This window comes from Cryptomeria japonica, chromosome 7 (genome assembly GCF_030272615.1).
Source record: "Cryptomeria japonica chromosome 7, Sugi_1.0, whole genome shotgun sequence".
NCBI classification, from domain to species: domain Eukaryota; kingdom Viridiplantae; phylum Streptophyta; class Pinopsida; order Cupressales; family Cupressaceae; genus Cryptomeria; species Cryptomeria japonica.
This window is the reverse complement of record NC_081411.1, coordinates 842,486,599-842,630,777: the sequence shown is the minus strand read 5'-3', so window position 1 is coordinate 842,630,777 and position 144,179 is coordinate 842,486,599. Positions and strand designations below refer to the sequence as shown.

The 144,179-nt window shown below is 38.0% G+C and overlaps 1 protein-coding gene across 1 annotated transcript; it reads right to left on the bottom strand.

Annotated features, from left to right (window-relative positions):
- Positions 1 to 131,627: 131,627 nt before the first annotated feature.
- On the bottom strand, positions 131,628 to 133,508 carry LOC131857030 (uncharacterized). Its single transcript, XM_059209018.1, has 3 exons — positions 133,074 to 133,508; positions 132,303 to 133,028; positions 131,628 to 132,074 (listed from the first exon to the last, which is right to left on the bottom strand). Exons 1-3 carry the CDS (start codon positions 133,506 to 133,508, stop codon positions 131,628 to 131,630), a joined length of 1,608 nt encoding a protein of 535 aa, XP_059065001.1.
- Between the last annotated feature and the right edge of the window lie 10,671 nt (positions 133,509 to 144,179).

Sequence of the window (144,179 nt, the reverse complement as noted above, 5' to 3'; positions counted from 1 at the left end):
AAATAGACTAGCGTGTAGGACAAGCAGCCTAGCACGTGGGTCTGTTTTAGCGCATTTTAGGTCTGTTTTAGCGCATCCATAAAAATTTTGTGTTTTGGGCAGATTTTGAAAAGTTGTGTTTTTGCGTGCCTGTCGTGTTTTTGATGTATGTATCCAAGATGAGTATTTGTATAACTTGTTTTGATGTGCAATTTTCCAAGTTATGTATAGATATCAAGCTGTTTGTGGTTATCAGAACATGATTTATTTGTGTTATCTGTGTTTAAGTTCAAATGTGTATGAAAGCCTGAGTTGTTTTACAAGCCGATATGGGTTGGAAACTTGAGTTGTTTTACAAGTTTTGATATGGGTGGGAAACTTGAGTTGTTTTACAAGTTTATGTGATTGTGGTACTTGAGTTGTTTTACAAGTTTTGATATGGTTTTTGAGAACTTGAGTTGTTTTACAAGTTGATATGAAATGATAGGATGTTGAACTTGATGTAGAGGAGAAAATTTTTGTCATGTTTTTGATGTAAGTTTTATTTTGATATCTTTGTATTGATGTGGAAACTGATATTGGATATGTTTTGTTGGTTGATAGGAGCGATTGGGTATCATGCAGTCGAGGGAGAGATTCCCGAGACCATGGACGCTAATACCACGTTTGTCACAGGCAGACTTGGACATTATTGAGCGATGCAAATTGACCTCACTTCTGGATATGCCGCGGTTCACTGTGAACCAGGGACTATTGACAGCTTTGGTGGAGAGGTGGCACAGCGATACGAACACCTTCCATTTTGCTACGGGAGAGATGACCATGACACCAGAGGACTGCTATCGCATTCTGCGCATTCCTGTGGTAGGAGCCATATTGCCCTATGAGCAGACGGAGGAGGGCAGCACAGAGGCACTGCGCTGGATATTCCATGATGAGAGTGTCTGCGGCTATGAGATACCGTGGCAGGAGTTCCTAGATCTGGATTATGCACTGCTGCCGTCTGTATTGGCAGGATTCATTGGAGGATTCCTTTGTCTTGATCGCAGGTCAAAGAGATTTTCAGTGGGATGGGGGCTGGTTCTGGAGCAGATGGTCACATAGGGCCGAAGATTTGCATGGGGGTCAGCGATGTTGGCCCACCTTTACAAGAGCCTGCACGAGGTAGTATACCCTGGATATGGGAGTTTATCAGCAGGGGTGACCCTATTACAGGTATGGTGGTGGGAGCACATTCCAGCAGCGAGGCCACTAGCAGACAGGGACAGGCCCGTAGGGGTGGCTTATGCTTATGGTTATAGAGGCCTTGTTGTCCAGCGTAAGCTGGGCAAACTAGAGCACTGGAGGAGGGTGTTTGACGATATAGGTACGGTCACCTGAAGACCGTATACAAACTGTGAGGTGTGGGCAGAGGATGGGATGGAGATGCCTTTCATTTTTATGACGAGGTATCTGATCGGGAGGACTCCATTCGTTATTGAGCGGTTTCTGGTTACCCGAGTTTTGCGGCAGTTCGGGAGGCAGCAGGGGATTCCACAGGGAGCGTGCTTGTACGCACGGCGGCAGCAGGATGTGGCCGATTGGGGGCCGACCATTAATAGTGCCATTGCTATTGAGGAGTTTACAGGGTTGGCCGGACAGATTTGGGACTATGCCCTAGAGATACAGGATGCTGGCATGACTGACGAGTTCACTCATTTATTTGCTGCTCGGGCTGTGGCTAGGATCTCAGATCCAAAGGAGATGAGGCCAGCTTTTGATTCAGATGGAGAGGAGGGAGACGAGGGAGATGAGGGGGATGATGGGGATGATGGTGGAGATAGAGGGAGGAGGAGAGGCAGAGGTGTGCAGAGGGTGGTACGGTAGGGCCAGATTGAGAGGGGGCGAGGAGGATTGGCCATTGGAGCTGGGAGAGAGGGGAGAGTTACAGAGGTACTAGCGGCAGTGGGAGGAGAGGAGGAGGTGGGGAGGCCAGTACAGAGGAGGAGGATAGATATACTCCCACCTCCCGTACCCAGGACAGGCCGAGTGGGGGGAGTGGCACCAGCATAGGTACCACTGCGGGTTCGTGTGCCGGGTCACGTAGAGGATGCATAGATCCGGACGCTACAGATCACTATGCAGCAGCTGCAGGCACAGATTTTGACGTATCAGCAGCAGATATCTTAGTTGACCACTGAGAGAGATACCGAGATGGAGTGACGGGGTCGAGCAGAGGAGGCCCTAGCAACCGTACAGAGAGCAGCGGCGGGTGGTCCCTTGAGAGACACCCTAAGAGAGCTGACCTGGAGGGTACAGGAGGTCGAGTATTATCGGCGGCATTATGAGGATGCAGTACCCAGAGAGCGACATGTAGCGAGTTTTGCACAGTCGAGATCGAGTCGATCTCAAACTGCCGGGACACGATCGGAGAGCCGAGGAGTGACAGGGCCAGCGAGACAGGACCCTCTTGCAGATCCGGGGGCGAGTGTATCTGGAGCCAGGCAGGATCCTCCTGAGGATCCAGGAGCAGGTGCCTCCAGAGCGAGACCATCTCCATCAGGGGATAGTCACACTTGAGAGACATGGTCTCCATTGTATTTTTGGATTTTTGCATTCTTTGTACTGGACATATGGCTGAGACACATTTTGTAGAGTTTGATCATTTTTTGAGAGATATATATATACGGAGCACCATTTTTGATCGATGTGATGTGTTTATGGATGCATTTTATGTGTGCTACTTCCTTTCATATGATGATGTAATGCTTGTGTTTATGCTATGAGATGTATCTTGAAAATGAGATGTATGATTTAATATGCTGTTACATGTAATATGAAATGTTGTAATAATGATGTAATAATGATATGAGATAATAGTGTAAAATGATGTGCGACTAATTTGTAAAATGCAACTAATTGTAAAATGAAATGCAACTAATTGTAAAATGAAGTGCAACTAATTGTTTTTGGAGCATCTCTCATTCTGTATTTGCCATCCGATATAACCATTTATTTGCTTTCTTTGTAAATATCATCATTGAGCATTGATTTGTTTAGGATATGTTGAAAATTTATACAAGCATAATGGTATAATTGAACCATAATGACTGGAGTAAAATTTACATGATTTTTAATTTTGCAAGATAGCACAAGCGTCAAGGTATAATTGAACCAGGATGACCTGAGTGCGTATTGCATAAACATACAAGATTAGATCATTTATATGCATGAAATGGATTCAGGCCTTCAGTGATATGGATCATGTCTCGAGGCAAATATTCACACAATACAAGTGATCGTCTCCCAGACAGAAGACTAAGAAAATGTTGGAAGTTCTTCATGATCTCTGGATGTTAAGCTTTTGATGAGATAAGGAAAAGATTCCAATTTTTAAAAAAAATCCAAAATGCAAAATAATCAAGACTTTAATGTGATAATGCAACATTTAGTACTTCAGAAAATCATCCATCCTTAAGTTTCTTGCATATTGTTCGTGTTTTGGTTGTTGTGATGTAGTGTAGTTGTGTTTATCGGATGTCATATGTCTGAGTTTTGCAATAGTTGGCATGTCTTGAATGTTTGCAAGTTTTTGAACAGTCTAATGTCCCTAGATGAGTGTTCTTCTAGATATGAGTATGTACAGTGATTTCCAAGCCATGGTAAAATGCGGTAGATGAATAACCCAGGATAGTGACTATGCTAAGTATGTCCTAGATAGATATATGCTAAGTGTCGGGCGATGGCCGAGAGTGTTGTGACGGATAAAATGGCATGGATATAGATAAAGGAGCCGGTCTTTCACAAGGGCGCCTGTTTACCAGGTTTTCACCATTTGTTTTTATTGTACTTTGTATTTTTGCTTTTTTTTTTTGGATTTTTTGATTTGTTTGTTTGTTTTTGGCTTTTTCCGTGCACTAGGCTACCTTAAGTATAGTACTTCTTCAGATGAATGCTGTTAGTTGGATCATCAAGCACATCTCCTTCAGAATTTGTTAGCTGATAGGCACCTGATCCATAAACGGAAATGATGACATAGGGACCCAACCAGTTAGGTTCAAATTTCCCTTTCTTTTCTCTATCTTGCTGGTTTCTTGGATTTTCTTTGAGGACTAGATCACCAATCTTGAAGTTGCGAGGAATGACCTTATGATTGTAGCTCCTACACATGCGTTGCTGATATGCTTTGAGATGGGTATAAGCATGGTGGCGTCTTTCATCTAATAGTTCTAGTTCTTGCAATCGGTTGACTCGATACTCTTCATCTGGAATCAAACCTTTCAAAGAGACTCTAAGAGATGGAATTTCTACCTCCAAGGGTAAAATAGCCTCTGATCCATATACCAATGAATATGGTGTTGCCCCTATAGGTGTGTGAATGCTGGTCCTGTAGGCCCAAAGTGCTGGATTGAGTTGTACGTGCCAATCTTTGCCTGCATCATTTTCTGTTTTCTTGAGGATTTTTAGGATCATTTTGTTAGATGCTTCTGCCTGACCATTTCCCTGGGGATAGTATGGTGTAGAAAACTGATGTTGGATTTTGAATTTTTCACATAATTCCTACACATCTTGGTTTTTAAATGGTCGTCCATTATCTGTGACGATTGAACTTGGAATACCATATCTATAGATCAGATAATTCAGGATAAAAGAGGCAATTTGTTTCCCAGTCACTGTGGTCATGGGAACTACTTCAATCCATTTGGTAAAGTATTCTGTGGCAGTTATGATGAACTTGTGTCCATTTGAAGATGAAGGATGTATTTTGCCTACCAGGTCCAATCCCCACTGACAAAATGGCCAGGATGTGGTAAATGGTTGCAGTTCCTATGCTGGTGCATGTATCAGATTGCCATGGATTTGGCATTTAGGACATTTCTTGGCGAAATGATATGAGTCTTTCTCCATTGTAGGCCAGTAGTATCCCATTCGTAGAAGCTTTTTGGCAAGAGTAGTGCCACTCGAATGTGTGCCACAAATACCTTCGTGAAGCTCGTGTAAAGCTGAATCAGAATCATTACGATCAAGACAACGAAGAAGAGTACCATCTAAACCTTGACGATATAAGGTATCAGCGGTAAGGGTGTAACGGGCAGCTTGTCGGATAAAGTTACATTTTTGGTTACGGGATTGGTCAATGGGTAAGATATTATGCTTGAGGTAGTCGTATATTGGTCCATATAGCGGAGAATCTGAACTGGTTAAGGCATATATAACATGGGATTCAGAGTGGTCATAGGCGGGGGAGAACAGTTGCTCTACCAAGAACTCATAACGACTCTGTTGCTCAGGAATTTGTAGTAGTGAAGCGATTGTAGCCATTGCATCAGCTGCTTTGTTGTTTAACCTTGGTATTTGCTCAAAGGTGATGTGCACAAAATACTGTTTGAAGTCATCCACCATGCATTTGTAAGGAAGTAGCTTGTCGTCCTTTGTCTGATAGTTGTTGTTGATTTGATTGATGACCAATTGTGAGTCTCCATAGACTTTTAATTCTGTGATTTTCCATTCGACGGCCATTTTGATGCCGATGACCAGTGCTTCATATTCAGCCACATTATTTGTGCATGGAAACATAAGTCTGTATGATTTTGGCATAGTGTGTCCTTCAGGAGTGATGAACAGAATGTCGGCACCTGAACCATGTTGAGTATAGGATCCGTCAAAGTATAGGGTCCATTGTTTGGAGGAAAGAGCAAAAACATCCTTGTCTGGAAATTCAATGTCCATGGTTTGTTTTCCTGGTAGTGGTGCTTTAGCCAGCTGATCTGCAATTGCTTGCCCTTTGATGGCTCGTCTTTCTGTGTAGTGGATGTCGAATTCACTGAGAATCATAACCCATTTAGCTAATCGGCCTGTGAGAGCTGCCTTGCTAAGTAGATACTTGAGAGGATCAATTTTGGCTACTAGCTTGATAGTGTGTGCAAGCATATAATGTCAGAACTTTTGAGATGCAAAAACAACTATTAGGCAAGCCTTTTCAATGAATGTATAATTGAGCTCATAGCCATTCAATGTTCTACTGATGTAATATATGGTGCGTTCCTTTCCTTGTTGATCTTCTTGTGCCAATAATGCCCCCAGTGAAACATCTGTCGTTGATATATACAATATAAGAGGCTTTCCTGCAATTGGTGGTACTAGGACTGGTGGATTCATCAGGTACTGTTTAATTTGGTAAAAAGATTCTGCACATGTAGTCTCCCATTTGAATGGCACATTTTTGTGTAGCAAGTGGTTAAATGGCAGACTTTTATCTGCTAGTTGAGCGATGAATCGCCTGATTGATTGAAGTCATCCTTGGAGAGATCGAAGTTGACTGATATTCTTTGGTGGTGGCATATCCATGATGGCTTGTACCTTTGCTGGATCAACTTCAATACCTTTAGCTGAGATAATGTAACCTAGTAACTTGCCTGATGTAACCCCGAAGACACACTTCTTAGGGTTGAGTCAGACCTTGAATTTCTGCAACCGATCAAAGATTTTTGTTAGGATGCCAAGATGTTCAACTCTGGTAAAAGATTTTGCTAGTAAATCATCCACAGTCTTCCATAAATGTGTGCATCATATCATGAAATATTGTTGTCATTGCCCTTTGATAAGTGGCTCCTGCATTCTTTAAGCCAAAAGGCATGACATTCCAACAGTACGTCCCCCAAGGATAGATGAATGTTGTTTTATCTTGATCTTCTGGAGCTATCTTAATTTGGTTATAACCTGAGAAACCATCCATTAGTGAGAGCATTGCATGGCCTGCTGTGAGATCTACAATTATATCAATACTTGGCAGAGGAAAGTCATCCTTTGGGCAAGCTTTATTAACATCTCTGAAGTCAATACATATTCTTATACTACCATCTGGTTTTGAGACTGGAACAATGTTGGAAATCCATTCTGCATAGTCAATAGGTCGAATGAATCTGACATCTAATAATTTCTTTAATTCTGTTTTGACCATGAGTGCTATCTGTGGATTCATCTTTCGTAGTTTTTGCTTGACGGGCTTGACTCTTGCAAAGATGGACAAGTGATGCATGATTAAGTGTGGATCTACTCCAGGCATATCAGCATATGACCAAGCAAAGTTGATTTGCTATTTTTTAAAGAAGATGATGAATGCCAATCTTTCTTCTTCTGTTAGAGATTCTGCAAGATGTATATTTCTGGCTGCTTCTGTAGTACCAATGTTGATTGATTGAGTGGGCTCAATCAATATGGGTGATCGCTCATGAAAGTGCTCAGGAAGAGTGTCAAGTCGTCCATCGTTAGGTGCCTTAAAAAGGTTTTCACCCTCCGATACGTCCTTTATTTTTACTTTTTTATGATCTAGAGCTGCCATTGACTGGTTTTCAGCATTAGATCCATCATTTGATGTTTTTTTGCGACTGAGAGACTTGGCACTCCCTGATTGACAGATATCATTATTTCGTTCACTGGTAGAGCCTATTTCCGGATTTACGGTACATAGGAAATGGACAATAGATGCATCATCTGGAAAAATAGGTATATCAATTGTTTCAGGTTCGTTCCAGTTGATTAGGTCAGGAAAGACAAGTGGTAAGGAATCATGAGGTGGGTCAAGTTCGGCTACTATGAGTGTTAGGATAGAGTTATCATCGTGATGGGTCTTGTTTTTAAGAAGTCTAAGGTTTTCTCAAGGTCTTCAATGGTATCATCTTCTACATAGACTTGTTCGTAATATTTCTGTTCGCTTTCTTGAACGTCATAGATATGTTGTGGTCCAAATTCAAGAGTTCTATCTTCTGCGTTATGTTCTTCTTGAGAAACAGATATGAAATCAGCATCATCTGGGATATTTGTAGTAGTATCTGAACAAGCACCCCATTCATATTCATTTGAATCTGTCTCATAGGCATCATCCCATATTCTATCTGTGCTGTAAACAAGGGTGTTGTATGGTGAAAACAAATTTTGTAGTAGTATCTGAGCAAGCACCCCATTCATATTCATTTGAATCTGTCTCATAGGCATCATCCCAGATTCTATCTGTGCTGTAAACAGGGGTGTTGTATGGTGAAAACAAATCTTTGATGATGGATACTATTTTGATATTCTATGTTGATTCGGTATCCGATCCATCTTCTATAGTCTGGATTTGCTCATAAATTGTGCTTCCTCAGGGAGGAATGATGGTTTCTTGTGATGATATGATTTGTTCTGGAGCCATTGGTGTGTGAATATGAGCCACTACTGCAGATATGGCCTTTTTATGATTCAAAAGCTTTCCCTAATGTATCTTCTAATCTTGACGTTCTCTTGCCTTGCGGATTGTTTCTGTTGATTCAAAGAGAGCTTCCTGCCAGGATTCTTCCTTGTATTTCTTCTTTTCCTTCCATTGAGGTTTTGCATTTGTGTGTGGTGGCCTTTTTAATAGAAAAGTGAATTTAGAACCTAATCTTGCTTTATTTCTACTAGGTTGTGAAGGAAGATCTATAGGTTCCGTAACTCCTTCTTGGCATTTTCCAATAGGTCCTTTGCCGCCATATCCCATTTGTTTCATGATCAAGTAGCCTTTTCCATATAGGTGTGTCGGTAGAACAATGTCTAGAGCGGCCGCTCTATTAGCTTCTTCTTCATCTTTGTATAGCTAGTTAAGAACATCCTTATCTTCTGATTCATGTGCTAGAGTCCCTAATTGGATGAAGGTACCATCAAATTTAGTTATGGGCTGAGTTGCCAGATGTGTTGATATAGTAGGTAAACCATGGGATCTAGGTGATGTTGGCAATCTGGTCAAACATAAAGGCTCCATAGAGTATTCGCCCATGCCTTGATCTTTGATTTGCATTTTCTGTTTGAAATCTCCCCATAAGGAGTTGGATTTTACTGTTGGTGGATCAGATGTTGAAGACCGTTGCTTTTCTCTGTTATAAGGAACCAAACTGTCTTGGGCTGCCCCCATTGCATTGCAATGTTGAAATGGATTGTGATCAGCTGATACGGAGATTTCCTGTCCATCATAAGGAAACTTGACACACTGGTGGTATGTAGAAGGTATTGCTTGCATTTCATGTATCCAGGGTCGGCCTAATAAGATATTGTAGGTGAGATCAATATCTAAAACTTGACATACAGTATCCTTTTGTACTGGTCCTACCTGAATGGGCAATATCACTGTTCCTTTAGAGGACCTTTCCTCATCATCATATGCTTTTATGGTAATCTTTTTACAAGGATCAATAGATTCTTCTGAGAAGCCTAGTGCACGGATAAGTTTTAAAGTACATATATTAAGTCCGGCTCCTCCATCTATTAAGACTCTTTTGACACGGTGTTTGCAAACAATGACTTCAATATGTAGAGGAGTATTATGTGGATGACTCAATGAAGTATTATCATGCTTTGAGAAGGTGAGGTTATGAGATTCTATCATGTGGGCAACCATAGCTTGGAATCTGTCTGTATCCAGATTTTGAGGTACATTTGTTTCTAATAGCGCTTGCTCCAAGATTTCTTTGTGTTTTGGAGATAGTTTCAACAATTCCAGGATAGATATCTGAGTCAGAGTTTTGCGTAGTTGATTAACTAAGTCGTATTGGATTTTTGGTGTAGTAGTTGGAGGTGCAGTATGTCCCTTCAAGACATATTTCTGAGTCCGGGTTGTTACATTGACAGATTCATGATCACGTTTATCTCGAATGGTTATAACATTGACTTGATGGTCTTCGGCTGATATGTGATTGATTGTGTTGTTGTAGATGTGATTAATACGAGCTCCGCGGGTATCATTTGAAGTTGATGCACCATCTTTGTTATAATTTGGAAGAGGATCTTTGAAGGCTTCGTGATCATTCTTTGTTTTGAGACCATCCACTGTTAAGTCACCTCGATCAATCATGTCTTGGATTATGTGTTTCAATCTCATGCATTCGTTTGTTCTATGACCTTTGTTGCGATGAAAATCACAATAGTGTGAATCATTCCACCAAGGTGGTTTGATTGGGGGTTCATAATTGTTGATTGGAGGTAAAGAAAGAACCTTGTTTGCCAACAGCTCTCTGAATGTGGACTCTAATGATTGGCCCAGTGGTGTGAATATATGCTTATGGAAATTGTTGGTGTTGTTGCGTGAATTGTTGTTGGGCCCTGGATTCAGGTTTTTGTTTTGATTATCATTGGAGTTGTTGGTATTGAGTTGTCCTTGAGCATTGTTTGGTGCATATGTGTTGGTACTGGGAGTAACATTTTTAGGATGTTTCATATTTTGAGTATTTCCTGATAAGGCAAGCACTGGCTGTTTAGATTTAGGATCATATGATTCATTGTTGCCTTCGTTTTTGTTTCGAGTCCAAAATCGAGTTTTGTCTAGATTGGTATTGTTTTGGTTATTGTAGTTTGATGAGTTTGTTCCTTCTTTGTAGAACTTGAGTGTTCCCTTTTTGACACAAGCTTCCTCTACTTGGATGCTATTTTCGATCAATTTGTCAAAAGATGATATGCATTGAAGTTTGAGTCTGTAACTCATCTCACCATTCAAGTTATCAATGAAGATTTCCATTTTCTCTTTTTCAGAAATATCTCGAGGGTATCTTGATACCATGCGTCGCCAACGTTGAAGGAATATCATGAATGTTTCATTGTTCTTTTGTTTGGTGTTACAAATATCTAGCATGGTTATGGCATGTTGGATGTTGTAGGAATAATGGGTGATGAACTTGTTAACCAATTCGTCAAATGATCTAACAGGTGGTGTAATCTTGGATAACCATTCCATTGTTTGTCCTCCCAGGCTTCTTGGGAATAACCTCATCAGATAAGTGTCATTATGAGCAAATTCAAGACTTATAGTACAAAATTCTCGAACATGATCTCGAGGATCACCTTTTCCATCATATTTATCAAATTTGGGAATGTCTGAGTTTGGAGGAAAAGGTATTATGTTTAAGCTTCTGTCAAATGGATAAGGACAGATTTCGTTTATAGAATACCGCACTGTTGTCCCTTGTTGCATATCGTGTATTTGTCTTTGCAACATTTGCATTTGTTGAGTAAGAGCAACCAAGGGTGCATTATCTTGCCAAGGGAAGAGTTCTTCCCTCGTATTTGTTCTCAATTGAAAAGGTGTAGTAAATGGTATGTGTTGTTCGGGGGTTTCAAACACAGGTACTCGCATTTCTGGTATATGTTGTTCTGGAATATGTTGTTCAGGTATGCGAGTCTCTTCTTCCCTTTGTTGTTCTTGATATGTATATTGTTGAGATCCTGTTTGAAAGGCGTTTGCGTCAAAATCTTCAGGAAGTTTGACACCTTTGCTTGTAAGCATGAGTAAATATTTTTCCTTGTCATTTTCCATGAGTTTTTCGATGAGTTTTTGAAATGAAGGATTTTCTTGGCATTCCTGAAGAATTGCGTCAGTAATTTCATGATCTTCTGATGGCGGAACTTCAAAAGGATTTGATAATCGACGATTCATACTTGATTCCGCGGGTGTCTCGCTTTGTTTGTTTCGTTGAGAGTGAGTGATAGGCATTTTAATAGAAACTTTTAGTGATGAAGGGAATAAAGTCTTCGTTGATATTTTGTTCTGGCATTGGTGGTTCTGGTCTAGATGTGTTATATGTGATGCACTCGTCGGGTAGGAATGCTGGATTGATCTTTCCTCCGTGGTTTATCTTTTGATTAAAAGCAGACTTTTGACAGTTTGCTCTTGTTTTCAGGGGTTCTTTGTCAAATTCACTGGATTTGTTTTGGATATAACATTTGACGTGATGAAGAAATACCCGATGGGATTTGAAGAGTTGACGACTGATGTATAAAAATTTATTTCTCTTGATGAATTTGGAAAAGCTAGGTTGTTGTTTCTTCAACGTGATGTTGCGATAGAGGTTCTTTCTTCTCAGAATGAGGGGATTAGTCATGCATGAGTGATCAATAATTTCCTTTGAGTTGTTTGGATTTAGTTGATTCTTGTTTTGAAAATTTCAAATTTTACTTTATCAGAGTGAAGGTTTAGTTGTCCCTTCACGATAAAGTGTGTCAAATGATATGGATAAGAGTTTCCCGATCTGGAAACTGGATTTGACAATTTGGAAATTTTTAGACAAGTGTTTTTGGAGATAAAATCCGTAAGATGTTTTAAGGATTGGATTGATACTGATGATGAAAAGTTTCTGGATTATGATAGGAAAGACGTCCTCTATTGCTTGATTCGTTTAGGATTTAGACAACTTTGTTTGACACAAATTTGGCTCGAGAAATAGTTTTAATGATTTGTTTTTGTCACTCTGGTTTGATAAAAGATGTGTTTTGATGAAAAATTGTTTTAAAATATTTTTGAGATTTTCAAAATTTTTGGTTTTTCAACTCTCTGTTTTTCTCCTTTTTCTCACGCGCTAAAACAGACGTTCAATGCGCTACTGAATTTTATCTATGCGCTAAAATTATGTCTCCACGTGCTACTCTGCCCCGGGTTATGTGCTAAAAGATTGATGCTGGAAAATTTTTTGTTTTTGACTGTGAAATATGCACCCTCTAGACTGGGTTTTACACGCGCTAACTGATTTGGCTAATGCACTAAAACATGATTTCGACGCGCTAAGCTGTTTGTTTTAAGCGCTAAAACAGGCTCTTTTGAAATTTGCTGTAAAGTTTTCTGAGAGAAGTACGCACCACACTGTGACTTCTACGCGCTATCTTTTTCTGTTAATGCGCTAACTTTTGATATCTACGCGCTAATGTTTTGCTTCCACGCGCTAGAATATGTGTTGTACGCGCTAAAAGATGCCTCTCTATTTTGCTTTACAGTTGAAACGCTACTGTTTTTGTTTTACGCGCTATTTAGTTCTGTAGATGCGCTAAAATAACTGTTTTACGCGCTAAGATGTTGCTCTTACGCACTAAACTGCCCTGATTTTTCCTTTTGTTGTTTTTGCAATGTTTTTGACTTTTGTTGAGTGAATTTTTTAAGTAGGATGTATGATTTTCGAAAATACCAAATGAAAGCACGGCACACAAAGTACAATCATTTCACTTAATCTAACAGAAAGTGTATGTTCTGTCGAGGATGTGTTCAAATCCCCAATGTTTTAACAGGTTGGATACAAGATAAACACTTCAGAAAGACTCTTTATTCAAGGGTCATAAGCAACATCATAGCCCACTAGTCTCGATACTCCGTCAGCTCAAATAGCCGTGTCACCCTCTAGAGGGCGCCCGTTTTTTTGCCTTTTGCCAGAAGTTAACCCAAAGTGAATTGCTTCACAGTTGAGTAGTTATCTTAGGAGATATATGGTGAGCAATCTTGGGGGCGGATTCTTCCCCACCCTTGCACTATGATGTTACAAATGTTTGGATACTGACTCAGCTCAAAGTTTCTAATGCTAAGGTTTTTAATCAGGCTTCCCGTTCGGCCGTCAGTGATAAACTCCCTCAGGAGGCTTCCCAACCTTTAGAACAAAGGCTTTACGTATCTCAAGGATACTGGGGGAAGGCTAATCGCTGCGCGCAACCATTGAAAAGGACTTTCGTCACTTTCCACATTTGATTATAGTGGGTTAGAATTCTTGGCGTCAAAGTCGTTCCCCACTTAGGTCGTTCCCTTCACACCGGCCATAAATGGCTTTATGAGTTGATTGCAACTCCTCGGGAAGGCAGGCCTGCTAAATGATTTATTGCTTGAAATACTGAAAGCATAAGAGTGGTTTGGCTTTTTGGTCACCCAGTTAAGGGGAGAGCATATACCTTCCACTTTCAAGACAAGGCAAAAAAGTTTGTTCTTTTTAACCTCCAAGACAATAATTTGCTAACTTCTAATTGGAGATGTTGCTCCAACAAGCATGGTGTTCTTTTTAATCCTTCATAGCAATAATTATCTAATCTATTGAAAATAGATCGTCAACAAAGCAAATTTTGACTTTCGGAGGTCAACAAAAGAAATACGTTTTGCTTTAAAAGCAAACTTCTTCGCTTTACCTACAAGAAACTTGTTAAAAATCCTGCAAAATAACAAGAAGGCTGTTAGTGTGTTTTCGGGGGACTTCCACAAGTCTAAATTTTTGGAATTCGGTTACAAAATCTTTTTGTTTGTTCTATCTGTGATGCGCTACAGAAATAACTGCACGCGCTACAATATTCGGTGGATGCGCTACTTTTTCTTTTCTGTGCGCTATTCTGTTTTCCGAATGCGCTACTCTGTTGTTCAAATGCGCTAATCTATGGTTTAGTTTTCCCACGGTCTGTTGTTCAGGGGAATTTTGAATTTGATGCGCTAACTGTCTATTGAAACGCGCTGGAATATGCAGTTTAAGCGCTAAAAGGTTTATTGGATGCGCTAATCTGTCCGATACATGCGCTAATCTGTGTTTCGCCGATGTCGACACCTACAGGAAAATGTGTCAAATACTATTATGCGCTAGGGAACAGCTTCGACGCGCTAAGATAGTAAGCACATGCGCTAAACAGTAGGCTAGAAGCGCTAAACTGTTTGGCGGATGTGCTAAAATATATCTTAGACGCGCTAATCCTGGTTTCCCGCGTACCTGCAAAAGTCTTCAAATTCAAAAAATGATAGTTTATTGGGGTGCGTGCCCCACAGTGGGCGCCAAAAATGTATGTGGTAAAAATGAATTAATAAAACTAAATATGTGAAAAATTATGAGAAATACCAATCCACACACACACACAGGACTTCTTGGTGCAAGCTATGGAGTAATGTGGTGTTACTCAGCTTCCCAAGGAGGGTCCCATGGTTCTCTATCTCACAATGTCCCTCAAACCAATGTTTTGCTCTCAGATTACTGAGCAAAATGGCTTAGGTATGGCAAATATGAGAACGAGAGAGATTTTAACTGATCTTAGTATGAGATGTGTTATAAGCTAGATGAGATGCTAGAAATGCAACAAATTAAATGATAAGATGACGAGGTTAGTATGAAGATTATCCTAGCATACTATATTTTCTCTACGATGGAACTAAAATGATAAGGAACTTATTCTAAACATGCATATTCGTGATTAATTCTGATCTAAAAGAGGCTAAATGAGGAGCATATATAAAATGAAAGCTTGAAACAATTTGAGCATAAGTGTGATGCTTCAAATTTGAAAGATGATTGTTAAAAATGGAGGAATGAGAGCTCTATTTATAGCACAAACAGGGCAATGGATGGTCAGGATTGAAAGGTTTAATCAAGGGTCAAGTTTGAAAGTTGAGGATCCGTGTGCACAATTGGCACCAATGATATGGTGACAAATGTCCACACAGGATTGGGTTGAAAGAAGAGGTTGGAGGTATTAAAGGCCTGAGAAGACCTCATGGTTATCTAAAGGCTAAGGGTCAAGTCTAAGTTAGGTTTACCCAATGAATTAGGATCTAATCCAAAAATAAACCTTTGTGCAAATGATTAAGAGATAATCATGGTCAAAGTATTAATGACCTGATGAGACCCTTGGGTTGGGTAGAGGTTGAGTCAAAACAAATGTTTTAACCATTAATGGTTATTGGAGACTTTGGGGATTAAGTGGTTGAAGGTTGGAAGCCTTCAATGGTTTTCAAAGACTTTGGGGGTTTTGGTGGTTGAAGGTTGAAAACCTTCAATGTTTATCCAAGACTTTGGGCCATTTGAGAAGTGACCTCCCTTTGCTTAGGGATGTGACAAAATTTAGAGGAGGGTTAGGTTAATTAGAATCGATTAGAAGATTCTAGAAGGGATTAGGAAGGGGTTTGGGATTTTGCAAGTGGATGGAGGGATAATAGGATTTAATTGAATTATTTGATTTTCATTCAATTTGGTTGTAATTAAATAAATTTGATTTATTCAATTTAGGATAACTATTTAATTAAATTTGAATTTAATTAAAAGTGGCTAGGGGGATTTAATTGAATAAAATGATTTATTCATTAAATGGGTATAGTGAATTTAATTTAAATAAATTGAGTAACTTATTTAATTAAATAGAAGAATGTGGATAATTTAATTAAATTGGATTTAATTAAATAGACAAATGAACATAAAATATTCATTTAGGAATGTGGTCATTTTTATACGTCTACATTTTGCCCCTCTTTGAAGTGACGTGTGTGCACATGTTAATTCAAAGAAAATGATGTGTTTTTGTATTTTTATGATCAAATACAATTTTTGTTGTGTCACTTTTTTGATTTGCCAATCGTGCCCCAGATTTGATGTGATGCCCCAGATTCAAGATTTGATGGTGATGCCCCCTCGGGAGATGAATCAATATTTTTTGTTTGAAAAATTTCTGATTTAAATTGATGACGTTCGTATGATGTATAGGATTTCATGCGTGTAGTAAGTGTGTAAATTGATTCATCTCCCGATAAATTACAAATGTTTTGGCATAGGGGAGACCGCGACCATATTACAGGCCCAGTTAGCTAACCCTAATTTCATTTTTCTCCTATAAAAGGGGAAAAGGGCTTGATTTAAAGTCATTTGTGCTTTGTTGACTTTGAAGAAAAGAGAATTTGCTCTGGAGAGAAAATGCCTATTCCCTATCACAGACACCGTTTCGAGCGCGTTCGAAGATACCGGAGACCAGTAGCGCGTGGACCACCAGTAAGTCAACTCTTTTGACCTCTTTTTGATTTTTGGTTTGGTCGTTTTTAGCTGTTTTTTGAATTTCCAAGTTTGGACAAATCATTTTAGCACGTCTAGGACGTAGATTAGCGCGTACGAAGTATACATTAGCGCATAGAAATCAATTTAGGGGTTGCGTCTGAAAGTATTTTGTTAGCGCATAGGAAACCTAGGTTAGCGCATCCACGTAGAATAGCGTAGGTATCTCGTCTAGTAGCGTGTGGGAGGAACAGGGTAGTGCGTAGGCATAACCTAGCGCATAGGAGTCACAAAAGGTCGCATGAAACAGGGAGTTTAGCGCGTAGGTATAACTGAGCGCATAGGGCAGAAAGGGTAGCGCCTAGGCAAAGGGGTTTAGCGCGTAGGATGAACCTAGCGCATAGGATGAAAAGAAGAGCGCTTAGGGAGGATAGACTAGTGCGTAGACAGAGTCTAGCGCATAGGGCAGTTTGGGTAGCGCAAGGGAGGAAAAAATTAGCGCGTAGACAGAGTCTAGCGCATAGGCCATTTTAGATAGCGCATAGGTAGAAAAGGGTAGCGCATAGATCAAATCTAGCGCAAAAGGCAAATAGACTAGCGCGTAGGACAAGCAGCCTAGCACGTGGGTCTGTTTTAGCGCATTTTAGGTCTGTTTTAGCGGGGTAAACAATTCTCTGATTCTATATACTTCGTCTCTCATATCCTCTGGGACTTCTACTTCTTGTGGTATTATAGCTGATATAACTAGAACTTGAATACCATTTGTTTCCTCTTTCTGGGTGGGCAATTCTTTTTGTTCATCGTCACACTTTTCCTAAGTTTGTTGAGTATTAATTTCTTGTGTTGTTAAAGGTAGTACCTTTTTCTTCCACTTAAATTGATGGTGGGATGTGTGCTTCTAATCTGATGACTTTCTTGGATCATATCCCAGTCCAACTTTATCATTGGCAAACTTAGTTTGTAAATGAATAGGTTCAACAATACCCTTTTGACGCTTGCCTAGAGGACCGGTACCTGAATATCCCATGCATTGAAGCATCTTATAGCCTAGACTTTATTGTGTTGAGGAAATCTCACAATGTCGTATTTCTTTGTTTGCACTATCTTCTTTAAAAAGCAATTTGAGAACATCATCCTCTTCTATTTCGCCTGCAAGAGAAGTAGAGGACTGTATGAAGAGACCATCATAAATGACTTTTGGAGTTGAAGTTTGTGGTTTCATAACCTCTAACAGTTTTCCAGGCTGTCTTGGTGATGGAGGAAGAGACATTAGTGAAAGTATATGCTCTATTTTGTAGCCATCTATGCCAGTGTTTGTGATTTTCAATTTCTTTTCTAAATCTTTCAACAAAGATTTTGAACTTTCAGTTGTAGAGGCTACTCTATTATGAGGAACAAAAGCATCAACACTATGTGTTAATGCATTGTAGGTATAGCTTGTATCGACAGGAATACTAACTTTGACTCCATTATAAAGAAACTTCAGACATTGATGATACGTAGATGGTACTGCTTTCATTTCATGAATCCATGGCCTGCCCAGTAAGATGTTGTATGAAAGATGAATATCCAAGACTTGAAAAATGACATCTCTTTCTACAGGTCCTACCCTGATCGGTAATCACACTAGACCCTTAGAGTTTATTTCTTCTTCATCATAAGCCTTGATTGTTATTTTATTTGTTGAATCAATAATGTTTGTAGAAAATCCCAGTTGTGTCAGTAGATTGTACATACAAATATTTAACCAAGCACTTCCATCTATCAAAACATGTTTAACTCGGTGTTTATGGATCATGGCTTCAATTTGTAATGGCAGGTTATGTGGGTGACTCAGTGAGTTATCATCTTCTTCAGAGAAAGGGAGGTAATGAGGTGAGGTCAGGTGACCCACCATAGATTGAAACCAATCTACATCTAAATCTTTAGGGACAGTGGTGGTAAGTAGAGCCTTGTCCAGGACCTCTCTATGAGTAGAAGAGATCTTAAGTAGTTCCAAAATGGATATTTGAGCATTGGTTCTCTTCAATTGTTTGACAATACTATAACCATGAGAAGATGATAAAGCTAGGTGTTTTGATTTGGCTGTGATTGTGTCTGTTTGTCTATTTCATAGATTTGATGTTGTTCGATCAAAAGTTGAGGAACTAGCTCCTGGGAGAGTAATATTCCTTTGAGCGCGAGTCACGACATTAGCAGTTTGTGCTTGAATTTGGTGATCCTAGACTTTGATCACATTGCAATATTTAGGTTGAGAAGATTCAATCATGTTGATCATATTATTGTTTTTAGTGTAGGTATAATTGACTCTAGCTCCTCCCTTGGATTTTGAGGAATCGCCTTGTTCATAAGTCAGTAAGGGATCTTTAAAGGCCTTATGATCAACATTAGTCTCATGATTTACAAAAATGATCTTGCCTGTGTCAATGAGATCTTGGACTTCATGTCAAAGTTTCATGCAGTTGTTTATGTTATGTCCCTTGTTCCGATGGTAGTCATAGTATTCATTTTCTCTCCACCATTTGGGTCTAATTTCTGGGTCATATGGTCTAGAATTGTCTGGCAATGTTTGTTACTACTTATCAAGTTGCCATTAGTTTTATATTCAAAGTCATACTATATATTCTAGTTGGTTAGTACTACCGAATCATGCAGTCAGCATACACATAGAGAAGTCGATATGCACAGTCTAGTCGGTTACAGAAGAAAGCAGGTATAGAACACAGTATACACCGAGCTGTCCATCGAGTATTTTTTTTGAGACTACCGAGCAGTAAAGATGACACACCAAGTTGATATTCACCGAGTGAAACGTGTTACCAGATACATTGAACCTGGACATGCATATGAAAATGTGTTACAAGATTGAGGCACATCTAACCATTATTACATTAGAAATTGCACCAAAAGATTATGTATGATTACAAGGACAATCTAACCAATGAAATATTTTGTATAGTTATTCATTCGATAAATCTTGTTTGTAAGATCAAACCAATGAATTGGATCACCGTTTTAAGAGATCTATTTATACAGCATGAGTTAAGAGCAAGGTGTGTGCATGTATGAATGTAGCAAGACTGTTACAGAGACACAAAGGTCACTGAGAAGGTTTTCAGAGAACAGTCAAAGAACAGAGTAAATAGAAGGGTTTACCGAGTTACTATATGGGTTACCAAGGTATGCTATAAGCAAGGTAATCTTATTCTAAGCACATAGAATCTGCTATAACATTTCGGATGTAAAGTTACAGATATTTGTAATGATTTTATTGTAATATTGTGAAGTTGAAAGAGAAACATTTAACAAGGTAAAAGACTCTAACCAAGTCTATAAATTGTAAAGCCTCTAACCAGGTGCAGAATTTAGAATAAATATTGTAAAATCCTTTAGCAAGGTAGATCTAATAGATCTTGATACTCCTAACAAGGCAAGCTATCAGAAATAGCTAAATGTAGCTCTAACCGAGCATTCTTTATTATTGCAGTAGTGAAGTTGTGGGTGCCATCCCCACTGCAGTTTTTCTCTCTAACCAAGAGTTTCTGCATAACCGAAATATATGTGTTATGGAGTGAATCATGTATGATTGTTACCTATTTGTTTTAACTTTATTTTATGTTACTGCACTATTCATTTTATGCATAATAGTAAAGTTATTATTCAAGAAAAGTTTTGAAGTACTGATTCACCCCTCCCCTCTCAGTACATTAGCTTTCCATATTTGGCCTAACAATTGGTATTAGAGCTTGAAACTTGGAAAAGGGTTTAACTACCTAAAGAGAAAGATCTTATCAATGGAAGGCTATAAACAATCTCAGAGGATTGTATATCTGCAAGAAGAGCTAGATCATGCAAATCAAGTGATTGCAGACATGCAAAGGCAAATGCAAAAATCTCTGAAAGTAAGAAGAAGATTATTTGATGGCTTGCGGGATTCTCAAGAGTTAGTGGAACAAATTGAGACATCATCTAAGAATAGTATATCTGAAGAAACTAAAGAAATGATTGGAGTATTGAAAGAAAAGAACAAAGCATTGGCTGATCAACTAAAAGCAATGAAAAGAGAACATGAACATTTCAGCACACAGATGACTGAAAATCTAGATGCATCAAGGACAGTTGAGGATAAATCAAGAGATCTACAGAGAGAGAAAGAACAACTTGAAGTCTTAGTATCTGATAAGAATGATGAAATCATAAGGTTGACCAGGATTCAACAAAATATGACAGATCAACTAGGCTATGCACATCATGAAGCAATTCTAAAGAATGATGAGAATCAAGCATTGAAACTTGAAGTATCAAGGTTGACTGATGAACTTGAAAGAGTGAAGAAATCTAAAGAAACATTGAAGAAGAGTTATGAAACATCAAAGATGTTGGATGAGCAACTAAATACAAGAAGACCCAACAAAGATGTAGGACTCGGTTATAAAAGAAAAGACTCTACCGAGAAAGGAATTCATACTACTGAGAAAGGAGAATCATTAAAGCAAGCTGGAAACAGGAATAAAATCAAAAGGAAGAAGCCTATTTTCTACTACTATGGAAATCAAGGTCATACTACCAACATATGCCAGATCAGAAAAGGTAAGCAACCAAATATCACTAAGTCAAATGAGTATTGTTACAATTGCAATAAATATGGTCACACATCTAATCAATGTAGGACAAAGTCTGTTAACAACAATCAGAAGGCAAAATTCAAAGGGTTTTGTAAAAAATGCAATAGATATGGACATAGTACCGAGAAGTGCTGGTTTAAGAAAAAGAACCACATGTGGTCTACACACCGAGCAAACACTAGCGGTTACCGAACTCACACAGATCCTTACCGACAATATGCAGTAGTACCATGGGATTACAATACAAGGATATGGTGCGAATGTTTTGGAAGGTATGGAAACATTAGTGCTAACTTTTTTATAAGGTTTGGAATGAACAACCAAAGATCATGGAGAAATCCTGGTATGGCATGTTTTCATTGTCACAAAGTTGGACATTTAGCTGGAGATTGCAGAGATCAACCTAGAGGAGACACTATAGAGATAAAAGAAAAATTCAAGATGATTTGGAAAAAGAAGGAAATCATGTCAGATGAAGAAATCACCTTACCTACTGAGTTAGGTGCACCTATTCCAAATTAATTAGAAAAGGTATGAAGGGACTCCATTCTCTGAAGGTTAAAATCATAACAATTCCTATTCTATTATGTACTAAATTCAAAATCTACATAATTAAGATGCATTAGTAAGTTTGAAATTCTATCAAAAGTACTTTACAAAAAACCTGTCAAGTCAGTAAACAAGGAAATTTGGTTACTCAATTAAAACGAAAGAAAAGAGAGTAAATCAGTTAAAGGTAAACCAAGTGCATTTAATGTTTTGACCTAACCCGCACGGAGCCTGATAAGGTATTATGTGTACTTAAAGGTATTTTTGCGGTCATTTTCATTCACCAAGTTTTCAAGAGAGCAGAGTAGAGTGAATCAAGGTGATCAAACTTCATTCAAAGTGAATCCAAGGTATTTACATCAAATCTCATCGCATTGTCAAGATGGTTTTCCGATCTTGTCAAATTGCTATTATCTACCGAGTGTGAATCGACTGTTGTTTGTAAACTATCAAACCCTAAGGATAGTTTGCTAAGTTTTATCTGAAATTTAAAAATGGCACCCAAGATCCAGGATCCCATAGTTGTCAAGATTGTGGAGAAGCCCTCACTGAAATACACTTTGACTCCTAAAGTCGCCTCTGAACCGGATGACAAAACTGCCTTTTCACTCATCCCAGATCGAGTCTTGTTAGTCGAAGATGTTAGATTCTTCACCAAATGCCATGTTGAAGAACTCGGTCATGTTGAGATTAGTGACACATATGATGAGCTATGTACCGATGGAAAAATGGATAGCAAGTTCGAGCATATCAAAATCAAGGGATTAACTAAAGCCCTAGCCTATCCCCGTGTGTTCAAACCCTAGTGGGTTAAGTTTGTTTTAAGCAGAATTCATGATGATTTTATGTGGCTAGAGGAGCAACCATTCAAAATCACTAAGGAAATAATTCATGTGATTACTGGATATCCTATCTATGATCATGCACGAGCATAGAAAATGATATCACAAAAGGAGTTAATCAGTTTAATTGGAGTAGAATCTGATTACCGAGGACTGAAAATGAATGTCACTGATGCAGAACTTAAATTTGCAATTAGAGTAATTGGTTACTGTTTCTTCCAATCAGCAAGGGAAAATAGTGTACCCTGTGCAGCAGTTGACTTAGCCTATAAAATAGTGAAAAAGGGAATGAAAGTATATTTATGTGAAGTGTTATTGAAAAACTTGTTTGAGAACCTGAACACAATAAGGAAGCCGAAAAAGAATAACTTGGCAAATACACTGATGTTTGGTTCACTTCTTGTATGCATGTTTTTCTACTTTGAGAAGTTCTTTCCCTCAGTCAGTAAAGTAGTTTGGGAGCTACACTGACCTATCACCCATCAAATTAATGACTTTATCAAGAAATTGGGAGATAATTTTAATGATATCATGGATGACTACTTCAGAAAATTTCAAGAAAAGATGCACAACAGGTACCGGATTCCACCACAGCTGGTAGAGAAATATAAGGATGATATATGTTTTAAGGTAGACACTGATTACTGCTATGTGAATGTTGTAGAACCTAGGACTCAATCCTTGCCACCAATGGGTTATGAGATTGACTATGATATCACACAACAACAAATTGATGTATATCTTACACTACCAAGGCATGCTACTGAACTAAGATATGGAACTTATGAAGAAGTTAAGGAAAAGGTGAAAATGAGCATTGTAGTACCTAAGGCTACAAGAAAGGCTACAAAGATGATAAAGGTTTTATCTGAGAAATTCAGAGAAGAATCCTCCTCTACACCTGTCAAAGGCACTCTTGCCATTATCAAAAAGGAATTTGAAGCTCAAGAGGTAGCAATAACATTGAGTACCGAGTTGCCTAAGGGAAAGGTTTTGAAAAGAAAAAAACTGGACACTACAAAGGCCCTACGGACTCCACCAACAAAGAGACCCAACACTAGAGCATCAGCTGCATCACCGAGTAAGAAACAAAAGAGTGTTACTATTCCCAAGGTAACCAAAACCTACAAGAAATCTACTTTGAGACTCATTTTGGCAAAAGAGTCTAGTGATATAGAATCAAAAGATGCCAACAAATTTCAGATTATAAAAAGCAAGAAGGTAAATATTCATAGTGTTGAAACATTTTGTGCCAATCTTAAAGAATATGGTGGATTTGCAGGCTTTAGATATGTCAAGTATGAGACTAGGAATAATGATGAGAAGTGACAAATTGAAGAAGTTGTCATTTGCACACCTCTAAAGTTTCGGCTAGCTCCATTAGAACTAGTAAAGTCACTTCCGAGTGAATTGTACTTACATATTGATAACAGGTGGAAATATGCAATGGACTCAGAGAAATAAATTAGAGAAAGAAGTCTAGTCCATCTATTTCCTGATATGTCTATAGCAGAAATAAAGGAGCATTTGACAACCTACAATTCTAAATTTCTTGTCAAACAGAGAGCCTTAAAATTGATGAATGGGCTATATACTGATGTAGAAAATGAGACAAAAGCCAAATGGCAGGAAATCTTCAAACTAAAATATGTCGGTGAACAATCTCAAGTTGAAATTGTTGATGTCACCGAGCAAGATCCTGATATCACTGAGCAAGGTCCTGATGCTACCAAGCAAGACTCAGTTGACACTATTCAAATTGATGAAGATGTCATAGATGCAAAAGCACCGGAGCAGGAAATGATAGAAGGCACTACCTATGCAAAACTTGTATCTAGTGAATCTATGATAGTACAAGTTTAGCCTTATCTACCGGTCAAGCCACCTGTCTCTACCAAAGCTCCTAAAGATACAGCACAAGGCACCGAAGGTCACAAGTCTAAAGTAGTAGAAGTTACAACTAAAGATCAGACCTCTCAAGCTCCGTCAAGCACTGAAAATGTTACAGCTGAGACTCCTAGTACCGAGACATCCAAGGACACCACAACGGCTACAGGAACTAACCAAAGTGTTGCCTCTATCGAGCAACCTACCGAGGGTTAGCAAGCCTCACAAGCAATTTTCTTCATACAACCAACCAAAGTTAAAGAGAAGAAAGTGAAAAAGCATAGTTTTAAAGTTGATTTAACTAAACCGATAGTGTTGCCCAATGTGGATATGTCAAAATTAAAGGGGCAAGAACTTATTGATTTTGGTGAACTATGCAAAGCAAAGGCCAAACAAGAAAAACAAATGGCCATTCAAAAGAAGAATAAAGTACTACAGAAGGTGAAAACACTGCTAACAGAAATGCTACCATCAGCTACAGTGTCAACCGATGCAGCCATCCACATTCAACTGGATGAACTCCTTAATCAAATAGAAACATCTGGAGTTGATGTATCTGAGTACTTGAGCAAGCTAAAAGATAAAGAGCTTACTACAAAAATGATAGAAGAGGTATAAAAAAGCTCTAGCTGTAAGGAAAGTCAAGCTTGTCAAATTCATTGCTGAGTTGTCCCCTCAACTCAAGCATATTCTTTATTTATTTCAGAAACTTTGTACATTTTCCTTATTCATTAAAGATATCAAGAATAAAATTGATGCAATTGAGAAAGAGATCACCCATCTCTCAACTAAGTTGACCACAAAGCCAAATTCAGTTCAGAATTTTTATACCAAGCTTCAACAACTCATGGCTCAATAGTTAGAACTCAGAAATGAAGAGCATACGATTAGGATGGATATAATGACCGTCCAAACATTATTCCTTCCTCATCTTTCATCAGTTCAAGAACAGATTCATCAAGCTACATGCCTATCTACTACACAAGAGGGAAGCACTCTTGATGGCTTAATATCACTATTGGTTGATATTCAAGTACCAAATTCTTTAATGGAAAGTGTAAAGGATGCATTCTCAGTCGCACTCACCGATGCCCGAAAAAAGTATAAATCTATTTTTGATCAGTTACCACCCCCGGATGGAAATTAATTTTTTAATGTTTGTCAAAAAAAGGGGAGTAATACTATATAAGGGGAGTAATATACTATATTTAGGAAGTGATACAGTTTTGTTAATACAATTTTGAGTATTGTGTACAAGGGGAATATACCGAACAGAGTATATAGAGTATGCAAAGCAAGCAGAGCACACAAGCACAGAACTAAGCATGCAAAATCGGAGTTATGTACAGGATAATGATAAGGGGAGTATATTTGATTATACTATTTCATTGACTATTGTATATATTGTCATTTATAGTCATTTTGCAAAGTATATAGATTTTTGAGTTATGACTTTGAAAGTAGTTTTTGTCAAACATCTCAACTAATGTCAAAAGGGGAGATTTTTACTACTTATCAAGTTGCCATTAGTTTTATATTCAAAGTCATACTATACATTCTAGTCGGTTAGTACTACTGAATCATGCAGTTGGTATACACACAAAGAAGTTGGTATGCACAGTCTAGTCGGTTATAGAAGAAAGTAGTTACAGAACACAGTATACACCAAGTATCTTTTTGAGACTACCGAGTAGTAAAGATGACACACCGAGTTGATATTCACCGAGTGAAACGTGTTACCAGATACATTGAACCTAGACATGCGTATGAAAACATATTACAAGATCGAGGCACATCTAACTGTTATTACATTGGAAATTGCACCAAAAGATTGTGCATGATTACAAGGACAATCTAACCAATGAAATATTTTGTATAGTTATTCATTCGATAAATCTTGTTTGTAAGATCGAACCAATGAATTGGATTACCATTTTAAGAGATCTATTTATACAACATGAGTTAAGAGCAAGGTGTGTGCATGTATGAATGTAGGAAGACTGTTACAAAGACACAAAGGTCACTGAGAAGGTTTTCAGAGAATAGTCGAAGAATAGAGTAAACAAAAGGGTTTACCGAGTTACTATATGGGATATCGAGGTATGCTATAAACAAGGAAATCTTATTTTGAGCACATAGAATCTGCTATAACATTTCAGATGTAAAGTTGCAGATATTTGTAATGATTTTATTGTAATATTGTGAAGTTGAAAGAGAAACCTTTAATAGGGTAAAAGACTCTAACCAAGTCTAAAAATTGTAAAGCATCTAACCAGGTGTGACATTCAGAATAAATGTTGTAACATCCTTTAGCAAGGTAGATCTAACAGATCTTGATACTCCTAACAGGATAAGCTATCAGAAATAGCTAAATGTAGCTCTAACCGAGCATTCTTTATTATTGCAGTAGTGAAGTTGTGGGTGCCATCCCCACTACAGTTTTTCTCTCTAACCAAGAGTTTCCAGGTAACCAAAATATATGTGTTATGGAGTGAATCATGTATGATTGTTACCTATTTGTTTTAACTTTATTTTATGTTACTGCACTATTCATTTTATGCATAATAGTAAAGCTATTATTCAAGAAAAGTTTTGAAGTACTGATTCACCCCTCCCCTCTCAATACATTAGCTTTCCATATTGGGCCTAACAATGTTATCAATTTATTTGCCAATAAGGTTTTAAAAGTGGATTCATATGATTCATCTAGAGGAGTAAAATCATGCTTAGGTTTTGTGAGACAAGGTTTTTCTTTAAACCATTCTCTTATTTTCTTTGGAGGATTTTCTGCCGCAGTTTCAGCTATCTTGAGTGTTTGTGTGCCACTGGCCAAGTTAAATATTGTGGATTTTTTTTTTGTTTGGACAGTATCTACCACTCCTTCACTAACAATGTTTCTATTATTATCTTTTCCATATTTCCAGTACTTGCTCTTTTCTTTAGAAGTAGAACCTTGCGATGTTTCTTTCCAAAGTGATATATCTCCCTTTTTTATAAGCAAATGTTCCATTCTGAGGGTGTTATCTACCATTTTGTTGAATGAAGGGTGTACTTGCATTTGGACACTATACTTCAATTCAGGGATTAAGTTGTTGACAAAGATATCCATTTTCTCAAGGTCTGGGATAGTCCGTGAATACCTAGAGAACATCTTTCTCTGGGTCTGGTGTTGCTGTTATCACTGTTTAAAATTGGGTTCTTCTTTTCCCATAATTGGCTACTGTTCATTGATTTTTCTTCGAATAAGGTGTAATCTCAAGTGCTTCAGCTTTGTTCTAAACCTTAGGGGTTTAAGGGTTTTGATTTTTTAGATTTTATCCTTTTGTTAAACCCTCCGGTTTCTAATCTTCTGTTACTTTATTCACTTAAGTTATGGGTCGTGGGGTCGTAGGAGGTGTTCCCCCTTATTGTTTGCCTAGGCTATTACGTTGATTATTTGAAAAATTTATGCCTTGTATGCTTTTCTTCTAAAGTTGTCAGGCCCGATAATTAGTGATCAGTTTGAGAGATGATCCAACGGTTCACGCTATTTTGCAAGGGTAAAATGCTCACCCTTTAGGCCCGCGAAATAGCGAGAATTAATGAGGACCGTCCATGTGTCATGATGGAGGAAGTAAAAGGTATAGCTGTCAAAGGTGGTTGAAGCCCCGTGGCTTTCTTCTGGCGTATTAAAAGGTAACACATGGCACAAGGCACCACAGTCGGCAGGTTAGGATTAAAAATTTGAAGTGGGCCCCAGAGATGACCTGCCAGGAACAGTTGTTAGTGACGTGTCCGCGGGCCCACCGTTCCTGAGAACCTTTTCAGAGGATTAAATGCCAATTAACTGCAGGGATGATCCGATGGTCCGCGCTATTTCGCAAGGGTAAAATGCTCACCCTTTAGGCCCGCAAAATAGCGAGAATTAACGAGGACCGTCCACGTGTCATGATGATGATGTGAGAGATAGATCTATTGAGACGAAAGTGGGGCCCCTCATGGTTTCTTTTGGGCGAATGAGAAAATGACAAGTCAGCTCCGAAAGTGATGAGGTACCAGGTGTTAGTGACGTGTCCGCGGGCCCACCATTTCTGAGAACCTTTTCAGAGGATTAAATGCCGATTAACTACAGGGATGATCCGACGGTCTGCGCTATTTCGCAAAGGTAAAATGCTCACCCTTTAGGCCCGTGAAATAGCGAGAATTAATGAGGACCGTGCACGTGTCATGATGATGACATGAGAGATAGACCTGTTGAGATGAAAGTGGGGCCCCTCATGGTTTCTTTTGGGTGAATGAGAAAATGACAAGTCAGCTCTGAAAGTGACGAGGCACCAGGTGTTAGTGACGTGTCCGCGGGCCCATTGTTCCTGAGAACCTTTTCAGAGGATTAAATGCCGATTAACTGCAGGGATGATCCGACGGTCCGCACTATTTCGCAAGGGTAAAATTCTCACCCTTTAGGCCCGCGAAATAGCGAGAATTAACGAGGACCATCCACGTGTCATGATGATGACATGGTCAAAAAGTGAGCCCATCACAGTATAAAGAAAGACACGCGGTCAGTATCAAGTGGAATGCGAAGGGATTTTTAAGGCCAATGGTTGGATGTCGTGTGGTATTATGTAGCCAATAGAAAAGCGGGACCCAGACTAAAGACAAAGCCATCAGTAACCAAAGATAACAGTGAAACATTTGCAGGAATGTTATGACCCGTTGGAGCAAAAAATACGAATTCTCGTATGAATTCGATTTTGAAGGGACGGCCAAAGCATGCGGAATCAATGTTATAGTTAAGGCCCTGAGTACAAGTATCTGATTTCCTAACAACCTAGTAAAGATATCTTTTAAAAGATTTTGCAGAAGAGCAGACGCAGACTTATCTTTTTCAGATACAAAGCAAGCGGTTCAGTTGCAGAGCAAATTTCAAGCAAGCATTAGGTTCTCTCATATTTTGTAGTAATTCTTGTGTGGTGTTTTAAGTAGAATCATTCTCGTGTTGCAGGATTGTTCAAGAGTGATATTCATTTTCTTTCATTTTCAAATGGCTCCTAAAAGGGAATTTTTCGGCAAGGTTAATTATTTAGAAAGAATTGTATGTGATGATTTTTTAGAACAGTTGACGTTGTCAACTAACCAGGCATCAAAGGCCAAAGAGTTAGTGACCAGGACTCCCCGTCTGAAGATAGGAGAAGGGTTGTCTGACAAAGGTAATTGGTTGAGAGACCCACGGGTTGGACTATCCGGGTTGGGGCTGTTTAGAGTCGGGTTTGGAATGAAAAATTCTCCCGCTCCTCAAAACAGTATTTGGGAACTAGATGTTGGGAAATTAGTAGTCCCAGGGGTATTCATGGATATAGACCTGCTAACCCAAATGGCATTGAATTATGATCCAGTCACAAGATGCATCCGGGATGTAAATGGAAAAACCCTTGTGGAAATTAATGTGGAAGAATTAAGGACAGCATTTGGGCTCAATGAGTTCACAAACTTCCTGGAAACCATAAATTTCACATCACTAGCCCAAGTGTACAGTGCACAGAGGAGTCATCTCAGGAATGGGCCTCTTAAAGAACTTTTTCTGAAAGTAGGAGGGTTAGCAGTTGTAGGGCCCAACACACAAGAGCCATTTTCATTGAGTATGTTTACCTTGAGGGCTAAAAGAATGTATTGGGCACTTTGCCAGGTTCTAGGAGAGGATGCTGAAACAAATATGCCAAATCATTACCTGCTAATGATTGTTCATATTTTGAATCCTTCTCTTGCTATCACATTCGACTATTCTTCTTTTAATGCTAATGCTATCCATGGAGGGTTGATAGGAATAAAAAATGGAAAGGTGGATAGACCTTTCGGATGGTATTCACTCTTAACGCACCTTTTTCTCTTCAAAGGTGGTGATTATTTCGCCAGTGGATTAGACCTGGTTAAAGAGAAGGAAGGAGAGAAAATGTCAGTGCAATTATGGAGCACTGTGTTGTCATGGGACAGAGAGGATACTAGTTTCCTAAAGTTTGATAAATATTTTGCATCCAAAATAAGGACTCTCCTTTGCTCTGATAACCCAAGAGTCCCCAAGGTTCTTCTGGAGTTCATAAGGCCAAAAGAATTCGCAGAGAACATCAAAATTGTTCATAACTGGGGTGATATGTATTTATATCCAGTCTCCACGATTTTTAGAGTTTTTGGTTTCAGGGGTACTCCATTTTTGTTACCTTACCAGGTCCCTCTCAAAGTGGGAATAGCTGAGATTCTTAGACAGATTGGTGGCCTACAAGAGGCAGAGTTAACAAGAAGAGGTAAAGGGACTATTTTCCCTGTAGCTACCATAGCCCACCAATTCGTAATTACAAAAGGAGGCTGGAATTGCTTTGAGGATTTCCTCAAACCTTACCATTTATCCACTGCAGGGTCAAGGTGTGCTGATCGAGAGGACTTCTTCAATGGTATGTTCAGGAAGAAGGTAGCATGCAGAGGTAGGCCTCATCAATTCCAATTTCCTAAAGATCTCATCAGAAATGAATTTGATTTAGATGAGCAGGAATTAAGGAAAGAAAAGTGGGTGGCTTATAGGAAAGCCTTGGATTTTGTGCATCAGTTTGATGCTAGCTATGACCCATTGTCTAGCTTCTTCCCATTGGAAGAAAAAATAAAATTTTTGATTGTTTGTTTTGAAGATATGATGCAAACACTAAAGGAGAAGAAGGAAGTTGTGATTAAAAGTGACCCTGAAAAAGCTAGAGTGGTCCTAAGTAGGTCATCTTCCACCAAAGAAATTTCTCCTGGTGATTACACACTTTGAAAGAAATCGGGTTATAGTGTGCTGGTGCCTACTACAGGGGAGCCCTCTTCATCCAAAGGAAAGAGGAAAGTACAAGATGTCATTGACATCCAAGACAGTCTGAAGAAGCAAAGGGTGGGGAAGGAAGTGCAATCAGATACACCCTTGTATTCCCCATCCCAATCCCCTATCCACATAGGAGATGAACAAGCAGCAATTGCACATCTCTTGCAGTTGGCTAGCTTAGGTGAAATTGCATACACCTATGATGAAGTGGAAGAAGGGATGCGAGAAGAGCCCATTGATGCTGAAATGGACATCACCTCTACTGAACTTAAAGGCCAGGATTGGGATCCTGAGATAAAAAAGGCAAGTAGTGCCTTTTTAGCTGATGACAACATTGTCACATCAGAAGCATTCATGCAGTTCATTTGTAAACAGCATATAAATAGATATAATGCTAGATGTGAGACAAGGAAGGCTTAGCACCCTGATAAAGACCCAGCCTTAGTGGAGGAAGAAATAAAATAGGAGATGATGGAAGAATTCAAAACCATCACTCCTGAACAGGGAAGAGATCTAGTAGCACAAGCTGGAGTGCTCATCTTACCAGAGTGGGATATCGCTGATGCTCTGGTGCTAGATGTAGTAAGAAAAGAAACTAAACCCATGGAAGGGGTTACATTTAGTAAGGATAATGCTGCACTAGTTATGTGGTCCCTCAAGAGAAATGAGGGCATGAAAGGCAAAGACACCCCAAGGTCAAGCCACCTTGGTGAATTAATGGTAAAAAGAGTGCAGAGTACAGGGGTAGTAGAGGCTGCTAGCACTGTGCTAGAAACTGCAAAATTCAGTGTTGCAGTGGCTGAGAAGGAAGCCAAAGAAAAGGAGGCCCTCCAAGTTAAGTTGGAAACAGTTTTGAAGGCCTATAATAATGCCAATGAAGAGGTGAGAGGTAAAGATAGCATCATTGCTAGATTACAAAACCAGTTGATGGGACAACACCAACAAGGTGAGCCTTCAACATTGATGATTTCCTCCTCTCCTGCAAGACCTCCACCTACAAGCCCTATCATCGAATTTCTACCATCTCCAGCACCTTCCAGCTCCCAAATGATTGAGATTACTCCTCAAGAACTAGAAAACCTGAAACAAGCTTAGGCTTTGTATGCAGGAAAATATGAGGAAAAGGTAAAGGCCACAATCTCCAGTTTTGCAGATACGATAAATGCCTCATTGCTTCACAACAATGTGGGAAAAGTTATGGAGGTATGGAATGAATTGAGGAGAGATAAAGCCATTTTGGCACCCATTTTTTACAAATGGAGGCCTAGGGAGCAAGATCTAGAGTTCATGTGTGTATCCTGTGATGAGGCGAGAGCCAATCCCATTATCAAAACCACTTCTGATGTCGCTAAAGTTTTAATGCAATTGGCAGCAGATGTAGATAATGTGGATAGAAAGGTCAATTTATGTAAGAAGGAATACACTGATCAAGTTTTTGAGTTGCTCCTAGGAATTTTTGCCAATCCGGATTTGTTGAAGGACAAGCAAATATGGCTCAAAGAGATAGAAGGCAAATTGTCAGCAAGGGTTAAGGGAATCATTGATCTTGATGATACCTCTTTCTTTGTTATAACAATACAGGAAATAGAAAAAATTAAATCACATTATGGTTTTCTTAATTCAGAAGTCAACAAACTGAGAAATTCTTGGAAAAGGTTGACTAAAATTAAAGATGATGTGATTAATTTTTCATGGCCGACAGAGGAGACATATAGTGAGTGGGAAGTTAAATATTCCACCCATGATCCGGAGCATTTGGAGAGCACCCCTGAAAAGATAGAAGAGGTTGCAACTGAACAACCTGTAAATTCTTTGGAAGGAACTTTGAATTTTGAGGACCATAGCTTAGTCTAGAATGATTGAATTCTTGTATGTGTCAGGCATGTATAAGGATAAGTGGAAACCAAGCCGATGGGAAGCATAAAGATATATTATTTCAGGAGTTTTATTTGATTTTAGGTGACTCTGTAACCCTGGATAAGGCACTGGTATTAATCAAGGTTGTTTATTGCATACTTTGTTGATCAAAAATGCTGAAGTTAAGTATAGTTTCCATTCTTTATTTTCAGTTGATTTCAAGGTGAACAAATCCACTGGTTTTCTGGACTGGTTTGCTGTGGGTTTATTGTTTGAAAGTGTGAAGTTAATTCACAAAGGTATACCCACCTGGGCTCTAAGGAAGCTTGAAGTGTAGAAGGTCTAATCAAACCTTGTCATATGTTGTCTCTGGAATTTCCTTGCCTTTGATGTCTTCTCGGCACCCAGTTTAAATCATATTATTCTAAGGACATTGAAGGGAATCAAATTTTGAGGACAACAAAAGTGGCGACTCTGCTGGGGAGAGTTATAACAAAGATATAAACACAGATCTATGCCAAGACTTGTGGAGAATATTGTTGTGTGTTTGTGGGTAAGACTGCTTGTTTTCATTTTTCCCATAGCTTTGTGGGTGGCGACTTTGTTACTATTGAACCAGTCCTTGTGAGATATAAATTTTCTGAAGAAAGATTACCGAGGTGCAAGGAAATAAGAACACAAGATCATTCATGAAGAAACATCCTCATGAAACCTTGCAAGAAGGTCTGCCAGAACAGTCACGAAGAGGCCAAAAGAGATCTGTGATGCAGGAGCCATCAAGTGCAGCATGGGTGCAAAAAAATAATAATACTGGTAAGATGCCTGATCGACCTGTCTATGCAAAGTCAAATTCATCTTCTAGAGATTCAGAGCATGATATTTTAGGTTTCCATTTAGGATTGTTTGGAAATATTGATGATGCAACTATTTTAAATCGAGATCTATCTCATGTTAGTGTTTCTGCAAAAGATAGAACTAGTTCAAATGCAATTAGGCCCTCTATTCCTACGACAATAGATGGGAACATTAGCCTAATTGACATAGATCAAATTAATGCATCAGACTCTGAAGAAAACTACCCTGATGAGGATAAGATGTCTCAAGAGATTGAAGATTTAAACAAAAGAGTCCATCATTTAATCTCCCTAAGAGCCCAAAAGGAGGCAAATAAGGAAAAGCAAGTTAAAGCCAAATTGATGGAGAGAGATAGGCTCCTTGGATAGATAGCTGATCTTGAAGTGCTTGCTAAGGAAAAAGAAAAAAGTGATGAGGAAGGCCCAGTGATTAGGGAGATCCTAATCCCTAAGATTAGACCAGTTTCTAAGTCTGAAGCCCAGCCAATTAAGGAGGTATCTAATAACTCCCAGCTTCTTAAAGTCAATTTAGACAAGGGAAAACAGATATGGGTAGGTGATGAAGTAGAATCTAAAACTGCAAAAGGGATTTCTCACAGGATCCTAGCACATGAGAGAGAAATGGAAAGGATGAGGAAGGAAAAGGAAGACCTCCAAATGGAATTGGAAAAGGCTGAGTTAGAAGCAGCGAATCAGGAAGTTAAAAGAAAGATTAACTACTTAAAAGCTCCCCCTATTACATTCCCATCGGAAGATCTTAGCAAGCCTAATCCCCAACACATCTCTTTTCCTCAGGTCAATACTCAACCTGTAGTACATGCTAATATTGCCTTAGTAAGCCAAATACCCTCAAATAAACAGTACACCCAAACACCTCAATCTCCAATCCCAAAAGCTAAAATGATCATGGGAAATAATAGTGTCATTTCCCCTTTTCAAAGAAGGCCAATCAATTTAGAACAATATAGGCAATTGTTTTTTGATGGGATCCCAGGATATCCAAATCATGTTCCTACTAAGCTAAGAGACAGACTCCATAAGTTTGCTGAGAACAATGCAGTTAGTGTTGAGGAACATCTGAAATCTTTTGGGGATTTGATAAATGATTATGAGATAGCAGATGAAGATGTTATTATGAAACTGTTTGTTCAATCCATGGTTGATGATGCAAGAGATTGGTACAGAGGTCTTCCAGTAGCTGGCATAGGTTCATGGGAAGATTTTAAAAATTGCTTTCAAGAACAGTATGGTGATAAAACTAATGTGAGTTTCATGCTGAATGAGTTCAATAATATTAGAAAATCTGAAAATGAAATAGTCACTGATTTCAATGCAAGATTCCAGAAAGCTATGCACAGATTGTATCAGGTAATGAGGCTAGATGATAATATGTGTCTTAATACATATTATAATGCATTTGATTCCAAAATGGCTTATATCTTGAGAGATAAAAATCCTCATAACCTGAGGGATGCTTTTATAATTGCCATAAATGTAGAAAGTAATAGAAAAGCATCTGGAAAATTAGGAAGAAGGATAGATGGTAGACTGTGGCATGAAACCAAACAGCAACCTAAAAAAGTTGCTAAAGAGGATGATAAAATAGAAAAACTGGTTACTGCTATGAAAGATTTGACTGCTAAGGTCAACAAGAATGATAAGCCTCATTACAACTGGCAAGATAGACCTCCTAGATTACATGATATGCCATACAATACGAATTGGAAGGATGGTAAACCCCAAGTTGAGAAGCCTAAAATTGCCCAGAGCCAAGACACACCAGATCCTTTGAAAGGGAAAACTGTTAATAATATAGAAAATACTCTTTGGTGTATTGCTTGTGATGGACCACATTCTCCTCATCAGTGTGCAGTAGCTCAAGCTCTGGAAGAATCTATGAGGCCAGAAATAGAGCCTGACATTAATATGTTTGAAACCATCATAGAAAGTGATGAGGAATCTATGCAAAGTGAATACAATGATGTGCTGGATAATGAAAGGTTAGTGCAAGGACAGTTAGCCTTAAGTTGGCATCCTACATTGGATGTGGTAACAATTGAAGATGAAGAAGTTCATCTTAGGAGGCCTAGTGAGGAAGAAGTTAAAAATCTCACTAAGGCTGCAATCGCCAAAGCAAAACATAACTACAATTTGAGAAGCACCAAGAGAGACACTGATCAAGGTGAGTCGGGTTCTATGTTTGTAAAAGAAGTCACAAAGAAAGGGGCATCAAGCAGTGTTACTGTTATTCTTAAAGCTAGTCAAGAAAAAGAGGAACAAGTTAAAGGTTTACCTAAAGGCATAGATGACAAAAATGCTAGTGATGTACAAAGGGCAGAGACGGTGAAAAAGGCCAATCAATTCAAAATAGAAAAGGTTAAGGTTAATACTGAAAAATGTAACAATTCTGCATTCGATATGGCCCAAGCTTTAACTCAAATGAAAGTCACTATTTCATTAATAGAATTGCTAAAGATTAAAGAACATAAGGATGCAGCTTTGTCTTTATTCTCTAGTATATCTGATAGTGACCTAGTATTACCCACTGGTTCGGATAAAGTTGGAAAGGATCAAGAGTTCCAAACCCTAGAGGTATATGTTGGAACTACTATCACTTAGGAGCCTTCTCAAGTAGATCCCTTCTATGTTACTTTGCTAGTAAATAACCGGTTGATTAAAAACTGCATGATAGATTCAGGAGCAGCTGCTAATGTAATGCCCTATGGTGTTATGAAAGAATTAGGGTTATCAGTAACCACTGTGTATGGGAAATGTTATGCCATGGATAACAAAGAAGTGCCTGTGATAGGTACGATGAAAGATGTAGAAGTAAAAATAGCTGCATTTCCTGAGGCCACTTATAAAATGGATGTTATTGTTACTGATACCAAACCCCACTATGAAATGTTACTTTCTAGGCAGTGGGCAGCAACAGTAGGGGGAAATGTTCAATTGGACTTGTCTTATGCTACTATTCCTATTGGTGGCAATCAGGTCAAACTATACAGGGAGCCACGGGCTCCTAAGGTAATTGAAAATGTAGACCCTAGTATGCTTAATTGTATGATTGATGTAGATTTAGATAATTTCAGACTTCAACCAATATCACCTCAATTGAAAAATACTGACCCAATGGTAGTCGAGCTACAAGCACAGCAGTATGGGTTATGGCAAATGTATTTCGATTGGGCTTGCTCCAAAGAAGGATCTGGAGCAGGGGTTCTTTTTGTATCCCCATCAGGTATAACTTTCAAATACTCATTCTTATTGGCATTCCAGTGCACCAATAATACTGTAGAGTATGAAGCCCTATTATTAATACTTGAGGTTGCAAAAAGGCATGTAATCCAACTGTTGAAAGTAATGGGGGATTCAGAATTGGTTGTCTCTCAGGTGAGATCTAGATATGCATCCAAGAATGATAGATTGAAGCAATATAAGCATGCTGTTTGGGATGTTATTGAGCATTTTGATGCATTTTCTATCAATTGGATAGAGCGAACAAAAATTATTATGGCAGATTTCTTAGCTAATATTGCTTTGAAAAATGATGATGCAATGCTAACCGGTATTTCCACTGTGGAAATAAAATCTAGGCCGGCCATCCCTGATAATGTGTATAATTGGCAAGTTTTTGCTGATGATGAAGATATTCTTAGGTTTATCCAATGTGTTGATGATTATGACAGACAAAAGATTGATTGCAATGCATTGGTGGAAGTGGTGGATAACAGAGAGACAGTGTTTGGAAATGATATTGTCCAGTTGGAAACCAATGAGATACCTAAAGGATTGGTGGAGCTAGAGAGTATGTTTAGTTATAATGATAGTCATTTACACCAGCAATCTACCACCAAGTTAGAAGAATTGGAGGAGGTGAATTTGGGGACAGAATCATTCCCCAAGCTAGTATATATTGGAAAGAAATTACCCCCCCATGTTAGGACTAACCTTATCAATTTATTGAAAAGGTATAAGCATGTTTTTGCTTGGTCTTATGAAGACCTAAAGGCGTATAGACAAGATCTTTTTCAACATGAAGTTCCCTTACTTCTAGATGCTAAGCCTTTCAGACAGAAACAGAGACCTATCAATCCCTTATTGGAAACTAAAATGCAACAAGAGTTGACTAAATTGAGAGAAGGGGGGATTATCAAACCAATAAGACATTCTTCATGGGTCTCTAATCTGGTCCTAGTAAGAAAGAAGAATGGAGACATCAGATTATGTGTTGATTTTAGGAATCTTAATGTTGCCTCCTTAAAAGATAATTACTCATCCCCAAATATGGAAGCAATGCTACAAAGAGTGACAGGATGTGATCTTTTATCCATGATGGATGGTTTCTCAGGATACAATCAAGTGCTTGTAAAGGAGTCTGAACAGTTTAAAACAGCTTTCACTACTCCATGGGGAACCTATGTATATGTGAGAATGCCATTTGGATTAAAAAATGCAGGGGCTACATTTTAGAGAGCTATGGATGTGGCTTTTAAGGAATTCATAAATATCATTATGGTGGTTTACCAAGATGATCTAACCTATTTCTTAAAGAGAGCTGATGATCATTGTGGACATCTAGAGAAGGTGTTCGATAAAGCCTTGGAATTTGGTGTATCACTGAACCCCAAGAAATGTCATTTTGGGGTCACTGAAGGAAAGTTATTGGGACATATAGTTTCCAAGGAAGGGGTAAGAATAGACCCTGAAAGAATTGAAGCAATTAACAGAGTATCTAAACCTAAAAATGTGAAAGGTATCCAATCCTTTTTAGGCAAAGTGAATTTTGTCAGGAGATTCATTGTAAACTTCGCTGAGATAGTGAAGCCTATTGTCAAGTTGCTCAAGAAGGACACAAAGTTTCATTGGGATCAAGAAGCTTCAAAAGCTTTTGATGAGATTAAAAAGGCAATCCAGGAAGCACCAGTGTTGAAATCCCCAGATTATGGTAAGCCTTTTTCTCTGTTTTATTTTGCTTCATATTACACGGTGGCTGCAGTATTATTAGAAAAGGACAATGAAGGATATGAACATCCCATAGCCTTCTATAGTAAATCTTTGTAGGCAGCAGAACTAAAATATGAAACCATGGAGAAACAAGCTTATGCCTTAGTTAAAGCTGTTAAAGCTTTTAGGCCATATCTGGTAAATGCAAACATCATTGCTTATGTTCCACATGCTGCAGTTAAAGATATTTTGTCTCAGTCTGAAGTTACTGGGAAGAGGTGTAGATGGATCAATAGAATTCAGGAGTTCAATTTGGAGATAAAGATCACTAAATTGGTGAGAGGGTTAGGTTTGGCTAAGCTCATGACTGAGTCAAATCTCATGATTGTAGAAATACATAATGTTGAGGTTAGAGATGTTTTGGTTACTAGTATTGAGAGACAACCTTGGTACACAGAGATAATCCAAGTATTGAAAGGTAACATACTCCCAGAAGAAATGACGCAAAATCAGAAGAGAACTTTGAAGCTTAAATCCCAAAAGTATGTGCTCGTTCAGGGTGATCTTTTTTTTGAGAAAAAGAGATGGAGAGTTACTAATGTGTTTGGATGAATTTCAAGCTAAACAGGTGTTAATTGAAATGCATGATGGAGTATGTGGAGGTCACTATTCTGCTAAGACTGCTGCTGGTAAGATAATACGGGCTGGGTATTATTAGCCTACTTTATTTAAAGATACCCATGCATATGTTCGAAGATGTGATCCATGTCAAATATTTTCTTCTAAGCTCAAGTATGAAGGAGCCTTACCCCTAAATCCAATCTCTGTAGAAGCCCTTTTTGTCCAATGGGGCATTGATTTTATTGGAGAAATTGTTGAGAAGTCAGGAAGAGGTCATGGATGGATTATAGTGGCCACTGATTATTTTACCAAATGGATAGAAGCCATCCCTATAAAAAGAGCTACTAGTAAAATTGTCATTGATTTCCTGATGGATAGTATTGTGACTAGATTTGGAACACCTGCAAAATTGGTAATGGATAATGCTATGTGTTTCAGATTAGAAGAATTTGCAGGTTTTTGCAATAGCCATGGTATACTCATGTCATACTCATCACCTTATCACCCTCAGGGGAATGGACAGGCAGAATCCAGCAATAAAAGCCTGTTGAATATCATCAAGAAAATTTTAGAAAAAAATAAAAGATCTTGGGATCAAAAGTTGAAGTTAGCTCTGTGGGCAGATAGGATAACAGTTAAAAAATCCATTGGAATGTCACCTTTTGAGTTGGTTTATGGTACACAAGCCAGATTACTGGTAAATAACCTTCTTCCAGTGTATAAGTTTTTGCAGGATGAGGACATGGAGATATCTGAACCAATGGAAAACAGAATGATCCAAATTGTAGAAATGGAGGAGCTTAAGACTTCTGCTCATAAGAAAAATTAGAAGATCCAGTTGCAGTCAAAGTATCTTTTTGATAAAAGGACGTCATTAAGGAAGTTTCAAATTGATGACATGGTTCTTCAGTGGAATGCAAAAGGACAAGATAAAGGAAAGCATAAAAAATTTGAATCACTATGGATTGGCCCTTTTGTGGTTTGTGACTTGAAAGGTAAGGATTCATATTTTTTGAAGAATATGAATGATGAAATGCAGGAATTTCTAGTGCATGGATAATTCCTGAAGCATTACTTCTCTTAATGTCCATGCACGGTAGGTCCTTTGTTTGTATATATTTTGTTTTCTTTCCTGTTTCCCTGGTCTTGGTCTGTGTTTTGGTCTGTTTCTCCAGAGTTTCTGAGTTTTCTTGTATTGATCTCGCAATCAACCATCCCCAGTCAGAGCTGCTGTTATCACTGTTTAAAATTGGGTTCTTCTTTTCCCATAATTGGCTATGGTTCATTGATTTTTCTTCGAATAGGGTGTAATCTCAAGTGCTTCAGCTTTGTTCTAAACCTTAGGGGTTTAAGGGTTTTGATTTTTTAGATTTTATCCTTTTGTTAAACCCTCCGATTTCTAATCTTCTGTTACTTTATTCACTTAAGTTATGGGTCATAGGGTCGTAGGAGGTGTTCCCCCTTATTGTTTGCCTAGGCGGTTATGTTGATTATTTGAAAAATTTATGCCTTGTATGCATTTCTCCTAAAGTTGTCGGGCCCGGTAATTAGTGATCAGTTTGAGAGATGATCCAACGGTCCGCGCTATTTGGTAAGGGTAAAATGCTCACCCTTTAGGCCCGCGAAATAGCAAGAATTAACGAGGACCGTCCATGTGTCATGACAGAGGAAGTAAAGGGTATAGCTGTCAAAGGTGGTTGAAGCCTCGTGGCTTTCTTCTGGCATATTAAAAGGTAACACATGGCACAAGGCACCACAGTCAGCGGGTTAAGATTAAAAATTCGAAGTGGGCCCGAGAGATGACCTGACAAGAACAGCTGTTAACAATCTATTGAGACCCTGTGGATTCCTTCTGGCAAGTGACAGAGTGACAAGTCAGCTCCGAAAGTGACGAGGCGCCAGGTGTTAGTGATCTATCCGCGGGCCCACCATTCCTGAGAACCTTTTCAGAGGATTAAATGTCGATTAATTGCAGGGATGAACTGATGGTCCGCGCTATTTCGCAAGGGTAAAATGTTCACCCTTTAGGCCCGTGAAATAGTGAGAATTAACGAGGACCGTCCACGTGTCATGATGATGACGTGAGAGATAGACCTGTTGAGACGAAAGTGGGGCCCCTCGTGGTTTCTTTTGGGCGAATGAAAAAATGACAAGTCAGCTCCGAAAGTGATGAGGCGCCATGTGTTAGTGACGTGTCCGCGGGCCCACCATTCCTGAGAACCTTTTCAGAGGATTAAATGCCGATTAACTACAGGGATGATCTGACAGTCCACGCTATTTCGCAAGGGTAAAATGCTCACCCTTTAGGCCCGCAAAATAGTGAGAATTAACAAGGACCGTCCACATGTCATGATGATGACGTGAGAGATAGACCTGTTGAGATGAAAGTGGGGCCCCTCGTGGTTTCTTTTGGGTGAATGAGAAAATGACAAGTCAGCTCCGAAAGTGATGAGGCGCTAGGTGTTAGTGATGTGTCCGTGGGCCCACCGTTCCTGAGAACCTTTTCAGAGGATTAAATGCTGAGTAACTGCAGGGATGATCCGATGGTCCACGCTATTTCGCAAGGGTAAAATGCTCACCCTTTAGGCCTGCAAAATAGCGAGAATTAACGAGGACCGTCCACGTGTCATGATGATGACGTGAGAGATAGACCTGTTGAGACAAAAGTGGGGCCCCTCGTGGTTTCTTTTGGGTGAATGAGAAAATGACAAGTCAGCTCCGAAAGTGACGAGGCGCCAGGTCTTAGTGATGTGTCCGCGGGCCCACCGTTCCTGAGAACCTTTTCAGAGGATTAAATGCCGATTAACTGCAGGGATGATCCGACGGTCCACGCTATTTCGCAAGGGTAAAATGCTCACCCTTTAGGCCCGTGAAATAGCAAGAATTAACGAGGACCGTCCACGTGTCATGATGATGACATGGTCAAAAAGTGAGCCCATCACAGTATAAAGAAAGACACACGGTCAGTATCAAGTGGAATGCGAAGGGATTTTTAAGGCCAATGGTTGGATGCCATGTGGTATTATGTAGCCAATATAAAAGCGGGACCCAGACTAAAGACAAAGCCGTCAGTAACCAAAGGTAACAGTGAAACACTTGCAAGAATGTTATGACCCGTTGGAGCGAAAAATATGAATTCTCATATGAATTTGATTTTGAAGGGATGGTCAAAGCATGCGGAATCAATGTTATAGTTAAGGCCCTGAGTACAAGTATCTGATTTCCTAACAACCTAGTAAAGATATCTTTTAAAAGATTTTGCAGAAGAGCAGACGTAGAGTTATCTTTTTCAGATACAAAGCAAGCGGTTCAGTTGCAGAGCAAATTTCAAGCAAGCATCAGGTTCTCTCATATTTTGTAGCAATTCTTGTGTGGTGTTTTAAGTAGAATCATTCTCGTGTTGCAGGATTGTTCAAGAGTGATATTCATTTTCTTGCATTTTCAAATGGATCCTAAAAGGGAATTTTTCGGCAAGGTTAATTATTTAGAAAGAAGTGTATGTGATGGTTTTTTAGAATAGTTCACATTGTCAACTAACCAGGCATCAAAGGCCAAAGTGTTAGTGCCCAGGGCTCCCCGTCTGAAGATAGGAGAAGGGTTGTATGACAAAGGTAATTGGCTGAGAGACCCACGAGTTGGACTGTCCGGGTTGGGGCTGTTTAGAGTCGGGTTTGGAATGAGAAATTCTCCCGCTCCTCAAAACAGTATTTGGGAACTAGATGTTGGGAAATTAGTAGTCCCAGGGGTATTCATGGATACAGACCTGCTAACCCAAATGGCATTGAATTATGATCCAGTCACAAGATGCATCCGGGATGTAAATGGAAAAACCCTTGTGGAAATTAATGCGGAAGAATTAAGGACAACATTTGGGCTCAATGAGTTCACAAACTTCCTGGAACCCATAAATTTCACATCACTAGCCCAAGTGTATAGTGCACAGAGGAGTCATCTCACGAATGGGCCTCTTAAAGAACTTTTTCTGAAAGTAGGAGGGTTAGTAGTTGTAGGGCCCAACACACAAGAGCCATTTTCATTGAGTATGTTTACCTTGAGGGCTAAAGGAATGTATTGGGCACTTTGCTAGGTTCTAGGAGAGGATGCTGAAGCAAATATGCCAAATCATTACTTACTAATGATTGTTCAGATTTTGAATCCTTCTCTTGCTATCACATTCGACTATGCTTCTTTTATTGCCGATGCTATCCATGGAGGGTTGATAGGAATAAAAAATGGAAAGGTGGATAGACCTTTCGGATGGTATTCACTCTTAACGCACCTTTTTCTCTTCAAAGGTGGTGATTATTTCGCCAGTGGATTAGACCTGGTTAAAGAGAAGGAAGGAGAGAAAATGCCAATGCAATTATGGAGCACTGTGTTGTCATGGGACAGAGAGGATACTAGTTTCCTAAAGTTTGATAAATATTTTGCATCCAAAATAAGGACTCTCCTTTGCTCTGATAACCCAAGAGTCCCCAAGGTTCTTCTGGAGTTCATAAGGCCAAAAGAATTTGCAGAGAACATCAAAATTGTTCATAACTGGGGCGATATGTATTTATATCCAGTCTCCACGGTTTTCAAAGTTTTTGGTTTCAAGGGTACTCCATTTTTGTTACCTTACCAGGTCCCTCTCAAAGTGGGAATAACTGAGATTCTTAGATAGATTGGTGGCCTACAAGAGGCAGAGTTAACAGGCAGAGGTAAAGGGACTATTTTCCCTGCAGCTACCATAGCCCACCAATTCATAATTACAAAAGGAGGCTGGAATTGCTTTGAGGATTTCCTCAAACCTTACCATTTATCCACTGTAGGGTCCAGGTGTGCTGATCTAGAGGACTTCTTCAATGGTATGTTCAGGAAGAAGGTAGCATGGAGAGGTAGGCCTCATCAATTTCAATTTCTTGAAGATCTCATCAGAAATGAATTTGATTTAGATGAGCAGGAATTAAGGAAAGAAAAGTGGGTGGCTTATAGGAAAGCCTTGGATTTTGTGCATCAGTTTGATGCTAGCTATGACCCATTGTCTAGCTTCTTCCCATTGGAAGAAAAAATAAAATTTTTGATTGTTTGTTTTGAAGATGTGATGCAAACACTGAAGGAGAAGAGGGAAGCTGTGATTAAAAGTGACCCTGAAAAAGCTAGAATGATCCTAAGCAGGTTAGCTTCCACCAAAGCAATTCCTCTTGCTGATTACACATTGTGAAAGAAATCGGGTTATAGTGTGCTGGTGCCTACTACAAGGGAGCCCTCTTCATCCAAAGGAAAGAGGAAAGTACAAGATGTCATTGACATCCAAGACAGCTCAAAGAAGCAAAGGGTGGGGAAGGAAGTGCAATCAGATACACCCTTGTATTCCCCATCCCAATCCCCTTTCCACATAGGAGATGAACAAGAAGTAGTTGCACATCTCTTGCAGTTGGGTAGCTTAGTTGTAATTGCATACACCTATGATGAAGTGGAAGAAGGGATGCCAGAAGAGCCCATTAATGCTGAAATGGACATCAACTCTACTAAACTTAAAGGCCAGGAGTGGGATCCTGAGATAAAAAAGGCAAGTAGTGCCTTTTTAGGTGATGAAAACATTGTCACATCAGAAGCATTCATGCAGTTCATTTGAAAATAGCATATAAATAGATATAATGCTAGATGTGAGACAAGGAAGGCCGAGCACCCTGATAAAGACCCAGCCTCGGTGGAGGAAGAAATAAAATAGGAGATGATGGAAGAATTCAAAACCATCACTCCTGAACAGGGAAGAGATCTAGTAGCACAAGCTGGAGTGCTCATCTTACCAGAGTGGGATATCACTGATGCTCTGGTGCTAGATGCAGTAAGAAAAGAAACTAAACCCATGGAAGGGGTTACATTCAGTAAGGATAATGCTGCACTAGTTATGTGGTCCCTCAAGAGAAATGAGGGCAAGAAAGGCAAAGACACCCCAGGGTCAAGCCACCTTGGTGGATTAATGGTAAAAAGAGTGCAGAGTACAGGGGTAGTAGAGGCTGCTAGCACTGTGCTAGAAACTACAAAATTCAATGTTGCAGTGGCTGAGAAGGAAGCCAAAGAAAAGGAGGCCCTCCAAGTTAAGTTGGAAACAGTTTTGAAGGCCTATAATAATGCCAAGGAGGAGGTGAGAGGTAAAGATAGCATCATTGCTAGATTACAAAACCAGTTGATGGGACAGCAACAATAAGGTGAGCCTTCAACATTGATGATTTCCTCCTCTCCTGCAAGACCTCCACCTACAAGCCCTATCATCGAATTTCCACCACCTCCAGCACCTTCCAGCTCCCAAATGATTGAGATTACTCCTCAAGAACTAGAAAACCTGAAACAAGCTCAGGCTTTGTATGCAGGAAAATATGAGGAAAAGGTAAAGGCCACAATCTCCAGTTTTACAAATATGATAAATGCCTCATTGCTTCACAACAATGTGGGAAAAGTTATGGAGATATGGAATGAATTGAGGAGAGATAAAGCCATTTTGACACCCATTTTTAACAAATGGAGGCCTAGGGAGCAAGATCTAGAGTTCATGTGTGTATCCTGTGATGGGGCGAGAGCCAATCCCATTATCAAAACCACTTCTGATGTCGCTAAAGTTTTAATGCAATTGGCAGCAGATGTAGATAATGTGGATAGAAAGGTCAATTTATGTAAGAAGGAATACACTGATCAAGTTTTTGAGTTGCTCCCAGGAATTTTTGCCAATCCCGATCAGTTGAAGGACAAGCAAATATGGCTCAAAGAGATAGAAGGCAAATTGTCAGCAAGGGTTAAGGGAATCATTGATCTTGATGATACCTCTTTCTTTGTTATAACAATATAGGAAATAGAAAAAATTAAATCACATTATGGTTTTCTTAATTCAGAAGTCAACAAACTGAGAAATTCTTGGAAAAGGTTGACTAAAATTAAAGATGATGTGATTAATTTTTCATGGCCGACAGAGGAGACATATAGTGAGTGGGAAGTTAAATATTTCACCCATGATCCGAAGCATTTGGAGAGCGCCCCTGAAAAGATAGAAGAGGTTGCAACCGAACAACCTGTTGAACAAACTGCAGAGGCTGAAAAGAGCGCATAACTGCCTTCACGCAAAAACTGCAATCTCTTCAATTTTTGAAATTTTTGTAACAAACTCTCCTCGAGAAGTCCGAAGCTTTGTGCATCCATGTTGTTATAAATGGATACTAGGACTAGAGGGAGAGGGATCACAAATTTTTGTAAGAAAATGCTGCAGAAATTTATCTGAATCTTTCCAAAGTTCAATGGAGAATCAGAATTTCTTGTAATATTTCTTGAAATGAATATCAATATACAAGCCATCGGTTTTGAGTAAAGCTTTGTGTTGTCTTCAAGTTTGTTCACAAATTTATTTAATGTCTTTATTCTGAATAATCCAGGGTTGTTTAGTTTAAATGGAATTGCAAAGCAATCTCATTTTAAGTGTTTGTTAGCTTTTCTCTTCAGGAGGAAAATTAAATGCGCGGGATCACTCATACCAGTAAATTCTTTGGAAGGAACTTTGAATTTTGAGGACCATAGCTTAGTCTAGAATGATTGAATTCTTGTATGTGTCAGGCATGTATAAGGATAAGTGGAAACCAAGCCAACGGGAAGCATAAAGATATATTATTTCAGGAGTTTTATTTGATTTTAGGTGACTCTGTAACCCTGGATAAGGCACTGGTATTAATCAAGGTTGTTTATTGCATACTTTGTTGATCAAAAATGCTGAAGTTAAGTATAGTTTCCATTCTTTGTTTTCAGTTGATTTCAAGGTGAACAAATCCACTGGTTTTCTGGACTGGTTTGCTGTGGGTTTATTGTTTGAAAGTGTGAAGTTAATTCACAAAGGTATACCCACCTGGGCTCTAAGGAAGCCCGAAGTGTAGAAGGTCTAATCAAACCTTGTCATATGTTGTCTCTGGAATTTCCTTGCCTTTGATGTCTTCTCGGCACCCAGTTTAAATCATATTATTCTAAGGACATTGAAGGGAATCAAATTTTGAGGACAACAGATATCCATTTTCTCAAGGTCTGGGATAGTCCGTGAATACCTAGAGAACATCTTTCTCCATCATTGGAGAAAAGTGAGAAAGGGTTCTCCTGTCTTTTGTCTAGTATTGCAAAGTTCTATCATGGTGACCAGGTGATGGATGTTGTAGGAGTATTGTTGTAGGAATAGTTGGATTAATTCTTCAAAAGTTTTTATTCCCATGGGTAGACTTGAGAACCATTCCATAGCTTGCCCTCCTAAACTTCTCGGGAAAAGGCGCATGAGATACGTCTGGTTATGCATGAACTCCATACATAAAGCACAAAATTCTCTAATATGATCTTGGAGGTCCATATTCCCATCATATTTGTCAAACTTAGGCATTTCTACTCTTGAGGGAAATGGAGGCATGTAAAGGTTTTTGTCAAATGGGAATAGGCATATTGTGTCCAGAGAATATTGTTTTGGTGTTTTATCTTTGTTTTTTAGTTTTGTGACCTCGGTTTCTAATGTTTGCACTTGTTTTCTTATCTTTCCCCATGGTGTCTCTTCCTCTTTAGTGACAAGGGTCTCCACATTATAACCAGTAGGGAGTTTGGGGCCTTGCTTTGCTAATTCTAGGAAATAGTCTTCTTTTTCCCTAGTCATGATGACCTTCATCATTTTTCGAAACTCTTTATCATTTAGACATCTATGTACTTTGGCCTCGAGAGGTTCAGGAAGCTCAGATTCAGTCAATGAGGAATCACTATTAGTAGTATGATTGCTAAAGTCATCATGAGTGTCTCATTTACTAGCTTTTCTTTCTTGTCTTTCCCCAGACATGGTGGGAGATAGGGGCTGACCAAAGATTGGTAGATCATAAACTGGTATTTGTGATGAGGACAATTTATTATGAAAGGGGTTTTCTACAAAGAATGGATTGTCTTTTGATGAAAAGGGTGTTTCTTTTCCTTTGTTTGTTTTGCTGCGAGAATTTCTGGTTTGAACAAGCACTTGTAATCGATAGGATCGAGAGCTAGATGTGTTGCAAAAGTCAAGATCAAATTGTAGCTAGTGGTTCGTTTAACGTAGTGATTGAGAGAAGTTACTAAGATCTGGTCTGGTTTCAGGAATGATCTATCATGTGTAAGATGTTATCTATGTTAACTTAGGTTTCATAAGATGTTGTTTGAACTAGCTGAGAGATGATCGACAAAATTGTGTAACACAATGGCAGAGGTACACTATCAAGGTTGTTTATGCTCCGGAGGATGATAAACAGTTTTAGGCTTGCTGTAGACTATTTTAGAAAGGTTTGACTGTTCTGGACTGGCAAAATTAGAGACTCGTATGACAGGATTTTTGAAATCATACGATAATATAACAACTTCAGGATGGCAACAATTTAGTTTCATACGAGTTGCTGCCTAGTAACATACAACAAATGGGTAGGTCTCGAATGACAAAGGATTCAGTGTAGTTATGTCTCGTACGACATAGGATTTAGCTTAAATGATAGACTATTGGGTCTCATATGATAGAGGATTGAGCTCGGACGACAATTTAGAAAACTTGTACGACATAGGATATGGTGCAGGATGACAAATAATTAAGTTCGTATGATTGTTAACCAGACAGAGACAAAAATTATGAGTTTTTCAATAGCTGAGTATGATAACTGAGTATGACCAATTCTGAGGTGGACTAATTTTTGACCAAGATAGACTAGTTTTGACATGGATAGAGTTTTATCACTGAGTTTTTTATTTATTTTTTCCAGTTTCAGTATTTCAGTTTCAGTTTCAGGGATGAAAACACAGAAAACACGTAGTGTAAATAGTAACTCCAATCACAACATGCAAACCCTATGAAATTTGGCTTAGAGAAGAACACCTTTTCTTGTTGACTTAGGTAACACCCAATAGCTAATTAGAATATGACCCCTGAGTCTCACGCAATGGATTCTCAATGCCATATTAGCCGACTCCAAATGCTAATGGGGGCATGATATGGCAAGTGTCTTGGGAGAGTTACTATCTCTCTTGCATAAAGATTATCAACCTTTCGGAGGTGAATTGGGTAGCTTCTAATTTTAATTGGATCTAGTAAGGGTTTCATTTGATGCGTCAAGGTATAAACTCAATTGAGAGGTCTCCCAGCCTTGAAAACCAAGGTTCAATATACTCGAAGGTACTGAGGAGAGCTATTCCCGAGCACTGCCATTGACTTGATTTTCATCAAATCACGTTTATTTTATAGTGGGTTGGAGTACTTTGCATTTAGTTGTTCCCACTTAGGTTGTTCCCCTCACACCAGCCGTAACAACTTTAAGAGTTTTTCAACCCATTGGGAGGGTAGGCCTGCTAAAGATGTACAAATCTCAAACAAAGAAAATGCCTGAAGGGTCTAGATTTTTTATTGTCTAAAAAAAGACAAGAGCATACTCTCCTACCTTTCAAAATTATCTAAAAACATAAAAGACAGATTTGTTCATTAACCAAATAGCAAGTTAGGTGCCTAAAAAATTAAAGAATACACAAAGTTTGATTGATTCTCTTTAGGCAACCTGCAAAAACAACGTATCAGTAGTCATGTTGTTTTTATTCTTTGACAGGCATTTGTTTGATTGATAAATTCTTTGACAAGCGTCCTGCAAGAAACTAGTTAGGCTGTGAAAATACCAGGCAGACATAAGACAATTCAGGGTTAGCGTTAGCATAATCAAAATTTAATTAAAGAAAAACCCTAAAAAGTGAAACTTGCTTTAATCCAACAGAATATAGAATCGTACGACAATTCTCATAGAATGAAACAACAAAAGGATTTCTCGTACGAGTTAGAAATAAGCATAGGACGATAGAAGACAAAATCAAATATTCAGAATAGAATGTCATACGACACCATTTTCTGATTCGTACAACAAATAAAAGGCTTCAATAGAATGTCGTACAACAAATAACAAGCTTCAGTATAATATCGTATGATGCAATGAAACTACTCGTACAATATTTCATAGTGTAGACGTATAAAAATGACCACATTCCTAAATGAATATTTTATGTTCATTTCTCTATTTAATTAAATCCAATTTAATTAAATTATCCACATTCTTCTATTTTATTGAATAATTTATTCAATTTATTTAAATAAAATTCACTATATCCATTTAATGAATAAATCATTTTATTCAATTAAATCCCCCCTATCCACTTTTAATTAAATTCAAATTTAATTAAATAAGTTATCCCAAATTGAATAAATCTAATTTATTTAATTTCTCCAAATTGCAACCAAATTGAATAAAATCATTTAATTCAATTAAATCCTATTATCCCCCCATCCACTTGCAAAATCTCAAACCCCTTCTTAAATCCCTTCTAGAATCTTCTAAACACTTCTAATTAACCTAACTCTCCTCTAAATTTTGTCACATCCCTAAGCAAAGGGAAGTCACTTCTCAAAAACCTTAAAGTCTTTGATAACCATTGAAGGTTTTCAACCTTCAACCACCAAAACCCTTAAAGTCTTTGAAAACCATTGAAGGCTTCCAACCTTCAACCACTTAATCCATAAAGTCTCCAATAACCATTAATGGTTAATTCAAACCCTCCCACATGGTTAAAACATTTGTTTTGACTCAACCTCTATCCAACCCAAGGGTCTCATCAGGCCATTAATGCTTTGACCATGATTATCTCTTAATCATTTGCACAAAGGTTTATCCTTGGATTAACTCTTAATCCAGTGGGTAAGCCTAACTTAGACTTGACCCTTAGCCTTTAGATAACCATGAGGTCTTCTCAGGCCTTTAATGCCTCCAACCTCTTCTCTCAACCCAATCCTATGTTGACACTTATCACCATTTCATTGGTACAAATTGTGCACATGGATCCCCAACTTTCAATCCTGGCCCTTGATTAAACCTTTCAATCCTGACCATCCATTGTCCTATTTGTGCTATAAATAGAGCCCTCATTCCTCCATTCTTAACAATCATCTTTCAAATTTGAAGCATCACACTTATGCTCAAATTATTTCAAGCTCTCATTTCATATATGCTCATCATTTAGCCTCTTTTAGATCATAAATTAGACTAATATGCATGCTTAGATTACTTTCTTTATCATTTTAGTTCAATCATAGACTAAATATAGTATGCTAGGATAGTATTCATACTAATCTTGACATCTTATCATTTAGTTTATTGCATTTTAGCATCATACATAGCTTACAACACATCTCATACTAAAATCAATCAAAAGCATCTCTCGTTCTCATATTTGCCATCCCTAAACCATTTTGCTCAGTGATCTGAGAGCAAAAACGTTGGTTTGAGGGACATTGTGAGATAGAGAATCATGGGACCCTCCTTGGGAAGCTGAGTAACACTACGTTACTCCATAGCTTGCATCAAGAAGTCCTGTGTGTGTGTGGACTAGTATTTTGAAATATTTTCACATATTAAGTTTTATTCACCCACTTTTCCCGCATACATTTCTGGCGCCAGAAATGTATGCGGGAAAAGTGGGCTGAATGATGAGCATATATGAAATGAGAGCTTGAAATAATTTGAGAATAAGTGTGATGCTTCAAATTTAAAAGATGATTGTTAAGAATGGAGGAATGAGGGCTCTATTTATAGCACAAATAGGGCAATGGATGGTCAGGATTGAAAGGTTTAATCAAGGGCCAAGTTTGAAAGTTGGGGATCCATGTGCACAATTTGTACCAATGAAATGGTGACAAGTGTCAACATAGGATTGGGTTGAGAGAAGAGGTTGGAGGCATTAAAGGCCTGAGAAGACCTCATGGTTATCTAAAGGCTAAGGGTCAAGTCTAAGTTAGGCTTACCCACTGGATTAAGAGTTAATCCAAGGATAAACCTTTGTGCAAATGATTAAGAGATAATCATGGTCAAAGCATTAATGGCCTGATGAGACCCTTAGGTTGGATAGAGGTTGAGTCAAAACAAATGCAAGTCCGCGGGAAACAGGAATCAGCGCGTCGAAAACATACATTAGTGCATCCGTCTAACAGTCTAGCGCTTCTGGCCTACTGTTTAGCGCGTAGGCTCTCTTTTTTAGCGCGTGAAGTCTTTTTCTTAGCGCATGAGTTTGTTTAACAAATTTTTCCTGTAGGTCTCGACGCGGGCAAAACATAGAGTAGCGCATCAACTTGACAGATTAGCGCATACAATATCTATTTTAGCGCTTGTAATACATAATCTAGCGCTTTGAACCCAAACACTAGCGCATCAGATTTAAAATTTCCTTACAGAACTGTTCGCAGAAAAAAAGACAAACACAGAGTAGTGCTTCCAACACCCAGAGCAGTGCATCCAGGGAACAGAGTAGTGTGTCTATCATAAAGTTTAGCGCATCGAACATATATTGTAGCGCGTACAGTTTGTTCTGTAGCGCATCAAAAAAAAAAAAAAAAATTATTGTAACCAAATTAAAATTTTAGACTTGTAGAAGTCCTCCAGAATCACCTGACATTTTATCTCTTTGTTTGTTTGCAGGATTCTAACGGTTTCTTGCAGGTAGAGCGAGGAATTTTATTTTTTTCAAACGACAAAAAAAAAAAAAAAAAAAAAATGATTTCTTTTGTTGACCTCCAAAACGAAAAATTTGCTTTGTTGACCATTTCCATTTTTCTAGATCAGAAAATCTTTCTTTAAGATTAAAAAGAACATCATGTTTTTGTGGAGCAACATCTCTACATAGGTTAGCAAATCACTGAATTGGAGGTTTAAAAAGAACAATTGATTGCTCTGTCTCGAAAGTGGTAGGAATATGCTCTCCCCTTAACTAGGTGATCAAAAATCCAGACCACTCTTACTGCTTTCAGTTATTTCAAAGTATATACATCCTTTAGCAGGCCTGCCTTCCCGAGGAGTTGCAATCAACTCTTAAAGCCGTTTATAGCCGGTGTGAAGGGAACGACCTAAGTGGGGAACGACTTTGACGCCAAGAATTCCAACCCACTATAATCAAATGTGGAAAATGATGAAAGTCCTTTTCAACGGTTGCGCGCAGTGATTAGCCTTCCCCTAGTATCCTCGAGATACGTAAAGCCTTTGTTCTAAAGGTTGGGAAGCCTCCTGAGGGAGTTTATCACTGACGGCCGAACGGGAAGCCTGATTACGAACCATAAAATTAGAAACTTTGAGCTAAGTCAGTAACCAAACATTTGTAACATCATAGTGCAAGGGTGGGGAAGAATTCGCCCCCAAGATTACTCACCATATATCTCCCAAGATAACTACTCAATTGTGAAGCAATTCACTTTGGGTTAACTTTTGGCAAAAGGCAAAAAAACGGGCGCCCTCTAGGGGGTGACACGGCTAGTTGAGCTGACGGAGTATCGAGACTAGTGGGCTATGATGTTATTTATGACCCTTGAATAAAGAGTCTTTATGAAGTGTCTTACTTGTATCCAAACCTGTTAAAACATTGGGGATTTGAACACATCCTCGCAAGAATATACACTTTCTATTAGATTCAGTAAAATGATTGTACTTTGTGTGCCGTGCTTACATTTGTTATTTCAGAAAATCATCCATCACACTTGAAAATTTCTCAACAAAATTCAAAATCCACAAAACAATTTCCTAAACGGAAAAATCAGGGCAGTCTAGCGCATAAGAGCAACATCTTAGCACGTGGAACACTTCTATTAGCGCATCCAAACATCAAATTAGCGCGTGCAGTTAAAACAGTAGCATTTCAATCCTGAGGTAAACCAGTATACAATCCTTTAGCGCATGCACAACACAGTCTAGCGCGTCTCAGCGACCTCTTAGCGCGTAGGAATCAAAGATTAGCGCATAAAACAAAATAGTTAGCGTGTAGAAAACCCAGTGTAGCACGTAATTTTTCAAAAAATTTCAACAGCAATTTTCAACAGTCCTATTTTAGCGCATGGCAGCCACATCATAGCGCTTAGCATACATACATTAGTGCATCTACTGAAACAACTAGCACGTATCAGGCCCAGTGTAGTGCGTAACTTTTTTTAAAAAAATTCAACAGCAACTTTCAATAGACCTAACTTTAGCGCGTGAAAGAAATAGCTTAGCGCGTAGAAATCATAATCCAGCGCATCTTCTCCAACAGTTAGCGGATTTGAAGCCCAGTCTAGCGCGTAGATTTTTCACCAGTCAACAAAAAAATTTTAAAATCCAAATTTTAGCGCGTATCTTGGGGCAGATTAGCGCGTATGCTCATTCCTTTAGCGCATCAAAGCAATTAAGTAGCACATCTAATCTCTGTTCTAGCGCGTGATCAAAAGCCGAAAACAGAGAGTTAAAACTGGAAAATTTTTGAAAATTTCAAAAACATTTTAAAAGACTTTTTCATCAAAAATTCATCTTTTATCAAACCAGAGTGACAAAAACAAACCATTGAAAACTTTTCTCAAGCTAAATTTGTGTCAAACAAAGTTGTCAGAATCTGAAATGAATCGCACAATAGAGGACATCTCTCCTATCATAATCCAAAAAAATTTCATCATCAGTCTCAATCAAATCCTTTAACATCTTACGGATTTTTATCTCACAAACACTTGTCTAAAAATTCTCAAATCGTCAAATCTAGTTTCCAGATCGGGAAGCTTTTATCCATATCATTTGACACACTTTATCGTGAAGGGGCAGCCTTCACTCTGATAAAGTAAGATTTAAAATTTTCAAAAATAAGAATCAACTGAATCCAAACTAATCAAAGGAAATCATTGATCACTCTTGCATGACTAATCCCCTTATTCTGAGAAGAAAGAACCTCTATCGTAACATCACGTTGAAGAAACAAAAACCTAGTTTTTCCAAATTCATCAAGCGAAATAAGTTTTTATACATCAATCGTCAACTCTTCAAATCTCATCGGGTATTCCTTCATCACGTCAAACGTTATATCCAAAACAAATCTAGCGAATTTGACAAGGAACCCTTGAAGACAAGAGCATACTATCAAAAGTCTGCTTTTAATCAAACTATAAACCGTGGCGGAAAAATTAATCCAGCATTCTTGCCCGACGAGTGCATCACATATAACCCATCTCGACCAAAACCACCAATGCCCGAACGACACATCGAGGAGGCTTTTGTACCTTTCATCACTGAAAGCTTCTATTAAAATGCTTGTAACTCGCTCTCAATGAGATAAACAAAGCGAGGCACTCGCAGAATCAAGTATGAATCGCAGATTATCAAATCCTTTTGAAGTTCCACCCGTAGAAGAACATGAAATTACTGACGCACTTCTTCGGAAATGTCAAGAAAATCCTTCCTTCCAAAAGCTTGTCGAAAAGCTCATGGAAAATGACAAGGAAAAATATCTGTTGATGCTCACAAGTAAAGGCGTTAAACTTCTAGAAGATTTTGACACAAACGTCTTTCAAACCGGGTCTCAACAATATACATATCAAGAGCAACAAAGAGAAGAGACTCGCATACCTGAGCAACATATTCCAGAGCAACGTATACCAGAAATGCGAATACCTGAACTTGAAACTCTAGAACAACACATACCATTTACTACACCTTTTCAGTTAAGAACAACTACAAGGGAAGAACTCTTCCCTCGGCAAGATAATGCACCCTTGATTGCTCTTACTCAACAAATGCAAATGTTGCAAAGGCAAATACAAGATATGCAACAAGGGACAACAGTGCGGTATTCTATGAACGAAATCTATCCTTATCCATTTGACAAAAGATTAAACATGGTACCTTTTCCTCCAAACTCAGACGTTCCCAAATTTGATAAATATGATGGGAAAAGTGATCCTCGGGATCATGTTCGAGAATTTTGCACCATGAGTCTTGAATTTGCTCATGATGACACTTATCTAATGAGGTTGTTCCCAAGAAGCCTGGGAGGACAAACAATGGAATGGTTATCCAAGATTACACCACCTATCAGATCATTTGATGAATTGGTTAACAAATTCATCACCCACTATTCTTACAACATCCAACATGCCATGACCATGCTAGATGTTTGCAACACCAAACAAAAGAACAATGAAACATTCATGTTGTTCCTTCAGCGTTGGTGATGCATGGTCTCCAGATATCCTCGAGATATTCCTGAAAAGGAGAAAATGGAAATCTTCATTGATAACTTGAATGGCGAAATGAGTTACAGACTAAAACTTCAATGCATACCATCTTTCGCTAAATTGATTGAAAATGGCATTCAAGTGGAGGAAGCATGTGTCAAAAAGGGAACACTCAAATTCTACAAGGAAGGAACAAATTCATCACACTACAATAACCAAAACAACACCAACTTTGACAAATCTCGATTTTGGACTCAAAACAAAAATGAAGGCAACAACGAACCACATGATCCTAAATCGAAACAACCAGTGCTTGCATTATCTGGAAATCCTCAGAACATGAAAAATGCTAAAAATGCTACTCCCAGTGCTAACAAATATGCGCAAAACACTGATCAAGGACAAATCAACACAAACAACACAAACGATAATCAAGGCAAAAACATGAATCCTGGACCTAACAACAATACACGCAACAACATGAACAATTTCCAAAAGCGTATCTTCACACCACTGGGACAATCACTAGAATCCACATTCAGAGAACTTTTGGCAAACAAGGTTCTTTCTTTACCACCACTCAACAATTATGAACCCCCAATCAAACCACCTTGGTGGAAGGATTCACACTATTGTGATTTCCATCGCAACAAGGGTCATAGAACAAATGAATGCATGAGATTGAAACATATAATACAAGACATGATTGATCGAGGTGACTTAACGGTCGATGGTCTCAAAACAAATAATGATCATGAAGCCTTCAAAAATCCTCTCCCAAATTATAACAAAGATGGAGCATCAACTTCAAATGATACATGCGGAGCTCGTATTAATCACATCTACAATAACACTATAAATCATATATCAGCTGAAGATCATCAAGTAAATGTCATCACCATCTGAGATCAGCGTGATCATGAATCTGTCAATGTAACAACCCGCACTCAGAAATATGTCTTGAAGGGACATACTGCACCTGCAACTACCACACCTAAAATCCAATATGACTTGGTTAACCAACTACGCAAGACTCCAGCTTAGATATCTATCCTGGAATTATTAAAACTATCAAGCAAGCACAAAGACATATTGGAGCAAGCATTATTGGAAACAAATGTACCTCAAAATCTGGATACAGATAGATTTCAAGCCATGGTTGCCCATATGACAGGATCTCATAACCTCACCTTCACAGAGCATGACAATACCTCATTGAGTCATCCGCATAATACCCCTCTCCATATTGAAGTCATTGTTTGCAAACACCGAGTCAAGAGAGTCCTAATAGATGGAGGAGCTGGCCTTAATATCTGTACTTTAAAGCTTATCCGTGCATTAGGCTTATCAGAAGAATCTATTGATCCTTGCAAAAAGATTACCATAAAAGCATATGATGATGAGGAAAGGTCCTCTAAAGGTATAGTCATATTACCTATTCAAGTAGGCCCAGTACAAAAGGATACTATTTGTCAAGTCTTAGATATTGATCTAACCTACAATATTTTGTTAGGACGACCCTGGATACATGAAATGCAAGCAATCCCTTCTACATATCACCAGTGTGTCAAGTTTCCTTATGATGGACAAGAAATCTCCATATCTGCTGATCATAATCCATTTCACCATTGCAATGCAATGCGGGCAGCCTAGGATAGTTTGGTTCCTCATAATAGAGAAAAGCAACAATCTTCAACATCAGATCCATATACAGCAAAATCCAACTCCTTATGGGGAGACTTCAAGCAGAAAATGCAAATCAAAGACCAAGGCATGGGAGAATACTATTTGGAGCCTTTATGTTTGGCAAAATTGCCAACCTCACCTAGATCGCCTGGTTTGCCTACTACATCAACACAACTGGCTACTCAGCCCATCACTAAATTTGATGGTACTTTCATCCAATTGGGTACTCTAACACATGAATCAGAAGACAAAGATATTCTTAGCTGGTTATACAAAGATGAAGAAGAAAATCATAGAGCAGCTGCTCTGGACATTGTTCTACCAACCCACATGTATGGAAAAGGCTACTTAATCATGAAGCAAATGGGATATGACGGTAAAGGACCCATTGGCAAACGCAAAGAAGGAGTCACTGAACCTATAAATCTTCCTTCACAACCTAGCAGAAACAAAGCAGGATTGGGTTCTAAACTCACGTTCCTATTGAAGCGACCGCCTCACCTACCTATCAAACCTCAATGGAAAGTAAAGACACCATACAAAGAAGAATCCTGGCAGGAAGCACTTTTTGAATCAGCAGAAACAATCCGCAAGGCACGGGAACGTCAAGATCAGAAGTTACATCAAGAAAAACTTCTAAATCATAAGAAGGCCCTATCTGCAGCAGTAGCTCATATTCAAACACCAATATCTCAAGAACCAATCAGGACATCTTCAAATACCGTTATTCCTCCCCAAAGAAGCACAGTCTATGAACAAATCCAGCAAGTAGAAGACGGATCTGATACAGAATCTACAAAAACCATAAAAATGGTATCTATCAGCAAAGATTTGTTTTCACCGTACAACACACCTGTTTACAGTACAGATAGAATCTGGGATGATGCCTATGAAACAGATTCCAATGAATATGAATGGGGTACCTACTCCAATGCTACTACTGATATCCTAGATGATACTGATTCTATATCCCTTTCTTAGGAAGAACATAACGCAGAGGATAGACCTCTTGAATTTGGACCACAACATATCTATGACGCTCCGGAAAGTGAACAAAAACATTATGAACAAGTCTATGTGGAAGATGATACCATCAAGGACCTCGATGAAATCCTAAATTTCTTTAAACCAAAAACCCAACACGATGAAAACTCTATCCTAACACTTACAGTAGCCGAACTTGATCCACCCAACGATTCCTTACCACTTGTCTTTCCTGACCTCATCGACTGGGATGAACCTGAAACAAATGATATACCAATTTTCCCATATGATGCATCTATTGTCCATTACCTATGTACCGTAAATCCGGAAACAGACTCTACCAGTGACCGAAATAATGATATATGTCAATCAGGGAGTGCCAAGTCTCTCAGTCACAAAAATGCATCAAATAACGAATCTAATGCTGAAAACCAGTCAATGGCAGCTCTAGATCACAAAAAAGTAAAAATAAAGGATGCATCAGAGGGTGAAAACCTTTTTAAGGCACCTAATGATGGGAGACTTGACACTCTTCCTGAGCACTTTCATGAGAGATTGCCCATATTGATTGAGCCTACTCAATCAATCAACATTGGTACCACAGAAGTAGCTAGAAATATACATCTTGCAGAATCTCTGATAGAGGAGGAAAGATCGGCATTCATCATCTTCTTTAAAGAACAGCAAATCAACTTTGCTTGGTCATATGCTGATATGCCCAGAGTAGATCCACACTTAATCATGCATCACTTGTCCATCTCTACAGGAGTTAAGCCAGTCAAGCAAAAGCTACGCAAGATGAATCCACAGGTGGCACTCATGGTCAAAACTGAACTAAAAAAATTATTAGACGTCGGATTCATTTGACCCATTGACTATGCAAAGTGGATATCCAATATCGTTCCAGTATCAAAACTGGATGGTAGTATCAGAATATGCACTGACTTCAGAGACGTCAACAAAGCTTGTCCCAAAGATGACTTTCCTCTGCCAAGTATCAACATAATTGTAGATCTCACAGCAGGCCATGAAATGCTCTCACTAATGGATGGTTTCTCAAATCAAGATAGCTCCTGAAGATCAAGATAAAACAGCATTCACCTATCCTTGGGGGATTTACTGTTGGAATGTTATTCCCTTCGGCTTAAAAAATGCAGGGGCCACTTACCAAAGAGAAATGACCACAATATTCCATGACATGATGCACACATTTATGGAAGACTATGTGGATGACTTACTAGCTAAGTCCTTCACCAGAGCAGAACATCTTGGCATCCTAACAAAAATCTTTGATCTATTGGAGAAATTCCAAGTCAGGCTTGACCCTAAGAAGTGTGTCTTTGGGGTTACCTCAGGCAAGTTACTAGGCTACATAGTCTCAGCTAAGGGTATTGAAGTTGATCCAGCAAAGGTACAAGCCATTATGGAAATGCCACCACCACGGAATATCAGTCAACTCAGATCTCTACAGGGACGACTTCAATCAATCCGGCGATTCATCGCCCAGCTAGCAGATAAAAGTCTACCATTTAACCATTTGCTACACAAAAATGTACCATTCAAATGGGAGGCTAAGTGTGCAGAATCTTTTTATCAAATCAAACAGTACCTGATGAATCCACCAGTTCTAGTACCACCAGTCGTCGGAAAGCCACTTATTCTATATATCTCAACAACAGATATTTCACTGGGGGCATTATTGGCACAAGAAGATCAATAAGGAAAGGAACGTGCCATATACTGCATCAATAGAACATTGAATGGCTATGAGCTCAACTATACATTTATTGAAAAGGCTTGCCTAATAGTAGTCTTTGCATCTCAGAAGTTCCGACATTACATGCTATCACACACCAACAAGCTAGTTGCAAAAATTGATCCTCTCAAATATTTACTCAGCAAAGCCGCTCTTACAGGCCGATTGCCTAAATGGGTCATGATTCTCAGTGAATTCGACATCCAATACACAGAAAGATGAGCCATCAAAGGACAAGCAATTGCAGATCAGTTGGTTGAAGCACCGCTACCAGGCAAACAAACCATGGAGGTTGAATTTCCAGACAGGGATGTACTCACTCTTTCTACTAAACAATGGACCCTATACTTTGACGGATCCTATACTCAACATGGTTCAGGTGCCGGCATTCTATTCATCACTCCTAAAGGACACACTATGCCAAAATCATACAGACTTATGTTTCCATGCACAAATAATGTGGCTGAATATGAAGCACTGGTCATAGGCATCAAAATGGCCGTAGAATGGAAAATCACAGAGTTAAAAATCTATGGAGACTCACAACTGGTCATTAATCAAATCAATAACAACTATCAGACAAAGGACGACAAGCTACTACCTTATAAACGAATGGTGGATGACTTCAAATAGTATTTTGTGCACATCACCTTCGAGCAAATACCAAGGTTGAACAACAAAGCAGTCGATGCAATGGCTACAATCGCTTCGCTACTACAAATTCCTGAACAACAGAGTCGTTATGAGTTCCTGGTAGAGCAATTGTTCTCCCCCGCCTATGACCACTCCGAATCCCATGTTATCTATGCCTTGACTGGTTCCGATTCTCCCCTATATGGACCGATATACGACTACCTCAAGCATAATATCTTACCCATTGACCAATCCCGTAACCAAAAACGTAACTTTATCCGATAAGTTGCCCGTTACACCCTTACCACTGATACTTTGTATCGTCGAGGTCTCGATGGTACTCTTCTTCGTTGTCTTGATCGTAATGATTCCGATTCGGCTTTACACGAGCTTCATGAAGGTATTTGTGGCACACATTCAAGTGGCACTACTCTTGCTAAAAAGCTTCTACGAATGGGATACTACTGGCCTACAATGGAGAAAGATTCATATCACTTTGCCAAGAAATGTCCTAAATACCAAATCTATGGTAATCTAATACATGCACCAGCATAGGAACTGCAGCCATTTACAACATCCTAGCCCTTTTGTCAGTGGGGACTAGATCTAGTTGGCAAAATTCATCCTTCATCTTCAAATGGACACAAGTTTATTATAACAGCAACAGAGTACTTTACCAAATGGATAGAAGCAGTTCCCATGACCACGGTGACCGGGAAACAAATTGCCTCTTTTATTCTAAATTACCTGATCTGCAGATATGGCATTCCAAGTTCAATCATCACAGATAATGGACGACCTTTCAAAAACCAAGATGTACAGGAACTATGTGAAAAATTCAAAATCCAACATCGGTTTTCTACACCATACTACCCACAGGGAAATGGTCAAGCAGAAGCATCTAACAAGACAATCCTAAAAATCCTTAAGAAAATAGTGAATGATGCAGGCAAAGATTGACATGTACAACTCAATCCAGCACTTTGGGTATACAGGACCAGCATCCGCACACCTACAGGAGCAACACCACATTCATTGGTATATGGATCAGAGGCCATTTTACCCTTGGAGGTAGAAATTCCATCTCTTAGAGTCTCTTTGAAAGGTTTGATCCCTGATGAAGAGTATCGAGTTAACCGACTGCAAGAACTGGAACTATTAGATGAAAGACACCAACATGCTTATACTCATCTCAAAGCATATCAGCAATGCATGTGCAAGAGCTACAATCACAAGGTCATTCCTCACAACTTCAAGGTTGGTGATCTAGTCCTCAAAGAAAATCCAAGAAATCAACAAGATAGAGAAAAGAAAGGGAAATTTGAACCTAACTGGTTGGGTCCCTATGTCATCATATCAATCTATGGATCAGGTGCCTATTAGCTAACAAATTCTGAAGGAGATGTGCTCGATGATCCAATTAACAACATTCATCTGAAGAAGTACTATACTTAAGGTAGCCTAGTGCACGGAAAAAGCCAAAAACAAACAAAAAAATCAAAAAATCCAGAAAAAGCAAAAATACAAAGTACAATAAAAACAAAGGGTGAAAACCTGGTAAACAGGCGCCCTTGTGAAAGAATGGCTCCTTTATCTATATCCATGCCATTTTATCCATCAAAACACTATCGGCCATCGCCCGACACTTAGCATATCTCCATTCAGGACATACTTAGCGTAGTCACTATCCTGGGTTATCCATCTGTATCTATTCTCTTATCGCATACCACCATGACTTGGAATCACTATATGTATTCACAATCAAGAGGCACACTCAGCTAGGGGCATGTAAATCGTATCAATCTTGCAAACATTCAAGACATCAAGACTAGATGCAAAACTCGACAACATGACATCCAACAAGCACAACTACACTTCATCACAACAACCAAAACACAAACAATACACAAGAATCTCAAGGATGGATGATTTTCTGAAGAACTAAATGTTGCATTATAGCATCAATGTCTTGATTATTTTGCATTTTGAACTTTTTAAATTATTGGAATCTTCTCCTTATCTCATAAAAAGCTTCAAAGCTAGAGATCATGAGGAACTTCCAATATTTTCTTAGTCTTCTGTCTGGGAGGCGATCACTTGTACTGTGTGAATACATGCCTCGCGATGTGATCCATCGAATATCACTGAAGGCTTGATTCTACTTCACGCATACAAATGATCAAATCTTGTCTGTTTACGCAATACGCACTCAGGTCGTCCTGGTTCAATTATACCTTGACGCTTGTGCTATCTTGCAAAATCAAATATCATGTAAATTTTTCTCAGGTCATTATGGTTCAATTATACCATTATGCTTGTATAAATTTTCAACATATCCAAAAATCAATAAATGCTCCATGATGATATTTACAAAGAAAGCAAATAAATGGTTATATTGGATAACAAATACAGAACGAGGGATGCTCCAAAAACAATTAGTTGCATATCATTTTACAATTAGTTGCATTTCATTTTACAATTAGTTGCACATCATTTTATAATTAGTTACATATCATTCTTATATCATTCATTACATCATTTTTTACATCATATCATATTACAATTAGTCGCATATTAAATCATACATCTCATTTTCAAGATACATCTCACAGCATATAAAAGCATACATCCTGCATCATACATTACATCATCATATGAAAAGGAACTAGCACACATAAACATGCATCCATCTACACATCACATGATCAAAAATGGTGCCATCCATATATCTCAAAAATGATCCAAAATGTACAAAATATGTCAAAACTGTGTCCAGTACAAAGAGTACAATGCTCAAAAATACAACAGAGACCATGTCTCTCAAGTATGACTATCTCCTGACGAAGATGGTCTAGCTCTAGATGCACCCACCCCTAGATCTCTAGAAGGGTCTTGTCTCGCTCCCGATACACTCGCCCCTGGATCTCCAGGAGGGTCTTGTCTCGCCGGCCCCGTCACTCCTCGGCTCTCAGATCGTGTACCAGCAGTTCGAGATTGACTCGATCTTGACTGTGCAAAGCTCTCCACTCGTCGATCTCGAGGTACTGCCGCCTCATAATGCCGCCTGTAATACTCAACCTCCTGTACTCTCCGTGTCAGCTCTCTCAGGGTGTCTCTCAATGGACCACCCACCGCTGCTCTCTGTACACTCGCCAAGGCCTCCTCTACTCGTCCTCGCCACTCTATCTCAGTATCTCTCTTAGTGGTCAACTGAGAAATCTGCTGCTGATAGGTCAAAATCTGCGCCTGCAGCTACTGAACGGTAATCTGCAGGGTCCGGATCTGTGCATCCTCCACATGACCTGGCACTCGAACCCGCAGTGGTCCCTGTGCTGGAGGAACCCCTCCCACTCGCCCTGTCCTTGGTACTGGAGGTGGGAGTATATCTACCCTCCTCCTCTGAGCTGGTCTCACCATCTCCTCCTCACCCCCCACCACCGCCAAAACCTCCGTCACTCTCCCCTCTCTCCCGGCTCCGATAGCCAATCCTCCTCTCCTCCTCTCAATCCTCCCCTACCGTACCGCTCTCTCCACACCTCTACCTCCCCGCCTCCCTCTAGCTCCTCTACCTCCTCCATCCTTTCCATCATCTCCATCATCCCCCCCATCTCCCTCCTCCCCATCCAAATCAAACGCTGGCCTCATCTCCTCTGGATCTGAGATCCTCGCCACTACCCGCGCAGCAAACAAACGGGTGAACTCTTCTGTCATCCCGGCATCCTGTATCTCTGGGGCATAGTCCCAGACTTGCCCAGCTAACCCTGTAAACTCCTCTATCACCACTGCACTATCAATAGTCGGCCCCCAGTCATCCACATCCTGCTGCCTCCGTGCATAAAGGCACGCTCCCTGAAGAATCCCGTGCTGGCACCTGAACTGCCGCAAAACTCGGGTCACCAAAAACTGCTCAATGATGAACAGGGTCCTCCTAATCAGATACCTCGTCATGAATACAAAAGGCATCTCTATCCCATCCTCTGCCCATACCTCGCAATCTGTATACGGTCTCTAGGTGACCGTATCAATATCATCAAAAACCCTCCTCCAATGCTCTAGTTTGCCCAGCTTACGCTGGACAACTAGACCTCTATATCTGTAGGCATATGCTGCACCTACAGGCCTGTCTCTATCTGCCAATGGCCTCGCTGCTGGAATGTGCTCCCAGCACCATACCTGTAATAGGGTCACGCCAGCTGATAAACTGCTGTAACCAAGGTACACTACCTCATGAAGGCTCTTGTAAAGATGGGTCAGCATCGCTGACCCCCATGAAAATCTCTGGCCCTATGTGACCATCTGCTCCAGAACCAGCCCCCATCCCACTGAAAATCCCTTTGACCTGCGATCAGGACAAAGGAATCCCCCAATGAATCCTGCCAATATAGATGGCAGCGGTGCATAATCCAAATCCAGAAACTCCTACCAAGGAATCTCATATCCACATACAGTCTCATCATGAAATATGCGGCGCAGTGCCTCTGTGCCATCCTCCTCTGACTGCTCGTAGGGCAGCAATGCCCCTACCACAGGAATGCGCAAATTCTGGTAGCAATCCTTCGGTGTCACTATCATCTCTCCAGTGGCAAAATGAAAGGTGTTCGTGTTGCTATGCCACCTCTCTGCCAACGCTGTCAAAAGTCCCCGGTTCACAGTGAAGCGAGGCATATCTAGAAGAGAGGACAATCCACATCTCTCTATAGTGTCCATGGTCTCGGGAATCTCTCCCTCGACTGCACAATACCCAATCGCTCCTGTCGACAAACAAAAATATATCCAATATCAGTTTCCACATCAACACAAAGATATCAAAATCAAACTTACATCAACAACATGAAACAATTTGCTCATCTACAATCAAAGTTCAAAATCATATCATTTCATATCAACTTATAACACAACTCAAGTTCTTCAAAAACCATATCAAAACTTGTAAAACAACTCAAGTACCAAAATCACATAAACTTGTAAAACAACTCAAGTTTCCCACCCATATCAAAACTTGTAAAACAACTCAAGTTTCCAACCCATATCGGCTTGTAAAACAACTCAGGCTTTCACATACATTGAACTTAAAACAGACCACGCAAAAACATCATATTCTGATCACAACAACAGATTGATATCTATACATAACTTGGAAAATTGCACATCAAAACAAGTTATACAAATACTCATCTTGGGTAAATTCATCAAAAACACGATAGGCACACAAAACACATTTTCAACTTGGCCAAAACTGCAAAATTTTTCTGATGCGCTAAAATAGATCTTCAATGCACTAAAACACCCCCACGTGCTAGGCTGTTTCTTCTACGCGCTAATCTATCTATCCTATGCGCTAGACTTTGTCTACGCACTACTCTTTTCCTCCACTGCGCTACCTAACCTGTCCTATGCACTAGACTCTATCTATGCGCTAATATATCTCTCCTAGGCGCTACCCCTTGTAGCCCTATGCGCTAGATTATCCCTACGCGCTAAATCCCCTTCCCTAAGCGCTACCATTTTAGCCCTATGCGCTAGGTTATTCCTACGCGCTAAATCCCCTTCCCTATGCGAACCCTGACGACTCCTATGCGCTAGGTTAGTCCTACGCGCTAACCTGTGGATGCAACGCGCTACCCACCACTTTACATGCGCTGTTCTACGTGCACGCGCTAACCTAAAAATCCTATGCGCTAACCAACATTTTTGGACGCGACCCCTAAATTTTAAGTTGATGCACTACTCTACACTGCGTATGCGCTATAACAGACCCTAAATGCGCTAAAACAAAATATCCGAACTTTGAAAATTAAAAAATGCCTAAAAACGACAAAACAAAAAGTCAAAAAGAGGTCAAAAACGTTGACTTACTGGTGGTCCACGCGCTACAGGCCTCCGGTACCTCCGAACGCGCTCAAAACGGTGTCTGTGATAGGGAATCGGCATTTTCTCTCCAGAGCAAATTCTCTTTCTTCACAATCAACAAAGCACAAATGAACCTAATTTGACCCCTTTTCCCCTTTTATAAGAGGAAAATGAAATTAGGGTTAGCCAACTGGCCCTGTAATATGGTCGCGGTCTCCCCTATACCAAAACAGCTATAACTTATCGGAAGATGAATCAATCTACACACTTTTTTATACACGACATCCTACACATCATATGAACTTTATCACATTAAATCAAAAAATTTCAAAATTGATTCATCTCCCGAGGGGGCATCACACATCAAATCTGGGGCACAACTTGCAAATAAAAGAGCGACACAAATTGCATTTGATCATAAATCATCACAAAAACACATCATTTTCTTTGAAATAACATGTGCACACACGTCACTTCAAAGAGGGGCAAACTGTAGATGTATAAAAATGACCACATTCCTAAATGAATATTTTATGTTCATTTCTCTATTTAATTAAATCCAATTTAATTAAATTATCCACATTCTTCTATTTTATTGAATAAATTATTCAATTTATTTAAATAAAATTCACTATATCCATTTAATGAATAAATCATTTTATTCAATTAAATCCCCCCTATCCACTTTTAATTAAATTCAAATTTAATTAAATAAGTTATCCCAAATTGAATAAATCTAATTTATTTAATTTCTCCAAATTGCAACCAAATTGAATAAAATCATTTAATTCAATTAAATCCTATTATCCCCCCATCCACTTGCAAAATCCCAAACCCCTTCCTAAATCCCTTCTAGAATCTTCTAAACACTTCTAATTAACCTAACCCTCCTCTAAATTTTGTCACATCCCTAAGCAAAGGGAAGTCACTTCTCAAAAACCTTAAAGTCTTTGATAACCATTGAAGGTTTTCAACCTTCAACCACCAAAACCTTTAAAGTCTTTGAAAACCATTGAAGGCTTCCAACCTTCAACCACTTAATCCCTACAGTCTCCAATAACCATTAATGGTTAATTCAAACCCTCCCACATGGTTAAAACATTTGTTTTGACTCAACCTCTATCCAACCCAAGGGTCTCATCAGGCCATTAATGCTTTGACCATGATTATCTCTTAATCATTTGCACAAAGGTTTATCCTTGGATTAACTCTTAATCCAGTGGGTAAGCCTAACTTAGACTTGACCCTTAGCCTTTAGATAACCATGAGGTCTTCTTAGGCCTTTAATGCCTCCAACCTCTTCTCTCAACCCAATCCTATGTTGACACTTGTCACCATTTCATTGGTACAAATTGTGCACATGGATCCCCAACTTTCAAACCTAGCCCTTGATTAAACCTTTCAATCCTAACCATCCATTGCCCTATTTGTGCTATAAATAGAGCCCTCATTCCTCCATTCTTAACAATCATCTTTCAAATTTGAAGCATCACACTTATGCTCAAATTATTTCAAGCTCTCATTTCATATATGCTCATCATTTAGCCTCTTTTAGATCATAAATTAGACTAATATGCATGCTTAGATTACTTTCTTTATCATTTTAGTTCAATCATAGACTAAATATAGTATGCTAGGATAGTATTCATACTAATCTTGACATCTTATCATTTAGTTTATTGCATTTAAGCATCATACATAGCTTACAACACATCTCATACTAAAATCAATCAAAAGCATCTCTCGTTCTCATATTTGCCATCCCTAAACCATTTTGCTCAGTGATCTAAGAGAAAAAACGTTGGTTTGAGGGACATTGTGAGATAGAGAACCATGGGACCCTCCTTGGGAAGCTGAGTAACACTACGTTACTCCATAGCTTGCATCAAGAAGTCCTATGTGTGTGTGTGGACTAGTATTTTGAAATATTTTCACATATTAAGTTTTATTCACTCACTTTTCCCGCATACACATAGAGATTGTACAGATGAAACCTGTAGGACAAAAAAAATGATTTTGAGGCCAAAAAAGTAGTCTTCTACCCCACAGTGGGCGCCAAAATGTCTGTGTGAAAAGTGGACCTGTATCTGTATCTGGAATACACAACACTTCAATTAATTCATTAGATGTATGGTTAGACAGATATAAACATGAATAATAAAACTATAACAAGTCGACCCATTTCCTTCTAAAAGATGCAAGTATAAGATTGCTCTCAGATTGCTAAGCTATCCAGTGACTCGACTACACCAAGACGAAGGATTTAATCTATATGAGCATGATATTAAGCTAAATGGATGCAAGATTTAAGCTAGATATGCAAGATTAATCTAACATGATTTAAGCAATATATGAATATTTAAGCTAAATGATTTAAAAAAATATGAAATAACTAATATGCAATATATCAATGCAAATTCTCAATAAACCTAGAGCAAAAACAACATAATAACAATATATTCTCTAGGATTTTTGAATGAGAGATGAGAGCCTGAATTTATAGAAAATTCAGAAAGAAACCAAAGGCTGAGATCGAATGATGATGAGTGGTCAAGATTTTCCAAGAGGAAGCACAATCGAGGTGAATTGATTTGATTGGATGCTTTTCTCAGTTTTAAAGGAAATTGAACTAAAACTAAGATAAAATAAAAAAAACCTGATTTATTCTCTATTTCATTCAATTTTAATATTTAATTTTTTAATTTGCTTTCTTTGAGATTATTTATCAGTTTTTAATTTGTTTTTCAAGATTATCTCCAATTGATTTCTTTTCTCAATTTTTAATTCTTTCTTGGTCAATTAATTCATTTTTTATTTATTTCCTTTTTTGAAGATTTGATGACAAATTGATTTATTTAATTAAATATGCTAGGATATTTAATAAAATAAATAAGATAATTGTTTAAAAATGATTTACTTGGAATGATCAATTAATTAAATAAATATTTAATTAATATTGAGTGATTGATTTGTCATGTGACATTGATGATTTAAGAAATTAATTGTGTGCTCAAGATTTATTTAATTGCCTTTGGTTAAGACCTTGGTGATGTTGTCAAGATTAGGGGCTCATGGTTTAGATGACCATTTTTAGGGTATTATAGCTGGTAGAATGTTAAGTTTTGAATTCTTAACTGCTTTGGCATTTGATGTCAAAGGGGGAGAGATATCTATGAAAAAAATTGTATTTGGGGAGAGATATATACTCTTTGGATATATTTATTTTGGTTTTGGTTCTATAACAAACTTTATATCGATCTATCTTTGGGAGATTGATTGGTTTATTGTTTTTGGCACTTAGATGTTTTTCCATCTAGTGTTTCCATCAATGCCAAAGGGGGAGATTGTTGGTATTATGAATGAATTTTTCATGTGCTGCATTGGTTTTATCATTGATGTCAACACTTGTCTTCTTTGAGGTTTACATTATGTTCACCGGTATGGTTAGTGGCTTATGCACAATCACTAGTATGTGTTCACCGGCAGCAATGCTGACTTGTTATCATCAAAAGATCATTTGGTTATGTCGAAGACATGGATTGGAAGTTTGGTTTTGTTGTTTTTCTTATTGGTTTAATCAGGTTGACAGATTTGCCTTTACCGCCAGATAGGTCTAGGTTATGGACCGATACTCTAGATCAACATGACAGTTATGGAGATTGTTTAATGATTGGATATTGTGGTAAATGTATTGAGCTAACATGTTGTATCGCATCAAGACTTATTTTTAATTGATTTAATTTTAATATCTTTAGTGAGCTGACCTATACATTTGGTCTTAGGTTTTGTACAAATGATTGTAAGATCTTATTGAAGATCAGGATATGATATGGTATGAGTGTATTCGAATATTGAAGAGCAAAAATAAGTAGATCCTTGTGTGAATCACACAGACATTATTTGAAGGTTGAAGGAAGGTTATGAAGGTGTTTTGACACTCATGTTCAGAGTTAAACTGGTATTGAATCCAGCATTGGAGATGCTATTTTGACCATTACATTATCATTGGATTTAACCATCCAATTATGTAGTCAGTGTGACTCCTATTTTGTGATTGAGTAGTGAGCTCTAGATAGTTGGCCTTTTTGCATGTGCAGACCCCATTTGTATACACATACTATTTGTAGTAGTATCATTTGATTGTGGGTAAGGTTTCCCACCACGGTTTTCTCCTTACCGGGTTTCTACATCAAAATCTCTGTGTTATGTGTTGTGGATGTTGTTTCTCTTTATGTTTTATGCATTAAGTTAAACCGATATTGCTATAATTGTTAATCTATTTTACCATCACTTATGTTTGGTTTACGGGCATTAAGTTTAAGTGGGAATAATTTGCATTTGGATTACAATTTATTAACAACCGGTTCACAATTGATTCACCCCCCCCTCTTAATTGTCCTTCCCAAGACCTAACAAAGATATCACTAGTGTTATGCTTAGCATTAAAATAAATAGAACCTCTCCCACATATTACATAGGCTTTGTCATCTCCAAATGTAACTATTCCAACATCATACCTTTCCATGCTTACAAATTTTCTTTTATCATTGGTCATATGATGTGAACAACCATTGTCAATTAGCCATTCACCCTTTTCTTCTACCTTAGGAGCCAAGACTTTCTCCTCAACAGAACAACTAGTGGAATCAATAGGCATTGGTCTATCTTCTTCAATGGAAATAAACACAACTTCATCTCCTTCTGATTCATCATTTGTAATACCATCTAATAACAGTTCTTCTGGTTCCTAAACTTTTAGTTAGACTTATAAGGATTATTATACTTCTCATGCTACTCATATCTATCATTCCCATCATGCTTATCAAACTTATCATGTTTGTTATACTTAGCCCTTCTCTCCAGACATCTAGAAGTAAAATGTCCTATCTTATTACAAGAAAAATATTTTTAGGGAAACTTTCCATCATACTTACCAGCACCTTTAGGCAATCTCTGAGCAATCAATGCTTCAAGCTCATCAAGATCTCTTTCTTGCTCTACAATCTCTCTCCGTTCTCTTTCATATCCAGATATCTAACACTCATCAGGATCATATTTCTACTTACCAAATACTAATGCTCTAAATGGAGTCTCAGACTTTCCATGTGATTCTCCAAATTCACTCAGCTCAAATGCAACAAGTTTTCCAACTAACATATCTCTTATTACTATAGTCACACTCTGGATCTCATCAATAGCAGCAACCTTATGTTAATAAGAGGAGGCAAAGATCTTAGCACCTTAGCAACAATCTCATCTTCCTCAATATTTCTATTGGCACACCTGATACCAAGGACAAGTTCATTCACCTTATCCATGTATGAATGTATGTTCTCATCATCTCCCATCTTTAATGTCTCATACTTTCCCTTTAATCTCTGCAACTTGGCAACTTTCACTTGACTATCACCTTCATATAGGATCTCAAGATTTTCCTAGATCTCATGTGTGGTCTGAAGTCCCATAACATTTTCCATTTTAGAATTAGTTAGGGCACTAAGCAATGCTTCCTTCACTCTGATGTTATATTCTACTTCCTTAAACTCATCAGGAGTGGATTGTTCATTCTGAGGAACAACATATACATTCTTAGAAATCTTCCTGTAATCCTCTCCAAGACACTTCAAGTGTACCTCCATCTAGATCTTCCATATAGTATAATTACTTCCATCAAACCTTAGACTATCCTTCTTGAAAAGAATACCTTGAGTTGTCATCCCGGATCTCCTCAAGCGATTAAGATTCTACCAAAGGATCTAGCACTGATACCAATTGTTAGCAGCAATCAAGAAGGAAGACTAAGAGAGGGGGGTGAATTAGTCTTCACTGAATACACAAAATTAAACTGATAAACTATAGCAATAAATAGATAAGCAAATTAACAACACAACACACAACACCAATATTTTTATGTGGAAAAAACACGGTGGGAACCTACCCACAGTAAGATGATACTCTACACTAGTATGTGAAAATTATTACAATGGGGATACACATGCTTTCAAGTACACTGCCTAGAGCTCACTACTCAAAAGATATATACCCGAAAGGATACAACCCTCAGGGAAGTCTCATTGACTTACAATATGATTCAGACTACAATCTGAAAGAAATGAATTGCAATGATAACATCTACAAATGCTTGATGATAGTTCTAGTTAGGCACAAATGTCTACTCTGCAACACCAATCTCACCACAAAATCAACAATGAAGAATAAATCACTTGTTTGCAAATACACATCTCTCTAATAATGTAGACATAATATTGACACCAAAACTAAGAAAATAACACACCTATATATACAATTCATCAACCTTGATAACAAGGTCGGCTAAACCCTCAACCCTCTGTTAGGGATCCCATAGATACTGAGAGGGGGGGGTGAATCAATATCTGACCAGTTAATGGAATTTATTAACTTAAAACATGCAGAACATAATATAACAGTGTACTGGTATGCAAGAAATAATGCAATAAACAGAATCAAGAACATCCACATGAAAAGCACACCATAACACAAGATTTTAACGAGGAAACCCAGTGAGAGAAAAACCTCTGTGGGATTTGTGACCCACAATATTCACTCACTATCCAATAAGAGAATATTACTTACAATAGGGGCCTGCACATGCAGGAAGGCCAACTACCTAGAGCTCACTGCATAGTGGGAAGTCTCAGTGACTTACAATAAGGATTATACAAATCCAATAACTTGTACTGCTTTACAATAGTATCTTCAATGCTCGATTCAGTACCAGTTCCTGCTCTGTTCTTTACATATACCCCTTGACCTATATTTCACACAATAGGTCTGCCTTATATTTTTCTTTTATTCCTTCTACATCACATATTTCAAATGTCTACAATGATCTCTTTTATATATAAGAGTCATTTTACAATTTTCCAAGTCAGCTTACACATTTTAGAATAATAAACAAAATAAAATATAACAAAATCATATCACCCTCTGTGCCGGTGCCGGTGTCTTGAATGTTGGTGTAGACTGTGATCTGCTGATGTCGGTATAATGCTTTTGTCGGTGCCATAGGATTGCAAGGTTTCCATCAATGACAAAACCTTCAATCACATACAATGTCTCATTGGAGTGTGCATATGCCAACAATCTGCCCCTTTGGCATTGATGGCAACACTCATGAGAAATTTCAAAAAAGGTATCCAAAAATGTGTAGTCCAAAAATGTTACCAAAAATGTGTGCGCTCCCCCTGAGCATATGGTTGCTATCTTGTGATTTGAATTTTCTCATCCTCACTACTCCCCCTTTGGCATCAATGACAAAGGTTGTCAAGATGTCAGTAGAGTTTGTAGTTTCAACCTTGTAACTGGGTGGTTACAATTTGAAAAAGATCTCCCAAAATCAAGTTTATACTATCCATAAACTTCTTTCTATCCTTTATTGTTGTCTCTGTTCTCTTCACTATACCGGTGAGATGCTGCAAATGCTCTGTCGGTGTTTTTCTTCCCTGTATTAGTGCTTTAGAAATTTCCTTCCGCAGAGATGCTAGATATTCCAATCTCAGACTTAGTTTTGATCTCAAATGTTTTGCCTTACTTATTATTCTTTCTTTCTCTCTTTCCAATTTGAGTAGTTCTTCCTCAAAATTTGTTATCCTCTCCTCAAAAACAGATAGTGTATTAGGTGAGTTGACAAAACTGTCTGCAAGTTTATTGATCTCATCCTATACCTTGCTCATTTTCTTATCTATATCTATAGTCAAAAAGTTTGTTTTACAAGTATCTTTGTACAAATTTTTGTACTCTTTCAACAAATTACATAATTTCGGTAGAAGTGTGTCAAAATCTCTATTACACTTCTTTATTTGCTCATAAAAGAATTTATGTTTTTCAACTTCTACTTTATCCTTCACTGACTCTTCTTTTATTTTCTCAATGTTTTCTGAGATATATTTACATAGTGTATCCAGTTGTCCTAAAGAATATTTATTGTCTATATTACAATTGGAAGCAATTACCTTCAAAATTGGTATGGAATCATCAATTGCTTTGTAAGCTTGTGAGCTACAGTCGGTTATTTTCTTGATTGAATCTAATAGTATCTTAGTCACATTTCTTGATTTGTATCTTGATGATGATCCAACAATCTGAGTACCGGTGGAAGTAACCAAGCTTGTATTGACCTCTGGTAGGTCTGTTTGTGTCTGCATTTCTTTAAGCATTGGTTTTTCACTAGTTGCCAGTGGCACTGTTTCCTTATGTACCTGTTCTTGTTGCTATTGTTGTTGCTGTTCCAGAGCCTTTTTCTCTATTTGTTTCATTGCCTCAGTCTGTGTCTTAGTCTCTACCTTTTTCTCCTTATCTTATGTTAGTTTATCGGTTTCCCTTGCTACCAAAGGCTCACTAGCCATATTAGCCTTATCAGTTGAATCTTTGTCTACCACTATGTTGATCTTCTGAGTATCAACATTCACAGTATATAGGACTTCATGATTAGGATTATTATCCTCTACATCCATACTCACAGCTTTCAGTTGATCATCTGTAGTTGTTGTTTTTACCGGTGGAGTATTTAAAGGAGGTGGGGGTAAGTTGTCTCTAACCTTGATACTAGGTGGTCCACCAATTTTTCCTTTCCCCTTGTCTCTATCTTTCTGATAAAATTTTATGGGTTTGGGGTTCTTGTACTCTTCTTGTTTTTCCTTCTCAACTAGGAATATATCCCATCCATCTTCTGTCTCCTCTGTTACCTCATTAACTCTTCCTACCATTAAAGCAACGTGCCAGTGTGCAGTAGAAAATACTGTCCAGTTGGCTTGAGCAATTAGGTCATCAATTTCTTGTGGAGAGTTTACCGGATATACAGCAAGTAGCTTTTCAATCTTTATTTTCTTATCTAGTTCTATCACTGCTTGTCTTCTTGCTTCTAGTCTTTTCAATAGTTCATCTGGAACTTCATTGACTACTTCCATTAAAAACTTCTTATACATATCCATGTGTAATATAACACTATTCTCAACTTGCTCTTTTTCATCAACTGTTAGAGTGTCATATATTTTCTCTATGTTTTTCAATTTACCTTCCTCCGTGATTTCATTCAGTAGTATATCAAGAGGGGCTAAGTCTTTGTTTGTTCTCTTCTTCTTCTTGGGTGTCAGTTTCTTCTTTGGTGTGGCCTTTATTACCGAAGATCTCACTACTTGTTGCTTTTGCCTTGTCCTCTTGGGTGAGGGTGTGGTTGCTGGTGAGGGATCTCTTTTTCTTACAACTCTTTTAAAAGTTGCAGGCATGTCACTTCCTGATGAAGTACCTACCAGTGATAGGTGAGTTTCAAGTTGTGGAGCTGCTAACTCATCCTCTGTTATACTGGTTTTCTTCAATACATCTTCTTTGATGGCTTTTGCTTGTCTGGAACCTTTCCTTACAACTACCTCAACCTTTTTCACTCTCTTCTTAGATTGTATTTGACTTTCTATGGTTTCAACACTACCAAATACTTCTTCTTTAGGTTCTTTGGGGGCTTTCAGAAGTGCTTTAGCATATGTTTCAATTATGTGATCATCTATTTCATAGCCCATCTCGGTTACCCAAACTGTCCTTGGGATGACCGCTTCCATCCAAATTTCATCTTTGTATTTGTCTACAATCTTCTGTGATAACCTTATTCTTTTCTTCATTTTGGTCTTTAATGCTTGAAAAAAGTCATGAATATTTTTTTCCTTGTTCTCACCCATATTATTGAATAGTTCTATTAATTTTTTGCCTACCGGTATATCATATCCAATTTCTTTGTAACCTATACCGAGAACCTATTTTGTTATGTGTAGCATCTGACATACTAACAAATTTCTAAACCTGAAAGTTCCTTTCTTGTCCTTCTTGATCTTTCCAAGGTTGTCAATTAGTTCATCTTTTAACCATTCACATATATCAATTTTTGCATTATCTGTGACCATGTCATAAGCACTCTTAATGCATAAGCTTGAAACTGAATTAAGTCTATTTGCATGAGTAGCTTTATATCCTAATATCATGCTGATGAATCAGTATCTGACCGGTTAATGAAATTTCTTAACTTAAAACATGCAGAACATAATATAACAGTGTACCGGTATGTAAGAAATAATGTAATAAATAGAATCAAGAACATCCACATGAAAAGAACACCATAACACAAGATTTTAACGAGAAAACCTAGTGAGGGAAAAACCTCGGTGGGATATGTGACCCACAATATTCACTCATTGGCCAATAAGAGAATATTACTTACAATAGGAGCCTACACATGCAGGAGGGCCAACTGCCTAGAGCTCACTGCTCAATGGGAAGTCTCACTAACTTACAATAAGGATTATACAAATCCAATAACTTGTACTACCTTACAATAGCATCTTCAATGCCTAATTCAGTACCGGTTCCTACTCTGTTCTTTACATATACCCCTTGACCTATATTTTGCATAATAGGTCTACCTTATATTTTTCTTTTATTCCTTCTACATCACATATTTCAAATGTCTACAATGGTCTCTTTTATATATAAGATTCATTTTACAATTTTCCAAGTCGGCTTACACATTTTTACAATAATAAACAAAATAAAATATAACAAAATTCTGTCGGCCTCTGTGCCAGAGTTGGTGTCCTGAATGTTGGTGTAGACTGTGATCTGTTGATGCCAGTATAATGCTTTTTCCAGTGCCATAGGATTGCAAGGTTTCCATCAATGACAAAACCTTCAATCACATACAATGTCTCATTGGAGTGTGCATATGCCAACACCCTCAACTCAAAAAATTACATTACACAATACAAAGATCAACAACCAAACCAATATAATGATTTACATTACATAGTATGGACCTAATTCAAATTTCCAAATGATCACATTGTTAGACAGTTCATATAACCAGAAGAAAACTGAGAAGGGGGGCTAAATCAGTTGTCACAGATTACCGAAAGCATTAGAAAATTAAACCTTTATACTGGAACCCAAAACAATAATGCCAGAATAGTACTTAATCCAATTAAGCATAAACAATAATTACAAAATTCAATCCATTCACACAACACCAAGATTTGTATGTGGAAAACTTGGTAAAGGGAAAAAATCAGGATGGGAAGCCTACCCACAATCAGATAATACTTTTGCAGTAAGTATGTGAATTACAATGAAGGGGCCTGTAGTTGCAGGAAGGCCAACAACCTAGAGCACACTACTCATCATAAAAGGAGTCTCACTGACTCCATACAAATCTAGACTACAATTCGGAGAAGTGTTGAACTACAAACGATAGCATCTCCTATGCTAGAGTCCAGTTCCAGTTAAGCTCAAAACTAGAGGACTAAATCCTCTTACAGAAACCCAATTTGATCTCCAATGATTGACCAACTCCTCTGCCTAAATGATATTATATTATTTGCACATTACAATCTTTGACCATGGCCTCTTATATTAACCATGATGATCTACAATGAGATCTTACATCAATATATACAAACCCTCGACCATAAACAATCAGGTCGGCCACCAGACAATAAACCAATTACATAATTACAAACCATGTCAGCCTTAGGCCAAACAAACAATTATCCAACATATAATACATCCCAAAAATTCATCAATAGGTCCTATCCACATGTTACATTAATGCCAGTCCATAACCTAGATCAACTAGGACCAAGTATAGGTCCACATGCTTCAATAATAATCTACAAATGCCAAGTCTCAAACATGATCATCGACAACATCCTAAAACTCCATCAGAAGCCGCACCAAAACTGTTTAAGCAATTCATCAAAAATCTTCACCAAAAGCTCTGTTGGTGAAACCCTCGCCAGAATCAGAAACCAAGCTTCTAAGAAAACAAGATATCATCCAATCGCTAGACCAAAACCAACTGACCAAATATGAGTATAAACATCATGAACAAGCCAATTCCATCATTAGATTATATCGGAGCCTATTGGATCATGCCAGATCCAAGTCAACTAGAAATCACTCAACCTACTCGAACCAGAAGGGTGTCGGTAAAGCATCCAAATAGATAGTGTTGACATCAATGACAAGACATCAATGCGACACATAATCAATTCCATCAAATTGCCAACAATCTCCCCCTTTGGCACTAATGGCAACACTAGATGTGAAAAACATCTAAGTAACAAGAAATGCCAAGCAAGTCTCCCCTTGTGGAAGACAACCAACAATCTCCCATAGATAGTTCAGAATATCAATATCTCTCCCAATATCACTCCCCCTTTGACTTTCTTTCTTTAACTTTTTCACATCAATATCTCTCCCCCTTTGACATCAATGCCAGAAAACTGACAAAAATATCAAAGCAAAAATATAAACCTCTGAATCTCAAAGATGACTACTCCCCCTGAATAGTATCATCCCACATCAATGCCAAAATGAGTAGTATCTTAGATAATGCATGCTAGAATGATGCCAAACTGCATCGATCAAGTCTTTGTCTGAGGGGCAGAAACCCCCAATTTGTCTCTCAGGTACTCAAATGATTCTTTGGATAATGGTTTAGTCAAAATATCTGCAATCTGCTCTTTAGTGTTCACATAAACTAGTCTAACTTCATTTGCTTCCACCTTCTCCTTCAAAAAGTTATACTTGATAGATATGTGCTTTGTCTTAGAATGAAATATCAGATTCTTTGATATATCAATAGTAGCTGAGTTATCATAGTGAATAACTATCGGTGCATCACAATCCACCTTTATATCCTTCAACATTTGCTTCATCCATAAAACATGTGTACAGTTAGTAGCAGCAACAACATACTCAACTTTAGTAGTAGATAGAGAAGTACATGACCATTTCTTGCTAATCCATGAAACCAACTTTTTTCCAAGAAAGAAAACTCCACCGGAAGTTCTTTTTTGGTCATCAACATCTCCAGCCCAATCAGAATCTGTATATGCACATAAAGTATAGTTATTATCCTTAAGGTTCCACAAGCCATATTTTGATGTACTTTGCAAGTATCTAAAAATCCTTTTCACCGCCATCTCATTATTGTCTCTAGGATCGCTTTGAAATCTTGAAACAATACAGACAACATTCATAATGTTAGGTCTAATCTAAGTCAAATAAAGAAGACTTCCAATTAGAGATTTGTATCTTATATAATTTACCGGTGTGGAAACATATTTTCTTGTCAATCTCTCACTTGTAACCATAGGTGTACTTACCGGTTTGGAATCTCCCATACCAAATTTCTTCAACAATTTCTTAGCATAATTAGTTTGAAAGATAAAAATGTCTTTGGCAATCCAAGTAATCTGCAAACCTAAGAAAAAATTCATCTCACCAATCATAGACATCTCAAATTCTTTCTCCATATTCTTAGAAAATTCTATGCATAATTTATCTTCACCTCCAAAAATAATGTCATCAATAAATACTTCAACAATCAGTATATCATCATCAGTGATTTTATAATATAAATTAATGTTAGCATGACTCTTAGTAAATCCAAGCTTCAAAAGATATTTATCCAACCTTGCATACCAAGCTCTAGGTGCTTGTTTCAATCCATATAAAGCTTTGCTTAACCTCCAAACCATATTAGTATTATCTGATAGTGAAAAGCCATTTGGTTGCTCAATATAAACTTCCCCATCAAGATCCCCATTTAAGAATGCAAATTTAACATCCATCTGATAAACTTTGTAGTTTTTATAAGTAGTTTCAATTCATATAAAGCTTTCCTTAACCTGCAAACCATATTAGTATCATTTGATAGTGAAAAACCACCAAGCTACTCAATATAAACTTCCTCATCAAGATCCCCATTTAATAATGCACATTTAACATCCATCTGATAAACTTTGTAGTTTTTATAAGTAACATAGGAAAGAAATAATCTTATAGCTTCAATCCTAGCTACTGGTGCAAAAGTCTCTCCATAATCAATTCCTTCCTTCTGAGAATATCCTTTACAAATTATTCTTGTCTTATTCCTTATAAATTTACCATCCTCATTCAATTTATTCCTAAAAACCCATTAGTTCCAATGACATTTTTATTTTTAGGTCAGGGAACCAAAGTCCATGTGTTATTTTTCTCAATCTGATCTAATTCTTCTTCCATAGATTTTAACCAATGTTCATCATTACATGCCTCAATTACTTATACTGGTTCAACTTGTGAAATTAAATATACCTCATTACTTGCCATTCTTCTTCTTGTCATCACTCCATTTCTCTTATCCCTAATGATTTGATCTTCAAATGATTCAATATCACATACCTAGGAGTCTTCTGACTCTCTGTTCCTCTTCCCTGTTCTTCAGTTACTGCAAATTTCTCTGATGTTGCCAAAGTAACCGATTCAACTCTTTGTTCTGGTAAAGGTGCTACCACTTTAGATATAATCATTTCCACTATTGGTTCCTTCTCATAAACTTTGATTTGACTTTTGTTTAGCTCATCTACTTTGACTTTAGCACTCTCCACAATTCTCTGCAATATCTTATTATATCATCTATATGATTTTATTTCATTAGAATAACCAATAAATATGCCTTCATCACATCTAGGATCAAATTTCTCAATAGTATCATCTCTTCTGATATAACATTTACTACCAAAAATTCTGAAATACTTAATTGTAGTTGTATTGCCAAACCATAATTCATAAGGTGTGTTACCAATTTCTCCTTTGATATGTACTATGTTGAATGTATAAACCATTGTAATCACTACTTCTCTCCGGTAGATATGAGGAAGATTAGCTTCCATAATCATTGTTCTAAGAACATCCAAGATAGTTATGTTCTTCCTTTCCACAACTCCATTTTGCTGAGGTGTCTGGGGAGCAAAAAATTATCTTCTTATACCATGCTTGTCACAAAAGTTATTAAACACACCAGAAGTGAATTCTCCACCATGATCTGATCTCAAACATTTAATCTTCAATCCTATCTCAGTTTGCACTTTAGCCTTAAAAATTTTAAACTTTTCCAATGCTTCATATTTTTCGCTCAAAAAAGTAACCCACATCATTCTAGAATAATCATCAATGATTAGCATGAAATATCTATCACCATGAAAATTTTTAACTCTAGCAGGGCCACACAAATCAATATGTATAAGATCAAGAACATCATTTGATTTATCTTGTATACTACTAAAAGAGGTTATGACATGTTTACCGATTTGACATTCTTTACATACTGGATGATAGGTCTTCATAATCTTAGGTATATCCCTAACTACCTTAGTTGAACTGATCTTCACAATGAAATTAAAATTCACATGACACATCCTTTTATGCCATAGCCAACTCTCATCAATCTATGTAATCAAACATGTTTTCTCACCAAAGTTCAAATGAAATATATTACCTTTTTTCTGTGTACCAGTTGCAATCTCCAAAACAAATATGTTAATGATTTTGCATTTTCCATCCTTGAACTGTAATTGAAATCCCTCATCTACCAATTGTCCTACATTCAAAACATTATGCTTCAAACCTTCAACATAATAAACATTGTCAGTATTGTTCTTACCATCCAATGGTATAGTTTTGATTAATTAAAAATAGGTTTTTGAAAGGAACTTGAAACCTTGTTACATAGTAAGAGAAATATAAAGTGTTAATGAGGCAAGAAATAATAGTGCCTAGACACCCATACAAGGAACAAATCCTAGTAAAAACAAAAAGGGATCACAAGACAAAGAGAACAACACTAGACAGCCTAAGGACAACACAAAGACAACACTGAGACAACACAAGGACAAGGACAACTAGATGTTTCTTATGAGTTCTTTTGCATGAACCACCATCTGCTTCATATTGACTCCAGAGTTTTTCATATCATCCATTTCTTTTTCCTTGATACCAACTTGTTTCCAAGTGTTGGCCCTTGTTCTTTTTTCATGACCTTTCTTCTCAGTCTAGTCCTTCTCATCCTCCTTGCCTTTAATTTGTTAAAATTTATTTATCAGCATGTTAACATGGTCAACAGTGGTCTTAAGGATCTAGAATTTTTGCTCAGCAATCCTCTTCACACTGAGCTCCATCTTATCCACTCTATTGACCAGATTGTTCAGGTTAGTTTCCAAGCCCTTGTCATCTCTTATCCCTTCTAGCTCCACCTTCTTTTCTGTTTCTAGAATTTTACCAACCATTGCCTCAATTGCTTCAGCCTTGTTAATAGCAACCATTAATTCTTTAACATTCTTAGAGAGAGGCTTCTCACCCATAGTTGACATTTTGATCATATTGAGATCAGTCTTCAAATCACCAATCCCTTTTTCCATTTTGCTAATGACCTCACATAAACCCTTGATGCTATCATTACCAATGGCACCATGATAGACATTTTGATTGCCCATGTTCTCCCAACCCTCATTCTGCATTCTCTATGTGTTTGGGTTCTCCCCATTGTCACCATCCAACATTTCATCTTCCTCCTTACCCTTATTATTGTTAGTTTTTTCAACCTTAGAATCCTCATCAGAAGAAATAATAATCTTCCTTTTCACCTTATTTATCCCCTTACTGGTCTTCTTGGTCCTTTGGGTTTTCTTACCCATTTCCTTTCTCTTCTTTCTTTTTATGATTTTATCATCAAATGACTCATCCTCAGAGTCTGAAGGGTCAAAATCCACAACATTCCCCTTGCTCTTTCCCTTGGTCTTCCTCTTGTTGATAAAATCCTCAAACTCACTCTCAGTTTCAGAATAGAGCGTGAACCCACTATTCTCACTTTCAGTATCATCATCCCTAATTTGTTTTCCTTTACTAATGGGTTTCTCAATAATTTTCCCCTTCAACATATTATAAACAAAAACCATTAAACCCTGGTGGAGGGCGTGATCACTTTGAGAATCCTTCTATATTTCATGAATAGTGTGATCTGTAGAGTTGGAAAGATAGTAAGGCAGACTAAACTTGTCACCATGGCAAAAGTGGTTGAGCAGCATAAAGTGATGCCCATAAGACCTTGCGAATCTCTTGCCTAGAGTGATGTAGCTGATGGTGGAAAACAACACAAACCTCCATGGCCTACAAATACGCTTAGGGGAATAGTAGGGATTTTCCGCCTTCACCAATTTCCTTTTTTCTCCATCCGTGATAGGAAACCTATCCGCGGCCTTGTCAGACACACTTCGGTCTCTGTAAAATTTCATACCATCTTTCACCATACCTATAGCTTCAGCAATGACATCCTCATCCACTTACATCATCTGGGTGCCAACAAGAACCTTTCCATTCTTCCAGTTTTTTATGACATGCTTAGTGATAGTAGGGTCTTTGCCACAGAGCCTTTCCATAAAAACATTCAAACCTCCTTCTTGAAGAATCTCCCAGACTTCATTATTTCTCTTCTAATCCGAGCAAGAAGCCAATTCAAACCTATTTTTATTACCCCCCATTTTATCCTTAAATTCCCAATTCTTCCTTATCGCAGCTCTGTTATTTTCTCTACGGTCTCTATGAAAAATTCTACCAATTTTATTATTGTTATGAAGAGCCACCCAGAATCTGTGCCAAGTAAATATGATATGACAAATAAAACAAACCTCTCTGCCATTGTGATCAATCATAGACAAATGAGGAAAAGGCATTAGAAATTTTGATTAGCTAAGACACATTGCTTCATCTGGATACAATCTAGTTCAATCAAAGATTTCACCTCACTCTTGAGATTACTCTCACCATAAAGGGCAATGATTTTGTCAGAGCGGCAAGCCAAGTTGGCAGCCTAGTCAGCACACTTGTTGGCTTCTCTATATGCATGTGTGAAAACACATTTCAAAGGTTTTACTTATATCCTTCACAATTTTGATGGCATCGTGTATAGACCAAGAGGGAGGGAAAACATTATTCAAGTAGTTAATAATGTTCAAAGAATCGCCTTCAACCCAAACTTTCATGCAATTTTATTCTTTACCAAGAACCAACCCATGATAAGAAGCAATGGCCTCAACAACATGATTGGTTTGGTGACCTATAGGAATACATTTGATAGCTTTGCATATTCCCCCTTCATCTCTTAGCACCACACTACACCCTGTATTGCCAGGATTACCCTTGGAAGCACCATCAAAATTGATTTTCATCCATCCATGAGGGGGAAATTTCCATCTCGCTTCTTCTCTAGGATTAACATGTATGATGTCACTCCCCTTTATTCTCCAATTCTTGAAAATTATGTTATCACCTTGATCTTTGGGATTCATTATTCCACCAGTGATGTAGAGGTTCTCCACCATATGTCTTTTGATTTTCTCAAAAATAGTTTGAGCTTTTGATGTCTTATTTGTAAACACTTTATCATTTCTCTCTTTCTAAATTCCCCAACAAATATGGGGTAAAGCAAATTTCCATAACAGATTAACTGAATTGTTCTTCGAAGGGTGGAACCAAGGATTGAAGACATCTTGGACAGCTTCAGGGAAGACCCATCTAACATTGAAGTTGTCTAGACATCTAGCCCAAATATCTGTAGAGAAAGAATAGTGGATAAACATGTGATTAATGTTGGCATTTGGCATTATAATAGACAATGGGAGATTGTTGGCATTTCAATAAGGATATTGAGAAGGTTGTTGATGATTATAGATATAACTGATTAAGGATGTTTACTGTCTTGATATTATTATTTTGTCATTGATGTCAAGAAATTGATTTTCTAATTCAGTATGATGTTGCCATATCTTGAGAAGTATGATTTGAAGAATATAAAGATGTCGGTAAAAGACATAGAAAGAGTATGGTGAATAAGGGGATGAATAAGGTATTCAATGGACAACTATTACCGAGTTAGACAATGATGAGATCATGATGTTTAGATTGTTTTAACATCATACATATGTTGTAAATTGTAAGGTTAATACTATACTATGTTACCGAGAAAAGAACCTAGTCGGTAAACCCCTAAGGAACCTAGTCGGTAAACCCTAAGGTTATCGCTATCAGTTAATGAAGGCAGAATGTCTACCGAGTGAAGTTTAGTATTTACTGAGTTATTACCAAGTTGTTACTAAGTTGTAACTGAGCTGTAATAGAATACATTAAATGGTTACATGCGTTATTGAATGAAGGAAGCTGATGAGCTGGAACTGATTAAATGATTGGTATGTCATGCATGAAGTTTGTTAATGAATCTATGGCAAAGGAAAATCGGCATGAAGATCTACAGCTTAGATTGAATAGCAATACCTTAGCACAAGTTCCAAGAAATGTATGCAAGTTCCAAGGCAGGGTAAAATGTTTTCAAATCAAAAGATACATTGAACCTGGTCAAAGTTTGAAGATATGATGGCTATGATTGATCATGGGAAATGTGATCAAGAAGATTAAGTGGTTAACTAATTGTTTATAAATAGGGAACTATTGATAAACAATGCATGCGGGCAAATGTATGCATAGGGATGCTACATAGTGATTACCGAGCACAGAAGCTTGAAGACCTATTTGAATAACAGAGTATAGAAGCCCAGCAAATGGACAAGATTAGTTCTATGTCTAGATTGTATTAAGCTGTTAGGGTTCCCACAGATACTGAGAGGGGGGGGTGAATCAGTATCAGACTGGTAATGAAATTTTCTTAAGATAGAACATGCAGAACATAAAGTAATAGTATATCGATATGCAAGAATTAATGTAATTAACAGAATCAAAAACATCCACATGAAAAGAACACCATAACACAAGATGTTTAATGAGGAAACCTGGTGTGGGAAAAACCTCGGTGGGATTTGTGACCCACAATATTCACTTACTGGCCAATAAGAGAATATTATTTACAATAGGGGCCTACACATGTAGGAAGGCCAACTACCTAGAGCACACTGCTCAATAAGAAGTCACACTGACTTACAATGAGGATTATACAAATCCAATATTCTGTACTACTTTATAATAGCATCTTCAATGCTAGATTCAGTACCAGTTCTTGCTCTGTTCTTTACATATACCCTTGACCTATAATTTGCACATTAGGTCTTCCTAGTAATTTTGTTTATGCTTCATGTCCATGTCTTACAAGTGTCTACAATGATCTCTTTTATATACAAGAGTCATTTTACAATTTGCCAAGTCATCTTACAATAATAAACAAAATATTACATATCAAAAATCCTGTCGGCCTCTATGCTGGTATACATCTTTTCTTCTATGCCAGTGTACATCTTTTCTTCTATGCCAGTGCTAGTGCTGGTGTAGAGTGATCTTGCTGATGCCGGTGCACTATCTTGCTTGAATAATACTTTGCCTGTAGAATGTCTTGTCGGTGCCATAGGATTGCAAGGTTGCCTGTGTAATGCTTTGCCTGTATAATGTCTTGCTTGTGCCATAGGATTGCAAGGTTGCCATCAATGACAAAACCTTCAATCACACACAATGTCTCATTGGAGTGTCCATATGCCAACAATCTCCCCCTTTGGCATTGATGGCAACACTCATGAGAAATTTCAAAAAGATATCCAAAAATGTGTAGACCAAAAAATTTACCAAAAAAGTGAGTGACTCCCCCTAAGCATATGATCCCTGTGTTTTGAATTTTCTCATCCTACTACTCCCCCTTTGGCATCAATGACAAAGGTTAGTAGAGTTTGTAGTTATACCAGTCCATAACCTCAACCTTGTAGTTGGGTAGTTATTATCTAAAAAAGATCTCCCAAAATTAAGTTTATACTATCCATAAACTTCTTACTGTCTTTTATTGTTGTCTCAGTTCTTTTTACAGTGTCGGTGAGATGCTACAAATGCTCTACTGGTGTTTTACTTTCCTGTGTTAATGCCTCTAAGATTTCCTTCTGTAGAGATGCTAAATAGTCCAATCTTGGACTTAGTTTAGATCTCAAAAGTTTTGCCTTGTTTATTATTCTCTCTTTCTCTCTTTCCAATTTGAGCAATTCTTCCTCAAAATTTGCTATCTTTTCTTCAAAAACTGATAATGAATCAGGTGAGTTGAAAAAATTGTCTGCAAGTTTATTTATCTCATCATATGCCTTGCTTATTTTCTTGTCAATATCTACAGTCAAAAGGTTTGTTTTACATGTATCTTTATACATATTCTTGTACTCTTTTAACAAACTACACAATTCCGGTAGAAGTGTGTCAAAATCTCTGCTACACTTCTTTATTCCTTCCTCAAAGAATTTTTGTTTCTCCTTTTCTAAATTTTTTTTTACAGATTCAACCTTTATTTGCTCAAAATTTCCAAAAATATATTTACATAGTGTATCCAACTGTCCTAAAGAATCTTTATTGTCTATGTTACAATTAGGAGCTATTGATTTCAAAAATGGGATTGAATCATCTATTGCTTTGTAAGCTTGTGAGCTATAATTAGTTATTTTCTTGATGGATTCAAGTAATACCTCAGTTACATTTGATGGTGACCCAACAAACTGAGTATCGGGGGAAGTGACCATGCTTGTATTGACCTCTGGCAGGTTAGTTTGTGTCTGCATTTCCCTAAGCACTGGTTTTCCTGCTTCATTTCTTACCAGTGGCATCTGTTCTGGAGCCTTTAGCTCTATCGGTTTCTCTGTTTGTGCTTCAGATTCCATCTTTTTCCCAGTATCTACTGCCGGTTGCTCTATATTTCCTATTACCGGAGGCTCACTAGCCATATTTGTCTTATCTGTTGTATCTTTATCTACCACTATGTTGATCTTCTGAGTATCAACATTCACAATATATAGGACTTCAGGATTAGTATTGCCATCCTCTGTATCCATGCTCTCAATTGTTGATTGATCTTCAGTAGTTGTTGATTTTATCAGTGGAGTATTTAAAGGAGGTGGGGGTAAGTTGTCTCTAACCTTGATACTTGGTGGTCCACCAATTTTACCTTTCCCCTTGTCTCTATCTTTCTGATGAACTTTAATAGGCTTGGGATTCCTATATTCTTCTTGTTTTTCTTTTTCAACCAAAAATATGTCCCAACCATTTTCTGTTTCCTCTGAAACCTCTGTAACTCTACCTGCCATCAATGAAATTTGCCAGTGTGCAGTGGAAAAAACTGTCTGGTTAGCCTGAGCTATCAGATCATCAATTTCTTTTGGGGAGTTTACCGGATATACTGCATGTAGTTTTTCTGTTTTTATTTTCTTGTCCAGTTCAATTACTCCTTCCCTTCTGTCCTCAAGTCTTTTGTATAGGTCATCAAGGATTTCATTTAAGACTTGCATCAAAAACTTTTTAAACATGTCCATGTGTAATATTACACTCTCCTCAACTTGCCCTTTCTCATCATCTGATAGGGTGTCATAAATTTTCCCTATGTTCTTCAGTTTTCCTTCATCTATGATCTCATTTAACAAAATTTCTAGAGGTGCCAAGTCAGTTGTTGTCTTTTTCTTTTTCTTTGGGGTCAGCTTCTTTTTAGGTCTGACCTTTCTGACCAGAGATCTCACAACTTGTTGCTTCTGCCTTGTCCTTCTAGGTGAAAGAGTGGTTGCCGGTGAGGTATCTCTTTTCCTAACAACTCTTTTAAAAGTTGCTAGTATATCTCCTTCTGAGGAAGTACCTACCAGTGATAGATGAGCTTCAGGTTGTGGGTCTGCCAACTCATCTTCAATTATATCAATTTTCTTTAATATATCTTCCTTTATGGATTTTGCTTGTCTGGATCCTTTCCTCACAACTACCTCAACCTTTTTCACTCTCTTCTTAGATTGAATTTGACTTTCTATGGTCTCAGCACTACCAAATACTTCTTCCTTTGGTTCATTGGGGGCTTCCAGAAGTGCTTTGGCATAAGTTTCCACTATGTGGTCATCTATTTCATAGCCCATTTCTGTTACCCAGATTGTCCTAGGGATGATTGCTTCCATCCATATTTCATCCTTTTTTATTACAAAACATATATCATCCTTGTATTTGTTGACAATTTCCTGTGATAGTCTGATTCTTTTGTTCATTCTGACCTTTAGTGCTTGAAAATACTCATTGATATTCTTTTCCTTGTTTTCACCCATGTTGTTGAATAAGTTTGATAATTGTTTTCCTACCAGTATGTCAAATCCAAAATATTTATGTTCTATACTAGGAACCTATTTTGTTATATGTAGCATTAAGCATACAAGTAGATTTCCAAATCTAAAAGTTCCTTTCTTATCCTTCTTGATTTTGCCTAAGTTATCAATCAACTCATCTTTTAACCATTCACATACATCAATTCTCACATTTTCTTTTACCATATCATGAGCACTCTTAATGCATAAACTAGAAACTAAGTTGAGTCTATTTGCATGAGTTGCTTTGTACCCTATATCCATGCTAACAAATCTAACATTTATATCAGTCACATCATTAACCCTTAGAGACCTTCTGTCTGATGTTGCACTAGTTAAGTTCATTACTAGGTCATTATAGACCTTCTTAGTCTTGTCGAGTCTGTTACCAATGGAAGGTAACCCTGTTACTGTTTTCACAGCTTCCTTTGTAATTTTGTGAACTGAATCAAGCCAAAAGAATGAACCATGTACCCTGCTTAAAACTATCCTAATCACTTCCTTGGGAAATTTAGGAATGCAGAGGATTTTAGTGAATCCTAGGGTTTCAACAACTTTATATTCAGGTTTTATATTTTTGGAATTGTCACATATAATAGTCTTATACATAATTTTAATTTATTCATCTCCTAATTCCTCTATGTTGCAATGGATATAGATTCTAGGATCTTCTGCATAAACAACTCCTTTTGGAATTTGGGAGAAAGCACAAGTATTGTCATCTTTCTTAGCTACCTCGGGAACTAGCTGAAATACAGGCCTAGGGCATTTTATAACTTTGACTACTGTAGGGTTTGCTATGAATTCAGGTGCAGAGGAGGATGCCATGATGATAAATACCTTTTTTTGCCTTTGGATGGATTGATTGCTGAAATGCTTTGCCTCTGTGCTCGAAATGCCTTAGCTCTGGAGTTTTCACACTCTTCGAATGTTTGAATGCTCGGTGAAGTGAAATGGAGCCAAAACCTTATTTTATAAAGTATTTTCTGCTACCTACCACATTAATTGCTTGCTGGTAATGAGTGATTTTCAACTTCTTTTCTCTAACCGAGGGAATAATAGCACATGTGTCATTAGATTGCCAAACCCTCAAGATAATTTTCTTCAATTAGATGAAGAACTTCCTGTCGGTGGAGCATTGCTCTGTCCTACCGGTGGAGCATCACATTGTCCTACTGGTGGAGCATTTGTTGGTTCTAATGGTGGAGAAGTATTCCCAATATTTAGATCAGCTTTTCTAGTCCATTGCTTTGAGAATTCTTGCTTAACCTCTTCAACCTTTTCTTTACCTTTCAAGCTATTACTTTTGTTGTCTACCGGTGTACCTTTACTTCTACAAAATTTAGCAATATGACCAATCTTGTTACATGCATAACAAGTTACATTATTTTTCTGAATAGCTTTCCCATAACCTATGCCAGTTTGTGTTTAGCATTGATTTGATAAATGTCCAAATCTTCCACAAACATAACATCTTACATTCATTCTGCAATTTTCAGAGTTATGATCAATTTTGTTGCATTTGGAGCATTGACCGGTGGGAGGATTGATATTCTGATAATTCCTAGATCTACAGTCATTTGCCCTATGACCATATTTATTACAATTAAAGCATTTCCAATTGAATTTGTAAGTATTAGAGGGTCTTACTGGTTTGCTTTGATCCTGGGTATTTTCAGTACCAGAGCTTTCTCTAACTTCAAATCCAACTCCAGAAGTGTCACCTTTGGGTTTTTGATTCTTCAATAAGGTACCAAGTTCTTCTGAGCTTTTCTTGAATTTTTCTTTGTGTTGATTTGCAGTTTCCAATTCCCTTTCCAAGATTTCTTTTTGTCTCATTAGTTCATTTGAGTCATTCTGAGTATGCATCAGATCTGTCTTCAACATGTCATTTTCATAGCTAAGTCTCATGTTCTCATTTGCTGCATCACTTAGTCTTCTAGTCAATTCTTCTTCATTCTTCTTTCTGTCCTCAATCTCTTTGCAAAATCTCATAGTCATATCCTGCATTTCATTTTTTGTTGTCATGATCTCTTGTTTCAATTTGCTTATCATATCATTAAGTGAATCCTTTTCATCATTCTCATTTTGCAATTTTTCACAAAGTTCTCTTCTCTTATTTCTTGTAGCAATAAGATTTTCTTGAAGTGCCTGAATAATATCCTGAGCTTCTTTTAAATCATCTTCTAATTTGATATTTTTCAACTTCTCTGTATCATAGTCAGTAAGAGCTCCTTCAAGTCGCTTCATCAGATTTTCCATTTTTACCGGTGTCAAGATCTTCCTCAAGCTGTTAGGCTTCTGAAAATAGAGGACTAGGCTCTAATACCAATTGTTAGGGTTCCCACAGATACTAAGAGGGGGGGGGGTGAATCAGTATCTAACCGGTGATGAAATTTTCTTAAGACAGAACATGCAGAACATAAAGTAACAGTATACTGGTGTAAAGCAGAAAATCGAACCCTAGGTGTTCCCCCACTCCAAGGAGAGAGAAAGGAGGTCACTAAGATTGATGATTTTCACTTAGGAGAGACTTTACATTCAAAAGAGGGGTTGAAACTCACAAGATCCAATCCCACACAATGCAAGATTGAGTTCTAAATGAGTTTCAAGGGTTGAGATAGCAAGGATACCCTCTTTTGTAAAGAATGTAGATAGAAGGATTGAACTAGGAGTGTATGTGAAAGTAAGAAAGATTCACTTGTAGATGGAGATAGGGACACGGGATGAAGCTACGGACCTGAAATTAGTAGTAAAATGTTGAGATGATGTTGTCCTGAAAGTTTGAGTGAAAGTTGACAGGACAATGGTGCCCGGAGTGCACGCGGTCCTCCGACAAATCCGTGAAACGAAGGGGGATTTGTTCATCTCTACACAAGGATTCCAGATCTTCAATTACAGCCGCGTACCTGCAACCTACACACAGAAAAGAGAGGATGATTGGGGGGTTAGGGATTAGGGGTTTGCCTTCAGGTCAAACCTCAGTTTTGGAATTAACCAAGAAATGAGAATGCTGTAAATGTAAGTGTTTGTAATGTAATCAAGTATTGATACCTTGTTGTAAGAATGTTTATATTCTTACATGTGAAAGTATAATGATGCTGTATGTTGTATGTTGTAGGTGATCTTCTCTTCAATGATTGAATCCTTATCTTGAATGCAACACCTAGCCTTGAATGGAGACCTAGAATGCTCAATTGCTTGAAGGAATGCTTGAATGCTTGAATGTTTGAATGTTTGCCTATCGCTTCCGCCTCATGCACACATATGTTTGTTTTTTTACCCCTCTTCCGAGAGGGGAAATATAGTTTATATACTTGTCAATTAGGGTTAGGAGACTGATTTTTCCAACCTTAGGCGGACCTAGGAACATTATTTTCCAAATTGTAAACTTGAAGACCCGATGCCCAACAAGAGACCGGGCCCAAAATAGGGCCAGGGACCAGGGCGTTGGGCACCATGGACCCACCTCCTGAGACAGCAGGGTGCAAGGAGGATCAGGCCAAGGTGCAGAAAGATGCAGTTTTTGATGTCGTAAATAGGTTTTTGGGGTCTCCATTCAGGTTCAACGTTGTGCCGCCATCGTGAAGACCCAAATGCAGTCAAAATTGCAAGTGTCACAATTTTACGACGCTACATTTAGCCCCCACTTTAGCGGGAGTATAAGCATACGCCCATACTTCCAGTAAAGTACAAGGAAACAACATTGAAAGACTTTCACCATGTCAGGAGGCAAGATACACTAAGCCCCCAGTGGACTAAGCATCTTATGACTTCGATTGACAAAGTAAAAGGGAAGATCATGAGGGAGAACCCTGACTGTTAGTAGTAAGGTTCCCTCACTATGAGTCATGCAAGAAAAATACCAAAAATTTTCAAGGCAAAGCTAAGTTTGCCAAGAAATTTTTAAGAATCTTAAAGAGATATGAATGGAGTGTATGCCCCCTATGTTAAAGCGATCGCACATGCCTCATCGGGGGTGATTGCTTTAAGGTAGTGATACACATAAGAAATGAGAAGGGAAAAGAGCATGTTATCACAAAGATTTAGGCCCCCAAGTGTGAGATAAACCCAAGGATAATAGACACAAAACACAAAGCACGAGGTGAGTTCACTTTCCTTGGGGTCAGTATGATGTATGATAATTCATGTATATCATATGTATGTATGCATAATTGTTCTTCATTCTCCAATCAAGGAAGGTCACCTAGAAGAAGGGAACACATGTGTCTTTTGAGTCAACATGAGAGAGACCAAAAGAGATCTCAATGCTTTGTATCATCCTCAAGTAGGCAACACTAAGGACAACAAATAGAAGAATGGGAATAACACATAGAAGAAGTAACAAAAGAGATCAAGAGAGGAGGAGAGAGTCTGCTATGCTAATGAACTAGTCTAGCATGTCATCTACCCCCCGATCTTGCTGATCAATATTTTGGGAAGGCACGAAACTCGCTAGAGGAGGAACATCCAACACAGCAGATGGAGCTATCACAAGATCCAAACAAGGGCTATGTTCATGTTCCAAGCCACGTTGTTCTTGTCTAGGAGCTAGGATAAGTGCTTTAGAAAATTCGTTAGATAAATGGTTATCAATATCAACATATTCATATTCACTATCAGAAGAAAGAGGAGTAACATTTTCATCATGAATAACATTTTCATCTATATCATCATCAAGATTTATAAAAATAGGATCTTTAACTCGCACAGGATCAAAACCATCATGCATCTTATGTTTAGGAGATTTTGACTCAATTTTTGGTTGAGGAGAAAATGGAATAATACTAGTTGAAGGTGTCTTTGGGGATTGCAAAGTTTGAGAAGCAGCCACACGAGCTCTAAGATGACGCTTTCATCGACGTTCACATGCAGAATGATTTCATCTAGTCTTAGTAGGAAGTTGAGAAGATTGAGGAGGAGGAATGTTCTCATCCTTATCACTTGGGTGTTTAGGTTGTGGTCTCTTAGGTTGGACAATAGGAGAAGAGGAAGGTCTCTTCTCTCTATAAGAGGAAGGAGGAGGAACTGCTCCATATAAAGGAGGAATATCTGGTTTAGGAAGGAGACCAAGTCCATCATGACGAGGAGGTATAGGTCTACCTTTAGAAAGTTTATTAGACATAGACATAGTCACATCCATAGGGATGGGTTGGGAATCTTTTTGAGAAAAGATATTAGTTTTATCTTTCAAAGGAAGAACTTCCTTCTCAAGAATGATAAGAATATCAAGTTTTGGTGTTCTAGGTTCACTTAGAGATAGGATCATATCTTTTTTCCACTTTTGATAAGATTTGAAAAGATGATCACTTCGCGGTGGAAGAGATTGAAATTGTTTAGGCCAAAAATAATCAATAGGAATGCTAGAAGTTCTTTCAGTTGGTTTAAAGAGACTATGATTGATAGTAACAACTTCACCATTATGGGGAAATTCCAAACACTTGTGAACAGGAGAAGCAATAGCTTTCATGGAAGACAGCCAAGGATAGCCTAGCTTCACACGAAATTGTTCGGATGATGGAATAATAGAAAAGCTCACATCAAGGGATTTGTTATGGACCTCAATAGGTAATGTAATAGAACCAATTACAGGAGAAGAAAATGCATCAAATAGTTTCACAACCACATTTGTTTTGTCATAGATCACTTGATTCAATTGCAAAGTAAAAAGAAATTCTTCAGTAATGACATTAACCATGCAAGAAGGATCAATAAGCACTCCACGACAAGGTGTATTCTTGACTTTTGCAACTATATATAAAGGACCATCAGGTGCCCTGATAGTTTCACTGGAATCAAATGTGATGGAAGGCTCTTTAGGGATTTTCTGTTGCTCTACAAAGTTAACCACATTCAGAGTCATAGGCACAAGACCATTAGGTGAGAAAGAGGAATCGTTAGTCTCAATCACATTAGAGGTATGAGAAGGTAATGGATCAGTAAAAATCTTAAGATTTTGGATAGGAATAGCTATAGATGTGTTGCCTTTATCATTCACACCTGAAATAGAGATAGTATTATTATCAATCAAATCTTGAATTTTACCCTTTAAAGCAAAACATTTTTTAGTATCATGCCCAAGTTGATGATGAAATTGACAAAAAGATTTGTTATCAAAATAGGGTGAATTCATCTTTGCAGGATCTATTTGCTTTATAGGAGGGAGAGTAAGCACATTTTGTTCCAATAACTTATTCATAATACTATGCAATGATTCATTCAAAGGAGTAAACTCTCTTTCTTTCTTGAAAAACTTTGAAATAGGAGGCACACCTGATTCTGCATTCACATTTTTGTTGGTGACGTTTTCATTGAACTTGATGAACCCTCTATTTGGTTTAAACTTCCCAAGTGGTTGTTGACTACTATCACCCTTATCACTTGGAGCCATAGGATTTTCTTGTTCCATTTGACTCACAGTCAGTTGATAATTGTGAAGAGTTGCACACAACTGTTGGAAAGAAGTAAACTCAGAAAACAAAAGTTTTTCTCTAATATCTTTTTGTAAATTAGAAATAAAGATTCTTTGAATATCATTGTCAGGTACTGGAAAAGAAATTTGAGCACACAAATGCTTATATCTACCAATGAAATCAGTCACTTTTTCTTTAACACCTTGTTTACAATGCATTAAATCAATCAAAGTAACTCTAGGACCTATATTATTTTGAAATTGTTGAATAAAAGCATTTGCAAGTTGTTGGAAAGAAGTAATAGAATAGGAAGGCAATGAGCAATACCATTGTAGAGCCTTATCTCTTAATGTTCTAGTAAACAGTTTTGCAAGCAACCTTTGGTCATGAGAAAAATCAATACATATTGTTTGAAAGGTCTTAACATGTGTTAGAGGATCACCTTTACCATTATAAAGCTCCAATTGTGGGATTTCAACATGCTTAGGGGGGATAGCTCGAACAATGTCAAGAGAAAGTGGGCTCGCAACATCAAATGTGGGCACACTAAACTTAGATTGATTCATAGAGGCAATTTGTTACAGTAAAGAAGAGACAGTTTGTGCAAGATAGTTAATGGTCACTTCAGTCGAAGAGTTCATATTAGACATGTTAGATTGTGATGGAGGTATTATGTTATTGAAAGAAGGTATTGATTGAGAGTAAGGTGGTGGGACACTATGATAGTTATTCATAGGAGATGATTGGAAAGAAGGAACACTACAAGGAGGAATGGAATGGTTAAATGAATTGCCCCCTTGCATCATGTTCATTTGTGGAGATGTAATAGGGACACTCATTGAAGGAATGAATGAAGAAGTTGGATTGAATGAAGGAAGAGGGTTGATTAAAGAAGAAGGATTACCCCATGACTGGTGATCATAGGTGAAATGTTTTGTATTGAAGTAGTCATTATGTTTGATGTAAAAGTAGGTATACTAGCAATAGAAGTTGTCAAAGGAATAGAATGATTGACTTGAGTAGGAGGTTGTGTATAACCTAAAGTTTCGGCACAACTCTTCATAGGCATCACATTTGAATCCATGATGTGTGCAATACTACGCAAAATATCAATTCCATTCTTATCACTTTGAACCATACGTTTTAGACTCTCGATTAATGGAAGAGCTTCACTATCGGGGTATTCTTGAGACATCCTTTGCTGAAAATCATCAAATTGGTTATCCAATTTCGAAATTTGTTCTACAGAAACCTCATGGAGAGCTTCTTCATCATTAAGAGGACTAGAGGAATTACCCATGTCCTTGTTAAAAAGGCCATTCAAATTAGGTTCCATCTCCTCGGTAATTAAACCTTGGAAAGACTTAATTCTAAGGCTTTGTCTAACGAGAATAGTGTAAGTAGGGCTTATTGTTGTAAAACTCATGCACTAGAGAGAGAGAGAAGATTTTGAATTTTGAAAATAAAGTTGGCAAAATTGAACAATGAGATAATGATTATCCAATTTGAACTTTGTGAAAGAAGAGGGAAACACAACTTCCAAGAAAGGTAGGCACAATTGAAAATTAGGGCCAAGGGGGTAGCACTTAATTTTAATTGTTATCTTGAAAATTGAAATCTTGAATTTTGAATTTATTTTCGAATTTAGAGGTAGCAAATTTCAATAAAATCAGCCAATCTCCTAGATTTAAGCTCATGACAATCTCCTGAAATTTCAGAAAAAATGTCAGGGACCGTGGCGAACGGAGTGCACACGGTCCTCGCAACTTTTTTTTGAAATTTTCAGGGATGAAAGTTATGATGATTTTAAAGCTAATCTGAAAAAATTGAGTGATTTTATGATCTGTAGATAGGCCAAATTAAAGTTGCAATCTCAAAATTGAACCCTACCAAGATTGTTGAAAAATGCAAAATTTGAATTTTGAAAAAGAGAGGGAAACTGAAATTTTGAATTTTATGATTTTAGAGGGAATACTAAAAGCAATGCAAGCTTTGAAATTTAAAAGTTGACTCAATTTCATGCAAAATTCAATTTTGGAAGCAGAAATCAAAGTTGTTGCAATTAAACACTTAATTTCAAAAGTCACAAATTGCAAAAAATTGAATAAAGCACTAAAACTTTGAATGAATGCCAACACACTTTTCAGATTTAGGATAGTAAGAAACACAATTTTAACACAAAATTTCAATTTCAACAATTTTTGAATGATTAAAAGCCTTAATCCAAGCGATCACTAGACCAACTTTGACTTTAATTTTGAAAGTGTTAGAATTGACGAAATCAGCCAAGATTCTGGATTCTAGTAGAAAAATACAGTAAGATCTAGCTCTCGAAATTTTGGAAAATATGTCGGGAACAATAGCACTCGGGGTGCACACGGTCCTCGCAACTTTTTTCAAAATTTTCAGGGATGAGAGATATTATGATTTTGTTGCGGAATCCAAAGTTACAGCCGATTTGGAGGTGTTTTGATCAGTGGAATCATCGGTCAAAGGTTGAATCAAGAGGGTTTTAAAAATTAGGGTTTTGACACTTAACCACTTAATTTTTAGAATTAAAGCACAAATATGAATTGACAATTTGCAATAGAAGGGTAGATCTAAAACAAGCATTAACAATTAAACATTTCACAAGCTCAATTACTAAAAAGAAAATTTAGGGTTTTTATGCAATTAACCTCTGAAATTTGCAAAAGATCAAACATGGAAATGTAATTAAGGAAGCAAATTTTTCAGATCTAACCATGAATAATCAGAATTAGGATGTTTCACGTTGGGTTCATCAAAATGTAAAATGGAAAATCGAACCCTAGGTGTTCCCCCACTCCAAGGAGAGAGAAAGGAGGTCACTAAGATTGATGGTTTTCACTTAGGAGAGACTTTACATTCAAAAGAGGGGTTGAAACTCACAAGATCCAATCCCACACAATGCAAGATTGAATTCTAAATGAGTTTCAAGGGTTGAGACAACAAGGATACCCTCTTTTGTAAAGAATGTAGATAGAAGGATTGAACTAGGAGTGTATGTGAAAGTAAGAAAGATTCGCTTGTAGACGGAGATAGGGAGACGGGATGAAGCTACGGACTTGAAATTAGCAGTAAAATGTCGAGACGATGCTGTCCTAAAAGTTTGAGCGAAAGTTGATGGGATGATGGCACCCGGAGTGCACATGGTCCTCCGAAAAATCCGCGAAATGAAGGGGGATCTGTTCGTCTCTGGACAAGGATTCCAGATCTTCAATTACAGTCGCGTACCTGCAACCTACACACAGAAAAGAGAGGGTGATTGGGGGGTTAGGGATTAGGGGTTTGCCTTCAGGTCAAACCCCGGTTTTGGAATTAACCAAGAAATGAGAATGCTGTAAATGTAAGTGTTTGTAATGTAATCAAGTATTGATACCTTGCTGTAAGAATGTTTGTATTCTTACATGCGAAAGTATAATGATGTTGTATGTTGTATGTTGTAGGTGATCTCCTCTTCAATGGTTGAATCCTTGTCTTGAATGCAACACCTAGCCTTGAATGGAGACCTAGAATGCTCAATTGCTTGAAGGAATGCTTGAATGCTTGAATGTTTGAATGTTTGCCTATCGCTTCCGCCTCTTGCACACATATGGTTTTTTTTTTTACCCCTCTTCTGGGAGGGGAAATATAGTTTATATACTTGTCAATTAGGGTTAGGAGACTGATTTTTCTAACCTTAGGCCAACCTAGGAACATTATTTTCCAAATTGCAAACTTGAAGACCCGATGCCCAACAAGAGACCAGGCCCAAAATAGGGCCAGGGACCAGGGAGCTGGGCGCCATGGTCTTGAGGGACCAGGGTGCTAGGTGCCATGGTCCTGAAGGACCAGGGCGCTGGACGCCATGGTCCCACCTCCCGGGATAGCAAGGTGCAAGGAGGATCAGGCCAAGGTGCCGAAAGATGCAGTTTTTGATGTCGTAAACAGGTTTTGGGGTCTCCATTCAAGTTCAACGTTGCGCCGCCATCGTGAAGACTCAAATGCAGTCAAAATTGCAAGTGTTGCAATTTTACGATGCTACAACCGGTATGCAAGAATTAATGTAATTAACAGAATCAAAAACATCCACATGAAAAGAACACCATAACACAAGATGTTTAACGAGGAAACCCGGTGTGGGAAAAACCTCAGTGGGATTTGTGACCCACAATATTCACTTACTGGCCAATAAGAGAATATTACTTACAATAGGGGCCTGCACATGTAGGAAGGCCAACTACCTAGAGCACACTGATCAATAAGAAGTCACACTGACTTACAATGAGGATTATACAAATCCAATATTTTGTACTGCTTTATAATAGCATCTTCAATGCCAGATTCAATACCGGTTCTTGCTCTATTCTTTACATATACCCTTGACCTATAATTCGCACATTAGGTCTGCCTAGTAATTTTCTTTATGCTTCATGTCCATGTCTTACAAATGTCTACAATGATCTCTTTTATATACAAGAGTCATTTTACAATTTGCCAAGTCGGCTTACAATAATAAACAAAATATTACATATCAAAAATCCTGTCAGCCTCTGTGCCGGTATACATCTTTTCTTCTGTGCCGGTGTACATCTTTTCTTTTGTATTGGTGCCGGTGCCGATGTAGAGTGATCTTCCTGATGTCGGTGCACTGTCTTGCTTGAATAATGCTTTGCCTGTAGAATGTCTTGCCAGTGCCATAGGATTGCAAGGTTGCCTGTGTAATGCTTTGCCAGTATAATGTCTTGCCGGTGCCATAGGATTGTAAGGTTGCCATCAATGACAAAACCTTCAGTCACACACAATGTCTCATTGGAGTGTCCATATGCCAACATAAGCAAATAAGAATCTGCTTTAGCATTTTAGATGTGAAGTTGCAGATAGATTTTTATTACTGTTATTTTATGAAAGTGACAGAAAATCTCCTAACCAAGTGGACTTAACAGTCTTATTTGTAAAACCCTCTAGCAAGGTGACATTCTGATTGAGTGTTTGAAATCCTTTAACAAGGTCACTTCTAACAAGGTGAAGATCCTAATAGATCTTAGGGAAATCCCTTAACCGGGTCACATCTAGCAATGTGTTTGTAATCTTTAACAGGATTTGCTTTTAACTGAGCATACTCTAGAAGAGTATATTTCTTAGTGGGTCCGAAATCCCACAATGGTTTTCCCTATTTGGGTTTCCATGTTAAATCTAGTGTTATGAAATTTATGATGTTTATATGCTTTTGAGTTTGCATGTTTAGTAGTTTTGGTTATATTATTGAAGTATATGTTACCGAGGTTGAATCTGATGTTTTTATGGAAGATTAAGTTTGTATGATTCACCCCCCCCCCCTCATCTTGTTGGCTATTGGATCTATACTTACATTAAGTATCAGAACTATCAATTGGTATCAGAGCTTTGGACTCTGGAAGAAAAGTTTAAAGGTACTTGAGGCAAAGATCCAAAGATGTATAAGAGGGATGCACCGAAGCTGAACAAGTCAAGTTTCTCTACATGGCAAAAAATGATGAAGTTGCACCTATCAGGAGTTGGAGAATATGTTGTATATTATCTGGAGAATGATTTCATCACACCGAGTACCTATCCATTGACAATGGAAGAGATAAATGCAAAGCAAGAACATATCCAAGCAATGATTGAAATAACATCTGCATTGACCGATTCAGAGTTTAATGATCTAGAAGGTTGTAATGATGCAAAGGCTATGTGGGATAAGCTCATATTAGTATATGAAGGAGATGAACATGTTCAAAGAGAAAAAGTAGATAGTCTAAGAGGACAACTTGAATCTATGAGGATGAATGAAGGTGAGAACATAACTCAGTACAGTACAAGACTAAAGGAGATTGTCAATCAAATCAAAGGAGCAGGTGGAACTATTGAAGAAAAGGATATAACAAGTAAGTTGTTACAAACCCTTCTACCGACTTATGCAATCAGAGTCTCTGCAATCAATGAATTGATGTCTATACCTAATATGCCAATTTATTTAGATGCTACTATTGGTAAGCTACATGCATTTGAGTTAAGTAACTTTGATAACAGTGGATCTTCGGTAAATAAAGTTGAATCTGCATTTAGTTATTTTCATCTTGATGAATCTAATGATTACAATGAAAGAAAGTATAAGTACTCTGAAGGAGATCATAGTGGAGCAAGTGAAAGATTTTGTAAGAACATGGAAGAAGTAAACAAACTGTATGAGGAAATTAGAAAGAAGGAAGAGTTTGAAGCACTATTAGCCAGAAGGTTACCGAAAGGCAAAGGTAAGTATAAAGGAAAACTACCTTTGAAATGTTTCAATTGTGATAAAATAGGACATATGTCTTCTAACTATCCTGAGAAAGAATCTACTAAAAAGAGAGATTACCGAGATGACAGATAGAAAGACAATCATTACAGAGGACACCGAGACTTTAGAAGAAGAGATAGAAAGACATGCTTAATAGCTGATGAGGAATCCAATGATGATAAATCAGATGAAACTGATACAGAGGAAGTAGTTTATGTGGCTATCAAAGATGGATCAGATGAAGAAAGGTATGAAGAAAAAGCCCTAATATCTCATGTAAATACTAATGATTCTTGGATCATAGATAGTGGATGCTCACATCATATGATAGGAGATAAACACAAGTTTGTTATGTTAGAAGATTATGATGGAGGCTATGTAAGATTTCGTAATGATGCACCATGTCCGGTGAAAGGTAAAGGATCTATAACAGTTATTGACAATGAAAGATACAATGATGTTTATTGGGTTGAAGGTTTGAAATACAATTTTTTGAGTAAGGGGTCTATCGAGTCTTGAAAAGCTTGAGAATGCTATGTGTCGAGGATGCCAGATGGGTAAGATGACAAGATCAAGGTTTACAAGTCTTACACTTCTAAGGGAATTTTAGATCTTGTGCACACTGATCTTTGTGGTCCTATGAAAGTTCAAAGTTATTATGGTGATAAATATTTCATATTATTTGTGGATGACTATTCAAGGATGATGTCGGTAATGTTTTTAAAAGAAAAATCAGAAGCTTTTCAAATGTTTAAATGGTACAAGGCAAGAGTTGAAAATGAAACAGGAAGACAACTAAAATGTCTTAGATCAGATAAAGGAGGAGAGTTCACATCTGATGAGTTCAACTTATTCTGCAATGATCATGGTATTAAAAGACAAGTCTCTGCACCAAGAACTCCACAGCAGAATGAAATAGCTGAGATAAGAAACAACTCTATTGTGGATTGTGCTAGAACACTAATGATTGAAAAGAAAGTGCCACAAACATTTTGGAGAGAAGCAATAAGCACAACAGTTTACACCCTAAACCGAGTACAACTAAAGAAAGGTACTTTGAAGACACCATATGAAATCTGGTATGACAAGAAACCTAATGTAAGTTATTTTAAAATCTTTGGAAGTAGATGCTATGTACACAAAGATGATAGAAATGGAAAGTTTGATCAGAAAAGTGAAGAAGGAATATTTCTAGGTTATTCTTCTAGAAGAAAAGCATTTAAATGTCTGATCAAATCATCTAACAAAATAGTAGAAAGTGCAAATGTGAAAATTGATGAATTTGCATAAAGAAATGATGAAGGAAATACCAAAGAACCAAAAGATTATGATGAATTTGTCTATATTCAACCGACAAGTCCTACCGAGAAAATTGTTGAAGAAAATATCTAGTTACTGAGTGATGAAGAAGATCATACAGAGCCTACCGAGCCTATATTAGCCAAGTATGCCAAAAGACATCATGCACCAAGTTAGATTATAGGAGATAAGGATGATCCAGTGATGACAAGGAACAAACTGAGATAGAGCACATGTCTGATATCCCAATTTGAACCGAGAATAGTGAAAGAGGCATTTAACAGTGAAGATTGGATACATGCTATGACAGAAGAGATTGATCAAATCAAGAAGAATGACACATGGACACTAATCCCAAGACCGAAGGACAAAAATGTAATTGGTACAAAGTGGATTTTCAAAAACAAGCTAAATGAAAAAGGAGAGGTCATTCAAAATAAAGCAAGACTAGTTTGCAAAGGTTATGCTCAAGAAGAAGGAATTGATTATGGTGAAACTTTTGCACCTGTGGCTAGACTTGAAGGAGTAAGAACATTGTTGGCATATGATGCTTTCAAAAACTTCAAGGTATATCAAATGGATGTCAAATCTGCATTTCTCAATGGAATATTAGAAGAAGAAGTTTTTACTGAACAACCTAAAGGATTTGTTGAAGACAATAATAAAGATTAGGTATGTAAATTAAACAAAGCATTATATGGTCTGAAACAAGCACCTAGAGAATGGTATCAAAGATTGCACTCTTATTTGATTAAGATTGGTTTTATAAGGACAAGTGAGAACAACAATATGTACATGAAGAATGATGAAAATGGAATACTAATCTCAGCCATATTTGTTGATGATATTCTATTTTGTGGAAATGACTCTCTTTGTAAGAACTTTGGAAATGAAATGAGCAAAGAATTTGAGATGTCATTAATCGGTGAGATAAAGTATTTTATAGGTTTACAAATACTACAAATGAAAAATGAGATTTTCATTACTCAATCCAAGTACATAAAGGAAATCTTGAAGAAATTTGGAATGGAGGATTCAAAATCAGTAAGTACTCCTATGACTACCAACTGTAAACTATCAAAGAATGATGAATCTGCATCTATTGATGAGACACTTTACCGATACATGAATGGAAAGCTACAATATGTTGTTCACAGTAGACCAAACATAGCACATGTAGTAGGTATATTTGCAAGATTCTCTGCAGATCCTAAGGAAAACACATGATAGCAATCAAAAGAATTTCTAGATACTTGAAAGGAACAGAGGATTATGGCTTAGTATATGAGAAAGGAAATGATTTTGATTTAAAAGTGTATATTGATACTGATTGGGTAGGAAACATTGATGATAGGAAAAGCACAAGTGGAGGAGCTTTATTTTTAGGAGAAAGACTAGTGAGTTGGCTTAGCAAGAAACAAGGATGTGTTTCACAGTCAACAACAGAAGCTGAATACGGTGCTATAACATTGAATTGTTCCAACATTGCATGGATCAAACAACTGTTGGAAGGAATGAATGAGAAAGTTACCAAGCTAGTAACTATATTTTGTAACAATACTAGTGCCATTAACATTTCAAAGAATCCTATTATGCACTCTAAGACAAAGCACATCTCTATCAAATATCATTATCTTAGAGAAGAAGCTCAAGAGAAGAAAGTGGTGTTGGAGTATGTTAGCACAAAGGAACAAATAGCAGATATCTTCACCAAGCCACTACCAAGGGACACTTTTGAATATCTCATAAGTAAGTTAGGGGTCCTACCCCTATCTTCTACTCACTGACCGAGTTTGGTGAAAGCATCAATTCAATGACTCTATCGAATATCTTTTTAGAGTTGATGCTGATTTACACACTTTAGGATGTTTTCTAAAGGTGTGCAGGTAATAATGTAGGAAATAGTATAGGAAATAATGTAGGATACAATATAGGGAACAGGAATTGAAGACAAAATGCTCTGACTGAGACTCAGTTGATACACAACAGCAGGAATTCACTTCATATAGGAAGAAATTATGTTTTAGTTCTTTACTTTTTGGCATTGTTGTCAAAGGGGGAGAAGACTGATTAAAAAGACTGAACCTGAAGATTGAAAAAATGGGAGAAGACTGAAGAAAATAGGAGAATTTTGATGAAAGCAAGAGAGCATTTCAGCATTTCAGAATCACAGCAATTCGAATCTTTTTAAGGTCAAATCAATTGGTTTTTCCATCAATGCCAAAGGGGGAGATTGTTGGCATTTGGCATTACAACAGACAATGGGAGATTGTTGGCATTTCAATAAGCATATTGAGAAGGTTGTTGATGATTATAGATATAACTGATTAAGGATGTTTACTGTCTTGATATTATTATTTTGTCATTGATGTCAAGAAATTGATTTTCTAATTCAGTATGATGTTGTCATATCTTGAGAAGTATGATTTAAAGAATATAAAGATGTCGGTAAAAGACACAAAAAGAATATGATGAATAAGGGGATGAATAAGGTATTCAATGGGCAACTATTACCGAGTCAGACAATGATGAGATCATGATGTTTAGATTGTTTTAACATCATACATATGTTGTAAATTGTAAGGTTAATACTATACTATGTTACCGAGCAAAGAACCTAGTCGGTAAACCCCTAAGGAACCTAGTCGATAAACCCTAAGGTTATCACTATCGATTAATGAAGGCAGAATGTCTATCGAGTGAAGTTTAGTATTTACCGAGTTATTACCAAGTTGTTACCGAGTTGTAACCGAGCTGTAATAGAATACATTAAATGGTTACATGCGTTATTTAATGAAGGAAGTTGATGAGCTGGAACTGATTAAATGATTGGTATGTCGTGCATGAAGTTTTTCAATAAATCTATGGCAAAGAAAAATCAGCATGAAGATCTACAGCTTAGATTGAACCGCAATACCCTAGCACAAGTTCCAAGAAATGTATGCAAGTTCCAAGGTAGGGTAAAACATTTTCAGATCAAAGGATACATTGAACCTGGTCAAAGTTTGAAGATTTGATGGCTATGATTGATCATGGGAAATGTGATCACGAAGATTAAGTGGTTAGCTAATTGTTTATAAATAGGGAACTATTGATAAACAATGCATGCAGGCAAATGTATGCACAGGGATGCTACATAGTGATTACCGAGCACAAAATCTTGAAGACCTATTTGAATAACAAAGTATAGAAGCCCAACAGATGGACAAGATTAGTTCTATATCTAGATTGTTTTGAGCAAATAAGAATCTGCTTTAGCATTTTAGATGTGAAGTTGCAAATAGATTTTTATTATTGTTATTTTGTGAAAGTGACAGACAATCTCTTAACCGAGTGGACTTAACAGTCTTATTTGTAAAACCCTCTAGCAAGGTGACATTCCGATTGAGTGTTTGAAATCCTTTAACAAGGTCACTTCTAACAAGGTGAAAATCCTAACAGATATGAGGGAAATCCCTTAACCAGGTCACATCTAGCAATGTGTTTGTAATCTTTAAAAGGATTAGCTTTTAACCGAGCATACTCTAGAAGAGTATATTTCTTAGTGGGTCCAAAATCCCATAGTGGTTTTTCCCTATTTGGGCTTCCATATTAAATCTGGTGTTATGAGATTTATGATGTTTATATGCTTTTGAGTTTGCATGTTTAGCAATTTTTGTTATATTACTGAAGTATATGTTACCGAGGTTGAATCTGATGTTTTTATGGAAGATTAAGTTTGTATGATTCACCCCCCTCCCCCTCTCATCTTGTTGGCTATTGAATCTATACTTACATTAAGTATCAAAACTATCAATTAATGATTTCTTCATTATTGATGTAGAGGGGTCAGAGGTTTTAGGTGATTTCAAGAAAATATGTTTTCAAATGCTTCACACTCCTTGTAGTTACCTAGTGTTTCCAAGGCACCTTAATGGTTTTAAAAGGGAAAATCTCAATCCACTCTCCAAAATGACTCCTAAGGTTGTTAAACAACTATTCCAACCCAATCCAACAAGATTCAACTAGTTTCAAAGGTTCAAGTCTTCACCATGCTCTTAAACCCCACTATGTCTGCTACTAGCCCTAGAGCCTCAATTAGGCCACCTGAGGCTGAAATAAATTGTTTTCTCCAACTTTTCCCAAATAACTCCGAAAAAAATATATATTTTCAAACACCCTTTTCAGCTTACTACAACATATCAAAGATTGAGGGTAGGTTGTTTTGGACCGTGCCTTTTCTGTCCTAAGATTGGGACAAATTTGTTGCCAAAAACCCAAGTTTTACAAAGCAAGTGTAAGAAATAATTCTCCCCCAATATTGAAACTCTCCAAAGAGTTTATTTATGCCCCAAAACTAAGTAATATCCAATAAAATTGGTTCTATGTGTTCTTTTAATGTGCAAAACCCAAAACCCTCACCATTAGGCTACAAAACAGAGGATTTTCTAATTAAGACCTTTCCAATCACTTCTAGGGCTCATTCAAAGTCCCTTAACCATCTCCTTGGTCATATTAATTAACTTCAATAATCAAACTACCATCTCCAAGAGGTAGATCTTCTGCTGCTATAAGTTTGCTATGCTTCCTACTCACTTCTCCCTCATCAAACTCATGGTGTACACCTATTAAAACACACTTCCTGCAAATTTTTTGGTTAGGATCATAATGTACATGTTATATAGATCCTCCTCTATGAGAAACAGGACCTTACATCCATAGAAGGGCTCCAAATTGCATTTTGGGCCTTCAATGCCAATGACACAACTCAGAAAATTTTAGGACAGATAGCACAAATGACAAAATATGAGAAAAACCTGCTACAAAATCATTCCAAATCAATTATTACAATGTTTAATGAATTCCCAAGACTTATACCATGAAATATCAATCACTTTCAAGCAACAAAACACAAGAAATTGCAAGAAAATGAAGGTTTTATTCACTTTTTCTGTTAAATCCGTACAACATCCGTACTGTAGCATCTAACCACACCAAAATGGAATTCCAAGGTTTTATAATACCTTCCCCTAACTTCCCAAACCAAAATCCATCAGTTATTCATGATTAAAATGCTTAACAAACAAGTTTTTAGCTTTTCCCTCCAAAATGACACTAGCCACTATTTTCAAATTTTTGAATTTAAAAATCTTATGAAATGGAATTCTACCCCAACCTAATGACTTCTAAAGGATCAAAATGATTTATCAAATAGGTCTAAACACCTTTGAGACCCTTCCCAATTCTATATCCATGAAACCCTATATTTGGTCCTATGGCCTTGTTAGGTCCATTAGGACAATTAATCATTACATTAGGATCATTACAATAAAATGCCATAATTGGCTTCAAGACATCATAATTGAGTCTATTACACCCATACACCTCCTTGTCATGCTTCCATGGTGTCCTGCAAGTTGTCTTCATGCCTAGTGCCCCTGAACCATACTCCCCACCAAACAAAGAACTCTTGTCCCAAGAGTGACCAGTCTTGTGCCAACAACCTAATGATGATGTCTTCTGGTTTTCAATAGGGAAAAGGTACTCTCCAAAGGTAATCTTCCTCCTGCTACAACCTGCATTCACTTTACCAAAAACATTAGTATCAAAAAGCTGATTTTGAGTCCCTTGTCTAGGACCTTGTGTCTTCACCTCTTCTTGCCTCCTCATATCACTGTTCTGATCTGACACCATATGCAAACTCAAAGGTTTAACCACATCTCTCTGCTCAATCATAGGACAATCAATGTCCCCAACTTTTATGCTCTTAAAGTCCCAATCTTGCTGCTCCTTAGGACTGTTGTTCTGCTGCAACTTAGTTTGATTCATCCAACTAGTATCCTTGACCTCACTACCCTGCACACACATCCTAATTTTGTCTCCAAAACAGATTACATTATGTTCATTCTTCTCCTTACAAGGCAAATGTGTTAAACAATATCTCTTACTACCCTTATGCACCAAGTATGTATTTGTATATCCATCATGGATTGTCCTCCTCAAGTATTGCCATGGTCTACCCAAAATTATATGTCCACAAGTCATAGGTATAACATCACACAAAACCTGATCATGATATGGACCAATTGAGAAATCAACATAAGCCCTCTGACTAATCATTAAATGCTGCTCTTGACTAACCCAAGTGGCATTATAAGGATTAGGATGATCAAATGTTTGCAATCCCAACTTAGAAACCATATCAAATGAAACAAGATTATCATGTGAGCCAAAATCAATAATCAACTTACATATCTTACCCTTACTCAAGCATTGTGTCCTGAAGATGGATACCTGATTTGATGTTTGCTGCTGCAATTTACCTCTTCTGATCATAAGAAAATCTCCCTCTGTTATGGGATAGGCTTTCAATGGTTCTTTGTCTTCTTTTTTGTCTTCTTCTTCACATGTCAAATGAACTCTTCTATCTTTGCCTCTATCAGCTTCATCCCATTTAGGACATTTGAAAGATGGATGTCCAACTTCATTACAATGGTAACACCTACCTGTGAATACATGTGATCCTCTTCCACTACCAAATCTACCTCCTCCTCTATAACTATAACCACCTATTTGTTCTAATGTAGACTCTTTGTCCTTATTGTCTTGTCCTTGTGATTCATTTGCAGACCTTCCTCCTCTTCCTCTCATGGATCCTCTGCCTCTTGTGCCTCCTTGCCTCTCTTGTTTTCTTTTCAACTTCTCCTCAGTCCTTATTGCAAGTTGAAAACAATCTCCCAATGTTTGTGGAACATTCAACCCAATCTCATCTTGCAAATTATATCTCAGCCCATTCAAATACCTTGCTACCTTTTCATCTTCATCCTCTACTCCTCCTCTAATGCTCAGTTTATGAAATTGCTCTGTGTATGTCATCACATCCATGTCTCTTTGTTTCAAGTTTTGTCTCATCCTCTTTGTTTGTATAGAAAAATCAGATGGTAGAAATTGTGCCTTCATCATTGCTTTCATCCTTTCCCAACTTGTAATCTTATTCAATCCTCTTGCTATCCTCTCAGCCTGCATACCACTCCACCATGTTAATGCTATTCCCCTCAGCTTTGCCTTTGCAAATTTCACCTTCTTGTCATCATCCGTGTCTTCCAACTCAAAGTAGTTTTCTAAGGCCTCTATCCACTAGCACTTCCTCACTATCCATTCTTCCCTGGTAAATAGGTAAATCAACATGTCCTTTCATTACTCCACCTTGTACTACCTTTAGTAGTCTTACCAACCTCTTCTCTTCAGGGTCTACTATCTCTTCCCTATGCTCTTCATGCCCACTTCCTTCATTATGTGAGTCAAGATGCTCATTGTTTTCATCCTCCCTAGGTTGTTCTCTTTCCTTCTCTAAGGCTTCTATCCTTGTAGATAGTTGCACTCTCTCCCTTCTCTCTCTTTCTCTTGCTGCTTCAAGTTCTCTCTTTTCCCTCTTCTCTCTTTCAAGGGCTTGCTTCAACTCTTCAATTTCCTTAGCCATTTGATTCTTCGGTGCCATCTTGTCAAAACCTTCCCAAAGAGATCTACTCACTGCTCTGATACCAATCTGATGCAGAGGGGTCAGGGGTTTTAGGTGATTTCAAGAAAATATGTTTTCAAATGCTTCACACTCCTTGTAGTTACCTAGTGTTTCCAAGGCACCTTAATGGTTTTAAAAGGGAAAATCTCAATCCACTCTCCACAGTGACTCCTAAGGTTGTTAAACACCTATTCCAACCCAATCCAACAAGATTCAACTAGTTTCAAAGGTTCAAGACTTCACCATGCTCTTAAACCCCACTATGTCTGCTACTAGCCCTAGAGCCTCAATTAGGCCACCTGAGGCTGAAATAAATTGTTTTCTCCAACGTTTCCCCAATAACTCCAAAAAAAAAATATATTTTCAGACACCCTTTTTGGCTTAATAAAACATATCAAAGATTGGGGGTAGGTTGTTTTGGACCATGCCTTTGCTGTCCTAAGATTGGGACAAATTTGCTTGCCAAAAACCCATGTTTTACAAAGGAAGTGTAAGAAATAATTCTCCCCCAATATTGAAACTCTCCACAGTGTTTATTTATGCCTCAAAATTAAGTAATATCCAATAAAATTGGTTCTATGTGCTCTTTTAATGTGCAAACCCCAAAACCCTCACCATTAGGCTCCAAAATCGAGGATTTTCTAATTAAGACCTTTCCAATCACTTCCAGGGCTCATTCAAAGTCCCTTCACCATCTCCTTGGTCATATTAACCAACTTCAATCATCAAACTACCCTCTCCAAGAGGTAGATCTTCTACTGCTATAAGTTTGCTATGCTTCCTACTCACTTCTCCCTCATCAAACTCATGGTGTACACCTGTTAAAACACACTTCCTGCAAATGTTTTGGTTAGGATCATAATTTAAATGTTATATAGAGCCTCCTCTATGAGAAACAGGACCTTACATCCATAGAAGGGCTCCAAATTGCATTTTGGGCCTTCAATGCCAATGACACAACTCAGAAAATTTTAGGACAGTCAGCACAAATGACAAAATCTGAGAAAAACCTGGTACAAAATCATTCCAAATCAATTATTACAATGTTTAATGAATGCCCAAGACTTATACCATGAAAGATCAATCACTTTCAAGCAACAAAACACAAGAAATTGCAAGAAAATGAAGGTTTTAGTCACTTTTTCTGTTAAATCCGTACAACATCCGTACTGTAGCATCCAACCACACCAAAATGGAATTCCAAGGTTTTATAATACCTTCCCCTAACTTCCGAAACTGAAATTTATCAGTTATTCATGATTAAAATGCTTAACACAAGTTTTTAGCTTTTCCCCCCAAAATGACACTAGCCACTATTTTCAAATTTTTGAATTTAAAACTCTTATGAAATGGACTTCTACCCCAACCTAATGACTTCTAAAGGATCAAAATGATTTATCAAATAGGTCTAAACACCTTTGAGACCGTTCCCAATTCTATATCCATGAAACCCTATATTTGGTCCTATGGCCTTATTAGGTCCATTAGGACAATTAATCATTACATTAGGATCATTACAATAAAATGCCATAATTGGCTTCAAGACATCATAATTGAGTCTATTAGACCCATACACCTCCTTTTCATGCTTCCATGGTGTCCTCCAAGTTGTCTTCATGCCTAGTGCCCCTGCACCATACTCCCCACCAAACAAAGAACTCTTGTCGCAAGAGTGACCAGTCTTGTGCCAACCACCTAATGATGATGTCTTCTGATTTTCAATAGGGAAAAGGTACTCTCCAAAGGTGCTACAACCTGCATTCACTTTACCAAAAACATTAGCATCAAAAAGCTGATTTTGAGTCCCTTGTCTAGGACCTTGTGTCTTCACCTCTTCTTGCCTCCTCATATCACTGTTCTGATCTGATACCATATGCAAACTCAAAGGTTTAACCTAGAGAAACGAGACTCACCTGAAATTGCCCAAACTCGGCGAGTCCGAGTCTGAGTCAGGCCAAACGAGTCCCAGGGGCTCGGACTCGGACTCGGCTGAGTCTGGAGAGTAAACTCGCCAGACTCGCCGAGTTGGCGATTTTGGCTCAAAATCGCCAGACTCGGCTACTGGTTGGGTTAATAAAATGACAAAAAAAAAAAACATTTTAAAAAGTTTTTTTAAAAAGTAATAAGTTTTTTTGGAAGGGCGAAATTTGACATTTTGGTCTCTCCGTCAGGATTATTTTATGGAATATAACATTTAAGTATAAGTGACATTTCCTTATATCTTTCTTCTTTCTTATACTTTAAGTTATATTCCATATACACTGTCAGGATGTTTGAGAGTGGTTTCGTGCCTCCAGGAGTTATATTGCAAAATCTAGTTTTTGGAGGATTCTTCAGTTTTCCAGACTTAGTCAAATTTCAGGACCAGGACATTCTAGACTTAGCCAAATTTCAGGGCATTTGAAGATCAGGATGACATTCCAGACTTTATCACTCACCAAATTGACCTAGCTTGGACCTTCAAGAATGATACTCACTCACCAAGCAAGACCCAATTAGCAACAAGAGCAAAACCAGGCCCTAAGGAAGACTCTCAAAGAAACCCTAACTCAGACTTGTAATAAGTTTTTTTGGCCTCGTGGGGCGCTGCCCCTCGACCTCGCCCTGTATTGCGACAGGGATCGCGTAAGGGGCGCTGCCCCTTGACCCCACCTTGGGGGCGCTGCCCCCAAACCCCCGTCGAAAAATATGGGGGAAACTGCGTCGATAGAAGTAGAGAAAATTTAACATACGAGTCTGACATTGATTGGATCGACCAGGTAGATATAGAGGTTGAGACTGTAGCCATGGCAGAGGAGGAGCGGAGAGCACGAGCACAGACAGGAGATGTAGAGGCAGATACTGACATGGGTGTTCCTGATGTTGGTGAGCATGGCATGGTGTCACGGGGAGCGGCTATGGTAGTTGAATCATCCAGGACCTACCTTAGACACCTTTGTAGGGGGCTGGAGCCGGAGGGTGCAGGCTCCTCTGAGAAATAGACTTGTAGTTGTATTTACCTTTGGTATTTGTATGAAACATTTGATGATGATCATATGATGACATGGATTTTTTATTCCATGAGTTTTGTAATATTGTATACATTTGACAATATTTATATATCTATGTTTTTTATTTTCTTCAGCTACAATTTTCGTTTATGCTTATGTGATTGATGTATACTTGTGTATGTAATCAAATGAGCGAAGTTTGATGATGTTATTGTGTCTTTAAGGTGTATTCAATAAAGGGTGTCTGAAACAAGTTTTAAATATTTAAAAATCTCTAAATTTCTTGAGTTTTTCACTATCCCGAGTCCAGACGAGTCTGGAGCCAAGTCTGACGCCGAGTCTCGAGTCCGAGTCCGAGTTGGCTTTGCCGAGTCTGAGCCGAGTCCGAGTCCCGTTTCTTTGGTTTAACCACATCTCTCTACTCAATCATAGGACAATCAATGTCCCCAACTTTTATGCTCTTAAAGTCCCAATCTTGCTGCTCCTTAGGACTGTTGTTCTACTGCAACTTAGTTTGATTCATCCAACTAGTATCCTTGACCTCACTACCCTGCACACACATCCTAATTTTGTCTCCAAAATAGATTACATTATGTTCATTCTTCTCCCTACAAGGCAAAGGTGTTAAACAATATCTCTTACTACCCTTATGCACCAAGTATGTATTTGTATATCCATCATGGATTGTCCTCCTCAAGTATTGCCATGGTCTACCCAAAATTATATGTCCACAAGTCATAGGTATAACATCACACAAAACCTGATCATGATATGGACCAATTGAGAAATCAACATAAGCCCTCTGACTAATCATTAAATGCTGCTCTTGACTAACCCAAGTGGCATTATAAGGATTAGGATGATCAAATGTTTGCAATCCCAACTTAGAAACCATATCAAATGAAACAAGATTATCATGTGAGCCAGATTCAATAATCAACTTACATATCTTACCCTTAATCAAGCATTGTGTCCTGAACATGGATACCTGATTTGATGTTTGCCGCTGCAATTTACCTCTTCTAATCATAAGAAAATCTCCCTCTGTTATAGGATAGGCTTTCAATGGTTCTTTGTCTTCTTTCTTGTCTTCTTCTTCACATGTCAAATGAACTCTTCTATCTTTGCCTCTATTAGCTTCATCCCATTTAGGACATTTGAAAGATGGATGTCTAACTTCATTACAATGGTAACACCTACCTGTGAATACATGTGATCCTCTTCCACTACCAAATCTACCTCCTCCTCTATAGCTATAACCACCTCTTTGTTCTGATGTAGACTCTTTGTCCTTATTGTCTTGTCCTTGTGATTCATTTGCAGACCTTCCTCCTCTTCCTCTCATGGATCCTCTGCCTCTTGTGCCTCCTTGCCTCTCTTGTTTTCTTTTCAACTTCTCCTCAGCCCTTATTGCAAGTTGAAAACAATCTCCCAATGTTTGTGGAACATTCAACCCAATCTCATCTTGCAAATTATATCTCAGCCCATTCAAATACCTTGCTACCTTTTCATCTTCATCCTCTACTCCTCCTCTAATGCTCAGTTTATGAAATTGCTCTGTGTATGTCATCACATCCATGTCTCTTTGTTTCAAGTTTTGTCTCATCCTCTTTGTTTGTATAGCAAAATCAGATGGTAGAAATTGTGCCTTCATCATTGCTTTCATCCTTTCCCAACTTGTAATCTTATTCAATCCTCTTGCTATCCTCTCAGCCTGCATACCACTCCACCATGTTAATGATGTTCCCCTCAACTTTGCCTTTGCAAATTTAACCTTCTTGTCATCATCCGTGTCTTCCAACTCAAAGTAGTTTTCTAAGGCCTCTATGCACCCTAGCACTTCCTCACTATCCATTCTTCCCTGGTAAATAGGTAAACCAACATGTCCTTTCATTACTCCACCTTGTACTGCCTTTAGTAGTCTTACCAACCTCTTCTCTTCAGGGTCTACTATCTCTTCCCTATGCTCTTCATGCCCACTTCCTTCATTATGTGAGTCAAGATGCTCATTGTTTTCATCCACCCTAGGTTGTTCTCTTTCCTTCTCTAAGGCTTCTATCCTTGTAGATAGTTGCACTCTCTCCCTTCTGTCTCTTTCTCTTCGTGCTTCAAGTTCTCTCTTTTCCCTCTTCTCTCTTTCAAGGGCTTCCTTCAACTCTTCAATTTCCCTAGCCATTTGATTCTTCAGTGCCATCTTGTCAAAACCTTCCCAAAGAGATCTACTCACTGCTCTGATACCAATCTGATGTAGAGGGGTCAGGGGTTTTAGGTGATTTCAAGAAAACATGTTTTCAACTGCTTCACGCTCCTTGTAGTTACCTAGTGTTTCCAAGGCACCTTAATGGTTTTAAAAGGGAAAATATCAATCCACTCTCCACAATGACTCCTAAGGTTGTTAAACACCTATTCCAACCCAATCCAACAAGATTCAACTATTTTCAAAGGTTCAATTCTTCACCATGCTCTTAAACCCCACTATGTCTGCTACTAGCCCTAGAGCCTCAATTAGGCCACCTGAGGCTGAAATAAATTATTTTCTCCAACTTTTCCAAAATAACTCCAAAAATAAAATATATTTTCAGACACCCTTTTCGGCTTAATACAACATATCAAAGATTGAGGGTAGGTTGTTTTGGACCGTGCCTTTGCTATCCTAAGATTGGGACAAATTTGCTTGCCAAAAACCCAAGTTTTACAAAGCAAGTGTAAGAAATAATTCTCCCCCAATATTGAAACTCTCCACAGTGTTTATTTATGCCTCAAAACTAAGTAATATCCAATAAAATTGGTTCTATGTGCTCTTTTAATGTGCAAACCCCAAAACCCTCACCATTAGGCTCCAAAACCGAGGATTTTCTAATTACGACCTTTCCAATCACTTCCAGGGCTCATTCAAAGTCCCTTCACCATCTCCTTGGTCATATTAACCAACTTCAATCATCAAACTACCCTCCCCAAGAGGTAGATCTTCTACTGCTATAAGTTTGCTATGCTTCCTACTCACTTCTCCCTCATCATACTCATGGTCTACACCTGTTAAAACACACTTCCTGCAAATCTTTTGGTTAGGATCTTAATGTACATGTTAGATAGAGCCTCCTCTATGAGAAACAGGACCTTACATCCATAGAAGGGCTCCAAATTGCATTTTGGGCCTTCAATGCCAATGACACAACTCAGAAAATTTTAGGACAGTCAGCACAAATGACAAAATCTGAGCAAAACCTGCTACAAAATCATTCCAAATCAATTATTACAATGTTTAATGAATGCCCAAGACTTATACCATGAAAGATCAATCACTTTGAAGCAACAAAACACAAGAAATTGCAAGAAAATGAAGGTTTTATTCACTTTTTCTGTTAAATCCGTACAACATCCGCACTGTAGCATCCAACCACACCAAAATGGAATTCCAAGGTTTTATAATACCTTCCCCTAACTTCCAAAACTGAAATCCATCAGTTATTCATGATTAAAATGCTTAACACAAGTTTTTAGCTTTTCCCCCCAAAATGACATTAGCCACTATTTTCAAATTTTTGAATTTAAAACTCTTATGAAATGGACTTCTACCCCAACCTAATGACTTCTAAAGGATCAAAATGATTTATCAAATAGGTCTAAACACCTTTGAGACCCTTCCCAATTCTATATCCATGAAACCCTATATTTGGTCCTATGGCCTTATTAGGTCCATTAGGACAATTAATCATTACATTAGGATCATTACAATAAAATGCCATAATTGGCTTCAAGACATCATAATTGAGTCTATTAGACCCATACACCTCCTTGTCATGCTTCCATGGTGTCCTCCAAGTTGTCTTCATGCCTAGTGCCCCTGCACCATACTCCCCACCAAACAAAAAACTCTTGTCCCAAGAGTGACCAGTCTTGTGCCAACCACCTAATGATGATGTCTTCTGATTTTCAATAGGGAAAAGGTACTCTCCAAAGGTGCTACAACCTGCATTCACTTTACCAAAAACATTAGTATCAAAAAGCTGATTTTGAGTCCCTTGTCTAGGACCTTGTGTCTTCACCTCTTCTTGCCTCCTCATATCACTGTTCTGATCTAATACCATATGCAAATTCAAAGGTTTAACCACATCTCTCTGCTCAATCATAGGACAATCAATGTCCCCAACTTTTATGCTCTTAAAGTCCCAATCTTGCTGCTCCTTAGGACTATTGTTCTGCTCCAACTTAGTTTGATTCATCCAACTAGTATCCTTGACCTCACTACCCTGCACACACATCCTAATTTTGTCTCCAAAACAGATTACATTATGTTCATTCTTCTCCTTACAAGGCAAAGGTGTTAAACAATATCTCTTACTACCCTTATGCACCAAGTATGTATTTGTATATCCATCATGGATTGTCCTCCTCAAGTATTGCCATGGTCTACCCAAAATTATATGTCCACAAGTCATAGGTATAACATCACACAAAACCTGATCATGATATGGACCAATTGAGAAATCAACATAAGCCCTCTGACTAATCATTAAATGCTGCTCTTGACTAACCCAAGTGGCATTATAAGGATTAGGATGATCAAATGTTTGCAATCCCAACTTAGAAACTATATCAAATGAAACAAGATTATCATGTGAGCCAGAATCAATAATCAACTTACATATCTTACCCTTACTCAAGCATTGTGTCCTGAAGATGGATACCTGATTTCATGTTTGCTGCTGCAATTTACCTCTTCTAATCATAAGAAAATCTCCCTCTGTTATAGGATAGGCTTTCAATGGTTCTTTGTCTTCTTTCTTGTCTTCTTCTTCACATGTCAAATGAACTCTTCTATCTTTGCCTCTATCAGCTTCATCCCATTTAGGACATTTGAAAGATGGATGTCCAACTTCATTACAATGGTAACACCTACCTGTGAATACATGTGATCCTCTTCCACTACCAAATCTACCTCCTCCTCTATAACTATAACCACCTCTTTGTTCTGATGTAGACTCTTTGTCCTTATTGTCTTGTCCTTGTGATTCATTTGCAGACCTTCCTCCTCTTCCTCTCATGGATGCTTTGCCTCTTGTGCCTCCTTGCCTCTCTTGTTTTCTTTTCAACTTCTCCTCAGCCCTTATTACAAGTTGAAAACAATCTCTCAATGTTTGTGGCACATTCAACCCAATCTCATCTTGCAAATTATATCTCAGCCCATTCAAATACCTTGCTACCTTTTCATCTTCATCCTCTACTCCTCCTCTAATGCTCAGTTTATGAAATTGCTCTGTGTATGTCATCACATCCATGTCTCTTTGTTTCAAGTTTTGTCTCATCCTCTTTGTTTGTATAGCAAAATCAGATGGTAGAAATTGTGCCATCATCATTGCTTTCATCCTTTCCCAACTTGTAATCTTATTCAATCCTCTTGCTATCCTCTCAGCCTGCATACCACTCCACCATGTTAATGCTATTCCCCTCAACTTTGCCTTTGCAAATTTCACCTTCTTGTCATCATCCGTGTCTTCCAACTCAAAGTAGTTTTCTAAGGCCTCTATCCACCCTAGCACTTCCTCACTATCCATTCTTCCTTGGTAAATAGGTAAATCAACATGTCCTTTCATTACTCCACCTTGTACTGCCTTTAGTAGTCTTACCAACCTCTTCTCTTCAGGGTCTACTATCTCTTCCCTATGCTCTTCATGCCCACTTCCTTCATTATGTGAGTCAAGATGCTCATTGTTTTCATCCACCCTAGGTTGTTCTCTTTCCTTCTCTAAGGCTTCTATCCTTGCAGATAGTTGCACTCTCTCCCTTCTCTCTCTTTCTCTTGCTGCTTCAAGTTCTCTCTTTTCCCTCTTCTCTCTTCCAAGGGCTTCCTTCAACTCTTCAATTTCCTTAGCCATTTGATTCTTCGGTGCCATCTTGTCAAAACCTTCCCAAAGAGATCTACTCACTGCTCTGATACCAATCTGATGTAGAGGGGTCAGGGGTTTTAGGTGATTTCAAGAAAATATGTTTTCAAATGCTTCACACTCCTTGTAGTTACCTAGTGTTTCCAAGGCACCTTAATGGTTTTAAAAGGGAAAATCTCAATCCACTCTCCACAATGACTCCTAAGGTTGTTAAACACCTATTCCAACCCAATCCAACAAGATTCAACTAGTTTCAAAGGTTCAAGTCTTCACCATGCTCTTAAACCCCACTATGTCTGCTACTAGCCCTAGAGCCTCAATTAGGCCACCTGAGGCTGAAATAAATTGTTTTCTCCAACTTTTCCAAAATAACTCCAAAAATAAAATATATTTTCAGACACCCTTTTCGGCTTAATACAACATATCAAATATTGAGGGTAGGTTGTTTTGGACCGTGCCTTTGCTGTCCTAAGATTGGGACAAATTTGCTTGCCAAAAACCCAAGTTTTATAAAGCAAGTGTAAGAAATAATTCTCCCCCAATATTGAAACTCTCCACAGTGTTTATTTATGCCTCAAAACTAAGTAATATCCAATAAAATTGGTTCTATGTCCTCTTTTAATGTGCAAACCCCAAAACCCTCACCATTAGGCTCCAAAACCGAGGATTTTCTAATTAAGACCTTTCCAATCACTTCCAGGGATCATTCAAAGTCCCTTCACCATCTCCTTGGTCATATTAACCAACTTCAATCATCAAACTACCCTCTCCAAGAGGTAGATGTTCTGCTGCTATAAGTTTGTTATGCTTCCTACTCACTTCTCCCTCATCAAACTCATGGTCTACACCTGTTAAAACACACTTCCTGCAAATTTTTTGGTTAGGATCATAATGTACATGTTAGATAGAGCCTCCTCTATGAGAAACAGGACCTTACATCCATAGAAGGGCTCCAAATTGCATTTTGGGCCTTCAATGCCAATGACACAACTCATAAAATTTTAGGACAGTCAGCACAAATGACAAAATCTGAGCAAAACCTACTACAAAATCATTCCAAATCAATTATTACAATGTTTAATGAATGCCCAAGACTTATACCATGAAAGATCAATCACTTTCAAGCAACAAAACACAAGAAATTGCAAGAAAATGAAGGTTTTATTCACTTTTTCTGTTAAATCCGTACAACATCCATACTGTAGCATCCAACCACACCAAAATGGAATTCCAAGGTTTTATAATACCTTCCCCTAACTTCCAAAACTGAAATCCATCAGTTATTCATGATTAAAATGCTTAACACAAGTTTTTAGCTTTTCCCCCCAAAATGACACTAGCCACTATTTTCAAATTTTTGAATTTAAAACTCTTATGAAATGGACTTCTACCCCAACCTAATGACTTCTAAAGGATCAAAATGATTTATCAAATAGGTCTAAACGCCTTTGAGACCCTTCCCAATTCTATATCCATGAAACCCTATATTTGGTCCTATGGCCTTATTAGGTCCATTAGGACAATTAATCATTACATTAGGATCATTACAATAAAATGCCATAATTGGCTTCAAGACATCATAATTGAGTCTATTAGACCCATACACCTCCTTGTCATGCTTCCATGGTGTCCTCCAAGTTGTCTTCATGCCTAGTGCCCCTGCACCATACTCCCCACCAAACAAAGAACTCTTGTCGCAAGAGTGACCACTCTTGTGCCAACCACCTAATGATGATGTCTTCTGATTTTCAATAGGGAAAAGGTACTCTCCAAAGGTAATCTTCCTCCTGCTACAACCTGCATTCACTTTACCAAAAACATTAGTATCAAAAAGCTGATTTTGAGTCCCTTGTCTAGGACTTTGTGTCTTCACCTCTTCTTGCCTCCTCATATCACTGTTCTGATCTGATACCATATGCAAACTCAAAGGCCTAACCTAGAGAAACGAGACTCACCTAAAATCGCCCAAACTCGGCGAGTCCGAGTCTGAGTCAGGCCAAACGAGTCCCAGGGGCTCGGACTCGGACTCGGCCGAGTCTGGAGAGTAAACTTGCCAGACTCGCCGAGTTGGCGATTTTGGCTCAAAATTGCCAGACTCGGCGAGTCCTGAGCCCCAGACTCGGCTACTGGTTGGGTTAATAAAATGACAAAAAAAAAAAACATTTTAAAAAGTTTTTTAAAATAGTAATAAGTTTTTTTGGAAGGGCGAAATTTGACATTTTGGTCTCTCCGTCAGAATTATTTTATGGAATATAACATTTAAGTATAAGTGACATTTCCTTATATCTTTCTTCTTTCTTATACTTTAAGTTATATTCCATATACACTGTCAGGATGTTTGACAGTGGTTTCGCGCCTCCAGGAGTTATATTGCAAAATCTAGTTTTTGGAGGATTCTTCAGTTTTCCAGACTTAGTCAAATTTCAGGATCAGGACATTCCAGACTTAGCCAAATTTCAGGGCATTTGAAGATCAGGATGACATTCCAGACTTTATCACTCACCAAATTGACCTAGCTTGGACCTTCAAGAATGATACTCACTCACCAAGCAAGACCCAATTAGCAACAAGAGCAAAACCAGGCCCTAAGGAAGACTCTCAAAGAAACCCTAACTCAGAATTGTAATAAGTTTTTTTGGCCTCGTGGGGCGCTGCCCCTCGACCTCGCCCTGTATTGCGACAAGGATCGCGTAAGGGGCGCTGCCCCTTGACCCCACCTTGGGGGCGCTGCCCCCAAACCCCCGTCGAAAAATATGGGGGAAACTGCGTCGATAGAAGTAGAGAAAATTTAACATACGAGTCTGACATTGATTGGATCGACCAGGTAGATATAGAGGTTGAGACTGTAGCCATGGCAGAGGAGGAGCGGAGAGCACGAGCAAAGACAGGAGATGCAGAGGCAGATACTGACACGGGTGTTCCTGATGTTGGTGAGGATGGCATGGTGTCACGGAGAGCGGCTATGGCAGTTGAATCATCCAGGACCTACCTTAGACACCTTCGTAGGGGGCTGGAGCCCAAGGGTGCAGGCTCCTCTGAGCCATAGACTTGTAGTTGTATTTACCTTTGGTATTTGTATGAAACATTTGATGATGATCATATGATGACATGGATTTTTTATTCCATGAGTTTTGTAATATTGTATACCTTTGACAATATTTATATATCTATGTTTGTTATTTTCTTCAGCTACAATTTGCGTTTATGCTTATGTGATTGATGTATTCTTGTGTATGTAATCAAATGAGCCAAGTTTGATGATGTTATTGTGTCTTTAAGGTGTATTCAATAAAGGGTGTCTGAAACAAGTTTTAAATATTTAAAAATCTCTAAATTTCTTGAGTTTTTCACTATCCCGAGTCCAGACGAGTCTGGAGCCGAGTCTGACGCCGAGTCCCGAGTCCGAGTCCGAGTTGGCCTTGCCGAGTCCGAGCCAAGTCCGAGTCCTGTTTCTTTGGTTTAACCACATCTCTCTGCTCAATCATAGGACAATCAATGTCCCCAACTTTTATGCTCTTAAAGTCCCAATCTTGCTGCTCCTTAGGACTGTTGTTCTACTGCAACTTAGTTTGATTCATCCAACTAGTATCCTTGACCTCACTACCCTGCACACACATCCTAATTTTGTCTCCAAAACAGATTACATTATGTTCACTCTTCTCCCTACAAGGCAAAGGTGTTAAACAATATCTCTTACTACCCTTATGCACCAAGTATGTATTTGTATATCCATCATGGATTGTCCTCCTCAAGTATTGCCATGGTCTACCCAAAATTATATGTCCACAAGTCATAGGTATAACATCACACAAAACCTGATCATGATATGGACCAATTGAGAAATCAACATAAGCCCTCTGACTAATCATTAAATGCTGCTCATGACTAACCCAAGTGGCATTATAAGGATTAGGATGATCAAATGTTTGCAATCCCAGCTTAGAAACCATATCAAATGAAACAAGATTATCATGTGAGCCAGAATCAATAATCAACTTACATATCTTACCCTTAATCAAGCATTGTTTCCTGAAGATGGATACCTGATTTGATGTTTGCCGCTGCAATTTACCTCTTCTGATCATAAGAAAATCTCCCTCTGTTATAGGATAGGCTTTCAATGGTTCTTTGTCTTCTTTCTTGTCTTCTTCTTCACATGTCAAATGAACTCTTCTATCTTTGCCTCTATCAGCTTCATCCCATTTAGGACATTTGAAAGATGGATGTCCAACTTCATTACAATGGTAACACCTACCTGTGAATACATGTGATCCTCTTCCACTACCAAATCTACCTCCTCCTCTATAGCTATAACCACCTCTTTGTTCTGATGTAGACTCTTTGTCCTTATTGTCTTGTCCTTGTGATTCATTTGCAGACCTTCCTCCTCTTCCTCTCATGGATCCTCTGCCTCTTGTGCCTCCTTGCCTCTCTTGTTTTCTTTTCAACTTCTCCTCAGCCCTTATTGCAAGTTGAAAACAATCTCCCAATGTTTGTGGAACATTCAACCCAATCTCATCTTGCAAATTATATCTCAGCCCATTCAAATACCTTGCTACCTTTTCATCTTCATCCTCTACTCCTCCTCTAATGCTCAGTTTATGAAATTGCTCTGTGTATGTCATCACATCCATGTCTCTTTGTTTCAAGTTTTGTCTCATCCTCTTTGTTTGTATAGCAAAATCAGATGGTAGAAATTGTGCCTTCATCATTGTTTTCATCCTTTCCCAACTTGTAATCTTATTCAATCCTCTTGCTATCCTCTCAGCCTGCATACCACTCCACCATGTTAATGATGTTCCCCTCAACTTTGCCTTTGCAAATTTCACCTTCTTGTCATCATCCGTGTCTTCCAACTCAAAGTAGTTTTCTAAGGCCTCTATCCACCCTAGCACTTCCTCACTATCCATTCTTCCCTGGTAAATAGGTAAATCAACATGTCCTTTCATTACTCCACCTTGTACTACCTTTAGTAGTCTTACCAACCTCTTCTCTTCAGGGTCTACTATCTCTTCCCTGTGCTCTTCATGCCCACTTCCTTCATTATGTGAGTCAAGATGCTCATTGTTTTCATCCACCCTAGGTTGTTCTCTTTCCTTCTCTAAGGCTTCTATCCTTGTAGATAGTTGCACTCTCTCCCTTCTCTCTCTTTCTCTTGCTGCTCCAAGTTCTCTCTTTTCCCTCTTCTCTCTTTCAAGGGCTTCATTCAACTCTTCAATTTCCCTAGCCATTTAATTCTTCAGTGCCATCTTGTCAAAACCTTCCCAAAGAGATCTACTCATTGCTCTGATACCAATCTGATGCAGAGGGGTCAGGGGTTTTAGGTGATTTCAAGAAAATATGTTTTCAACTGCTTCACGCTCCTTGTAGTTACCTAGTGTTTCCAAGGCACCTTAATGGTTTTAAAAGGGAAAATTTCAATCCACTCTCCACAATGACTCCTAAGGTTGTTAAACACCTATCCTAAGGTTGTTAAACACCTATTCTAACCCAATCCAACAAGATTCAACTAGTTTCAAAGGTTCAAGTCTTCACCATGCTCTTAAACCCCACTATGTCTGCTACTAGCCCTAGAGCCTCAATTAGGCCACCTGAGGCTGAAATAAATTATTTTCTCCAAGTTTTCCAAAATAACTCCAAAAATAAAATATATTTTCAGACACGCTTTCCGGCTTAATACAACATATCAAAGATTGAGGGTAGGTTGTTTTGGACCGTGCCTTTGTTGTCCTAAGATTGGGACAAATTTGCTTGCCAAAAACCCAAGTTTTACAAAGCAAGTGTAAGAAATAATTCTCCCCCAATATTGAAACTCTCCACAGTGTTTATTTATGTCTCAAAACTAAGTAATATCCAATAAAATTGGTTCTATGTGCTCTTTTAATGTGCAAACCCCAAAACCCTCACCATTAGGCTCCAAAACCGAGGATTTTCTAATTAAGACCTTTCCAATCACTTCCAGGGCTCATTCAAAGTCCCTTCACCATCTCCTTGGTCATATTAACCAACTTCAATCATCAAACTACCCTCTCCAAGAGGTAGATCTTCTACTGCTATAAGTTTGCTATGCTTCCTACTCACTTCTCCCTCATCAAACTCATGGTCTACACCTATTAAAACACACTTCCTGCAAATGTTTTGGTTAGGATCATAATGTACATGTTAGATAGAGCCTCCTCTATGAGAAACAGGACCTTACATCCATAGAAGGGCTCCAAATTGCATTTTGGGCCTTCAATGCCAATGACACAACTCAGAAAATTTTAGGACAGTCAGCACAAATGACAAAATCTGAGCAAAACCTGCTACAAAATCATTCCAAATCAATTATTACAATGTTTAATGAATGCCCAAGACTTATACCATGAAAGATCAATCACTTTGAAGCAACAAAACACAAGAAATTGCAAGAAAATGAAGGTTTTATTCACTTTTTCTGTTAAATCCGTACAACATCCGTACTGTAGCATCCAACCACACCAAAATGGAATTCCAAGGTTTTATAATACCTTCCCCTAACTTCCAAAACTGAAATCCATCAGTTATTCATGATTAAAATGCTTAACACAAGTTTTTAGCTTTTCCCCCCAAAATGACACTAGCCACTATTTTCAAATTTTTGAATTTAAAACTCTTATGAAATGGACTTCTACCCCAACCTAATGACTTCTAAAGGATCAAAATGATTTATCAAATAGGTCTAAACACCTTTGAGACCCTTCCCAATTCTATATCCATGAAACCCTATATTTGGTCCTATGGCCTTATTAGGTCCATTAGGACAATTAATCATTACATTAGGATCATTACAATAAAATGCCATAATTGGCTTCAAGACATCATAATTGAGTCTATTAGACCCATACACCTCCTTGTCATGCTTCCATGGTGTCCTCCAAGTTGTCTTCATGCCTAGTGCCCCTGCACCATACTCCCCACCAAACAAAAAACTCTTGTCCCAAGAGTGACCAGTCTTGTGCCAACCACCTAATGATGATGTCTTCTGATTTTCAATAGGGAAAAGGTACTCTCCAAAGGTGCTACAACCTGCATTCACTTTACCAAAAACATTAGAATCAAAAAGCTGATTTTAAGTCCCTTTTCTAGGACCTTGTGTCTTCACCTCTTCTTGCCTCCTCATATCACTGTTCTGATCTGATACCATATGCAAATTCAAAGGTTTAACCACATCTCTCTGCTCAATCATAGGACAATCAATGTCCCCAACTTTTATGCTCTTAAAGTCCCAATCTTCCTGCTCCTTAGGACTGTTGTTCTGCTGCAACTTAGTTTGATTCATCCAACTAGTATCCTTGACCTCACTACCCTGCACACACATCCTAATTTTGTCTCCAAAACAGATTACATTATGTTCATTCTTCTCCTTACAAGGCAAAGGTGTTAAACAATATCTCTTACTACCCTTATGCACCAAGTATGTATTTGTATATCCATCATGGATTGTCCTCCTCAAGTATTGCCATGGTCTACCCAAAATTATATGTCCACAAGTCATAGGTATAACATCACACAAAACCTGATCATGATATGGACCAATTGAGAAATCAACATAAGCCCTCTGACTAATCATTAAATGCTGCTCTTGACTAACCCAAGTGGCATTATAAGGATTACGATGATCAAATGTTTGCAATCCCAACTTAGAAACTATATCAAATGAAACAAGATTATCATGTGAGCCAGAATCAATAATCAACTTACATATCTTACCCTTACTCAAGCATTGTGTCCTGAAGATGGATACCTGATTTCATGTTTGCTGCTGCAATTTACCTCTTCTGATCATCAGAAAATCTCCCTCTGTTATAGGATAGGCTTTCAATGGTTCTTTGTCTTCTTTCTTGTCTTCTTCTTCACATGTCAAATGAACTCTTCTATCTTTGCCTCTATCAGCTTCATCCCATTTAGGACATTTGAAAGATGGATGTCCAACTTCATTACAATGGTAACACCTACCTGTGAATACATGTGATCCTCTTCCACTACCAAATCTACCTCCTCCTCTATAACTATAACCACCTCTTTGTTCTGATGTAGACTCTTTGTCCTTATTGTCTTGTCCGTGTGATTCATTTGCAGACCTTCCTCCTCTTCCTCTCATGGATGCTTTGCCTCTTGTGCCTCCTTGCCTCTCTTGTTTTCTTTTCAACTTCTCCTCAGCCCTTATTACAAGTTGAAAACAATCTCCCAATGTTTGTGGAACATTCAACCCAATCTCATCTTGCAAATTATATCTCAGCCCATTCAAATACCTTGCTACCTTTTCATCTTCATCCTCTACTCCTCCTCTAATGCTCAGTTTATGAAATTGCTCTGTGTATGTCATCACATCCATGTCTCTTTGTTTCAAGTTTTGTCTCATCCTCTTTGTTTGTATAGCAAAATCAGATGGTAGAAATTGTGCCTTCATCATTGCTTTCATCCTTTCCCAACTTGTAATCTTATTCAATCCTCTTGCTATCCTCTCAGCCTGCATACCACTCCACCATGTTAATGCTGTTCCCCTCAACTTTGCCTTTGCAAATTTCACCTTCTTGTCATCATCCGTGTCTTCCAACTCAAAGTAGTTTTCTAAAGCCTCTATCCACCCTAGCACTTCCTCACTATCCATTCTTCCCTAGTAAATAGGTAAATCAACATGTCCTTTCATTACTCCACCTTGTACTGCCTTTAGTAGTCTTACCAACCTCTTCTCTTCAGGGTCTACTATCTCTTCCCTATGCTCTTCATGCCCACTTCCTTCATTATGTGAGTCAAGATGCTCATTGTTTTCATCCACCCTAGGTTGTTCTCTTTCCTTCTCTAAGGCTTCTATCCTTGCAGATAGTTGCACTCTCTCCCTTCTCTCTCTTTCTCTTGCTGCTTCAAGTTCTCTCTTTTCCCTCTTCTCTCTTTCAAGGGCTTGCTTCAACTCTTCAATTTCCCTAGCCATTTGATTCTTCGGTGCCATCTTGTCAAAAGCTTCCCAAAGAGATCTACTCACTGCTCTGATACTAATCTGATGTAGATGGGTCAGGGTTTTTAGGTGATTTCAAGAAAATATGTTTTCAAATGCTTCACACTCCTTGTAGTTACCTAGTGTTTCCAAGGCACCTTAATGGTTTTAAAAGGGAAAATCTCAATCCACTCTCCACAATGACTCCTAAGGTTGTTAAACACCTATTCCAACCCAATCCAACAAGATTCAACTAGTTTCAAAGGTTCAAGTCTTCACCATGCTCTTAAACCCCACTATGTCTGCTACTAGCCCTAGAGCCTCAATTAGGCCACCTGAGGCTGAAATAAATTGTTTTCTCCAACTTTTCCAAAATAACTCCAAAAATAAAATATATTTTCAGACACCCTTTTCGGCTTAATAAAAAATATCAAATATTGAGGGTAGGTTGTTTTGGACCGTGCCTTTGCTGTCCTAAGATTGGGACAAATTTGCTTGCCAAAAACCCAAGTTTTATAAAGAAAGTGTAAGAAATAATTCTCCCCCAATATTGAAACTCTCCACAATGTTTATTTATGCCTCAAAACTAAGTAATATCCAATAAAATTGGTTCTATGTCCTCTTTTAATGTGCAAACCCCAAAACCCTCACCATTAGGCTCCAAAACCGAGGATTTTCTAATTAAGACCTTTCCAATCACTTCCAGGGCTCATTCAAAGTCCCTTCACCATCTCCTTAATCATATTAACCAACTTCAATCATCAAACTACCCTCTCAAAGAGGTAGATGTTCTGCTGCTATAAGTTTGCTATGCTTCCTACTCACTTCTCCCTCATCAAACTCATGGTGTACACCTGTTAAAACACACTTCCTGCAAATGTTTTGGTTAGGATCATAATGTACATGTTATATAGATCCTCCTCTATGAGAAACGGGACCTTACATCCATAGAAGGGCTCCAAATTGCATTTTGGGCCTTCAATGCCAATGACACAACTCAAAAAATTTTAGGACAGTCAGCACAAATGACAAAATCTGAGCAAAACCTGCTACAAAATCATTCCAAATCAATTATTACAATGTTTAATGAATTCCCAAGACTTATATCATGAAAGATCAATCACTTTCAAGCAACAAAACACAAGAAATTGCAAGAAAATGAAGGTTTTATTCACTTTTTCTGTTAAATCCGTACAACATCCGTACTGTAGCATCCAACCACACCAAAATGGAATTCCAAGGTTTTATAATACCTTCCCCTAACTTCCAAAACTGAAATCCATCAGTTATTCATGATTAAAATGCTTAACACAAGTTTTTAGCTTTTGCCCCCAAAATGACAGTAGCCACTATTTTCAAATTTTTGAATTTAAAACTCTTATGAAATGGACTTCTACCCCAACCTAATGACTTCTAAAGGATCAAAATGATTTATCAAATAGGTCTAAACACCTTTGAGACCCTTCCCAATTCTATATCCATGAAACCCTATATTTGGTCCTATGGCCTTATTAGGTCCATTAGGACAATTAATCATTACATTAGGATCATTACAATAAAATGCCATAATTGGCTTCAAGACATCATAATTGAGTCTATTAGACCCATACACCTCCTTGTCATGCTTCCATGGTGTCCTCCAAGTTGTCTTCATGCCTAGTGCCCCTGCACCATACTCCCCACCAAACAAAAAACTCTTGTCCCAAGAGTGACCAGTCTTGTGCCAACCACCTAATGATGATGTCTTCTGATTTTCAATAGGGAAAGGGTACTCTCCAAAGGTAATCTTCCTCCTGCTACAACCTGCATTCACTTTACCAAAAACATTAGTAGCAAAAAGCTGATTTTAAGTCCCTTGTCTAGGACCTTGTGTCTTCACCTCTTCTTGCCTCCTCATATCACTGTTCTGATTTGATACCATATGCAAATTCAAAGGTTTAACCACATCTCTCTGCTCAATCATAGGACAATCAATCTCCCCAACTTTTATGCTCTTAAAGTCCCAATCTTGCTGCTCCTTAGGACTGTTGTTCTGCTGCAACTTAGTTTGATTCATCCAACTAGTATCCTTGACCTCACTACCCTGCACACACATCCTAATTTTGTCTCCAAAATAGATTACATTACGTTCATTCTTCTCCTTACAAGGCAAAGGTGTTAAACAATATCTCTTACTACCCTTATGCACCAAGTATGTATTTGTATATCCATCATGGATTGTCCTCCTCAAGTATTGCCATTGTCTACCCAAAATTATATGTCCACAAGTCATAGGTATAACATCACACAAAACCTGATCATGATATGGACCAATTGAGAAATCAACATAAGCCCTCTAACTAATCATTAAATGCTGCTCTTGACTAACCCAAGTGGCATTATATGGATTAGGATGATCAAATGTTTGCAATCCCAACTTAGAAACCATATCAAATGAAACAAGATTATCATGTGAGCCAGAAGAAATAATCAACTTACATATCTTACCCTTACTCAAGCATTGTGTCCTGAAGATGGATACCTGATTTGATGTTTGCTGCTGCAATTTACCTCTTCTGATCATAAGAAAATCTCCCTCTGTTATAGGATAGGCTTTCAATGGTTCTTTGTCTTCTTTCTTGTCTTCTTCTTCACATGTCAAATGAACTCTTCTATCTTTGCCTCTATCAGCTTCATCCCATTTAGGACATTTGAAAGATGGATGTCCAACTTCATTACAATGGTAACACCTACCTGTGAATACATGTGATCCTCTTCCACTACCAAATCTACCTCCTCCTCTATAACTATAACCACCTCTTTGTTCTGATGTAGACTCTTTGTCCTTATTGTCTTGTCCTTGTGATTCATTTGTAGACCTTCCTCCTCTTCCTCTCATGGATCCTCTGCCTCTTGTGCCTCCTTGCCTCTCTTGTTTTCTTTTCAACTTCTCCTCAGCCCTTATTGCAAGTTGAAAACAATCTCCCAATGTTTGTGGAACATTCAACCCAATCTCATCTTGCAAATTATATCTCAGCCCATTCAAATACCTTGCTACCTTTTCATCTTCATCCTCTACTCCTCCTCTAATGCTCAGTTTATGAAATTGCTCTGTGTATGTCATCACATCCATGTCTCTTTGTGTCAAGTTTTGTCTCATCCTCTTTGTTTGTATAGCAAAATGAGATGGTAGAAATTGTGCCTTCATCATTTCTTTCATCCTTTCCCAACTTGTAATCTTATTCAATCCTCTCGCTATCCTCTCAGCCTGTATACCACTCCACCATGTTAATGCTGTTCACCTCAACTTTACCTTTGCAAATTTCACCTTCTTGTCATCATCTGTGTCTTCCAACTCAAAGTTGTTTTCTAAGGCCTCTATCCACCCTAGCACTTCCTCACTATCCATTCTTCCTTTGTAAATAGGTAAATCAACATGTCCTTTCATTACTCCACCTTGTACTGCCTTTAGTAGTCTTACCAACCTCTTCTCTTCAGGGTCTACTATCTCTTCCCTATGCTCTTCATGCCCACTTCCTTCATTATGTGCGTCAAGATGCTCATTGTTTTCATCCACCCTAGGTTTTTCTCTTTCCTTCTCTAAGGCTTCTATCCTTGCAGATAGTTGCACTCTCTCCCTTCTCTCTCTTTCTCTTGCTGCTTCAAGTTCTCTCTTTTCCCTCTTCTCTCTTTCAAGGGCTTGCTTCAACTCTTCAATTTCCCTAGCCATTTGATTCTTCGGTGCCATCTTGTCAAAACCTTCCCAAAGAGATCTACTCACTGCTCTGATACCAATCTGATGTAGAGGGGTCAGCGGTTTTAGGTGATTTCAAGAAAATATGTTTTCAAATGCTTCACGCTCCTTGTAGTTACCTAGTGTTTCCAAGGCACCTTAATGGTTTTAAAAGGGAAAATGTCAATCCACTCTCCACAATGACTCCTAAGGTTGTTAAACACCTATTCCAACCCAATCCAACAAGATTCAACTAGTTTCAAAGGTTCAAGTCTTCACCATGCTCTTAAACCCCACTATGTCTGCTACTAGCCCTAGAGCCTCAATTAGGCCACTTGAGGCTGAAATAAATTGTTTTCTCCAACTTTTCCAAAATAACTCCAAAAATAAAATATATTTTCAGACACCCTTTTCGGCTTAATACAACATATCAAAGATTGAAGGTAGGTTGTTCTGGACCGTGCCTTTGCTGTCCGAAGATTGGGACAAATTTGCTTGTAAAAAACCCAAGTTTTACAAAGCAAGTGTAAGAAATAATTCTCCCCCAATATTGAAACTCTCCACAGTGTTTATTGATGCCTCAAAACTAAGTAATATCCAATAAAATTGGTTCTATGTGCTCTTTTAATGTGCAAACCCCAAAACCCTCACCATTAGGCTCCAAAACCGAGTATTTTCTAATTAAGACCTTTCCAATCACTTCCAGGGCTCATTCAAAGTCCCTTTACCATCTCCTTGGTCATATTAACCAACTTCAATCATCAAACTACCCTCTCCAAGAGGTAGATCTTCTACTGCTATAAGTTTGCTATGCTTCCTACTCACTTCTCCCTCATCAAACTCATGGTGTACACCTGTTAAACACACTTCCTACAAATGTTTTGGTTAGGATCATAATGTTGATGTTAGATAGAGCCTCCTCTATGAGAAACAAGACCTTACATCCATAGAAGGGCTCCAAATTGCATTTTGGGCCTTCAATGCCAATGACACAACTCAGAAAATTTTAGGACAGTCAGCACAAATGACAAAATCTGAGCAAAACCTGCTACAAAATCATTCCAAATCAATTATTACAATGTTTAATGAATGCCCAAGACTTATACCATGAAAGATCAATCACTTTCAAGCAACAAAACACAAGAAATTGCAAGAAAATGAAGGTTTTATTCACTTTTTCTGTTAAATCCGTACAACATCCATACTGTAGCATCCAACCACACCAAAAATGGAATTCCAAGGTTTTATAATACCTTCCCCTAACTTCCAAAACTGAAATCCATCAGTTATTCATGATTAAAATGCTTAACACAAGTTTTTAGCTTTTCCCCCCAAAATGACACTAGCCACTATTTTCAAATTTTTGAATTTAAAACTCTTATGAAATGGACTTCTACCCCAACCTAATGACTTCTAAAGGATCAAAATGATTTATCAAATAGGTCTAAACACCTTTGAGACCCTTCCCAATTCTATATCCATGAAACCCTATATTTGGTCCTATGGCCTTATTAGGTCCATTAGGACAATTAATCATTACATTAGGATCATTACAATAAAATGCCATAATTGGCTTCAAGACATCATAATTGAGTCTATTAGACCCATACACCTCCTTGTCATGCTTCCATGGTGTCCTCCAAGTTGTCTTCATGCCTAGTGCCCCTACACCATACTCCCCACCAAACAAAAAACTCTTGTCCCAAGAGTGACCAGTCTTGTGCCAACCACCTAATGATGATGTCTTCTGATTTTCAATAGGGAAAAGGTACTCTCCAAAAGTGCTACAACCTGCATTCACTTTACCAAAAACATTAGTATCAAAAAGCTGATTTTGAGTCCCTTGTCTAGGACCTTGTGTCTTCACCTCTTCTTGCCTCCTCATATCACTGTTCTGATCTGATACCATATGCAAATTCAAAGGTTTAACCACATCTCTCTGCTCAATCATAGGACAATCAATGTCCCCAACTTTTATGCTCTTAAAGTCCCAATCTTGCTGCTCCTTAGGACTGTTGTTCTGCTGCAACTTAGTTTGATTCATCCAACTAGTATCCTTGACCTCACTACCCTGCACACACATCCTAATTTTGTCTCCAAAATAGATTACATTACGTTCATTCTTCTCCTTACAAGGCAAAGGTGTTAAACAATATCTCTTACTACCCTTATGCACCAAGTATGTATTTGTATATCCATCATGGATTGTCCTCCTCAAGTATTGCCATTGTCTACCCAAAATTATATGTCCACAAGTCATAGGTATAACATCACACAAAACCTGATCATGATATGGACCAATTGAGAAATCAACATAAGCCCTCTAACTAATCATTAAATGCTGCTCTTGACTAACCCAAGTGGCATTATAAGGATTAGGATGATCAAATGTTTGCAATCCCAACTTAGAAACCATATCAAATGAAACAAGATTATCATGTGAGCCAGAAGAAATAATCAACTTACATATCTTACCCTTACTCAAGCATTGTGTCCTGAAGATGGATACCTGATTTCATGTTTGCTGCTGCAATTTACCTCTTCTGATCATAAGAAAATCTCCCTCTGTTATAGGATAGGCTTTCAATGGTTCTTTGTCTTCTTTCTTGTCTTCTTCTTCACATGTCAAATGAACTCTTCTATCTTTGCCTCTATCAGCTTCATCCCATTTAGGACATTTGAAAGATGGATGTCCAACTTCATTACAATGGTAAAACCTACCTGTGAATACATGTGATCCTCTTCCACTACCAAATCTACCTCCTCCTCTATAACTATAACCACCTCTTTGTTCTGATATAGACTCTTTGTCCTTATTGTCTTGTCGTTGTGATTCATTTGCAGACCTTCCTCCTCTTCCTCTCATGGATCCTCTGCCTCTTGTGCCTCCTTGCCTCTCTTGTTTTCTTTTCAACTTCTCCTCAGCCCTTATTGCAAGTTGAAAACAATCTCCCAATGTTTGTGGAACATTCAACCCAATCTCATCTTGCAAATTATATCTCAGCCCATTCAAATACCTTGCTACCTTTTCATCTTCATCCTCTACTCCTCCTCTAATGCTCAGTTTATGAAATTGCTCTGTGTATGTCATCACATCCATGTCTCTTTGTTTCAAGTTTTGTCTCATCCTCTTTGTTTGTATAGCAAAATCAGATGGTAGAAATTGTGCCTTCATCATTGCTTTCATCCTTTCCCAACTTGTAATCTTATTCAATCCTCTTGCTATCCTCAAAGCCTGCATACCACTCCACCATGTTAATGCTGTTCCCCTCAACTTTGCCTTTGCAAATTTCACCTTCTTGTCATCATCCGTGTCTTCCAACTCAAAGTAGTTTTCTAAGGCCTCTATCCACCCTAGCACTTCCTCATTATCCATTCTTCCCTGGTAATTAGGTAAATCAACATGTCCTTTCATTACTCCACCTTGTACTGCCTTTAGGAGTCTTACCAACCTCTTCTCTTCAGGGTCTACTATCTCTTCCCTATGCTCTTCATGCCAACTTCCTTCATTATGTGAGTCAAGATGCTCATTGTTTTCATCCACCCTAGGTTTTTCTCTTTCCTTCTCTAAGGCTTCTATCCTTGTAGATAGTTGCAGTCTCTCCCTTCTCTCTCTTTCTCTTGCTGCTTCAAGTTCTCTCTTGTCCCTCTTCTCTCTTTCAAGGGCTTCCTTCAACTCTTCAATTTCCCTAGCCATTTGATTCTTTGGTGCCATCTTGTCAAAACCTTCCCAAAGAGATCTACTCACTGCTCTGATACCAATCTGATGCAAAGGGGTCAGGGGTTTTAGGTGATTTCAAGAAAATATGTTTTCAAATGCTTCACACTCCTTGTAGTTACCTAGTGTTTCCAAGGCACCTTAATGGTTTTAAAAGGGAAAATCTCAATCCACTCTCCACAATGACTCCTAAGGTTGTTAAACACCTATTCCAACCCAATCCAACAAGATTAAACTAGTTTCAAAGGTTCAAGTCTTCACCATGCTCTTAAACCCCACTATGTCTGCTACTAGCCCTAGAGCCTCAATTAGGCCACCTGAGGCTGAAATAAATTGTTTTCTCCAACTTTTCCAAAATAACTCCAAAAATAAAATATATTTTCAGACACCCTTTTCAGCTTAATACAACATATCAAAGATTGAGGGTAGGTTGTTTTGGACCGTGCATTTGCTGTCCTAAGATTGGGTCAAATTTGCTTGCCAAAAACCCAAGTTTTACAAAGCAAGTGTAAGAAATAATTCTCCCCCAATATTGAAACTCTCCACAGTGTTTATTTATGCCTCAAAACTAAGTAATATCCAATAAAATTGGCTCTATGTGCTCTTTTAATGTGCAAACCCCAAAACCCTCACCATTAGGCTCCAAAACCAAGGATTTTCTAATTAAGACCTTTCCAATCACTTCCAGGGCTCATTCAAAGTCAATTCACCATCTCCTTGGTCATATTAACCAACTTCAATCATCAAACTACCCTCTCCAATAGGTAGATCTTCTGTTGCTATAAGTTTGCTATGTTTCCTACTCACTTCTCCCTCATCAAACTCATGGTGTACACCTGTTAAAACACACTTCCTGCAAATGTTTTGGTTAGGATCATAATGTTGATGTTAGATAGAGCCTCCTCTATGAGAAACAGGACCTTACATCCATAGAAGGGCTCCAAATTGCATTTTGGGCCTTCAATGCCAATGACACAACTCAGAAAATTTTAGGACAGTCAGCACAAATGACAAAATCTGAGCAAAACCTACTACAAAATCATTCCAAATCAATTATTACAATGTTTAATGAATTCCCAAGACTTATACCATGAAAGATCAATCACTTTCAAGCAACAAAACACAAGAAATTGCAAGAAAATGAAGGTTTTATTCACTTTTTCTGTTAAATCTGTACAACATCCGTACTGTAGCATCCAACCACACCAAAATGGAATTCCAAGGTTTTATAATACCTTCCCCTAACTTCCAAAACTGAAATCCATCAGTTATTCATGATTAAAATGCTTAACACAAGTTTTTAGCTTTTCCCCCCAAAATGACACTAGCCACTATTTTCAAATTTTTGAATTTAAAACTATTATGAAATGGACATCTACCCCAACCTAATGACTTCTAAAGGATCAAAATGATTTATCAAATAGGTCTAAACACCTTTGAGACCCTTCCCAATTCTATATCCATGAAACCCTATATTTGGTCCTATGGCCTTATTAGGTCCATTAGGACAATTAATCATTACATTAGGATCATTACAATAAAATGCCATAATTGGCTTCAAGACATCATAATTGAGTCTATTAGACCCATACACCTCCTTGTCATGCTTCCATGGTGTCCTCCAAGTTGTCTTCATGCCTAGTGCCCCTGCACCATACTCCCCACCAAACAAAAAACTCTTGTCCCAAGAGTGACCAGTCTTGTGCCAACCACCTAATGATGATGTCTTCTGATTTTCAATAGGGAAAAGGTACTCTCCAAAGGTAATCTTTCTCCTGCTACAACCTGCATTCACTTTACCAAAAACATTAGTATCAAAAAGCTGATTTTGAGTCCCTTGTCTATGACCTTGTGTCTTCACCTCTTCTTGCCTCCTCATATCACTGTTCTGATCTGATACCATATGCAAACTCAAAGGTTTAACCACATCTCTCTGCTCAATCATAGGACAATCAATGTCCCCAACTTTTATGCTCTTAAAGTCCCAATCTTGCTGCTCCTTAGGACTGTTGTTCTGCTGCAACTTAGTTTGATTCATCCAACTAGTATCCTTGACCTCACTACCCTGCACACACATCCTAATTTTTTCTCCAAAATAGATCACATTACGTTCATTCTTCTCCTTACAAGGCAAAGGTGTTCAACAATATCTCTTACTACCCTTATGCACCAAGTATGTATTTATATATCCATCATGGATTGTCCTCCTCAAGCATTGCCATGGTCTACCCAAAATTATATATCCACAAGTCATAGGTATAACATCACACAAAACCTGATCATGATATGGACCAATTGAGAAATCAACATAAGCCCTCTAACTAGTCATTAAATGTTGCTCTTGACTAACCCAAGTGGCATTATAAGGATTAGGATGATCAAATGTTTGCAATCCCAACTTAGAAACCATATCAAATGAAACAAGATTATCATGTGAGCCAGAAGCAATAATCAACTTACATATCTTACCCTTACTCAAGCATTGTGTCCTGAAGATGGATACCTGATTTGATGTTTGCTGCTGCAATTTACCTCTTCTGATCATAAGAAAATCTCCCTCTGTTCTAGGATAGGCTTTCAATGGTTCTTTGTCTTCTTTCTTGTCTTCTTCTTCACATGTCAATTGAACTCTTCTATCTTTGCCTCTATCAGCTTCATCCCATTTAGGACATTTGAAAGATGGATGTCAAACTTCATTACAATGGTAATACCTACCTGTGAATACATGTGATCCTCTTCCACTACCAAATCTACCTCCTCCTCTATAACTATAACCACCTCTTTGTTCTGATGTAGACTCTTTGTCCTTATTGTCTTGTCCTTGTGATTCATTTGCAGACCTTCCTCCTCTTCCTCTCATGGATCCTCTGCCTCTTGTGCCTCCTTGCCTCTCTTGTTTTCTTTTCAACTTCTCCTCAGCCCTTATTGCAAGTTGAAAACAATCTCCCAATGTTTGTGGAACATTCAACCCAATCTCATCTTGCAAATTATATCTCAGCCCATTCAAATACCTTGCTACCTTTTCATCTTCATCCTCTACTCCTCCTCTAATGCTCAGTTTATGAAATTGCTCTGTGTATGTCATCACATCCATGTCTCTTTGTTTCAAGTTTTGTCTCATCCTCTTTGTTTGTATAGCAAAAGCAGATGGTAGAAATTGTGCCTTCATCATTGCTTTCATCCTTTCCCAACTTGTAATCTTATTCAATCCTCTTGCTATCCTCTCAGCCTGCATACCACTCCACCATGTTAATGCTGTTCCCCTCAACTTTGCCTTTGCAAATTTCACCTTCTTGTCATCATCCGTGTCTTACAACTCAAAGTAGTTTTCTAAGGCCTCTATCCACCCTAGCACTTCCTCACTATCCATTTTTCCCTGGTAAATAGGTAAATCAACATGTCCTTTCATTACTCCACCTTGTACTGCCTTTAGTAGTCTTACCAACCTCTTCTCTTCAGGGTCTACTATCTCTTCCCTATGCTCTTCATGCCCACTTCCTTCATTATGTGAGTCAAGATGCTCATTGTTTTCATCCACCCTAGGTTGTTCTCTTTCCTTCTCTAAGGCTTCTATCCTTGCATATAGTTGCACTCTCTCCCTTCTCTCTCTTTCTCTTGCTGCTTCAAGTTCTCTCTTTTCCCTCTTCTCTCTTTCAAGGGCTTCCTTCAACTCTTTAATTTCCCTAGCCATTTGATTCTTCGGTGCCATCTTATCAAAACCTTCCCAAAGAGATCTACTCACTGCTCTGATACCAATCTGATGCAGAGGGGTCAGGGGTTTTAGGTGATTTCAAGAAAATATGTTTTCAAATGCTTCACACTCCTTGTAGTTACCTAGTGTTTCCAAGGCACCTTAATGGTTTTAAAAGGGAATATCTCAATCCACTCTCCACAATGACTCCTAAGGTTGTTAAACACCTATTCCAACCCAATCCAACAAGATTCAACTAGTTTCAAAGGTTCAAGTCTTCACCATGCTCTTAAACCCCACTATGTCTGCTACTAGCCCTAGAGCCTCAATTAGGCCACCTGAGGCTGAAATAAATTGTTTTCTCCAAGTTTTCCATAATAACTCCAAAAATAAAATATATATTTAGACACCCTTTTTGGCTTAATACAACATATCAAAGATTGAGGGTAGGTTGTTTTGGACCGTGCCTTTGCTGTCCTAAGATTGGGACAAATTTGCTTGCCAAAAACCCAAGTTTTACAAAGCAAGTGTAAGTAGTAATTCTCCCCCAATATTGAAACTCTCCACAGTGTTTATTTATGCCTCAAAACTAAGTAATATCCAATAAAATTGGTTCTATGTGCTCTTTTAATGTGCAAACCGCAAAACCCTCACCATTAGGCTCCAAAACCGAGGATTTTCTAATTAAGACCTTTCCAATCACTTCCAGGGCTCATTCAAAGTCCCTTCACCATCTCCTTGGTCATATTAACCAACTTCAATCATCAAACTACCCTCTCCAAGAGGTAGATTTTCTGCTGCTATAAGTTTGCTATGCTTCCTACTCACTTCTCCCTCATCAAACTCATGGTGTACACCTGTTAAAACACACTTCCTACAAATGTTTTGGTTAGGATCATAATGTACATGTTAGATAGAGCCTCCTCTATGAGAAACAGCACCTTACATCCATAGAAGGGCTCCAAATTGCATTTTGGGCCTTCAATGCCAATGACACAACTCAGAAAATTTTAGGACAGTCAGCACAAATGACAAAATCTGAGCAAAACCTGCTACAAAATCATTCCAAATCAATTATTACAATGTTTAATGAATGCCCAAGACTTATACCATGAAAGATCAATCACTTTCAAGCAACAAAACACAAGAAATTGCAAGAAAATGAAGGTTTTATTCACTTTTTCTGTTAAATCCGTACAACATCCGTACTGTAGCATCCAACCACACCAAAATGGAATTCCAAGGTTTTATAATACCTTCCCCTAACTTCCCAAACTGAAATCCATCAGTTATTCATGATTAAAATGCTTAACACAAGTTTTTAGCTTTTCCCCCCAAAATGACACTAGCCACTATTTTCAAATTTTTGAATTTAAAACTCTTATGAAATGGACATCTACCCCAACCTAATGACTTCTAAAGGATCAAAATGATTTATCAAATAGGTCTAAACACCTTTGAGACCCTTCCCAATTCTATATCCATGAAACCCTATATTTGGTCCTATGGCCTTATTAGGTCCATTAGGACAATTAATCATTACATTAGGATCATTACAATAAAATGCCATAATTGGCTTCAAGACATCATAATTGAGTCGATTAGACCCATACACCTCCTTGTCATGCTTCCATGGTGTCCTCCAAGTTGTCTTCATGCCTAGTGCCCCTGCACCATACTCCCCACCAAACAAAAAACTCTTGTCCCAAGGGTGACCAGTCTTGTGCCAACCACCTAATGATGATGTCTTCTGATTTTCAATAGGGAAAAGGTACTCTCCAAAGGTAATCTTCCTCCTGCTACAACCTGCATTCACTTTACCAAAAACATTAGTATCAAAAAGCTGATTTTGAGTCCCTTGTCTAGGACCTTGTGTCTTCACCTCTTCTTGCCTCCTCATATCACTGTTCTGATCTGATACCATATGCAAACTCAAAGGTTTAACCACATCTCTCTGCTCAATCATAGGTCAATCAATGTCCCCAACTTTTATGCTCTTAAAGCCCGAATCTTGCTGCTCCTTAGGACTGTTGTTCTGCTGCAACTTAGTTTGATTCATCCAACTAGTATCCTTGACCTCACTACCGTGCGCACACATCCTAATTTTGTCTCCAAAACAGATTACATTATGTTCATTCTTCTCCTTACAAGGCAAAGGTGTTAAACAATATCTCTTACTACCCTTATGCACCAAGTATGTATTTGTATATCCATCATGGATTGTCCTCCTCAAGTATTGCCATGGTCTACCCAAAATTATATGTCCACAAGTCATAGGTATAACATCACACAAAACCTGATCATGATATGGACCAATTGAGAAATCAACATAAGCCCTCTGACTAATCATTAAATGTTGCTCTTGACTAACCCAAGTGGCATTATAAGGATTACGATGATCAAATGTTTGCAATCCCAACTTAGAAACCATATCAAATGAAACAAGATTATCATGTGAGCCAGAATCAATAATCAACTTACATATCTTACCCTTACTCAAGCATTGTGTCCTGAAGATGGATACCTGATTTGATGTTTGCTGCTGCAATTTACCTCTTCTGATCATAAGAAAATCTCCCTCTGTTATAGGATAGGCTTTCAATGGTTCTTTGTCTTCTTTCTTGTCTTCTTCTTCACATGTCAAATGAACTCTTCTATCTTTGCCGCTATCAGCTTCATCCCATTTAGGACATTTGAAAGATGGATGTCCAACTTCATTACAATGGTAACACCTACCTGTGAATACATGTGATCCTCTTCCACTACCAAATCTACCTCCTCCTCTATAACTATAACCACCTCTTTGTTCTGATGTAGACTCTTTGTCCTTATTGTCTTGTCCTTGTGATTCATTTGCAGACCTTCCTCCTCTTCCTCTCATGGATCCTCTGCCTCTTGTGCCTCCTTGCCTCTCTTGTTTTCTTTTCAACTTCTCCTCAACCCTTATTGCAAGTTGAAAACAATCTCCCAATGTTTGTGGAACATTCAACCCAATCTCATCTTGCAAATTATATCTCAGCCCATTCAAATACATTGCTACCTTTTCATCTTCATTCTCTACTCCTCCTCTAATGCTCAGTTTATGAAATTGCTCTGTGGATGTCATCACATCCATGTCTCTTTGTTTCAAGTTTTGTCTCATCCTCTTTGTTTGTATAGCAAAATCAGATGGTAGAAATTGTGCCTTCATCATTGCTTTCATCCTTTCCCAACTTGTAATCTTATTCAATCCTCTTGCTATCCTCTCAGCCTGCATACCACTCCACCATGTTAATGC

Bases quoted from the DNA above. Each gene is read 5' to 3' on its own strand.
- LOC131857030 (XM_059209018.1), bottom strand. From the start codon at position 133,508: ATGGCACCGAAGAATCAAATGGCTAGGGAAATTGAAGAGTTGAAGCAA. The intron at 133,029-133,073 runs GTAAAGTTGAGG...AGTGGTATACAG, and splicing joins AGAAGGTGAAATTTGCAAAG to GCTGAGAGGATAGCGAGAGG. The intron at 132,075-132,302 runs GTATCCATCTTC...TATCATGATCAG, and splicing joins AGCAGCAAACATCAAATCAG to GTTTTGTGTGATGTTATACC.